General features: G+C 33.1%; 9 protein-coding genes across 14 annotated transcripts in view; 6 read left to right on the forward strand and 3 right to left on the reverse strand.

Moving 5' to 3' along the window:
- The first annotated feature begins 2914 nt into the window (after nt 1-2914).
- LOC129806046 (nuclear transcription factor Y subunit gamma) lies at nt 2915-13233 on the forward strand. The gene is made up of 3 exons (XM_055854362.1): nt 2915-3567; nt 8720-9479; nt 12514-13233. Exons 1-3 carry the CDS (start codon nt 3545-3547, stop codon nt 12730-12732), a joined length of 1002 nt encoding a protein of 333 aa, XP_055710337.1. The 5' UTR covers nt 2915-3544; the 3' UTR covers nt 12733-13233.
- A 6-nt stretch (nt 13234-13239) lies between these two features.
- Nucleotides 13240-34039, reverse strand: LOC129806057 (coactosin-like protein). The gene is made up of 3 exons (XM_055854374.1): nt 33668-34039; nt 13538-13861; nt 13240-13471 (listed from the first exon to the last, which is right to left on the reverse strand). Exons 1-3 carry the CDS (start codon nt 33716-33718, stop codon nt 13358-13360), a joined length of 489 nt encoding a protein of 162 aa, XP_055710349.1. The 5' UTR covers nt 33719-34039; the 3' UTR covers nt 13240-13357.
- Nucleotides 34040-42003: 7964 nt separating this feature from the next.
- LOC129806028 (putative protein kinase C delta type homolog) lies at nt 42004-91175 on the reverse strand. 6 transcript variants are annotated; one of them, XM_055854333.1, is made up of 14 exons: nt 90670-91175; nt 85425-85768; nt 83318-83621; nt 83173-83258; nt 78339-78468; nt 59885-59986; nt 59259-59348; nt 53834-53970; nt 53584-53757; nt 50091-50245; nt 49876-50023; nt 46237-46416; nt 45994-46134; nt 42004-45929 (listed from the first exon to the last, which is right to left on the reverse strand). In XM_055854333.1, the coding sequence occupies exons 2-14, from the start codon at nt 85518-85520 to the stop codon at nt 45780-45782; spliced, it is 1893 nt and encodes a 630-aa protein (XP_055710308.1). In that variant the 5' UTR covers nt 85521-85768; nt 90670-91175; the 3' UTR covers nt 42004-45779. The 6 variants fall into 6 exon arrangements, with proteins under 6 accessions (XP_055710308.1, XP_055710307.1, XP_055710303.1 ...); XM_055854332.1 differs by having other exon boundaries at nt 90649-91175; XM_055854328.1 differs by lacking the exons at nt 59885-59986; nt 78339-78468; nt 83173-83258; ... (1 more) ...; nt 85425-85768; nt 90670-91175 and adding exons at nt 68031-68474; nt 68553-72042.
- A 5724-nt stretch (nt 91176-96899) lies between these two features.
- On the forward strand, nt 96900-98888 carry LOC129806036 (uncharacterized). Its single transcript, XM_055854346.1, has 3 exons — nt 96900-97073; nt 97141-97386; nt 97451-98888. Exons 1-3 carry the CDS (start codon nt 97049-97051, stop codon nt 98833-98835), a joined length of 1656 nt encoding a protein of 551 aa, XP_055710321.1. The 5' UTR covers nt 96900-97048; the 3' UTR covers nt 98836-98888.
- A 4411-nt stretch (nt 98889-103299) lies between these two features.
- LOC129806041 (uncharacterized) lies at nt 103300-109885 on the forward strand. Its single transcript, XM_055854355.1, has 3 exons — nt 103300-103411; nt 103490-103735; nt 108705-109885. Exons 1-3 carry the CDS (start codon nt 103378-103380, stop codon nt 109769-109771), a joined length of 1347 nt encoding a protein of 448 aa, XP_055710330.1. The 5' UTR covers nt 103300-103377; the 3' UTR covers nt 109772-109885.
- A 3423-nt stretch (nt 109886-113308) lies between these two features.
- On the forward strand, nt 113309-121796 carry LOC129806040 (uncharacterized). Its single transcript, XM_055854354.1, has 4 exons — nt 113309-113396; nt 116305-116550; nt 116770-117884; nt 121731-121796. Exons 1-3 carry the CDS (start codon nt 113372-113374, stop codon nt 117861-117863), a joined length of 1365 nt encoding a protein of 454 aa, XP_055710329.1. The 5' UTR covers nt 113309-113371; the 3' UTR covers nt 117864-117884; nt 121731-121796.
- A 128-nt stretch (nt 121797-121924) lies between these two features.
- LOC129806045 (heparan sulfate glucosamine 3-O-sulfotransferase 6) lies at nt 121925-130154 on the forward strand. Its single transcript, XM_055854361.1, has 2 exons — nt 121925-122299; nt 128473-130154. The coding sequence occupies exons 1-2, from the start codon at nt 122288-122290 to the stop codon at nt 129571-129573; spliced, it is 1113 nt and encodes a 370-aa protein (XP_055710336.1). The 5' UTR covers nt 121925-122287; the 3' UTR covers nt 129574-130154.
- A 5109-nt stretch (nt 130155-135263) lies between these two features.
- On the reverse strand, nt 135264-135823 carry LOC129806061 (protein FAM32A-like). Its single transcript, XM_055854378.1, has 2 exons — nt 135525-135823; nt 135264-135464 (listed from the first exon to the last, which is right to left on the reverse strand). Exons 1-2 carry the CDS (start codon nt 135747-135749, stop codon nt 135342-135344), a joined length of 348 nt encoding a protein of 115 aa, XP_055710353.1. The 5' UTR covers nt 135750-135823; the 3' UTR covers nt 135264-135341.
- Nucleotides 135824-138835: 3012 nt separating this feature from the next.
- The window catches only part of LOC129806027 (DNA topoisomerase 2), a 17163-nt gene continuing 11819 nt past the window's right edge, over nt 138836-144179 (forward strand). Inside the window, exons 1-3 of the mRNA XM_055854326.1 lie at nt 138836-138940; nt 139068-139137; nt 139215-140445. Of these exons, the coding sequence (XP_055710301.1) occupies nt 139135-139137; nt 139215-140445 (1234 nt within the window). The 5' untranslated portion in view covers nt 138836-138940; nt 139068-139134. The remainder of the gene's footprint in view (nt 138941-139067; nt 139138-139214; nt 140446-144179) is intronic.

Genomic DNA, 144179 nt, shown 5'->3' on the forward strand with positions numbered 1-144179 from the left:
AATTGATCGTAATCAGTAATAAATCGGTTAAGTACCGGTTAACTTATATTTTTCGGAAACTACTTTCTATTTGATCTTTTGTTAGATCTAACATGCCATAAGTTTAAAAAAAAAAAATTTTATAAAATGAGATTTCGAAGTAAAACATGAAAAATTAGAAAAAAAAAGATTCGGCAATTCTTGATGCAAACTAAAAATTGTTGCTTTATTATTTCGTAAAACATTTTTTCCAGTTCATTTTAAATCCTTTTCAAGTCTTTTTAAATTTACTATGAAAAGGGCTTTTTCTTATTTTTAAATCTTTAGCAATATTCGAATTATACCTAAGAGCCTCTACGCATTCAAGCAATTTTAAGTAAAATGGCTTTTTTTTAGAAAAGAATGCTCCCAATGTGAAGAGTAATTAAAAATTATTGAAAATAAAATGAACTGTAAAAGAAAAATATCACTTAATATTCATTTTTTTTATATATTTTCTTTAGAATTAGTGGTGTGTTTGCAGGATTAGCTAAACCTTTTATTAAAAGTTTAAAAACGTTGAAATTAAAAATAATAGGAGAACTTGGGTGAAAATATAATAAAACGTATACTTTACTTTGAATTTCCGTATTCCTTGGAAAAAAACAAGAATCCAATAATTTAAACTAGAGGAGGTTAATAAAAATTCAAAGAGTTTGATATTTCTTTTATCTTGAAAAATCTTGAATTTTGAAATTTTCAACTTGTCACATTTACATCAGGTTGTTCTTTTTTCGTTTGATATCTCCCCAAATATTTTTACAAAAATTTTTTGTATATCGTATTTTTTTCCTTTAAGGCTGTCTACACACTATGAGCATTTTTTAAAAAAATTCTTTAAAAAATAACCCTAAAAAGGTTTTTAAAAAGAATCGGCTCTACACTAGTGAAAATTTTTGTAAAAAAATGGATTTTTTACAGGAATTTGCCTAGTATGTAAGCAATTTTGTAAAAAAAACCGACCCATTTTTATTTTTTTAAAATTTTTTTAAAGAATTTTTTTAAAAAATGCTCATATGTGTAGACAGCTTAAATTGGCAAAACATTAATCATTACAGAAAATATTTCGGAAAAATGCAAGTCAAATAGAGTGTTAAAATATAATGGCGTCTACGCACTTAGAAGCAGTTTTCGTCTAAAATTGCCTCTAAAAAAAAAGATTAACGTTTCTGTCTACAATGATAGGGAAAATTTTCTTTAAACAATCGTTTTTTTTTAATTGCTCCAAGTGTGTAAACTCCTTAACTCAAAAGATGTTTCATCCAGGTGGTAAACAGATCTGCTACTTACAGTTTACTTTGGGTACCGATTGCCGATTGGCGATGAGTGTGATCATACTGATCGGTGATATCACACTGATCGGCATGATCGGATGATGGTTAGATCTGCCGATCTAACACTCAAGGATTTTGCTTTACAAGTCAAAAATAACAAAACTTTATAACCGTTTAATGTTTTTTTTAAGTGCCGTAGATGCGGGTGAGTTTGTACTCCGTGCTTTTCTATAATTCTAGCACTTAATGATGGTCTTTACCGATCCGATCTACCATGTTTAATCGGTGAGGACCGTTCTTAAACGTTAGAATTAGAGAAAAGTTTATGAACAGCAGGGTGTCAAAGTCTCCCGCATCTACGGAAAATCCGGAAACCACAGAATTCCGGACAAACCTATTTGAAAGCTCGGATTTCGATTAAACCAGTAATGTTCAAGAAATTACGCAATTCTACAGTAATTCAAAGATATTTATGTAGTTATAGATTTTTTTTAAATAAAATTTTATAGAGAACCGTCCGAAATCCAATGTGCTGGATATACTTAACGTAATTATAATAAAAATAATTGAATTACATTTCTATCAGTTTCTGACTATTCCGTATCTCGGCTTAAGAAGAATAATGGCTTAGATAGGGTAAGTGTGCCAAATTTCGGCATAGTTGCATGCAAGCGCCAAAGTCTCAAGTTTGAAATGTAATATCTTTAATAGAAATTGATTTTTTTTATTCCTTCTTCTTAAGGAATGTTGCTTGGAACCTTGTAGAGAGTTTATCGTTTTTATTTACTCTGAAAATCATTCTTAATACATTTTAAAATGAATAAAAATGTAGACTAGCTTTGGTGGCCTATTTCGGCCACCTTCATTCTCATAGTTCCTTGCCCTTCAGGAATTCTTCCAATGCCTTTTTCACGTCATCTCGTTTGTCGAAGCAAAATTTTTTGTTATTCTTTTGCATTGCATAATCTCTAAAGTATGTAAAAACTAAAAAATCATGGTAATTAGAGGAACAAAAAAGGTGGCCGAAATTGCAAGGTGGCCAGAATTTGGCACACTTACCCTAGTGGAAAACTGATGGGAATTTAGTATAATCATTATTTTGATTATAATTACGTTAAGCCATATCACAGCTGAAGTCGTAAATGTGTCCAGCACATATATTACATTGTCCGGATTTCCGCGTTGTCCAAAATTCCAAACTTTACCCTGCTAAATTTGAAACATTACCAAGATTGGTCCTATTGTTTACATCAACCCATTTCAGCGTCAACAATTTAGTTTACACTTCCCCACGCCAATTGTCATTTTTCTGAGAGGAAGGGAACTTCCGATACTCCTATTGGATGCTGTGCAGCACTGCCCACAAATTTTCAACAAGTCCCTCTTTTCGATAATTTCCAAAAATAAACTTAAGCGGGCCATTATTTGTAGAATTTCCTCCACCACTTCGCTTGTTTATTTTTATAACGACCAATTCATTGAGTTTTTCTTATCGTTTCTCTGAATTTTTGAGTCGCAGTCGTCCTGTTATCAGCGCCATCATCCGTCAAAGAGGGAAAGTTATTTACTACCTCTTTTGTAAACAAGGTGACGCACGAGAGAGGTTATCGTGTTACCCGATGTGAGTGTTGCTATGTCAAAGTTGACAAAACGTCAGTCGATTTTGCATTCGTCGCTGCGTAAATTCCGTGTTTTTCGCGTGATTATCCCTCAAATTAGGCCCTGTGCATCCCTAAATCCCTGATAAGAGTATCAATGGAGATTGTGGTGTAGCGATAATTGGTGCAAATCAGCAAAAAGTGTTCGAATTTGCCGCCAAATTGGTCAGTGAGTCTCAATGGACGTCAAAAACAACCAATCAAATCCAATGGCGGCGCTTATGGCAAATTTCATTGGAGCTTCGGACAACTGACAATTTTTCTATTGGTTTATAACTGTGCCGATCATCCCCATTGGTTTTTGAAACCCCAAAAACTCACGATTTTACCACGTGCTTCACATACGCTGCACTCCGACTGTTTACACATGCATTCATTCAATTTTAAATGCAGCATCGCATTGTAATTCATTTCAATGTGTTCTAAATATCAATGGGAAATTCCATCTTGAAGCCACTGACTGAACAATATTTCTGTGCATCTTCCTCTCGTCTGAGACGAACTTAGAGGATTTTTGTGGTGTCGTTTGTGCCTCTGTGCGAGTGTATGTAGTGTTCCAATAAGGATTTTTGGGGAATAAAATTGAACCTGAACATGTCTTACGTATTGCTAAAGAGGTGAGAAAGCATAAAGAAAAAAAACTTGGGGGACAAAAGAGTGTTTACGCATCTTTTTTATATGTATTTCGTCACTCCTTGAGAGAAGATCCACTCAGCCGAGGCACTCGAATGTGTCTCGACTGCAATGTGGAACGCAAAGTTACTGAAAAATCACGTAGCTTCTGTACACTGAGATTCTTATATGATCCAAATTGGATATTTTTTTTATAAATAAAATTTGAAACATTAGACTTTTAAAATTAATATGCATAACTATTCAAACTCTATATATTTTATTTTATTGCAAATTAATTTTTTTTCCTTATTTTCTTATACAATTTTTTATATAAAAATAATAAATGAAACTTTTCAAGTTAAACTAATTAATGGGATTCAATGTCGTTCGTAGAGATGATCCTTTTATTTCTACAGACATTTATTCAACCTAGTAATCACAAAAACTAAAAATTTACAACATTTCAAGAAAAAAAGACACCTCCCAAATAGCAAGTATCACCTCACTGGTGAATTTCTAACAAAATTGTCTATTTTCCATACGAAAAACGTAATTCACAAAGTAAATTTCATTTCGGGTAAAATTAACAAATTACTCTAAATGCGAATTACAATTAACACAATTTACTAAGACTGAAGTAAATAAAAAAGTTCTGTCATATTTTTCGTAAAAAACTGCTCACACTTAGGGTAAGTGTGCCAAATTTCGGCATAGTTGCATGCAAGCGTCAAAGTCTCAAGTTTGAAATGTAATATTTTAAATTCAAATTGATTTTTTTTATTCTTTCTTCTTAAAGAGTGTTGCTTGGAACCTTGTAAAGAATTTACCGTCTTTATTTACTCTATAATCATTCTTAATACATTTTAAAATGAATAAAAAATATAGACATAGCTTTGGTGCCCTATTTCGGCCACCTTCATTCTCATAGTTCCTTGCCCTTCAGGAATTCTTCCAATGCCTTTTTCACGTCATCTCGTTTGTCCAAGCTACATTTTTTGTTATTCTTTTGCATTGCATAATCTCTAAAGTATGTAAAAACTAAAAAATCATGGTAATTAGAGGAACAAAAAAGGTGGCCGAAATTGCAAGGTGGCCGGAATTTGGCACACTTACCCTAAGTTTGAATAAAGCAATTTAATCCAAATTCCCCAAATCAAAATGTAATGAATTTAACGTTATCATCTTCTACAAATAACAAATATTTAGATATAATACATTACTCATTAAATATTAAAAGAAAAATCCATAATTTTAATTAATTTATTCGTAGCGTCCAAAATTACCCTCAAACTGTTCAAAATTACAAGCTGTCACAAATTATGAGCATTTAGTGAGCATGTAATGAGAATTTTCGCGATATCTGACTAATTGGAGAACAAAATGACATTTGGGTTTTTTGGATCTGATCAATAGTTTTACTATTTTATGCTTTGAAAATTTATTATCAGTCTAAAAACAACAAAATTTTCTTCGTTGTATATTTGCGTGTTATTTACCATCACAATTGTGTATAAATTTTATTAGGAAAATTTGAAAAAATGAAAATATATTTTATCACTAAACCTATCACGAAACGGTCAAATTGAACGGTTAAAAACTTTTTAAAATTAGCACAATTATCGATTAAACCATTCAAAGACTATTTATTTATATTGTGCTACTAATTTTAAAAAAAGAATTTGTCATCCAGAATTGAAATCGGAAAAGAGAATTAAGGAAAATATTAACAAAATCGACGCAATGAGCCCGAACAGAAGTAGATTTTGATTCTCGAATAGTGTCTTGGATAAAAGGTAAATGGAACTCTATTCATTCATTCATTCATTTTCAACCGCTTATCCCTATTGGGGTCGCGGGCCCATGACATCCAAATTAGCAGCCCACGCTTGTCGATCCTCCGCCACTTCAGGAAGATGTTCGGGTTCGATCCCGAGGCGTTCCAAGGCAAGATTCTGAATTTGATTCAGCCACCTTGTCCTAGGTCTGCCTCGAGGCCGAGGTCTCCTCACAATGGCTTGCATAGCTTTTCTGGGGAATCTTTCTTCATTCATGCGTTGAACATGTCCATACCATCGAAGTTGTGATCTCTCAACCCGAAGAAGCAGCTCCTCGACTCTTAGTTCCTCACGAACGGCCACATTCCTCACTCGATCTCTACGAGTGATTCCCTTAACCGCTCGAAGGTACCTCATCTCGGCAGCTTGTACTCGCGATCTTACCCTTTCGGTCACTACCCAAATCTCATGACCATAGGTGAGAATAGGAATGAACACAGCTTTGAAGACCGATAATTTAGCCGATCGACTAAGCTCGACCTTCCTCAGCACGCTTCTGCCAAGCTCCCTCATTAGTGCAGAAGCCTGACCGATTCGCGACGAGAGTTCTGCCTCCATCCTACCATCACTCGTGAATAACACCCCGAGATACTTGAACTTCTCCACCTGTTTCAATGAGACTCCACTAACATGTAGAGTGCATCCCACAGATTGTCGGGAAATCACCATTACTTCCGACTTACCCACGTTCACCTTCATACCTGTTTCGGCACAAACATTTACAAATCGGTCAAGTGTGCGCTGAAGCTCTTCTTCGGAAGATCCAAAAAGAACCAAATCATCTGCATAGAGGAGATGGCTCACCCTGAAATCCCCAATACGAATCGCATTCCGCCCCCGACTGCGTTCCATAATCTTGTCCATGTATATTATGAACAACAATGGTGATAGAACACACCCTTGACGCAGTCCAACACCCACTTGAAAACCTTCCGATTTGGATCCGTTTACTCGAACACAGCTACTACAGTCTCTGTACAATGACTGAATGGCTCCTACCAATTCTTCATCCAGTCCGTACTCGTGCAGTACATCCCAAAGTTGTTCTCTCGGTACTCGGTCATATGCTTTTTCCAAATCTATGAAACAAGCATAGAGTGGAATTGCATACTCCCAAGCCTTTTCGACAATCATCCTCAGGGTATGGAACTCTATTTGCACAAAAATCGCTGATCGGTCAGCAGTTCTCGAATAAAAAGTTCTAACCAAATAGAAATGGCACTGCATAGCGAGTCTCGTTTTAAAATTAGTAGAATTCAGCTGAAGATACGCATGTTTTGAGCTGAACTGAAAACGGTTAGCATTTGATGCTCATTGGGAAATTTTTGCTACTTTGTTAATCAATATACACAGAAAATATATTTTTTAATATCTAAAAAATTTTCTGTGGTTTATGTTCGTTAATTTTCAATTACCAACCTTTTCGTCAATTCTTTGTGTCTATTGTTAATACTTTCGAAAATATAAAGACAATTTCTAACATTTTGATCAATTGCTTGTAAAATTTTACCAGAGGCCAGACAAACAAAAATGTACGAAAAGCAAAATATCACGACAAATTTTACCATTTTATAATAATCAGAAACAAATGTTTGTAAAAAAAAATTGTTTATTAAATATTTAACTAACAAAAAATTGTGATAAATAAAAAAAATCACTTATTGTAAATGTCCTAATCCAAACCATTTCCACGGAAGACTCATCATATTAAGTTAATATTCTTCTGAAGAAAATTACATAAATTTGTTCCTTAACTCATCTAGAATGTTTACTGTTTAGTGAAAATTCTTTAAATATAAATAAATATGTAAATGTTTAAATATAAAAAGGTAAATGTCCTAATTCAAAACCATTTGCAGACGCTTTAACTTTGACAGAAGATTCAACACATTAAGTTCAATTTTTTTCTCAAGAGAATTACATAAATTTGCTCCTTTACTCTTCTAGAATGTTACTGTTTAGTGAAAATTATTTAAATATAATTTGAAAACTTCTTAAATACAAGAAAAATACACGAGTGTTAAATGCTTCTATTGGAAACAAATTAATCCAAATGGAGACAAGGGAAATTTTCTAATTGGAGACAAACAGTGTAAGTGAAACCGCGGCGAAAGGCTTCCAAAACCCTGTTCAGTTGCTCTTGAATGTAAGATTTGTTCTTATTCTTAATCTTTTCTCCCACGGGGGTGGCATTAGCTCTGAAAAATGCAACCAGTTTTAGTGTAAATTTGTTCCTGCTTTCGTACACATTTCATAAGATATCTCCTAAACTACGTAAGTTGCCAATTTAGAGTTTTCGGTTGCTCATTACCTATTAAATTGGCTTTTATTTTGTATTTGTATTTTTTGATAATTCATTCCACAATGACAGAAAACACCGAATAAATTCCAAAGTTTTTTCGGCACGCTAGAAACACATGGGAAACGTAGGAAACGTCATTCCCCTGTTTTCTCCTTTCCCATCTAAAACAATAAGAAAATCTCTCTAAAAAAATCATATTTCCGGGGTTTCCTATTGAAGCATTTGCAGACACTTCAGAAAAACCCTTTTTGTTTACGAAATAAGTAATTATTTCATTTGAAAACGTCACGTACCGTTAACAATCAAGATTAGCACTTAATTTAACTAAAATTATCCAGAAATATGACATAAATGTTAAATAAAACGAATAAACAACAGTCACCTCATTGTGTTTTTCATTGGAAAACATGGTCGATCGATGAAAAATTCGATGGTGAAAAGGTACACTTTTAATTTTTCTGAGAAATTAACAAATTAAAATATGTGAATATGACTGGATTTTTGCTTTATTTGGAGCAAAATTAACTAAATAATGAAACTGAAGTATAGAAAATATATAAATATAGCAATTTAGTACTGTATTTATCATGAAAACTATGACGTTTCCATTTGGAGTAGCGAAAAATTTCCATTTGAAGCAGGTTTTGAATTAACTTAATTTACCCTATTGAATTTTTGGAAAATAGTATTTTTTTATTATTTTGTGATATTTTTTAATACTTTACGAATCATTAAAAAATCCACTAAAAACTGAAAAGGCAAGAAAAAATTGAGGTAAATTTTTGAAAATACTACACATTTACTTTACTTTTGAATTTAATATGTTCCAATCTCGCAAAATTCCATTTTTACAATAAAAATATCTCCCTCACCAAAATAAAGCTAAACTCTATATCAGGGATTTATTATTTTGTGCTCTACCGACTGAACTAGCCGAGAAAATTCTCAATGAATACATTCCACAGAAAGGGTTTGTGTATCGAAATCTATCTAATACACAAACCATTTTTTTCCTAGTGAGGACATGAGCCAAGACGCTCAGGAGGCTACTGTGAGTGGAGTGACTGGAAGTGGATCCGGAGATGAGAATAACACAGCCAGCGGGGGCGAGAGTGAAGCTCAAGCCACCCTCAACAGTTTCTGGCCCATTATCAACGAAGAAGTTAAGCGTATCAAGACAGTAGATGCTAAAAATCAGAATTTGCCATTGGCAAGAATAAAGAAAATCATGAAACTGGATGAAGATGTTAAGATGATCTCAGCTGAAGCTCCATTGCTCTTCGCCAAGGCCTCAGAGATCTTTATCCATGAATTGACGCTGAGAGCGTGGGTGTATACGGAAGATAACAAACGCAGAACACTACAGAGAAGTGATATAGCAATGGCTATTTCGAAGTATGACCAATTTGACTTTCTCATTGATATCGTGCCACGCGAAGAGATCAAGACGATCAAGAAGGAGAGTGAGATTAAATCCACGAATAACTGTGATCAAGTCAATCAGATTCAGTACTATTTCCAATTGGCGCAGCAGCATCAACAGGCCCTTCAGGGGCAAACGACCACTCCGACACAGATTCAGGTGCAATCCTCAACACCTGTTTCTCTGGGCGGAATGCCCAATAATATCATCGTGACGTCCCCCACGGCTGCTGCTCAAGCTACCCAAACTGCTCCTGCAAACGCCATGATCGTCAATAATGTACAACAGCAGAATCAGCCACTGCAGGTGCTCCAGCAAATTGTTACACCCACCGGAGAGATACAGCACATCCAGGTGATTTATTAAAACAGCTCGAAAAGGTTTTTTTTTATTACAGGTTCACACTTTAAACCGATTTAAAATACCCCCAAAACTCCGTGAGAAACGTATAACTAAATGTCACATGAAATTTAATTACCCGCAAAATTCAAGTTCATTATCGGCCCATAACCGTTTGAAACCGATTCAGGCTTATCTGGGAGTCCCAGACCTTTCAAAATAAATCCATACTTGCCTCAATCGGTTAAGAAATGCTCCCTCAATCGGCTTTTTAAATTTTGATCTTGATAAAACTATGATACAATATCCTCCTAGATAATTTTCGGCGGCATTGAATAAACGAGCAGTAAAAAGTTAAAATTGATCAGTAACAAAAAAATTTGAAACAGTGAATTTATCGTCTAAATTTCGGCAAAGGGAAAATAAAGGGCTTTTCACTCTATATGGAACAATTTTAAATGTTAAATATGTAAATTAGGCCCATTTTTGTAAAGATTTAAGTTTTTTACTAACCATAATTAGATATTTTACTGCTCTTTTTTTAATTTTTTACTGCCCATTTAGAATTTTTTACTGATCGTTTGTTTTTTGCCTTAATTTATTGACAAATTACTCCGGATTCTCGAGCTTTACGAAACGTTTCTTTAATTTCTCCGTTTCGTGAAGCAATCTAACCAGTGATGATCAGGGGAGTAGTAGGGAACTAGTTCTCTAACGCTCTGTTTCCACCATTCTGCTCCCATACTGAAAAAGGGCCTGTCAAGATCCGAAACGTTCGAAGTGAAAAAGAGGAGTAGAAGGTCGATCCCAAGGCGTTTCAAGGTAACTTCCTGAATTTGATTCAGGAAACTTATTCTACGTCAGCCCCAATGTCAAGACCTCTCCATAATGGCTTGCTTGCCTAGTTTTTTGAAGAAACATCAAAGTGGAGAAGTACCAGTTCAAAATTTCGTATTTCACTTGTTTTTCGCGAGGAAGTTTCTGGATTGCTCCGGATTAGCGAAGCGTTTCTCGAATCTCGTGAAAAGATCCGATCAGAGGGATTATCAGAGAAGTATATAATGAACTACTTCCCCGACATCCTTTTCTACAAGTTTGCTTCAATACTTGAGACGAGCCATCAAGCTCCAAAACCTTGATAAGGAATAAAGAAGGAGAAGTTACTCACTTACTTACAAAACGGTTCTCCTTAGTCTGTAATGCCGAATCCTTCGAATCTCTCTTTTAAAACTTTCCATACTGGGTCGTTCGGCTAGTCCTGATCCGATGGAATGCAACAGGAAACGCACGGAGACACTGAACCTCTCTTGACTTTCACAATTTTATTCTCTACGACGCTTCGAGAATGAATATCCTGTTCATCAGGTATCAAATATGACTGAGAAAATCGCGTACAAACGTGATTGCGTACGATCTGTGTCAGTCACGGCAAAAGTTGTGATCCAAGTCCAAGTGCAGTGCAACAATTTCTGTTTGTACGTGATTTTCCCTGCCATATTCGATGCCAGATGAAGAGGACATCCATCTTCGAAACGTCGTAGAGAATAAAATTGTGAAAGTAAAGAGAGGTTCAGTGTCTCCGTTCATTTCCTGTCTCATTGCTGTGTTTAGGTACCAAAATCTGTTCTTCTTATGTACAGGACTATTCTTATACAGATCGGTCCTTCGTAGGTTGGCCTCGTCTCCTCAAAACATAAAATCTATCCGTAAGGACTTCCAAGGCTAGGTCGTTCAGGTAATCCTGATCCTTGACGAAACTTACCTCTCTGTAGCGTTTATGCATTTCATTGCTTTGTATAGATACCGGAATATTCCTTTCTTCCTGGATCATAGATCCGTCATAGGATCGTCCTTTCTCTTATTAGAACTTTGCAGTCAAGAGTCCTCAATTATCTTTACTTAGGATCTACGCTTCTGATGAATACGAGAGGACTGAGGACAGAGGACTATCAGAATCATAGTCCTATACAGAAGTAGAAGTACCGGCTCAAAATTTCGAAGGTACCAAAGGTTTCTCCGTATGAGACACCCGTAGTTCCTTACGGTTAGCGGAATCTTTGTTTTTTTTTCATTTTGTTTTTTACGCTTTTGTTTTTGCCAGTTTGTCTTTGGAATCTTTGTCTTCCATAATCTTTATTTTTTAGAAACTTTGTCTTTGGAAATATTGTCTTTCATATATTTTACACAAGTATATTTTATTAAATAAAATAATGAAATTACAACGATGATTTTTGGGGCAAATGGAAATTTTCTGAGTTTTGGGAAATTTTCTGTGAGTTGGGAAGTTTTCAGTTTCGTCCTTTGGGGCAAAGGAAAATTTCCTGTGTTTTAGGAAATTTTTAGTTTCATCATTTGGGGCAAAGGGAAATTTCCTGTGTTTTGGGAAGTTTTTGGTTTCGTCCTTTGGGGCAAAGGGAAATTTTCTGTGTTTTCTGTGTTTTGGGAAGTTTTTAGTTTCGTCTTTTGGGGCAAAGGGAAATTTTTTATGTTTTTCGAGGAAGTTATCAGTATATCGCCCATTGGGACAAAGGGAAATTTTCTAAGAAAAGGGAAATTTCCGATTCTTGCACAAAATGTATGAAAGACAAGATTTCCAAAGGTAAAGTTTCCAAAGAGCAAAAATTACCGAAGACAAAGATTCCAAAGGCAAACTGGGAAAAAACAAAAGTGTAAAAACCAAAATGGAAAAATAAAGATTCCCGATCCCGTTCCTTACGTAGTAGGCTACCGAAGAAGGTCCATATCCAGGACCGAAGCTCTGGGCAAAATTGAAGTAGTATTTATCTTTGTGAAGTGACTTGAAGTCCACTGGCCATCACCAGAGAGCCCCTATCTGTTCCCTACGAGGTTCTCGTATTTTCTGTCTTCCAGGGTCTTGCGTCTTTTCTGGGTTCGCAAAGTTTTCCCGTTTTAGTACCTAAGCGTAAAGACGCCCAATGAGTTCCCAAGAATTAGGCTAATTCGAGCTCCCTACAATGGGCTACCCCGGATACCCCGATACCCCTTGATTGTTGCGTGAAAATGTAACATGGCTTGCATTTATCCGTAGATCCCCCTGTCACCGTCGCAACTCAACCTTATCCGGATGCAGAGTGGAGCTCAGCAGCAACCCATTATAATCCAAACAGCGACACCTCAACAACAAACCAGCCAGCCCCAAATCTTGCAGCTCGGTCAGCCCGTGTCGCAACCTCAAGTATCCGCAGCTCCGATGTTCATCAACGCCACGGCAACGACGGCAACGGCAGCATCTTCGACGGATGGGTAGCATCAGGTGATTGTAATGGGAGCTGGCCCATCGTACGCATCCGGGCGATAGCGCCCACTGGGGGCCCCTGGTAGGGCCTCGCGTGACCGTGAGAAGTGTAAAAATGTGGGACCCAGAGTAGCCGCTGAGGCTCAAGAAATCAATGCCATCAAACGGGGACTGTGACAAATTTTCCCGTGAGGCATGCAAAAAAATAATAAATAAGAATTGGACTTGTCTTTTTCTGAACTTATTACTTAGCTTTTTTCCTGTTTCTCAACGTCTTTTGATTTTTAGTCATTTGTAAGGAAATGTATATTTTGTAAGTGTAAGTTGATGAATAGAACCACAATTGCAGCAAATGCATTTTGGGACCTTTTTAGAAGAAAACGATTAAATAAACAAAAAAAATAATGTTGAGATATTGAGTCTCTTCTCGATGTTGTCTTTATTTTGTATTAAGATATGAACTCTATTCAGGAATAAGAGAGCAATAAAAGAAATTTGAAGAAAAAAAACAAAGATGGCCTCATTTAAAATTACACTTTATTGAACATTCACAAATTTCGGCGTCAAAATTATACAAATTAATACTACACAAAAGCATTTAAGATAGAGGCGTAAAATGACTCGACCGTTGGCGGATTTAATTGCGGATTCCGGTACCATAATTTGCACCCCCGGCCCGATTGAGGGCATCCCTAAAGAGGTCAAGGTCCAAATCCGATTGGGACTCTGCCTGGAGCTCCACGGCAAAGTTCTGAAAAAATCAAAAAAAAATGTTTCAGGGTCAGAGTTCAGGTAATCAGCCAAGGAGGTGTCTTACATTGATCACATCTTTGATGATTGCCTTGTCTGTGGACATTTTGGCACGCTGCAGGACGCCTACATTGGGTCCGATCCATGTGAGTAAGAGGAATTTGCGCCTCTTGGACATCTCATCGCCCATCTGGACACGGAGGTAGCCAAAGGCACGCTCACTGTCCGTGAATTGGCTCTTGAACTCGTCAAAGTCCGTGCCAGATCCCGTGTGGATGATTCGAGCACCGTCGTATTTAAAGACGCACCAGTCACTCTCGGTCAGGTCTGATCGAACATCCTCATACGCCTCGCGGATTGACTCCTTGTCCAGGGATGTTGACATTGGCATCTGGAAATTTAAAAAAAAAAAGTTTAGCATTAGTTTTAAGGGTTTTTAGGCATTAAAAGAGCTTTGACATTCCTCAGAGATTTTAGTACAGACACTTTAAAATGTAGCACAGGGATGTACTAAATAAAGGCTTTGTAAAAATGGTCATTTCTTAGTAAAAAGATAAAAAACTAAGAAGCTGTGTGTCATCTTGGTATCCCAAATTTGATTTAGAACACCTTTGTAATTAATTTTGCTATTGTGTACTAAAAACAATGAATATTTCTAAATTCGAAAATTAATTTGATTATTCATCTAATACTTTTCCTGAAGGGAAATATTGTAACAGTCTGACAATGTCATATGACAAATAAAAAACATTGTGATAAATTCGGAAGAACTAGTCGAAAATCCAATTCATATCAGTTACTAAGAGCTTCATAGAGATTGCAACCATACACCTTTCGATTCCCACTATGCTTTAACTCTTTCCGGACCGCAGCATATGCTGCAAGCCAATTTCACAATTTTTACTCAAAAATATCTAAGCTCAGAAATTAATTGAAGTCCTACAAAAAATATCTTACATTTGGACATCCTTATAGTTTGTAATCATCCACAAGAATCGGATTTTTATCAGTTCTGAATAATTAAAAAAAACATTGTTTTTGATAGAAGATGCATATGCTTCTTTGGGTACTACAGTCCCAAAAGAGACGAAAGAGTTAATATTGTTCTGCTTCCGAATTACCACGAACATTTGTCATATGACATTGTCATATTATTACAGAATCCCCCTAATAACCAATTAAATACAATTTTAATCACTATTGTATATTTTTTGATGACTTTCTTCTGGACATTCTTAACGTTTAGTACAACATGAGAAAGTTAAAAATCTCAATAATTCTTGAATCAGTCACAAATACGAATTAAGGAATGGTTATGCTATGATTCACGCTTTTTATTTAATCACATTATTGTTTAGTACTCCTATGTGCTAAAATACAAACTTCAAGCTTCAATTTTAACATGTTATTTATTTTCCAATTGAATATTAGATTTTGATCAAGACTTCAAACTTAGATTTTTCTACAAGAAAATTATTAAAATGTCTCATAATTTCTAAATTTAATTTGAAGTACTAAATTTTTAGCACTACAACAAAGAGTGAATAGTATTTTTTGTGTATTTCTAATCTAAAAATAAATCAATCGTGAATATTCTGTATTTAAATCTGTATCTTACTTTTAGTACAAATTTAAGAACCTGTGCCGTGACAAATGCATTTTCTTATTCTAACATTCTTAACCATTGGAAATTATAAAATACTTTGATTGACTTTGAATTGAATAGGTTTCAATATACATTTATTTTAAAATTTTTTTCTTAAAAGTTTGTTTATTAAATATCATTTAATAAATTTACTTAAATTTCGATCCACTGAAATCCTTTTTTTTTGTTTAAAGTATTTTAAAGATTGATCCACTTATTCATCTACGACAAGATTTCAAAATTTTTGTTAATTATTTTTAGTACATCAAAGTACTAAAAATACATCTCTGCATATTTCTTTAATTTTGTTGCTTTCAATATTGTATTAAATCCAAATATGTGAGGCGTACCCCATATCTGAACCAATTCTTAATTGAGTAAAAAAAATAATAACAATATTTGGTACAAAGTACTAAAAATTACTTTATTAAAATTAAATGTGATATTCAAATTAATTAATTTTGCGAATGACTAAATCTAGTCTTACTATCTTCGGTGACATTTAGAATTTTATAATGTTAATTAACTTTTTAGTACATAAGTGTGCTTGACTCATACACGCCCCCCCCCCTACATTTTCTTTATAAACTTTCATTATTTTCAATTATTTGTAATTGATTTGATAGTATGCATAAATCCCTCAGTATACGAATATTCAAAAATTGTTAGAGGAATAAGAAAATTTTCATTTTTAGTACACATTTAAAGTTTAGAACAAAATTCTATTTTAAATAAAATCATTTAAGAGCCGGGTCTAAACAATGTAGAGTAGTGAAAAGAAATTCTAGTATTCTTTGTTTCTCGCAAAGACCTGTTTTCAGGGAAATTTCTAAATTTATTGTACATTTTTTAGTACATGTGCTAAAATAAATTTGTAGTAAAAAAGATTTGATAACTAATTTTTTTACTGCAAATTTAGTTTAGCACATGTACTAAAATATGTACAAAAATTTTGGAAATTTCGCTAAAAACACATTTTTACAAGAAACAAAGAATACTAGATTTTTTTTTCATTTCTCTACATTATCTAGAGCTTCTCATAAATGAATTTATTTAAAATTGAATTTTGTTTTAAATTTTAAATGTGTACTAAATGAAAGACTTTTTAATTCCCTGAACAATTCTTATTGAGGGATTTATACTAACAAATTAATTAGAAATAATTGAAAGCAGCTCTAAATGATGTAGAGCAGGGGTGTGCAGGAACCGTTTGAAACTGAATAATCGTCAAAATAGGTTTATTCAGGTAACGTTTTGACGGTTCTTGCACGCCTCTGATGTAGAGAAATGAAAGAATTCTAGTATTCTTTCCTTTCTAAATTTTTTGTATATATTTTTAGTACATGTACTAAAATAAATTTGTAGTAATGAACTTGAAAATTAGCTATCTAATCGTTATCTGCACTACTTTTAGAAAATATTTTTAAAAAAATATAACGAATGTAGCTTTAATTTAGTACACGATAGTTGAAGTGGGGGACATCTGAGAATATGGGGCTACTTTGAAACTGAAATTTTTCTCCTATGTTTAAGTGGAACTGAGCCATATCATAGTGTAATTTAGCTTCTCAATCTGTGCAGCTAAATTTTATCATGATACGGCTCAATTTTATTTTAATACAGGAGAAAAATCCCAATTTCAAAACTGCCCCATATTCAAAGCTGCCCCACTTCCCCCTACTTTCAAACGACACAAGCTTCGAACAACTCATTTTTAATAGCTAGTCTAATGCCTCAAAATTATTCAAATTGAGTTGTCCGAAGCTTCAGTCAGTCCGAATGTAGCGCGCTTTCCCCGCTTTCCCCTACTAGTTACGTGAAAGATGATATAATTGAGCCGGAAAATGATATAATTCATTATTTATAAATAGCTCTTTCATACAATTAAAAACACTTAAACAAACATTTCTCATTTTTAAAATTTGTGTACAGAATGAGCTTTTGAAGTACTTCTATCAACGTTCTGTCTAATAACTTTCTTCCACGACTGATAAAATCTGTCGAGTTGGAAAACGATAAGACGTTGACTCTTGCATGTCCAACAAACTTGTCCCGGTTAATATTTTCCCCATGAACTCTCCAACCAGGCTCTTTTTTCCATATTCTATTTTGAGATTTATATGGCACAGACAACAAAGAATCGGAAACGGAGGGACGGTAACATCAGTTGATGCAAATTGCGAGAATTCTCTTTATTTCCCTGCAATTATCATAAAATATTACCCCTTATCGCAAAATTTTCATGGGACTTTCCCTACAATTTCTCTTGGCAACAGTCAATTTGATCGTCAATTGCGGCATCGAGGGAAAAGATAAAAGAAATCATAATTGATTTGACGAAAAGATTCTCTCAAAAAAAATTTAAGAGAAACTTTTGCTTTTTTGAAAAAAAAAGAAAAGAAAAGACTTATTTACTGACAATTTAATCCTCTTTTCTCTCTCTCTCCTCGTAAACTCTTTTTCTTCGTAGTCTACATAATTTTATTTTTAATTGCTTGCGGAAAGGAAGGTGGGGAGAATAATAAAAAAAAATTTCCTCGATAAGATTATATTTCAGCAAATTTCCCCACTTGTATGAATTTCCTTTAGCACCTTTTGATGAGATAAAAACGTTACAACATCGCGCGATAGAATATAGAACACTCCCCATGAAAATCTATAAATGCCGTAAAAATCTATTTTTTGCCTTTTTTTACTATTACCCCAAATAATTTGAGGTTTTCTTTCTCCAATTTAGTCATTTTGCCGTCTCATTTTCCATTATTTCCAGCTAGTTTTCATGGGCGTGTGATCTGCAATCTTAACTGATGAGGAACTTAAGCATGAGAAGGAGAAAATAAAAAAATAAAAAGTGAGAATGAAGATGAAAGTCGAGTATGATTCACTGAACAGATCTAAAATTAACCTCATTGTGAGAGTGAGGATGGAGTAAAAGGGTGAAAGATCCTGCAAAATTCTCAAGACACAAAGAACTTCCCATCAAATGGGCCATTCAACTCCTCCAAAGCAGCACAGAAAGCCATTCGGTCAATGATGTCTCTTGAAAGTCAAATAATCTTCAATGAAGAGGATACAGTGGCTGCAAAAATAATAGAGTCATCCTAATTTTCTTGATAATTTTCTAAAGATTTGTTAGATAAATAACAAGGTTTACTGAAAAGGTGATTTTTGACCGTTATTCCAAGAGCGAAGTGAATTTTTTGATTATGTAACTTACTACAGTCGAGAGTTCCTTAAATTTGAACTCCTCAAATTTGAATGACGGTTGAGTTCAAAATGTAAAATTTGAGGTTGCACTGACTGAACGTCAGATGGCATTGTTATCGGGTGAAAGCGTTGCATAGTCTCTTTTAGTACTTGAAAACAGTAATGTGCTAAAAAAACATGATCATTTTTTCTTCATTCGAATAGCACCATTAAGCAATTGAAGAAACAGTTAAATTCCACCACCGTCTTAGCGTTGGTAACTGACCTCCAGAACCAAACAATGGAAATGTTCTTTCGCAAGTTGTATAAGCCGTCTGAGCCCACCAAGTTCAGAAAATAAGAAATTACGGTTTAGCAAAATATCTGCTTAGACACTTAGTACTAAAAGTGAGTGTAAAAATCAATTAAATAATTGATTTTATTAAATTCGAACAATAAAATTTTGCTCAAAAATCAAAGAACTAAACATGAACAGAAAGAAAAAAAATTGAATTGAACTAAGAATGATTACAAAAATCAATTTTTAGCATCCGTAGTTTACCAAAATATTTACTTATAGTGGCATTACAATGAAAAAAAATCTTTCTCTTAAACATTTCTTTTAGTACAAAAATACTCTGATGTCCTTCTGCATTATCGACTTTCCTTTGTGTTGGGTCCTGTCATGGCTGTTTATCTAGTCCTCGTAGTATTACAGAAATATCAGACAGGAGTTATAGGAACCAACCCAATGAGAACAGTCATGTACTAAAAGAAAATGTTCAGGAAAGATTTCATCTTTCATATTTTCATCTTTCATCCAGAATGCTGAAATGAACATTGAATAAGCCATTTACAAATTTTGCCCAGAAAATCAATTAAGACAGCGAATATCATGTACTAAACCTTAGTACTAAGCTTATAAGGAGATCGGGATTGTTCCCCGAATCGTTGGGTTATTACCCGCATCATTCTCCCATAATATTTTTTTTATTATTCACTAGTTTTTACCACTCTTCTGCAAGATATATTGCATTATGATGATATTTCATTTAAAAATAAACGTGTTTTTTTTACATTAACATACTCAAGTGCTTCTGCATAATCGATTTGTCTTTATGTTGGTACCTGTTACGACTGTTTTGTAGATTACTGTGTAACTCTCTTTTTTTAAATTTGATTTAAAACCAAAAAGGCTTTAAAATAGTAAATTTTAGTAAAATTTTTGTATTAGTATTCAATGAATGAAAACACATGGGCAAATACAAACCAATTGTGCGTATCTTAAGAAATTTAATCTACCACTCCATCAATTTAGTACAAAATGTAACTGTGCAGCAGTGAAACATCTCAATCATAAAATTATTAACAATAAATCAGTATTAGTATTCCAAGTGGTACCGATAAGGCTTCCTAATGCAGATTCGCAAAATGCACACAATATGCCGCAAATGGCTCCCATAAATTTTGCGGAAAACAAGTGTATTGATGAATTCACGGGGAAATCTAACAGAATACCACAATAAATATCGTGTTCTTCATAATAAATATATAAAACCTGTAAAATTTATGTCTTATAATGACTTTCGACTTGTTGATACCCCAGCACGTGTGGTCATTCATCTATATCTAGTTTCACCTCAAATGGAGATGATGTGATAAAATGCGTCTCAATGGGCAACACATTATGCTGGGGATGCTGGGAGATGCGTCTCTAAAAAATGTCTTTGATATTGTTGCATTTATGTTGCAGAAATACATGTTGGTTGGGTATATTTTGCATTAAAAATATATTATTAAAACACTTGGTGTGTTGCTGGTTCTTGTGCATCTTCACAACTTTTTCAGTGTTAGGCTTGAGTGTTAAGAAAACTGTGATTTCCGAGACAATGTTTCACAAAATCATGTCAATGGATTTATGAGTATTTTATGTGGTGACGAAGACAAAGTATAGTGGACACAAATCTAAAAGAACTCATCGTGGAAAGTGACATATTTCTAATTATTAAAAAAATTAGAAATTACATGATATATTTTGCATTGAGTTAAAAGGTTAAAGACTGAGAATTGATATCTCTTAAATGATTTTCAATTACATAACCGATTTATTGCACACTTCAAATTCAAATTTGACAAAATCGGTTTAGAAATAAACTTCCAAATGTTGTTTTAGGAGTAGCGTGAGTCACGAGAAGACTTAAAAAATACAATATTTTCTATAAAATTTTTGGAACATCATTAAAATTTATTTACTTTAAGCCCTTAAAACACATAAAAATAGAACTTTAATACTATATTTTTTGAAATTTAAAAAAAAACCTTTTTGAAAAAGAAGAAATAATTTTCTGTAATCACGGTTAGGGGAAAGTGCCCATGCTTTACACGGCCCAAAGCTTCGCAAAGCTAAATTTTTCGTATGTTTTTCAATAAATGTGACTTATATCTTCTATATTTTAAAAACTAGGGGAAAGTGTCTTGTTTTTAAAATATATTGCGGAGTCGTATTTATTCAAAAACATAGGAAAAATTTAGTAATAGTAAAGCTTGGGACTGTGCAAAGCATGGGAACTTTCCCCTACTCAGTGTTTATTCATTAAAAGTCAAAAACTAAAATATTTCTCAACAGTACATGCATTAAACTCGTATTTGAAAAATGCTTTTTGAAAAAATAAAATTGGTATTTTTGGGGGAATTTTTTATCCATAAAAAAGTCATTTTTATTGCAATCAAGCAAGCAAGAAATCTTCGTTAAAGGGTTAAAGTATGACTTTAAATAATCTGCTAAAAGAAAATATTTTGTTTTTTTTTAATTCCGATTAATGTATTTTGAGTAATCGTTATAACGGAAAAATAAGTTTTTTTGAAAAAAATTCTCCGCAAATAAGACCCCGCAACGGCAGAATTTTTAAAATTTTTCAAAATGTTTCTTTTTATGCACATAGAACTTGAATTAAATATAAAATGGTGGTCAAAATAATAGGACCACCTCTGCAAAAACCATTATTTTTTCTTCTGTATTTTTTTATTCCAATTTGTTCAAATAATTTTAATGTAAAAATGTTCAAATAATTACCTTACAAATAATTACGTCGAATACATATTGTTTTAGCCGCAAGAGGTCTCTATTTTTTACAGAATGTGTCAATTTAACAACGTAATAGGACCACTTTCATTTAAATAAATGAATGTAACAAATAAATCGAATAAGTGGAACTAAAGCTATATTTAGAAACTATAAATGACAATTTTCCTATTTTATTGTCCGAATTGAATTTCAGTATTTATATATTCTGTGTAATATAGAGACCTCTAGCGGACAAAACAACTTTTATTCTACGATTTTAATAAATTGAAGATTTCTACATCAAAGTTATGGCAACAAGTTAGGAAAAGATACTAAAATTAAAATAAAAAAAGCTTTACAAAGTTGTTCTATTATTTTGGCCACCACTGTACACTGATAAAAATAAAAGGGTCACTGTTTTGACACCTATTTAACTCCGGAATAAACGAATAAAAATAATGAAAAAGTCATCTTTGGTGTTCGCTCAGATGAGAGAAATATGATAGGAGTAATAAATTTACGATAAAACATAATCTATCTGGATAAATGTGCCTACAAAATTTCAAAAGATTCAAGTGAACCTTTCAAAGGATCAAATATGATCCATTTTTGTTGAAAAGGGTCAATTTGACCCTTTTATTTTTACCAGTGTATTTAATGTTATTTTAAAAAAATATTAAAAAGATATATAATATTTTAATCTTTGTGACCCATGTAACCCCTTAACTGAGATATTAAAAAAAAAAATTATAAGATCAAATATACCATTTGTTCTCATGAAAATACTTAGGATTCTACAAAAATGTTCACATTGTGAAGAGATCAGAATTAGGGTTATGAATGCATAATAGTAAAAGTTAATTATTTTACTAATAAAATTAATAATAAAACAAGGGGTTACTCATATTGAGACACCTTTGTTAGTTGTCTAAGAAAATCTTCGCGAAACCTGAGAAACACAAAAATTGTATTGCGAAACCCAAGAAACCAACGATAAACTCTTGTCAGTAAAAATGGAAATGAATTACCCCATGTAAAAAACTTTTTATTATAATATTTTGTATCTCTGGGCCTGGCTTGTAATTTATAACTGTTTTTACTAGAATTAAATTTCAGGAACCAAAAAGAAAAAGTCTCTGTAAAAATATTTTTAAAACACTTCGCTAAAATATAATATATTTTATTAATTTAAAAATCTAAAGTCATAAAAAATCTTTATGAAGCTCTTTATTTGAATTCTTTTTATAAGTATTTTAATATTTTTATTATTTACTATTTATTATTATTATTATTTTACTTTTTACTATTATTTATTATTTTTATTTAGTGCTTCAAGTTGAAATTAACAAATTTAAATTACCGTAGATGAGGGTGACATTGCCCCTAGCTTTTCGTAAATTTTAATTTCTTTTAATTCTTAAGGATGGTCAGTTATTGATCAATTAAGGCTTAGATCTACTCCGGAAAGCAAAAACCGTCCTTAACAGCTTGAATTTATTGAAGAAAACCTTACGAAAAGCAAGGGAAAATTCATCCGCATCAACGGAAAATTAGTTTTTTTTTCTTAAATGTATCATCTAATCATGTCAGAAAGACTTTTTTTTCTTTCAAATGATGCAGATGACTTATACAACCTGAGAAAGAGCATTTCCACGGTTTGGCTCTGGAGGTTGGTCACCAACGCTAAGACGGCGGTGGACGCAAGCATTGCTTTCTGACAAATCTTTATCTTTATACCTATCTTAATAAATGTATTCTTTACCTTTTTCTTCTGCTTTCAGGAGCACTAGCTCAAAAGCATGGTTATTATTAAATAAAATAAAATAAATAAATAAAATCTATGAACAATACTTCTAAATTTAATTCAAGAGCCACAAATAAATAATAAGAAGAGCACATTTAGTCAAACCTGACCTAAGTTTAAGACCAATTGGGGTCTTCCCTACTTTAACCTGTTCTATAATCGTTTTAACCATAACCCCTCTTCAATTGAGTGTTTTTGCAAAGGTTCATCCATCCAGATTCACCGTGTAATCACTTCGAAGGTCAAAAGCGGTCATTGCACGTTCCATGATAATGACCTTGAGGTACACTGAAGTGATCTATGTCAAGGAGAATTTCTCTCTCAATTGTGTGTTAATATTTATTAAACCCTTCTATTAAATTATGCAAATCATTTGAATAAATCAAAAGTTCCAAGGGGGTCATCAAGTACTTATCGCACAAGTCCCTTACCTTGATTCCTATCTTCCCTTCTACTTCTTCCCATCTAAAATATTTATTCTACCAAGTTCAAGGCATTCATGGGTACATTTTTGCTTCATTCCAAATAGAAAAAAATTGAGATAACCTGTGTTTTTTGTGTGTTACTTTCTACCACAAACTCGTGAATAATTTATTGAGTCAACTAAAGAAAATGGACATTTACGATATTATCGCTAATTGAATTTAGAACATTAATGGTTTTGCTTGAGAATTTTTTTCAACATATTTGCTAGTTCTTTCGGACTTCATTAGAGTTTGTGTGTAATGAATTTATTTTCTCCTTTAACATCTGTTGACGATAATAAGGAGGATAACAGTATTTTTTTTCTGGTATTTTCGCGAATTTTTTTCTGCAATCTCAAATGGAGAAAGATAAGATCTTTTCTTTGCAGTAGAAATATGCGAAAAATTTGCTGTGATATTATTTTCAGAGATGTTCGTCAACTTTTAAAGAGACCCATTAAGATTTTCCTATTTTGGAAGTGACTCTTTTTCCACAAAATATATGGGGACTGAGTGTGAAATTTCAACTGAAATCCATACAAGTCTTTTTTATATGAGTCACGAGTATTTTATTGCAATAAGTGACTAAGACTTTGAGTGGCTTTTTATAAAGCCAACACTTTGGACAAAGATAAAATGCCGCAGGAGGGTACCGAAGAAAAGTTAAAATAAAACTTGGTCATGTCTTCCTTTCTACAAACATAGGGGACAGTAGGGCTGGTCATGATGAATTTGGTATTGGTCTTACGAAAGGATAATAAAATAGTATTAATTATTTTGAATAGTTCTCAATAATAAAGAAAACTAAAATAAATAAGATACAGATTCAAAAATCATTTCAAAATCTACTTAAAGCTAATAGATTAATGAATCCGGATAAGTTCAATTGTTTACAATCGATTAAAGCCAAATTAAACTTATTCAGAATTCAAAGACCTTTCAAATAAACCCAAATTTGTCTCAATCGGTTATTAAATGCACACTTTATAGATTTTTTAAATTGCATTCTTGAAAATTAATCCAGTTCGAAAAAGCGAAGATCAGCCTTCTTCTGAAATATCAATCTTTTATATCAACAAAAGCCAGGGGCCCTAAAAAGTGAAGCTATTTTTCACTTTTCCTTGTAAAAATTTTGCAGATATTGCACAGCGACTTAAACAAATTTGCTCGCAGTTCTTGTAATATTTCGGCGGACATTATGGAATATGTATTTTTAAATAGCTTTTAATGCACGATTTCGAAATATATCACACTGATAAGTCAATTCTCTTTAAGAAAAAACTTGCCATTAGTCTTCAGTGTCTCTATGCAAAAACGTATGGAAAAATGAAATGTCAAGAGGGCCCTGACAAAAGCACTAAAAAAGACCTCATACAGTAAGAATTTTATTACGGTATATTTATCATTTATTCGTTATTCGTTGAATTGAGAAATAATAAGTAAATTTGTTGAACATGAATGAACATAATGAACATAAATTCGAAATGACTTTAATGAAAAATGAAACCTATGAAAAATAAAAAATTACTCTAATGAAATGACGCCGTTTTAGCGTTGGTGATCAAACTTTAATGCAAAGTAGTGAAAAACTCCACAGGACATAAAAGTCAAAATCTCAAAATAATTAAAGAAAAACCACCTTCTTTCAGCTTAAATTGAAACTATGAACTTAAGAGGGAATGTGTCAATTAAAAGGTAAAAAGTATTGTTGCGAATAATTAATTTTATTATAATTATTCGCGCCAAATAGGAGAGTAGGGATGCTGCTTGCTAACAGGTGGAAAAGCAATGCAGGGAGAATTGTTATCCACCTGAAATTGTTGGAGAAATAATTAATTTTAGCTCAAGATAAAGTTTCTTTATCTTAAGCTAAAATTCATGCGAGCACCACAAATATATGGGGCCTAAAGGGGAAGGCCAAAATTTGAATCGACAGAATTGACTTCAGTGCGAAAAGCATAGGAATCAATTACTCCAGTCTTTCTGAAGACTATTTTTTGATGCACCAGAGTGTGAGGCAAAATATTCGCCCCGTTCTAATCCCCCTCCCATCCTTTCCCAGGAGTGTGTTGGAGAGAGTGTGAGGCCAATTTGTCGCCCCGTTCTCGCCCCGTCAAATTATTACTCAGGAGAGAGTTAGGAAGAGTGTGCTGGCAAAATTCGTTGCCCCCTCTTAAGATAGTGTGTGGCTTTCGGGGCCCCGTTATCCCAATACAGGAGTGTGTTGGTAAAATTATTACCCCGTTCCCTTAGGCGAGAGAAGGAGAGTGTTGGTGAATTTGTTGCCTCCTCTTTCTCCTCTGTTATCGATAGTGTGAGGCTGAATAAGGCCCCGTTATCACGAGCAAAAGAGTATTGGTAATTAATCACTCTCTCCCTCAGGAGTAAAAGAGTACAGAGATCCAAACTCTGTGAAGATTGTGTGGCAGTACAGCCCCGATCTTTGTTTGGAGAAGACTGCACCAAATTGGCGGAAGATAAACCTCAGGGAATACCGGAGGCTCCCAGAGAGCCTCTAGTCGGGCCAGCGGAGTGTGAGGAGTGCCCCCAGTACCCAATCTTCTACGGGAAAGTGGTGAAATCTCAAGCCAGCCGGCGGAGACAGAAGGAGGAAGCTTAAGGCCGCTTTGGAAAAATCAAGGGCAGGAAGCCCCCAATTTATTGGAAGAAGTTATCCAGTGAATTAAAATAAATCATGAAATAGTTAAATAAATGAATTAAACTTAATACACGATTTATTGATTGAGAGTTGAGATAGTTCCTTGGGTCTACTGGTCGACGTTCCTGGCATTCGATTGTGACGGGTTGGAGATTGCCCCATCAGAATCGTAACAGTATTTTATATTTTTTATTGTTTAAATCGATAGATAAACTATTTAAGAATATACCATAAATATTTCAGTAGTTTATTCGAAATATTTTCGAAGATGCAGAGCCGAAAGCGCATGATCGCCGAGCAGATTTCCATCCGCTCGAACGCACATCCAAAACTTTTAAAATTTTGCCGAATTTGCGGAGAAGATTAAGAAAAGCCTATGGACCGAATGAAATGAATATAAATAAGCTTATTCTTTTCAGCATTAAATTCTCTTTTAGCTGAACTAAAAGAATTGTTTTTTTCCGATTTTTTTACAGCATGATAAAGTTAAAATTTTGTTCCAAAAAATGCATTTTTTTTAAAAACCTTGAAAAAAAGTTTCGATTTCACAATCGAGTTTTCATAGTTTAACTATGAAATACACTAATGAAAATTGGAATTTTTTTAAATTCTTTTTCTCAGACAAAAATTATGAGCTCCAGATTTACCAGAAATAAGGAAGTATTGCAATGAGGCGCTTCATTAAACTACGAATTAGTCCGCCATTTTGTAATATTTTTTCTCGAAAAAAATTATTTAAGTACTCTAAACATTTAACAAAATTTTCAAGAAACATGGTCGTTTCCTTTTCCAAAAAAAACTGCGAAAAACAGCTAAGTTTTGGCTTCCAAATTGACACTCCCCCCTTAAAACTAGGAAGAAATTCACTTAAGGGGGTTACGTGAGTCTCGACGACTAAAAAGCAAACTTTTTTTTTCAAATTTTTTTTCAGCATGACCGTTTTTTAATGCAAACTCCTAAGCATATAAAAGCATCTCTTGCTTCAATCATTCGGGCACGAATGTTTGAAGAGTGTTTGATGCATCCATTCAGATCTTTTGTGAAAATCCTGGAAATTTCCCACCAACCATAAATAGTGTTGCCGCATCCGGACGGATTTTCACCTTCGAAAACACTACTGTTTTCGTTCTATCGTCTTTTTCCATCTGGTTTCTCGAACATAGATTTGTCAAGAAACTTTTGGCTGACACTGTAGGTCAGATTTACAAAAGAAACACGGAATAAATATGGAATATTTGGAGCCAGAGCATGTGCGAAGCCTTAAAGCCTTCCCCTACTGTCCTACGAAAAATTACCCATCTTACAGGCTCAAAACTTTAAACTAAAACATTGCATTATATCATAGATGAGCAAGAACCCTTTGTAAACGAACAAACGTGAAATGAAAATTGTAAATCAATGGTCAAAACGTTACCTGAACAAACTTATTTTGACGTTTATTCGGTTTCAAACGGTTCTTGCTCACCACTGCATTATATATTTTAAAATACATATTATCATCTTGAATCTAGTAAAACGATCTATAGTAAAACAATCTAGTAAAACGATCAGACGATCTGTCGCTCACGTACTCAGCAATTCTCCAAGAATCTCTTGTCTGTTTAATAAGTTATTGATCATGTATATAGATCTCAGATCTGAAGAGAAACTCACATGAACCTTACGTTTGAAGACCGTTTTTGCACGGCGCTTTAACTATCTAAAGTTGTCTTGAGATATACACAGGCTTCAGACCTAAGACTTATCCATATGGCCTAACTACTCTAATTTTTGATCAATCAATATTTTTTGGAAAAATTCATCTTAGAAATGGGTTCTTAAAAATAAGTGACTTATAGGATATATGGGAATCGGAAATTCGTCGGGGAATTTGGAGTTACTCCAGGAAAAACATCAACTCTGAACGATCACTGATGAAGGCTTGGAGACCAAGCCGAAAGCTCTGAGAAGAGTTGATGTTTTTCCTGGAGTAACTCCAAATTCCCCGACGAATTTCCGGTTCCCATATATTGTATTGTCTACGTCGGTTTTTCCATAGTGACTTATAGGGTTCTCAAAAACCAATACAATATCCCGCTATTTAGGATTTTGAGACCTTCGGGAACTAGGCTAAACCCCTAGTTTGAAGTCAGCTTTAGCTTCAGATAGTCTTCAGTTCTCAAAATCATAAATAACGAGCAAATTTCTGCCTTTTGAAAACGTAATAGGTCATTTATCTTTAATAAACCAATCCTAAGTTATTTTTTTTTTTCAAAAAATCGTGAATGATAAGAAATTAGAGCAGTTAAGCCTTATAGAAAAGCTCAGGTCTGAAGATCGTATAAGGATACCCAAGACGCAATTTTTTCTTAATATGGTCTTGTAGAATTCCCTAAGTAAGGCATTATAGAACCAAAAATCTTTTTATTTGCTTATAACGCTCTAAGTTCCATCACTGAGATTACTTTAAGTAAAGATCTTTAGAACTACTATAGGAATTTCAACAGAAAATTCTCACTTTAAGTCCTTTAAAAGTGCATTACAAGACTTGTCTAATACTTGGTTCTATAAGGCAGCTGTTTTGCTTCTTGGCTAACCTAGAGAGAACTCAGGCTTTCTATCAATTTCTCGATGAGCCTATTCTTTCAAAATGCCTATTCTTTTTCAAAAGTTGGAAAAAATTCAAAAATTAAAATTGGTTATCATGAAATAGCCTCATTCTCCCCTATAGATATGATGATTTTCACGGAAAAAAGGCGGAAGAAAAGAATTTGTAACGTTCCTCCACAAGATAAACTCTTGTTACTTATTTCATGCACCTGGCTATGAAAATGTGAAAAGTGGAAGAACTGTCTGTATAGCCCCCAGAGGTTATGAGATCATCAAAAGTCATTAGTGGAAGGAACGGACATAAAATTTTTCTCCAATGCTGAGAATTTGATGTAACTGAACTTGAATATTGTGCAGAGAATTTTCCTCTTGATTTACACCAGGAGTGCATTAATGTAGCTCAATACACAAATGAATCTACTGAGATGTATTGAACAAGGGTCAAATGCGAATACAGAAGATGATCATTTTAGCAAGTAAAAATTTTAAACTGCAAAATAAACTCAGCCAACATTAATATCGTAATGAATTTTTTTTAAAGAATGGTGGCAAAAAGAGCAAAATAAAAAAATCTGCAATGTGAAACCGGTTGAAGTGATGAAGAAGAAGGAAGGTGAGACCACGGAGAACAAGTGAGATCAATGGTTTCGATGAAGAAAACGGGCCTGAGATTGGAGGGAGTTGGAAGGAAATTACCTTAGCACCAGTATATTTTGGCAATGTGGATGTCTCTTGTCTTGAGAAAGCCACCAAGTCAGAGTGAATGGTCTGGAGAATGATTTAGGGAAGTTGAGAATTTTTGGCTCTCAATCATCTCTGGAAGAGTTATATTGTTGTAGATGATGACTTCTTGTTGCTTGGGTTCGTGAGACATAGAAAACTCCCAAGGAGTTCTGCTACATCATGAGTAAAGTGTACCATCCCATTTTTTCACTAGTAATTTTAAAAATTTGCTCTTGAAATGTAATTTTACCGTAGACTTTAATTGGACAACGTTGATACAGTGCAAGGTGCTTGCACGTTATACATTGTTTTCTCTATGTTTCTTACAATCCGCCTAGATGAATTGAAAAAAAAGCACTCATAAGGTGATTATTAGGACTGAAACACACTGATCGTCGATAAATACTAAGCCAAGACATAAACCGAACCGTCGTCAAAAAGGAAACAATAAGCTCAATTACGAATTAATGAGACGAATCAATTCTTTGATGATCAAAAATAAAATAAAATCTTTATTTTAACCTACAAAACATATTGACCTAAAAAAGATAACGTCATTCATAGCTCGGGTGATTAACTTTAATGGTGTATGTCTTGGCTTAGTGATTTGAAGCTTGTTTGTAAATTTTTATGATTCGATTATCATAGATCGCTATAGAGTAAAGTGATATAAGTTGGACATAGTGTTACAAGTTGGATAATTCGCCGGTACAAGTTGGACAACGATTTTTCACGATAAATACAGTACTAAACTTTTTTTAAAGCACAAGGAACCTACTGAAAGTATTGATTAAAAACAAACAGTTTAAAACTATTCAAAAAAGGCTCAAATAACTTATATTCACTGAAAGTTTTAAATACAGGAAAGATTGCATCGTCGCTTGCATCAGCAACTACCATACTCTGAAGTATTTTTTAGTTTTAAAGCACAGAAATTATTGTTTCTTTTCAAGACTTCCAAAAGTCTTATTATTTATTAATAATAACTAGGAATAAAAGTTTTATAAAATGAAAGAAGACTAAAAGTTAATTTTTTAGATATTTAGAATTAGTTTACTAAACATTAGTTTTGTTCGTATAAATATATTTCAAAATAAAAACAGATGATTTTCACTTTGCAAATAATTCTTTCCGTGAAGAGTTTTGTCATTAAGATACAAAATATATACACAGAGTTCTCCGATATTCGGGTGACAGCTGTCAAACACAAATGAAAATAAAAGAAAGCTTCATTCTCGTGTGTGTTTTTATCTGTCATTTTCGGTCCCAATCAGCCGAATGTCGGAAAGATTTTTGTACTTTTGTTGTGTAAACTGATAATAAATCGAATTTTAACACGTATCCTCGAAAATCCTACTATAAATTCAATTTATTAAAGTAATAAAGTTGTCTAAGCTTTAAATTAAAAATAACCTAAAAATAGGTCTTTTACTTTATTAGAAGCTCAATTTAGTACTTGAGCAGTTTTGTAAAATATCAGCTCACTTTTCACGAAACATTTTGGCTATTTTCTACACTAAAATCTCTAAAGCACATAATAATTTTAGGTTATGTAATACTATCTTTTGTAGGATTTAATTCACTTTGAACCTCTGAAATATTTCCAAATGAACCGCAGAATCCATTTTTGAACAGTTCAGTCCTCAAATTGAAAAAAAATCATTATAAAAGTATTTTATAAAAATTAGGTTAGGGGAAGTGAGGGATGCTTCGCACGCGCGAACCTTCGAACAATCCGAGTTTTCTCTTTGTTTGAAAAGTGCTAGTTCCTCATTTCTTAGGCATTAGATAGATAATCATAAACCTCATCTTCACCGCAAAAATAGGCAACCTAGTCCTTCTTTCCTAGGTTCTAGAATCACAATTGCAAAAATGGCCTAAAATGGCAAATTTTGATGACTCACATTTCGTGTGATGTCTCACAGTTAAATTGATTTTCAGAAATAATCACTTACACCAATAGATGAAGGGTTAATATGGGTTGATATTTACGTAATATTTTTTGCATCGGAGGAAAATTATTTTCCGAGTGGCGAAAAAATCCTAAATACTACACTACGTATTGGTTCAACCACTGAAAGTGTTATGGCTCGCCAACTCATCAGGTTACTCTAGCATCTTAAAATCACAACATAACCTCAAAGAGGAAAACAAAGGAAAAGAAAGATGAAGAAAAGACAGCTGATCAATTTTTAGGGTTGTCATATTTGAAAGTTTCACATTTCAGTCGATTTTTTGATATAAATTTGCAAGAAAAACAGTGCTTCAGAAAAATTAGAAGAAAACTGTTTTAGATACCTTCTTTTAGTGAAATAATACTACCCTAAAAATAAACTAGTAAATCTAGTAAATCTAATTATACTAGTAAATCTAGTAATCAGTAAATAATTTTTAATTATGAGCAAGAGTTATTCCAGGAAAAATGCACTGACGAACCTTAACAACCCACCGTGCGAATCTTGCCTTCACAGGCAAGGTTCGCACAAATCATCATACTTTTTTCATTTTCCTGTCCAGGAAAAAGAACAGATTTTACGGCAGTGAATGAGGCACGCATAGAATGTTAAAAGACCACAGATTCTTGTGGTATAGCGCAATTGATTGTCCATTTTACCGTTCAGCCAGAAAAAAAATCTTGAATATTAACTTCCAAAAAGCGTGCGAACTATCCCTGACTTCCCCTATGAAGATTTATTTACCTAAGATTGACCACTTTTTCAGGTTATTCTTAATATAAGATCACTTATTTATATTTTGATAAAGTCCATTAAAAGCGAAAAGATTTTCAAATTGTAATAAGCAATTAATAAATTAGTTGACATAGGTTATGCGTTTACAACGGAAACATCTTTCTCATAACCTCAAAAATTTGTAAGACACACGTCCGAACTCCAAGAGAGAGCAGTTTTCACAACCCAATTTTTTTTCAAATTCTGACCATCCTGGCTGCTAAATGGTAAGAGATATAGACTTCCGGTCTGCGATGACCCCTCCTCAAATGACATTATCTCAAAGTTAATCTCTTTATTTTTCTCCTACCCCTTCATGCGTTCTCTATCCCCCTAAAATACGTCAAAATGAGATTATTCTAACATTGCAAAAAATTGGCCATAGCGATTTCAATGATTTTCGGATATGTTTTGTAGTTAGTCGAGCTAAATATTTCGTCCTTAGACACCTTTCACCGGTTAATTCGTCATCTTGAATTATTCAAGGTTAAAGTTCAACCACTTTTCATTGGAATAGCACCATAAATGCCTTTATGGTAAATGTAACTTCTTCATTTTCCCCGTACCAAAATTTTTCACTATTCTTCGCGTATTTACAATTTATGATTTACGTTTTATTTATGGGAAACTAGGGCAGTAGTAAACATAGGATAATTGTAAACAAGGATCCCTAAAATATCCATGAATTGATATAGGTCTCGTTTTCTGAAATGTAATAACTAATTTAAAAAATATCAGTATTTACAAATACCCCATGTTTACTTCTGCCCCAATTCCCCCTACATACTGACCACATGTCATTTTTACTGACCATATTTTTATCAAAAATACTACCCGATATGCAGATTTTTTTTTTTACTTTTCGGATATCTTGGTAGCCAAATGATCAAATTATCCTCATTTTTTCGCAAAGTTTTTTCTTCAAGGTTGAAGCATAAGCAAAACAATGGGATGTATGTAGTTCAAGTACCTTGAGCTGAGAGTACATCCGAAAAAAATGTGGAAGAAGCAAGAGAATCCAATGCGGAGGTTTAATTAACATTTACAAGAGAGAGAGAAAATAATACAACAGTAAAGTTTTTGGACAATCTCTTGGAATTTCCTGCCAAAGAGAACCACATTATTTCTATCATCTTTTCGTGGTAAATTCCCCTGAGAATCTCTGAGAATTACAAAATTCCACAAACAATTTTTCACATAATATTTTCTCCAAATGGCAAACTTTCCAGGGTTGAAGTACGATCGCAAGATGATTAATTCGCCATATGGCGTTCTTAAACGGGCAAAATGGTGTGCAAAATTTAACTTGGAGAAAAACTAATTTAAATATTTACCTTTTTTGGCTTTGTTTCCACAATTTGTTCAATTTCTATCACGTCAGACATTTTTTTTTCGGGGTTAATATGGTGCGATATATCCAATTTGAGTCACACTGTTAGCTGTTTTATTTAAACTCGAGATAGATGCTAAGTGATATTGAATTCTAAAACTCTTTTCTTTCGTTTCTCCGCACTCAATTAAAACGGGGTGAATGTATGGGAAGCCGGCAAATGCGCGATAAATTTCGCGAGAGACAGGAAAAAAAAGGAAAAAAAAACTAAAGAGAAGTGGCGATAAAAGCACCAAAACTCTCTGCAGAAGACCTTGTACACTTGGCGGATCAGAAGCAACTGATCGTGGCTTTGGAGCCCAGAAAGTCTCTTCCAGTGTTGGTATCCACATGCACTTAATGTATGTGCTAGTATACAATTTCATAAAAAAAATTATTACATATGTGTGGGAAAAAGAGAATTATTTTGAGTCCACCAAGAGATTATTTTGTGTTCATGAGAGTCATCATAAAAAAAAATTATATTGGGGGCCCCTCTTGTGTTTCACTTTTGGGTGGCGGCTGGAACAGACTCTTCATCTCTTGCCCACCAAGTCAAGAAGAAAAAAAAAGAAAGATGAACAATATAGCTCTTTTATATTGAATACGGTGGAATGTCTTTTCTTCTCTGCACGCTTCCTCCCAGAGCATACATTCTCCCAAGTACTTGGGGATATCAATTGCTTTTTGTTTGTGCCTGATCTTATCGTAAATCTCACAATTTTTTTTTGTCCAGCCCAAGAATCGTGTCACCGCACTTTATAACATCACAAAATTCACAATTGAAGCAATTAATATTAGAAGGAGGGAATTGGAAGACGCATACAGCTGAAGAGTTTCTTTTCGCAAAAGTGAATGAAGCACGAAAGCTCAAATAATCGGCGAAATGCTTGACTACCTCCAGAGATATTCAATCGAAAAATACATATTTATAGATTGATTCGTACAGTCCTTCAATCAGTTTTTGAAATCACTAAACAACTTTATGATGATTGCAAGATAAGTTACACTCGAAGTAACGTCTTCTTACACGACGGTTAAATTTTCAAATTCAAATTTTAATTGTACGATCCTCCAGCTGTAACGGCATTATCACACTTGCACATTAAAATTTTAATGTGATTCACATTAATTGTCGCTTGTGAGAGTCCAAATATGTTATTTGTGTCTTTGAGTCACTTAATATTTGGGGTTTTTCTATTTATTGATAAAGAAGTGGACTTGGCCTGCAAAAGTAAGTTTAAATTTACCTAAAGCATAAATATTTTTCACATTAAAAAATTAAAGAGAAAATCGCATTAATTTTTCGCATTAATGCTATAAATCAATTTATATCAAATTTTGCGGGTCAAGTCTACCTTTTTATTAACAAATAGATCAAATTTTCAATATAAAATAATTCAAACACACAAATTACACATTTGGACTCTCACTAGCGACAATGAATGTGAATCATATTAAAATTTTAATGTGGAAGTGTGATAACACAGTAAGAGCTGGAGGATCTTTATATTTACAGAGCTACTGCTCAACAACTCCTAGGAATGAAACGATACTCTGGACGGGATATTTTTACTTAAATCGTATACTTCATGTGAGCAACATATATGCGCTATGAAATAAGCCACTAAGAGTAGGGGAAGGTGGGGCCGTTTCACGCAGTTAGTTTTTTTTTAAACTGCTAAACGAATATGAGTCTTATTCAAATAAATTAATCCGTGTTAATTTCTTGGTATAATTGGTTATCTAAAAGTATTTAGCATAAGATAATTATTTATTATCCCAAAAATATACATTTTGGAGAGAGAAGTTAAACGATCTTCAGGGTAGATGTCTAACCCAGTTTCCGAAGGTCTCAAACTCCTAAATATCAAGCAATTTTACTGGTTTTTCGGAGTTTAATAGATAATTTGCCCTTAATAATGTAGTCCTAAATTAAATTTTTCCAATAAATCTTGAATGGTGAGAAATTATAAAAGTTAGCCTTATGGCTAAGCTTTAGGTCTCAAGTCCGTACTACTATCTTCTACTAAGACTATACTGAAGATTTGACAGTCTATTTGGAAGAGAAACTCAATGGATCTCTCTTCCGTTTCTGCAATTCTGATAAGAGGTCCCAGTGCATTCAGAATAACGTTTTAGATCGTTACGTCATTTTTCGGCTTCTAAAGCCTAAAATAGACACAGAGAACAGGGATCGGATTAGGGATCAGCCCGGCAAATGAAGATTGGTGTCAATACACTCAGGGATCAACCCAAACTATGAAGGATCAGGCTCAGTTTCTGAATTCATGAGGTCTAGTGGAGTTTACGAGTATTAGAGCGATATCAGCATCTGTGGCAAAAAGATAAAACTTCATTTTAGGTGTTTTTGGTTAATTTCCGAAATATCAATTAGGTGCAAAATAACATTAATGCTACGCTGGTTATATGAGCCTGAGTGAATCCGACAACCTAAGCCTAAACATAAAATAGAAGAAGACTAATGGTATATACACAATGTTGCAAAATCCTAAAATGCATAAAGATTGGAGTAATGGGAAGGTCAGAGTGCCCTATCTGTATGAAAAATATATTGATATTGCACTCAACGCGTGCATATTTAAGTTTAAGTTTAAGTTTAAGTTTATTGAAAAACCACGAAATAGGTTACAATCCTCTTACAATTACGTGGCAGGCAAAAAGAAAAGAAAAAAAAAGAATGTGAGGAAAAAAAATGCGTCAATACTAAATTTGAGGAAGAAATGATGAAAAAAGCAAAAATATTAGAGAAACCCAGCCTGGAAATGCCTTTGAATTCCCAAGCGAGAGTCACGAGCCTCACGGGGAAGTGCGTTGTACAAAGCTACTCCTTTAACAAAAAGAGTGCGGTAAAAGGTTTCCCGCTCTGCTTTAGGCACAATGAATATTTAATAAAAATTTACGCTGAAAACACTAATCCTTGATCCTATATCCTCAGTTTATGATAGTTTGGGCTGATCTTTTACCGCCAAATTTTTCGAGCTGAGTATTCTTGAGGATCAGCCTGTGTCTATTTCCAATAACGCTTACGTAGCTAGGCTTTCCGGATTCCGGAAAGTGGAAAAGGTATTCGGGCGCACAGGCAATTCTACCTTTGCCATGTGACAGAAATTGAACTCAATACACATCTAGATTTATTTCACATGCCGCAGAGCGATAAAATGTTCCAATGAGATAGGTATTTTAATTTTTAAATTCTGTGACAGGATAAAATGAAGTAATTTGAAACCATTTCTAATTAGAAATTCTGAGATTTCTTCACTGTTTTGGACAGTTTGAGATGGACAAAAGATAAAACTCTGAAAAGTACTCTGGAGTTTAATACAGTCTTCTGACGTAAGGCTTAAGAATATGGCTTAACCATAACTTCTCTAATTCCAATATTTATTTAGGATTAAATATTAAGGCCAAATAATCCAATACATTTTAAAACAAATCAGAAAATTGCTTGCTAATTAGGTATTTGAAACATCGGGGAATTGGGTAAACCTACAGTCTGAATCCGGCATAAGGTATGTACTTTGTGATCTTCTTTCTCTATTTGCCCATTTGAAATAATGAGAAAATCTCAAAATTCCAAGTTAGAAATGGTTTCTAATTACCACTATTACTATCTTATAATTATAACTACTATAATTATGACTACTATAATTATAACTATTACAATTATAACTACTATAATTATAACTATTATAACTATAATTACTATTTAATTAGATTTTTGATATCCAATAATGGTTCTTAAGAATCCCAAATATATATAGGGGAAAACTCTCTATCTTCGGACGACCGGAGATTCGGACAATTTAATTTGTCTTCTATGTGTTTAATTGATTTGGCCCATTACTCTTTTAAGTAATTGAAGTATTGGACTAAGTATTAAAATATTACTACATTACAATGGGTTAAATTAATTAAAAACATATTGCAGAAAATGAGTTGTTCGAAGCTTGAACAGCAGAATCAGTCACGAACAGAATTAGACAGCGGGGTATTATAGTTTTCCTTAGAAATAATATTAAAGAAACTACAATTTTTTTAGAGTTATTAAATACCTCTCTTCGTATTCATTGAAATAGTTATTAATTTGATTCAAAGATATTTTTCATAAATTACAGGCAAAAGAAATAATATTTTCTGGGTAATCCTGTCCCGGTCTCCCCTACGTACATTTTCATATTATTTAAGGCATTTCCAAGTCTGCCATATTTTTCAAGATCGGTTAAATCATTAGATACTTATATATAAAAGTATAATGCGAATATACTTTAACGAAGAAGTATAAAGCGATAAAATACTTTATCGCTTTATACTTCTACTTTTAATCTTGACCCAATATGAACTAATTTTTAAAAATTTTAAATATGGCAATTACAATAAATGTTGCTAATAAAATATTTAAGAAAAATTTTGAGGTTCCAAACAGCTCTACAGCTTCTACAGTTAACACATAAAATTAGTTTAACAAATTTAATGTAATTATTATGAATAATATATCAATAAATATTTATTTTTTACAAAATATCCACAAATGCGTTTAATGAGCTATAAATCATAATCATAATTACTTAAACAATTGTGAGAAAGTAAACTTTAAACAAGCATGCATTTAAACATTGTAACAAATTGCTCTCTTGTTGACTTAATAAAATCTTTAATAATAAAAATTGCTTTACTCAATAATGGAAAAAAAATTTATTTTATTCAAAAATAGAAAAATTAAATGAATTTTCTGTCACAATGAATTAATTATTCAAATATTTCACTTTAAAATTATTTAAATGAATTGATTTACATTTTATCTTCCCTTTTTTAAAGTATTTTCTCTTACCTTAAGAACCGCAAAGGAAATGCCTTTGCTATGTTTCACCTCAAATTTCGGCGTGATGGTACGCAGAATAAGATTCTCTTCATCACATTGTCTTCCACTTTCGCAATTTACCAACACCATGGCATAAATTGATTGCAAGAGGTGTATGTTATCAGAGCCTGATAAATAATTCTCCTCTTCAATTAAATTATTTACAATGCAATTTGATAGCGAAACTCAAATAAGATTACAACTTCAATGGAAAGAAAATCATTGGAGAAGTTGCGAAACATTGTAAAGAAGTTATGAATTTGATAAACATTTTGTACAGCATTGAAACATAAGAAATAAAACATGTGGTACAATGCAGTTCTTCTGCATGACAATAATGTGATTAATTTCGTGTGAAATGAAAAATTTATGAGACACGAACGATTTAATAAGAAATTTTTGCTTCTCTCCCCAGATGAAAGACATATTTTACCAGACCGGTATCTGAAGAAAAAGAAAGGAAGGAGAACTTGTAAAAATCAGACAAGAGCTCAAACGAATTAAAAAAGATAGAGAGTGATGGGAAAGAAAGACCAAAAAACTTCACTGAAGTTCACTGTTAAGTCTTTTCAGTAAAATTCACTACTTTGATATTACTTCAATCAACGGAAAATATATATTTGACTTTTTTCATCTACTGAACGGAATATATTGTTGTTGACGAGACTTACGGCGTTATCACACTTGCACATTAAAATTTTAATGTGAATCACATTAATTGTCGCTTGTGAGCGTCCAAATATGTTATTTGTGTCTTTGAGTCACTTAATATTTGGGGTTCTTCTATTTATTGATAAAGAAGTGGACTTGGTCTGCAAGTCTGGTCTGATGTAAAGTTTAAATTTACCTAAAGCATAAATATTTTTCACATTAAAAAATTAAAGAGAAAATTGCATTAATTTTTCGCATTAATGCTATAAATCAATTTATATCAAATTTTGCGAGCCAAGTCTACCTTTTTATCAACAAATAGATCAAATTTTGAATATAAAATGATTCAAACACACAAATTACACATTTGGACTCTCACCAGCGACAATTAATGTGAATCATATTAAAATTTTAATGTGCAAGTGTGATAACACAGTTAGGGACTATATAACTGGAAATTTAAAAAAAATAATAATGGAAGATTAGGCTTTCGTGTGTCGCAAAGATTGGTTTTATCGTTTTGACTGTCTTCAGGATAGGTCCAAATAGTTACAGGTCTGTAAATAATAATTTATTTTATATAATTTGACAGCAAAGGTTTAGCCCAAACTATCATACACTAGGGGCCCAAATAGACTCAAACTGACGGATCTTTGAAGACATTTAGTTTGTAACACTTGGCAGTAAAGATGTACCCCAAACTGTGATACACTGAGGCTTAAGATCATGGATTAAAGGCCATTTGCTTGATTTATTTCAATGTTTACTGCCAAATTTTATAGACTAAATATTCTCAAGAATTAGCCTGAATATATTTAGGGCTTTATATGGGCTTCAGACCTAAGGCTTAGCCATATGGCTCAACTGTTATAATTTCCTATCAGTCAAGATCTTATGGGAAATTTAACTTAGGATTGTATTATTAAGGACAAATGACTTATTAGATTCTGAAAGAGCAAAAAAATTGGTTGCCATTTAGAATTCTGAGACCTTTGGGAGCAAGGCATTTAACTTGTAATACTTGGCAGTAAAGATGTATTCCTAACTGTGATACACTGAGGCTTAAGATCATCCATTAAAAGTCATTTGCTTAATTTATTTGAATCTTTTCTGCCAAATTATATAGGCTAAATATTCTCAAGAATTAGCCTAAGTATATTTAGGGCTCCATACGGGCTTCAGACCTAAGGTTTAACCATATGGCTCAACTGTTATAATTTCCTATCATTCAAGATCTTTTGGGAAATTTAACTTAGGATTGCATTATTAAGGACAAATGGCCTATTGGAATCTGAAAGAGCAATAAAATTGTTTGCCATTTAGGATACTGAGATCTTCGAGAACAAGGCTAAACCTCTAGTCTGAAGACCGCTTAAGGATAAAGTACTTACGTATGGCTTCTTAACGAAAGAGATCCCTTTCTATTACTGGATTCATTCTCATAGAATTGATAAAATCAACTCCGTTATACGGGATTCAGACTTAAGGCTTAGCCATGTGGCTTAACTTCTTTAATTTCTTATCAATCTTTTTTTTTGGAAAATTATCACTTAAGATTGGACAATATGGGCAAGTGATCCATTATACTTTGAAAAAGCAATAAAATTGGTTGCGATTTTGAATTTCGATATCATCGGGAACTGGGCTAAACCTTAGGTCTGAAGCCGGTCTTATACGGGCTTCAGACCTAAGGCTTAGCCATGTGGCTTAACTTCTTTAATATCTTATCAGTCAAGATTTTTTGGAAAATTTTGTCTTAGGATTGAATTATTAAGGGCAAATGAACTGTTACATTTTGAAAAATCAATAAAATCGGTTGCTGTTTAGGGTTTTGAGATCATCGGGAACTGGGCTAAACCTTAGGTCTGAAGCCGGTCTTAGGGTCTATGAGAACATTCAAGGTTTTCAATGGCTCGGGTTGAATCTTATCGGATCCGCTGTATCCAGGCTACTTATTTGGGTCCATAATGCACTTCCAAACACTCCAAATCTCCATCCAGTTGAAACATATTGGGCTATTATCAAATACGATCTGAAGAAGAAACGCATTGCGAACATCGAGGACTTCAAGAAAAAATGGAATGAAACGATCAAGAACCGCGGTGATGATCTTGTACAGATCTTGATGGAAGGACTCAAGAAGAAGATTCGAGATTTCGCCAGTCAAATACTTGAATAAAAAAACTAATATCTAATAAATCTACAATGAATTAAAGTTTAAAAAAATATTTTACTTTTTTTTTAATATTATGTAGACTTCATTTTTAAAGCATTATTCTTGGGAACAATCTTATCGTGTACGCGCTTTAAGAAGAAGCGGTTGAAAGACAATGATGATGATGATGTTCTAAAACCGTCTTAAAATAAGTATATTGAAGTTGTAGAGAATTTCAAGGCCTTTCCATCGGTGCCGCAATTATCAAAATCGGTAAAGCACTTTGGAAAATAAATTCCAAAACCACTTTAAATTCAAATTGAACTACATAGCCTCCATCTTAATGTTCCAAGAATCTTTAAAAATAAAAAAAATCCACGAAAGTTCATTTTGAATACCCCTTTAACAAGTGTTTGAGAAATAAGAGCAAAGTTCTCCTCTTTATGTTTCCTAACTGTCTTTTCACGGTCAATTTTCATCTTGATCTTCACCACAGGTTTGTGTCAAAAAACGTCTCGAAAGAATTAAAAAAAAACAAGCGAAATAAAAAGAAATTCGATAGAGCAATTAATTTCACATATTGCGTCTTTATGCCTAATTACAATTTATTACCTTTTATTTCACTTAAAATGTACTTTATTTATTTTATCTTTTTGCTTTTGTTTTTTTTTCATTTGTTCCAAAAGTTTCTTACAAGACTTCAGCTTGAAATTGTACAAAAAGGTTTTAATATGGTTATAATTATTCCATCGCATTTTTTTTCTGCAGATTTCATCTCCAACTCTACATTTAATAGTTTTGATTCTCTTGCTTTCTTTCAGCTCTCCAAAAAGTTGTTCCACCGCAGCTACTAACGTAAACATCAATAGATAGCATATGAAGAAAAGAGAAGTGTTTTGTGCATTTAAAAAAAAAGAAGCCATTATCATAAATTCACTTTGAGAGATTCAAAAGAAAAATAATCGCTACATGATACCGCGTAAGCAATTTGTGAAAAAAGAGAAATAATTGTGGGAATAATAGAAAATTTGTCTATTTTAAATGATCTCGCAGCTAGAACTTCTTATTCCAGATGATTGGCCACTATTAATGTTGAATGCTTATAAAGCGAGAAAAGAAGCTAATTGTATGTGTTGGGAGACCCCTACAGAAGAGCATAACTTTTTTGAAAAATTCCATATTTCGAAGAGAGAACACTGGACTTCCTAAGTAAGCTCCACCCAAAAGTTATTTTAAGCCACGCCCCTTTCAGTAATATTGTCAATTTAAGTTGTAGCTCTTTTAAAATTGCTACTGTTTAATTAGAGGTTAATGTATCTTATTAATTAGGACTACGACTCTTTTGAGAAGGCTTTTCAGTGCTTAGAATTTTAATGCCCAAAACGTAGCATAGGTCGTTACCGTAAAGTCCGTCCTAACCGAGGCTCTTTGTGAGTTTTCGTAACAACCTTGCTTTTACGAGGATGAGTTGTTAGTCCTCTAGAAAGACCAGTAGGGGAATTCTGTAACAGTATGACAATGTCATATGACAAATTTGAGAATTTTTTATATTATAAATTCTGAAAAGTTAATTGAAAATCGTATTCTTACTGGTTACTAAGAGCTTCAGAGAGCTCCTTGCAATGGCTATTCGACGCTAACTGGACTTTAATGTTGTCCTGCTACATAATTTACTACGAAAATTTATCATGTGACATTGTCATATCGTTACAGAATTCCCTTACAAATCCCTAAATGGGGTCTAAATGGAAGGGTAATACGACACATAGCCTCTTCACCTACTACGGTACCCCTACTATGTTCACCTCCAAGCAGGCTAGATACCTGATAGGTCCCGGTGCACTGAGGTGAGTGATGGAAGATTGAGTAACCAATCCCAGTGGGAAGTCGCGAACCTGCACCTAACGAACAAGGAATCAGGTCCTTCTAGAGAGGATTGGGCGTAGGGCTATCAATCTCTCCCCGCAAAAGCAATATTGATACGAAACGACCTCGCTACGTTTCTGGAACGAGCTGAGAGAGAGTCATCAGGACTGGTGCAGGTCAGTGCAAGAGGCTCGATTCCTTAAAGGACCGTTGGCAAACCACCCTATAGCCAACGGCCGCAGCGATTCCACTGGATTTCCAGCATCCTTTTCTGCCATGTCCGCTGATTTTACCGCTAAAAATCCGCGTAGAATTCCCTGGATTTTACCGCTCAAAATACGCGTAGGCTTCCGAGATGGAATATTTGACGCTAAATTTCTTCCCAGCGTTCCATGGACGTTTGCGGAACTCTGTATAGGACCGTCGGATAAGAAATGTCCGCGAGTTTCCATGGACTTTTCTCTGACGAATATTTCCATGGCTTTTCCTATGGATTATTAGCGTATAATCGGCAGTCAGCCCTTTACAAATTTGGAAAAATCCTCTTTATTTCCACGAAATTCTCCGTGGAAATTTCCATTCAACGGCCTTAGAGGCTTCCATGGTTCAATATTATGGATTTCCAGGACTTTTCCAGTGGATTTTTTAATATATTTTTCTTCAAAATAATTCCAAAAATTGATCAAAAATTTCGTGGAACTTTCATAGAGAATTTCCAGAAAAAAACATCCACAAATATGGACGATCAGTGCCAATTGGCAGCTTAGAACTTGGAGAGTGTTCATCTATCAGACGAACACTCAATTGTTCTACTTTTGAATTGAAAATATTGCTATTACAGTGCTGTCTCGCTATATGCACAGTTTGGGTACTTTTTTTGACAGTTCTCTCTCTGAATATGCACAACTTTTTTTGAAATTCCCAACGGTTTTTTTCTTTCTTTTAATAAATTATCATTTTTTTATTGTTCTAGACTTTTCCGTGTTATTTTAAATATAATATGAGACAGAAAAAATAAAATTAAGAAAATTAAAAACAAGAAAAATTAGTTACGAAGAAAATAATTTTCTTTATTACTTTGTCAAAATGTAAACAAATTGATTTTGAATGCAACCGACACAAAAGCTGTGCATATAGAGAGTGTGCATATAAAGAGACAGCACTGTATATCGTTCATTTGAGTATGTCTAGCTCGCAAGAATTATAGCGTTAGGGCGAAAAATAATTGCAGCATTTTCGCGCTTACTTCCACGGAGTCTTAGTCGGAAAGATATCAGAAAATATATTCGGAATATTCAAAGGAAATTTTGAATCAATTTCCAGGTAATGCTCTCAGATATGTTGCAAGAAAATTCCTCGGACCTTTTTTCCAGGAAATCCACGCGAAAAAAAAACTGATAACTCCGCAGAATTCCAAGCGGAATATTAGCGTTTATTTCCACGGAAACTCTTGCGGAAAAATAGAAGACAAATTCCAGGGAATTTTCTGTTACTGTGAAACTTTGCGGCCGATCGGCTACAGGGACACAAAGTAATCTGTGGGCGTGGTTTGAAGTTTCGGTCCCCAAAATCATTTAGTCAACCGACTTTAAAAGCCTATTTAAAAAATTAAAAGTGTATGACATTTTTACCATTTTTTGGGAATAGTAAATTATTTAATGTAGTCCTTTTAGAATTTGTACATTCTAAGCATTGCAAGCCACGCCCATTTATGTACTACATAGTTGACAGCCAAAGCTTGGATTTTTATCCTCAATTCCTTAAGCTTCTTGGAAGCTAAAGCAGACTGAAACAATTGATGCCGTCACAACTTCTAGCATAATATTCCAAACAATTCATATAATCACGCCCTCTAGAAAGTCACGCCCACTTTTTAAACTATTTCCACATAGAATCCCCTAATACTTGTCCATTGGCTCTTAAGATTGCTGAAACTTGATAAGGGGAAAGAGAAATGGAAGTAATCTATGTTGCAACGCCCCCTCGGAAGCCACGCCTACTTTTTCATAGTAATTAAAAATGCAAATCAGAGTGAAAAATGTTAGTGTAATTTATCTTCTTTTCATTTTCTGCATTTGATTAATATTCCGCATGAAATTCATATACGTCCACTTAATGAAGGGAACGTATCTAAACTTATCAGAATGTATTAGAGGCGTAGCTTAATTCATTAACTGGTGATATCATCAGATCTATGTACAAAATCGTTTTGGTAGTAATACTTCACTTGCATAGGATTATATCTTCCCTATCACAATTGAAAGACAACTTTAGTTGACAATATCTCCGAAAAGGGGCGTGGCCTAAAATTATTTCATTTTGGAACTCATGTAGAAAGTCCAGTACTACCTCTCAGCAATATTTGGCATCAAGAACAAAAGTTACCTTTTCTGTGGTTATTCCAGTGTTGGTTTGTTGGTTCAAAAATCTAAAATTACTGATCACAAAATTATTTTTTCTTTCTGTATTTTTTTTGCACATAGATTTTTATGTGATAAAATATTTGGATAGCTTGCTAAATGACTAATTGAGTGTTGCATTTGGATTAGTGTAAGAGAATCCCTGGAATTGCTCTTGGGCCATTGACTGGAGAATCTCTTTGTCAATCGGTGTCAGCCTCACGCGTTCCTTGGTGAAAGTCTTATCGAAATATTGAGTATCCAGTGGATGCCGCTGAAAAGATACCATCACCATTTATTTGTAAATAAAACAGCATGAAAAAAATTCCACAATTTACCACTTGAGGCTTAAATGGTGGTTCCAATTCGCGTTTTTCCAATTTATCCCAGTTGATATGGAAGAAGAATTGATGATCCATTATATCACCCAAGGGACAGAAATTTGATCCTAATCTGATGCTGGCATCTTTCTCTAAGAGCTGCGTACAATCCGAGGAATAAAACACAATTAAGAAAAAAAAAACGAAACGGCAAATTACACAGTGTAATAAGATTAAATGTGAAACATTTATCTTTCTTACAGCTTTGAGAATGTTGTGAGCTTCTTTGGATATATAACCAGGAATCCATGGAACTTCATTGCAAATTGACCAGAAGAGTTCATCTTCATCGCAACCACTGAATGGTGATTGACCGATCAGCATTTCGTACAGGAGAACGCCAAAAGACCACCAATCAACAGCTTGATTGTATTTTTGACCCTAACCAAGAGCATCAAAGTCAGAGGTTAGCCGATGATTAATATTGGTTAATCTTTATGTAGTTCATAATTTGGATGCTGTAGTTTACACTTTTTGGTACAGTTTTTATTAAATCACTTTTTTGTAATCTCATTTTGTTGTTGAAAAGAAATTGCTGGGTGTTAATGCGTTTTTCTGATCAATAAATTACAGGGTTACAATTTTGTGTCGATCGGATTTAATTCATGTAAGAAAACACATTGGCATAATGCTTCACAATGGCAAGGTTAAAGTACATAGCACAAGACGCTGTGCATATGGAAAAGTGAGGTTATTCTTTAACATAACCTCAAAGTACCATAACCTCGAAAGCTGTGTACTATACAGTAGACCCTCAATTGGGCATTTAGGCCAAAATGTCATCGGAATAATCAAGAACTACGGCTGTCAAACTGTTTGAAATCCAACGGTTTTTTGTACATAAACATAACGCATAAAAAAAATTTACATAGTTACAATCAATGTTAATAATCACCGAAAACCCTGATCAAACACCTTAAATGATAAAGAATATCGATAAATTTAAATAAAATCAAAGCAAATTTGAAGAGATTTGCTTTAATAAACAAACCTAACCTAACCTAACCTGAAAATTGTCAACAAAGTTTTTTTTTTAAGTTTGCCAAGCACCTACTTTACCCAGGGGCATGACGTTTCCTATGTTTCCCATATGTTTCTAGCGTGCCGAAAAAACTTTGGAGTTTATTAGGTGTTTTCTTTCATTGTACAATGAATTAGAAGAAATACAAGTACAAAATAAAAGGCAACTTAATACTGAATTTGCAACCGAAAACCCCAAATTGTCAACCTACGTAGTTTCGGAGATATCTCGAGAAATGTGTACGAAAGCAGGAAAAAATTTATACTAAAACTGGTCGCATTTTTCAGAGCAAATGTCACCCCCCTGACTTTACCCTTCTATCACACTTTCCATTAAAATTTGATGACTGTTCACTATTCGATTGACTTTGATTTATTTATAGACAAAAAGCTGAACTTGATCCACTAAAACTGGTTTTAAATAGACTTAAATAGCATTAATATAAATCTACTATCAATACAGAAAACCAATTTATAAAAGAAAAGTAACTTTGAGATTTACCTTGCTTTAACATAACGTCAAATGATAAAAAAGGTCTTATATTCCAATCTAACCAATAAATTGTTTCAATTGTGAGGTTATTGTTAGTCTAACCTCAAATTTTATTCCATGAATATTTATTATACTAAAACTTTCACATATTTCTTTTGAACTTAAAGAAAAAGCAAATAAAGAGACTTGCTATAGAGTAATTTTTGCAATTTATAGAGTCAAATCCTAACCTCAAAAATATAATAAGCCAGTTTTTCATTAAAACCCCGAATTAGACAGAATTTTATTAGAAGTAAGTGGACTACCTGTCCAGCGTTTGAATATTTCAATTAGGTAAGTAGGGAAAGAGCAGTACTGAGAGGAGTAGGGGAAAGTACCTATGCTTCGTATGTTCCCAAACTTCGTAATAACTAAATTTTTCCTATGTTTCTCAATACATTTGACTCATTGCGCCCATATTTTAAAAGCTAGGGAAAAAACAGTTTTTAAAATATATTCCGGAGTCACATTTATTCAAGGTTATAGGAAAAATTTGGTCTTTACGAAGCTTGCGGTCGTACCAAACATGGGCACCCGGGAACAAATTTTCAGAACAAATTTTCGGGTTTTAAATGATTTCTGAAAAATGACGTAACGCTATTTGTCCGTTCGTACGTCTATCCGTTTAGCCTTTACCGCCTAGAGACCAAACGGTTAGAGATACAGATTTTGAACATTTTAGGGGCTCCTACATAAGTCGACCCTGGGACCATTAACATGTTCCTCATTTTCCCCCGACTCTCCCCTTCCTCTCCTAAACCCAAGGGGCAAACAACTGACCAAAATTTCATGTCGTAGAATCAATATTCACAAAATATTCACAGTTTTATATGAGAAGAAGAAAATATTCGAATATTTCACTAAATATTCGCGATATTCGCAATATTCAGAAATTATTCGTGATATACGCAATATTCAGGAATTATTCGCGATATTCGCGATATTCACGATGTTTATGAAATATTCGCATTATTCGCGAAAAAATGCCGATATTCGCAATATTCACGTTGGTAGATGTTCTAGACTCGCGAGTTGTTTTCCCCTTGCTAAACCATGTTTTTTGGGATTGCTCGAAAATGCCCCTTGCGAATTTTTCATTTTTGAATATGTTTTAGAGATTACCCAAGCGGACAATTCGCTTTTATTCGAATATCCCGTTGAATCTTCTCTCATGTTTGGGATCTTTGGAAAGGTCTTGGAATTTTCGATAAAACGGCACCGGCTGCAAGAGGTTCTCAATCGGTAGTGAACCAGTTCATAAATGATAAATAATTTTTAAACGAAATTCAATTAATATTACTCTTCAGGAGTATTTCGCGCAGTATCTGCCAAACTTCCTCCCACTTATATTTTTTAATCAGAAAACTTTAGCTAAAACTTGCTAAAATTGAATCAAATGTATTAAATAAAAATATATTTCGCATTTCGGAATTTAAAAGATTTTTTTTATTTTCAAAATTTTGATTTCGAACTTGCGGATTTTTAGGGTTACCGGCAGTATAACCATATTTCCTCAATAAACTTTTAATCAAATCAATAATAAAAGGTTTTAGAAAATACGGGATATATGTAATGTAACAATTTTTTCTTTAGATTATTCGAACAAATACGTAAGACACTTAAGGTATCAGAATAGGTAATAGGGGTCATAGCCGGTGATATACTTTTGGCCTTTTCGTAAATGATCACAATTTATGATTTAAAAGAACCACAAATTTGCCTTTAATATTGTTCTTCAAGATTTTTTATTTAAAAGAAAAATTATTAATGATAGCAAATAGTAGTTAAAATCGTTACTTTTACGAAAATTTTAGCTTCATAAATTATTCATGTTTTTCTGAAAAATATTTTGTTTTATACCTGAATACCTTTCTCTTATTAATAAAAATTTGATTTTTTAAAAATTTTTCAGAATTTTTTAAGACTTATGAAAAAACGAACGGCCATAAGTAAACACTCTTTAGAAAAAATGAAGACTTATGGCCATAATCTTATACGTAATAACTGTAATTTTCCGAATGAGGTTAAGATATTAAAATATTTAATTAAAAAGTGTTTAAAAATTTTAAATCATTAAAATAGATATTTTAAAGTTTTAATTTCACGAAATTAAGAGCTTATGTAATAAACTTTAACACGTTTGCTTTGAATAAATATCAATGATCATAGCTCTATTACAAAACTTTGTAAGGAAGGAACGAGGATCAGTTTAATATTACAATATAACTGAAGCCCTGTGCCAATGTGTTTCCACCGATTCCACTTAAATTAAAAACGGACTAGCTTACCTTTATAATTTCAGGTGCCATGTAATCTGGAGTTCCGCAGAAGCTATCAGCCGTTCGATCTAGATAAATCTGCAATTTGCACATACCAAAATCTGCAATTCGGACATGTCCATCGAAATCCAGGAGTACATTGTCCAGCTTCAAATCTCTGAAAGTTAAGAAAAAAAGCCAATATGAAAAAAAGCTTAAGAACGTCTCGTCACTTTCGATCGCACCTGTAGATGATGCCTTTCTTGTGCAGAAACTTCAGTCCTGAAATAATTTCTGCCGCATAGAATCTCCCTCTGACTTCAGGGAATCTTCCGCTCTGTTGGATGTGAAACATAAGATCACCTCCATTCAGGTACTCCATCACGAAGAATAAGTGACTCTGTGAATGGGATAAAACGCCATGAGGTAGGCAAGGGAGTAGATCGGTTAATTTAAATCATTTGGCACGAAATTCGTTTACATCCCAATTTGGTATATAATAAATTTTCATGCAATTTCCTAACAATAAATTTTAATGCGTTCATCGTTGAAACGTGCTTTCATCGGAAAATCATCAATGACTTTTTTGTATCCGCAGTAAAAAGCATTAAGTAGGAATTTTAGCGGGAATATCAATCACTGAACTCGTTTATACGCTATGAATAATCCGGATTTATTTGAAATAAAGAATTATATCATTTCATAAATCTTAGTGCTAATCACAGAGCTATTTCCCATGACTTCTCATTTTCGCCGCAACTGTTCTTAAATTGCCAGTCAAATCGTTAGTAGCATCACCCTAAATTTTTTACATGATTTTTGTTTTGTAATTTATTTAATTCTGCTTAAAAATGGTGTTTTTTGACTTCACGCTGTTTGTCCGTCTGTCCGTCGGCAATTACCCCGCCTTGAGTACAAACGGTTAAAAACAGATAATTCGTACTTTCTAGAGACCCTCCATAACTCGACCTGGGACCACTAATAGGGGAAAGTTCCCATACTTTGCACGGTCCCAAGTTTCAAAATGAATAAATTTTTCCCATGTTTCTGAATAAATGTGACATGGCATTTTAAAAACTGGGCACATTTATTGAACAACATAGAAGAAAAAATAGTCATTATGAAGCATGGGACCGTGCAAATCATGGCCACTTTCCTTTATGCCCCTCATTTTCCCCCATTTCTCCCTTTCCCTCCAAAACCATGTTTTTTGGATTTTTCGAAAATGCCCTTTGTGATTACGATTTTTTCGTTTTAGAATATGTTTTAGAGATTACATAGGCGAATATTTCGTCCCTATACGAGAATCCCGTTGAATCATACCTAAACAGTTTTTCAGAGTCGAAAGGTAAAAAGGCTGTAGAGAGCTTGTTTCTCAACTGAATGGAGTCATAATTGGATCGTTTGAAAGGTCTTGGAATTCCTGACAAGTCTGAACCGGATCCAATCGATTACTAACCGGTAATACATCGATTCATAACCAATAAGTCAAGGGCCTCTCGACATTTCATTTTTCCATAGGTTTTTGCATAGAGGCACTGAAGACTATTGGCAAGTTTTTTCCTAAAAAGAATTGACTTATAAGTTTGATATATTTTGAAATCGTGTATTAAAAGCTATCTAAAATACATATTTCATAATCTTAGCTGAAATAATACAAGAACTACAAGCAAATTTGTTTATGTCGTGGTGCAATATCTGCAAAATTTTTACAAGAAAAAGTGAAAAATAGCTTCACTTTTTATTGGGCTTGATGGGCTTGATAGGCCCCTGCAGTAAGTAATTTTTATCAGAAAATCAATTGTATTACTCCCACCTCCTAAGCCAAACTAGACCATCTTTTGAGTGATTTTTGTATCGGTTTCAACTCGATTGTGAATCGTTAAGCGGTCATCTTTGCAAAAAACACTGCAAAATGTATACAAAGAAATTGATAAGTAATTATTGACACCGAAACTCCTTTACTGTGCACGAGGGCATTAGTTTTACCGCAGGATGCTCTAAAAATTGTTCTTAGTTTTCTTAGGCTTTTAGTCGAAAAGATCGCTCAAATGAAATAAAAATTCAGAAGAAACATCTAAGTTCTTTTTTATCTAGTTAGAGTTAAAAATTAAGTTCTCAGTTTTAAGAAAATATTGTAGGATAATTTACTGAAAGTCGGTCCTATTAAGGTATCTCCACATTTTGAGAATTTTTATCCAAAATGAGCTTCAAAAAGTGTCCTACAAAAAATTACCTACACATTAGTGACAATTTTTGACAAAAAGTTGGGTTTTTGACAAGGTTTTTCATGGAAATTTGTCTAATAAGCAGGCAATTTCTTTCAAAAATCTTATTCAATTCAAGAAAATTTCTATCAAAAATTTTTGAAAGAAATAAACCTCTACATCAGAGGTGTGCAGGAACCGTTGAAACCGAATACACGTCAAAATAAGTTTGTTCTGGTAGTGTTTTGATCATTGGCGAACATGTATCATTTAACGTTTATTCGGTTTCAACGGTTCTTGCACGCCTCTGATCTACATATTGGAACTAAATTCGTCAAAGTCATTTTTAACAGAATTTTTGAAAGAAACCATCACGATTTGAGATTGTTTTTCATGAAAATTTGTTGTTTTCTGCTTGAAAAAGTGATAAAAGCGTTAATCGAAGTTCCTTGGGATAGTATTTAGTGATTTTTTTAGTAGAAAATAACCCAAAAATGCAAAAGAAGAGTTTTTCCTGCGTTGAGAAATATTTCCTCTGATTTTTCTGTAAAAACTTCCGGAAGTTAATTCATCTGTGTATTCCTGAGGTGTTCTTCAATACAGTGGCTTTGTACTGCATGGATTACAACATGGTTGGAAAGCAGGAAATTGACGGACCCTTTGGCATCTCTATTGACTTTCCGGATTGCGCGAACATAATCTCAAAACTGTGTCTTTACTTTCATCTACAAATATTATGTGATATTTATGGTATGATATGATATTCATGGTTTTTCACGATAGTCTTAAAAAACATTTTCAACAGTAGAATCCCAGAAGCTATCCGGAAAAGTGAATTTGTAGCTGCCTCTTCACGAGCGGAGCAAGAGACTTGGGAATGATAGCAATCTGTCAAAAATTTTTGATGGAAAATAATCCTAATGTGGAGGTATCTTACTTCAAACATTCCCCTTGTGTAGACAACTTTAGTCATCTCAATAGGTCATTGCCGAGGAAGTTCTATGAATTTCTTAAGAAATAGCACGGGTTTTGAACAAAAGGTTTAACCTGGTACGTAAAGTCGCCTTACAAGCTAAATTTCCATGTGTCCGACTTACAGCGTTCTTTGACTTTTCGCAAATGATCTTGTTATGAAGTTTTTTTTTTTGGATTCAACTGAAATTTTTTGGGTACCCGATAAATAGACACTTTTCGGATAATTGCCACGAGATTCTCTGAACATGTTAATTAAAATTCGCTTCAGGAACAGTTTTAATCCGGGATTATTTAGCGTATAAACGTGGTCAGTAAAAACAGTTGGATGAGCAATCTGGTTGGATGTAGACCACGGTCACAAACTCGTAGTGAATTTGTTCAATCATTAAATCACTAATTATACCCATCAAACAATTAAATGATTCGGTGTGCAGCACCGCACCAAAAATATCTCAATAATTCATTTGTATTTCCTGTCCGACACACGACATTTGAGCTTCGCGTGCGTCTCGGGGCGCTTGCAAGAAGCGTCTTGTGCCGGAATTGAGATTATTACCTCGGTTTGAAATGTACAGAAAAGATGACATAAGTAGGGATGTTTGGTGCCCAAGGCGAGAACTTTCCTCTCAATTAAGGTACATTCCACATCATCATCTTCCAGAACTACATCCTTCTTCAGGCATTTTACTGCGTAGTAAAATTCTGAATTTCTCAGTTCGGCCAAAAGTACCTGAGAGAGATGAGAGCAGATGTTCAAGTACTTTGCTTTTGCAAAGATTTATTTCTCAATTAATCTCTAAAAATACCTTCCCGAAGCTTCCTTTGCCCAACACAGCCAAAAAGTGAAAGTCTTCCACGGCGTACTTCCGGAAGCGTGGAATTGATGTGGCTGGAGCTGTTATTCGTCCAGAACGTTGAAACTGTGCATACGTATAGGATGTTTCTGGTGGTATTTTGTTTATTTGCAAAAAAAGAAAGAGAACAAATAAATAACAAAATAAATAGTGTGCAATTTCATTACATGCATTTGTTGCATGGTGAAATGGCTTTTTCAATCTTCCTTTACATAATACAACCAAATATACTATCATTGAACTCATGATCGTCTGTTAGAATAATCTGGTGAGAGTAAGTAACATCTTTGAGAAAGACTACAAAGCAAATAGCTGAGACAAATGGTTTTCAATCAAATTCACTTCTATTTCGAGGTGAAATGCAAGGTAACAATACAGCATGAACGAGCTGAACTGCAGAAAACATTTTATGTGATAAGTGATAACAGTTACAAAGTAGAGAAATGGGAATGATGTACATTCACTTCCTTGTGATAACTTCTTCGGCACTTCCACAATTTATATTTGAAAATATTCAATACCAGTACCTTGCTTCCGAGTGCACATGAACATAAATTGTAGTTTTCTTAAGGGTGACTTTACGGGGTAGTGGGGTAACTTTGAACTGGGGCACTTTGAAAAAAATGGGCTTTTGTTCTTCTATTTTCAAAACGGAACTGGACTTTACAGCGCTTGGCAAGCCCATTGTGCACCTAAAGTCCATTTTCAAACGTGCCCCAAGCCCTATTCAAAGGTACCCCACTTCCCCCCTGCTGTTCGTAAGCTTTGAAACGATGAAGATCATCTTAAAGTTTTAGAATTAAAGAAAAGCGTACGAACAGCAGGGGACAAAGTCACCCGAGTCTATGATACTTAGGGGAAGGTTTTCAGTCTGCGCACACGCTATGGCTTCGAACACATTCGTATTCTTCCTATATACCTTTAATGAATCTGACCTAGGGTAAATGTACCAAATTCTGGCCAGCTTGCAATTCCGGCCATATTTTGTGTTCCGCAAATTTCTATAATTTTTTTAGTTTTTTCATAGTCTAGAGATTATAGAATGCAAAAAAAAATAACAAAAATTATCGCTTCGACGAGCGAGATGATCTGAAAAAGGCATTGGAAGAATTCCGGAAGAGCAAGGAACTATGAGAAATAAAGTGAACGGAATAGGTCACCAATGCTATGTCTAAATTTTTATTCATTTCAAAATGTATTAAGAATGATTTTAGAGAAAATAAAGACGATAAACTGTCTACAAGATTCCAAGCAACACTCCTTATAAAAAAGTAACAAAAAAATTCAATTTGTATTAAAATATTACATTTCAAACTTGAGACTTTGGCGCTTGCATGCAACGTGCCGAAATTTGGCACACTTACCATATCTATGGAATTATTGGAAAAAACGTAAGATTCAGTAAAGGAATATGGAAAGAATGGAACGTTCGAAACCAAAGTCTGTGGGAAGCCTGAAATCCTTCCCCTATTCTCAAACTTCTCATACGTTACTAGGCGTTTCAAAATGAAACAGACATGAAACATAAGCTTACAAATTGGATGATACAAAAAGTTTTCAAATGTAAAAGATTACAAAACATTTCTAAGAATCTTATTGATTTTTACATAAATTTTCCCTGAGCCTTATCTTAAAAATAATTGTTTGAATAAAAATATAATTAAAACACAAGAAAACAGAAACACGAAATGTCAAAAGTGACAAAAGTATCTTGCACTACAAACCTTACTTTATAAAATACACGCTCAGAGTAAAAATCGGCTATTTTAATAGTGAAATGCAAATCCGATAGACTGTTCTTGCTCACAGCAACCCAAAGTTAAAATGAATTAATTTCTTTATTAATTTATTTTAGTTTTGAAAACTAAACACATTCACCTTTTAAATCAGGAAGTTATGAACTGAGATTATGCAAAATAGATATAAAAATGCAGTACGAAATTTTTCGAGTGCTATCGTAAATCTAGCCTATGCAAAAATATTTAATAAAAAAATAAACATTTAAAATTAACCATAAGAATAATGACTTGTCAGTTTTTGATGTTAAATTAAAAGGTATTTGATTTCTGTAACTAATTAGCTAAAAATAACCACGATTCTATTCTCTAGTCAACCCTTATCACGATTTTTGTTTGAGAATCGAAGTAGTATTTTTTCTTAGGAAAAATAGAAAAATTGCAATATTCGAAGAAGCTCAAAAAGCAGAATAGCTACCTTACAGAGCTAAGACTTTAATAAGTCTTTTAATATTACTGTTAAAAGGTTTATAGGGAAGACTGGGGCAGATAAGCCACGTATAGTATTAGATAGTAGTATCTTATAGTTTGCCTTCGAAGGAATATTGAGAAACCACTCTTTATTCGAAATATCTGGGTTTTTCTGCCATCATACCCGGTGAAGTCGGTTTTGAAGTCGGCGGCAGACGCAAAACAATGAAGATTGGAAATAAATTATTATTATTTCCTTTACTAATCATTGAAATATTTTTCAGTTTTACACAAACATTTTTTGTACAAATTATATGCAATGAAAAATTTCATTTAGTGGATAATTCAACCCCGGTCTCCCCTAATGAGAATTTTATGTTTAAATGCCTGTGTAGAAGCTCTTAAGTCCTTTAAGAGTGCGCCAATTTACTTTTAGTAGTCATAGAGATGGAACCAAGAGCTCGAGAGGCAGATTATAAAAAAATGAAAAATTTTGATTCTATAAAAGCCTTACTTTTAGAGAAGTATACAATACTTTATTTTAAAAAAAATTGCTTCATGAGTAGTTGATTCGGAAGCTCTTTTCCCCCAATATTACCAACTTCCTGTAGATTTTCTCAGCCGTATTGAAATTTTTGAAGCAGCAATAATTTGTTTATAAATGGTTTATACTAAGCTTGGTTAAAAGGTGATTTATGACCAGCATTTTATTACACTGATAGTTACAATTGAACAGTCAATATATTTCAAATCCAAATATTTAGATATTATTGGTGAACTTTTATTTTGTATTTTAGATGAATAATAGATTTCTAACTTTCTAATAATAAAAGATTAGTTTTACGGCCAGTTGGGCTCTGTTTACTACACCTTTAATCTTAAAGATGAAAGGGAATATTCTGAGTAGATTTTTCATTTCCTTAGTCTTTAAGAAGAATTAATAACATTTCAGGGTCTGTCGAATTCAAAGTATGTCATAAGAAAATGCTGGAATTTTCTTGATGAATTTTTGTATTTTCTAAATATAACGTGTGATGTATTCGACAATTGCTAACCCAGTTTATGCAGGTCAAAAATCCTTTATTCCTATAAAACGCCGAACCCTTATACTACAGACTTAAAATAAAAACTTATAGTCAAGATTTTTGGGAACATTTTGACTTAGTCGAACTAGAACGAATAAAGTTAGTTGTCATGACAGATATTGGGGCCTTCGGAATTTCGCCTAAACCTTTAGTCTAAACTCGTATTATTCATTCATTCATTCATTTTCAACGGCTTGCGCCAATCAGTGTCAAGGCAAAATCCTGAAGCCATCTTGCCCTAGGTCTGGCCCTAGCTCAGCAAAACTTCTAATATTCTTTAACTAAGCCCTAGGGTAAGATAGGGCAATTCGGAATGATGTCTATTTTAGAATTTTGAGATTTACTATTGTTTCAGATTGTCAAAGAGAAAAAGAAACACACAAAGAAGTACAAAACTTTACATTCGAGAGTGCCTCTTCATTGTTTTTTTTTTCCTTTTTCCATTTAAACTTACTTACTTACCCTCATAAGGGCTCATAAATTCAGAAGTGGGATGTACCCGATGTACCCATATTCCGAAAACTGAACCGAATCGGGCAATATTCTTCCAGTTCGTAACATTCGGAATTATCATTTTCTTTAGAGAAAGTTTATAAGATGAAAATGTTCAAAGGTTTTATGATCGTTTTACTGCTTTTGAAATTTCTTGATATTAAATGATTGAGATATTAGTACAGTAGACTCTCGCAAATTCGGGCATATGGGACCGAAATGTCAGCCGAATTAGACAGAAATTCGGGCGACAAACTTTTTGAAATGCAACGATTTTTTATTCATGTGCATATAGATATTGAGTTTACACACTCATATATAACGTGAATTGCATGAAAATCCCTCAATAATGCAAAATCACATCAAAACTAAGACAAATCATACCAAATTTGAGCATATTTGATTCATTTGATAATAATAATCAAACTTGAAAAATGACAACAAACTTTTTTCAAATGTAACCGCTGCCCGAATTAAAAAGTAACCCGATCTTAAACTCTTTTGCGAGAGTCTACTGTACTTCCTGATATTTTATAAACAATTTTAAGTGTTTTGGCACTTGACTATTTCTACATTTCTGGACTAGTGTCGAAGGAATACCTCTTCGACAGGGAACCCCTATTGAAACTTTTGTTAGAATGATAAAATTTGTACAATGTATCTGGTAAAATACAAGTAATATGATGTTTTTTTCTGTAATCTACTTTTTCTTATAAAAAAATATGTTTAAATTTCATATCTTCGGTACTGGAAGTGTCAATAAGTATGGCGTGATAAATTCTTAAAGTGTGAATAGGTGTTCCTTTCACCCTATTTCTACATTTATATTTTCACCTCATAAAGAATAATTATTCGAATGTACCATTTTACTGTCCTCAAGTGTTTCTGCATTATCGACTTTGTATTGGTTGCTGTCACGACTGATTAGTGGTTTTAGAACACGGCGAGGACTGGGGGAAATAGTCGAGACAGAAACCAACATAAAAAATCGATAATGCAGAAGCACTTGAGGAAAGGTACCATAAATAATATTTTTTCCAATTATTCATTTCTATTAAACTGCAGTTCAAGTAGTTCATACTGTGCAAATTAATTTTAATGCATTTTGGCAATTTTTTGAGCAATGACAAGAAAATTTAAAGCATTTAGCAGAAGAATATAAAACAGCATTTGAAGTAATTTGGGATAGAAAATAAAACGATGAAATGGCAACTCATAAACAAGTTTCAAAAAAAAATAAGACGGCATGCAAGAAATTCATTTTATCAACAGTTAATTTAATTTAAACTTGTCTCCCACTCTCTGATTTTCTCACTGCTTTTTTTTTACTTTCTAAATAGCATTTATTTTCTCATTATTCCATATGTCTTTTTGGCATTCGCAAGAGAAAAGATAAAAGAAAAACAACTAGAGATAAAAACAGGAGCATAGTAGAGAGTAACACATTTTAGAGTTGAAATAAAAAATTTAAAAGAAAAAACAAATTAAATAAAAATAGAATTATGAAGCGATAGAGATATTTGAGGGGTGGGATATCAAAAAAAAAAGAAAAACTAAATCTGAGAAAAGTCATTTCGTCTTTTTGGTATTCACCTAAGTCATCGGAATCATGAGTTGAATCAATTTTAAATGCTGGATTGTGACTTGGTGGCGTGCTGGGTGAATCTCGTGCCTCGTGAGCTCCTGACGAAGAAATACAACAGGTGAGGAGGAATGGCAAAATTTTTCTCTAATGTTTTCATGGACTTTTCCTTATGATCTTCCCGCGATCCTCCCCAAATTGACTGAAATATTGCGACTTGATGGACTTTTCTTGTGTATGATTGAGTACTGATGTGTGCAAAAAGTGACGGTATTTTCATATTAAAATGTAAACATTTGTCTGATGTTATTAATAGAATGTGGCACCGGTCACACAAACTCACCCACGATTTAAGATAAATTTATTTGCTGAATATTCCACATTTTACTTGGGTGCAAAAGTTATTAAAGGGGAGGCAACGTGTACTTACTAAAAGACATAATAAACTCCCAATCTATGCAATAAATGTCTTCTTAATCATCGTGAATTGATAGTGAAACTTTGTCGTGTTAATTGACATGGACAGTGTTTATCCTTTTTCTGTCTTCACCACAAAAATACATTGCCAGTATGTAAATCTTCAAAGACATTATTGCTAAATAGACATACAATAATTAAATAATTTAAAATATAATACCTCGTCGAACTGATGCTAGAGCTTCCACTATTAATTTCTGATTAACGCCACACAAATTCGCAGTTAGTTTTTCACATTTTTTGTGACAATTTACATCACAGTCTGTGCTTTTACCAAAAGAATAAAAAAAAGAGAAGTATATTGTTTAATTTTGAGATCACAAAAATATCATAATCATACAGAGATAACGCAGAGAGTGAGAGACATTATTTAAAATGACAATATGATTGACATTTGATTGAAAGATCAGGCGACAGAGTTTAAATTTAAATCCATAAACTAACTGCTCAGTTTGCAGAGAAACAGTTTCTTTGTGTACCTATGAAAACACTCTTTTTTTTAATAGAACAGAATAATCATAAATGTGTCAGCATGAATTAAATAAGCATGAAATGGCAAGAGTGTATTTCACTAAAGTTCAAATTACGCGAATGAAGATGAGATAATTTATAGCTTAATTAGAGACATTTATAGAGAGATACAGGAGAGGTATAAGCAAATTGCATAAACATCCAACTCACTGTAAAAATATTTTTACTCGTTTGATTTCAATTGGAAATAAACAGAAACTTCAATTTTCTCAATATTGAAGAAAATGTAGGGGAAAGTGCCCATGCTTCGTGCGATCCCAAGCTTCGTAATGATAAATTTTTTCCTGTGTCTCAATAAAGGTCAGACATCGCACCCATATTTTAAAAATTAGGAGAATGTTTATTTAGTGACATAGGAGAAATTAGTCATTACGAAGCTTGCTTGGGATTGTACGAAGCATGGGCACTTTCCCCTAAAATTTACCCTAGCGATGAAAAATTCTGTTAAGGAACTATAATAGGTGAGACAGATTCAAAAAGGGGACAATTTCGAGATATTCACTTAAATTTCTAAACTCTTAGGTCCTAGCTCATGCAGGCTAGAATAGCCTAATTCAGAACTTGCTCTAAATGGCAGTATCAATAGCGTACACCGGGGCACATTTAGCCAGCAAATAAAGCTTTTTTTGCATATAATTTGTGAAAAAGATTATAAGGTTTGTCTAATGTTTTTATGTTTCATAAGTAGCATTAAGTTATTGGATGTATAAAACCGTGTAGTTCAAAGCACTGCGATTCCTGACCCGGCCGGGGTAGATATAGTTAATCTTAGGGTGCAAATTGCCACTACTTTTCCAGTCGAAATTTTAAACTGAACACACCAAATATTGGCCTCAATTCTGAGACCTAGATCGAGACCAAAATTTCAAGTTGTCATTAATTTCCAATTTAAAGAACCAAGATTTCAAGATTTTCCACACTTCAAGGGTTATGTACGTAGGTCTCGTAGATTTAAAAAACAACATATTTTCTTTACATATTTTTTTCAAAAAAATAAAAAAAAATTATTTAATTCGAGCTTTTAAGAATATGAAAGTACAACTTTTTAACTATATTTTATGAAATTTTGTGGAATTGGTTTTTGGAGACAGTTTTTTTTTTTGAAAAAAATCATACTTGTCGGTGTACAAGATTTCTTAGAGTCAAAAATGTAATGCTCAAGAGCTTGAATTAAGCTCTCGGCTTAAGTCATAAGTATCTCCAGCACATTAGCCCCTTATAATTTCCTAGAAGCGATATTATCTATGTCTTTATCTTATTTGATTACTTAAAAAGTTTAAATTGAAAAATACCCATTTGGAATAGGTTTTGAATTAGGGTATTTTACCCTATTTTTTTAGTTTTAAATGGATTTAATAAAATACGAACTTCATACTTAAGGTTTTAGTGAATGGCTTACACGATTTTCATAATTTTTTATGGTGAAAAAACGGTGAACGTTGCAAGTTTTCTTCGGCTATTTCAGGATAAAAGGTCCTTCCGGTGAATGTCAATTGGTTTAGTAATTTACTCTAAAATTAAAACATTTAAAGTTCCTAAGCGTTCGAGGTTCTTAGTTAGTCTATTCTTCTGAATATTGCTCTTATTTTGCCTAAAATGGCAATGATCAGATTTGGAATACAGATGGGAGCTAATTTTTCTTTCTCTTTGCTATAAGACTGTTTGGTACTCGAATAACTATTCAAATTTGGTAAAAATAAAAGGGTCAAATTGGATCATATTTGATCCATTGAACGGATCACTTACTTACTCGTTGAAATTTTGTATATACGTAAATTCATTAAGACAGATTATGTTTTACCGTAAACTTACTCACAATATTTTCGCTCATCTGAACGAACTTCAAAGACGATTTTTCATCGTTTTTATTCGTTTCTTCCGGAATTAAAAAAGTTTTACACTTTTTCAAAAGATTTTCGGTGATCCTTTCATTTTTGCAAGTGTGTTTTAATTTTGAAGTTAACCACCACACCAACGATAACCGGAAGGACAATTATTTGTCCTGAAATAGCAAAATATAGCGCTAAGCAGACCTAAAGTTTACTTATTGGATTTAACCTAACTCGAAAGGAAAATTTGTACTGTGATAAAAATAAAGGAAATACTAGATTTTCAAATATCAATAAAATTTCTTGCTATTTTCATTTTAAAACCTTTGAAAATATGGCTAAATCTATAGTCTAACACCTGTACTAAATTCTCTTTAAAGGAAAAATTTGATTATGAATTGGATATCAAGAGATAAATAATCCATATATTAGATTTAAAAAATATCAAAAAATATTTCCTATTTAGGATTTCGGAAAATGAACTGAAATTCCCGTTTAAAATATGCGTATAATTGAATTAAAATAAAACTTGCGACTAATCGACACGTTCCGAATGAATGCGATTATCCAGTAAATAACCAATTTACAATGATTTCCTGTTTTATGATAACAATTGTATGTCTTTTAGTGAATGAGTATTTATATGGATCTGGAAATTTTACTTTAAATTATAAAATAACATGAGGGGTTCTTTTGGTCAGGCTGATGGGGCAGTGTTCATTATTCAATATTTTAATTTAAAATTTAAATCACAGAATATTCATTGGGAAAACTCAACAAGTTATTTTTGAAAAATATGTTTAACAGTCCTTAAGCACTTAAAAAAACATAAATAGGAAAATATCTAATAAATTTTTAAAATTTTTTAAGATTGGAAAATTTATGCTCTCTTTCGGATATTGAGATACAGAATTTTTTTTTAAGTGTTCCTATAAAAAATGAAAATATTAAAAAAAAACCAGTTCTGAGTATAAACGATATTTTGGGATTTAGAAAAAACTTTGATATTCATTTAAAAATACATCATACAATTAATGAGATATATTATGTAGCAAAATATTTTGTTTAGATATAAGTCAGGAATCAAAATGTGCTAATAAGTTTTAGAAATATTTATTATTTAAAATTTAAAATTTATTCTAAAATTCATACCTAAGGACCGATTTCTTCTTCTGAAATACTACCCTATTTTTGACTGAAATTGCCATTCAAATGAAACCATCTTCTTTATTACGAACTATTTAAATTGAAGAATTAATGGTAATAATTGTAATAACAACCCTAACCCTAAAACCAAGTATTAACTCATAAGATATACTAAGTTTCTATTCTGTTTATCATTTTTTGTTAAACTGTCTCTGCTCTGACTAAAATTCAAATTTTGTGCTAGACACTGCTTAAGTATAATTTTTTAATAAACAAATATAACAAATGGCATAATTTCTGTTTTAGGCCTAAAAAAAGGTTAATTCACACATTTACTCGTAATAAAAAATGCTCATGACCAGTTTAGAAATAAAAAAAAGAATATTAAATATTGAAAAAGGTTTTTTAAAACAATTCACCTAACTTTTTTTAATTCTTCTATTTTAAATTCAATAAATAAGAGATCAGACAACTAATATCAGGCAACTGAAATTCTTTTTAAGACGCATTTTCCAAACTTTTATAAACTAAATATCTTCAATTTAACTAAATAAGTCCATCTTGTTTATCTCAAATATTGGCTATTTGAAATAGAATTTTATAATTTCAAAAGCCGGATTTTTCAAAGGTTAAAGAAATATATTATTTGAAATTCGATAGAAAAATTTATTCCTGTGTCCGAAGCTTTTTTTTTTTGAAAAGTAATTAATATAAATGCACTTTTTGCAAAAACGTCTAAAATTATTTGAACTATTTCCAAAGGGATTTATAGGTCTTTCAGTTTTTTTTTAAAGCCGCAAAAAATAAAAAAAAAATATAAAAATTAAAATTTTAAATTGTAATTCAAATACCGAAATATTTAAATTTTTAAAATTGTATTGCATAATTTATTTTTATTGTCTAAATCATATGACTATTACTAAGTCAACAACTATCTGATTTTAGTACAATTCAATGTAAATAATTTAAACCAATTGTAGTACATAAGATACTGAATTTAGATATTCTTTTTTTAGCAGATTCTTTCTTCCTTCACTAAAACGGTTTTTTTTCTCACTTAACTTAGACGCTGTTTAATTGTGGAAGTGCAATTTCCTCTCATACTTTATAAACTCTTAAAGTTCTGTTGAGAACTTCTAAGGTCAACTACTCAGCAATCACCGGATCAATTGCCAAATCGTAATATTTTGTGTGTAAATAATCACCACTATAACGCCATTTAATTTCGCTTTTTGAATCCTCACTGAGACTCTATTTTGATCTTAAGAGACCGAAGATGATCGAAGACAGATGAAGCATGGGATGTTTTCAATGGGATGTGGTGAGATGTGAAGTACGCATTTTTGCTTGTTTATGATTTACAAATAGTACATTTTAATTGGCATGTCCAAATGTGCTGGAGGTGAAATTGATTAAAATAAAAAATGTATGATTCGACCGTGGGACTGGTGCAATGCAGAAATTGGCATATTCTATCAACAAGTCCAATGGGGACAAATTAAGGAATTTCATGAAGTTGGCATGATTCAGGTGAACTTATGGCGATTGATTCACATCAGTTGTAGGTCTAAGAAAAAAGTAAAATTAACTTGGAAAGTTATTCAGTGAGATAACACAATATTGTATCGAACAAATATTTACATTGAGTATTTCACTGTATTCCTCGTGATCCCTTGTTTCAAGACATCAACTCGACATTTCTAAAAGGGTACTCATACCTTTTTTGTCTTGGTTTGGCTTCTTTATGAGATATAGGACAATATTGAGAATAAAATGCTTCTTAAATGGTATTTTAATAATTTATAAATAGACTACCAAATAGCATTTCCGTTTTTAACTATCCGATAAGGAAGGAACACCTGTTCGGCAAGGAACACTTTCTGACAGTTTTGTCAAAATATTGAAATTTATTTATTATATGCAGATATCATAATATTTTTATATTAATCGCTCTTATACGGGAAAGTGCCCATGCTTCGTGCGATCCCAAGTAAACTTCGTAATGACTAAATTTCCTATGTTTCTAAATAAACATTCCCCTAGTTTTCAAAATAAGGGTTCGATGATGTACATTTATTGAGAAACTCTGAAAAAAAAATTAGTTATTACAAAGCTTGGGATCTTACAAAGAGCACTTTCTCCTAAGAGATGTTAAAATTTCGTCTTAATGGTACAAAATAAAGTACTAATAGGTCATGACACAAGTTCTTAAAGTGACAATAAGTGATCCTCAGATATTAGTGTTTTTTTTTTAATTCATAATGCCCAACGCACAATAACTTTTGTTTAGAAAACATGTTTTTGACATTTCAATTAGAGTGAGTGAGATTTGAATCTAGTTATCTCGCTCACACTTATAGGAAATTTGGAAAATATGTTCACAAATAAAAGTTATTGTGCGCAGGACATAATGAAAAGTATTGTAGTTTACTAAAAAAATAAAACACAACTTGGTTAAAATAAAAAAAATCTTTTAGTGAAACTAACAAACTCATTTATAAACTTAATCTTTTTAATTATAAAAAAAGTTTTTTCTTAATTTTTCATTAGTACAAACCGCATATTTAATAAAATCTACGAGTTGTTGAAGTTGAGACTAGAAGCTTAGGTCAGTTTCTGAAAGTTTTTAATTTCTAAAACGCAAGCACTTATAGGGTAAGGGCTCATAATTATGGACATAATTAATCATAATTATTATCAATGTTCTAAGTTTGAAGTACGATATTTTCAATACTAATTGGATTTTTTTGTTACTCTCTTTTCAGAAGCGTTGTTTAGGAACTTGGCAAGCTGTTTATCGTCTTTGTTTTTACTAAAATTAGTCTCAATAGGTTTAAAAATGAATTGATATATAGAGGTGAATCTGACTCAAATTTTGCACACCTTGGTTGTAAATTTGGACACCTTGGCTGTATATTTGGACAACTAATTCGCCTCAATAGGATGCCCATTGTTCTCCATTTTAAAAACCTATCTTACCAAGTCCTCTTCATGCTCATATAAGGGAACCGTAGAATGTCACAAGAAACCCAGAATTTTGCTATATCATTCATTAAAGTGAGTTGATTTCGGTACTCCAAGTACGCGCGGATTCGCGCATTCCTTGGTCTTTTCTGTCCAAAATAAAAAATATCACCTCACTGGTAAATGTCTTAGAAAATTTCTTATTTTTCACACGAAAAATCTAATTCACAAGGCAAATCTCACTTCAGGTCAAATGTACAAATCCCATTAACGTGAATCAATACAATATTCAATGAATATTCAATAACATTACTCAAAAAAAGTGAGGAAACATTGTTAGTATTTCACCACAGCTAAATAAGACTGAAGTAAATACAAAGTTCTGTCATATTTCTCGTAAGCAATTGTGTTTAACTTATTTAGTGTTAAAATCTTCCAAAAAGAACAAATATTTAGATAGAATTCATTATTCATCAAATATTGGAATAAAAATCCAAATTTTAATCAATTTATTTTTAGTGTCCAATTTTACCCTCAAAGTATCCAAATTTAGAAACTGTCCAAAATTATGAACTCTTACCCTAGTGATTTTTTTTAATCTGTTGAACCATTTACCCTTACTTTATTAGCAATTCAAAATTAAATAATCAATACAAAATTAAAGACTTTAATTAAATTTAATTAACTTAATTAATTAATTAATTTTAATTAACATTAATTAAAGATGATGTCCTTTGAACAAATAATATTGTTAGTTTTCAAAATTCAGTTATATAGTTATAATAGTTTCAGTTATTCTTTTATTTTCTAAATTATTTTCTGGAACGTACACTTTTGTGTTATCCCACCTTTCATTAATTTTATTTAAAGGGTTTTGCAAAAATCGTACTCAGAAAAAAACTAATCGATTATTTAGTTATGCAAACGGTATATGAACCTAGTTTTTTTTTTCTAGGGAGACCGGTATTGACAAGTCGGCGGGAGGTGCACAAAGTTGCAGATTGAAAACATAGAACTACTTCTCTAACTAATTAGGCGTTTGGTGTAGTTTTTTTGCGTGAATTACATGTACAATATAACAGAAAACTCAGTACCAATTTAATACAATTAAAAAAATCATTTTTGTGTTTGAAAATGTGACAGAATTGTCAAATTATTCCCACCTACCTATTATTTTTCAAATAGTAGTAACGGAATATAGTCTAAAGCAAGGGGTGAGTAAGAACCGTTTGAAACCGAATAAACGTCAAAATAAGTTTGTCCAGGTAGCGTTTTGACAACTGACTTACGATTTTCGTTTGACGTTTGTTCGGTTTCGAAGGCTTCTTTCTCATCTCTGGTCTAAAGGTTATTTTACCTACTTTATTGTGCTAAAAGCAAATTGCTAAGGGTATGCATAATTTCAATTACACTGCCCCTTCGTTTAGTGTATCTTTACAGAGAGTATCGAGAAGAAAGTGTGAACCCTTGGTTATCGATTAAGCCAGAGGTGTTCAAGAACCGTTAAAAACCGAATAAACGTCAAAATAAGTTTGTTCTGGTAGCGTTTTGACCATTGACGTACATGTTTTATTTGACGTTTATTCGGTTTCAACGCTTCTTGCACGCCTCTGGATTAAGCTGTTTGCACATTTTTGTACATAATGATCAGTTGTAATTTTTTTGACACATCTGTCAATTTTTACAAACTCAGTTGAATTTTGAACCTTTAACGGGTTAAACGGTTAAACTTAGACAGTCAATGAATACCCTTGATTCTTTTTTGTCTCGATGAGAATGATTCAACTAGAGTATAGGATGATGCAAGCGCAATGGCATGAAGGACATAGGTCTTACCAAGCATTTGTTTTGGACTGGATGGTGCTGTTCCACCTTCGAAGCCCGAATCATTGCTACAGGTACTCATTCTAACGTCTTTGCTGGCATAGAGATTGAGTTTGTGATCTGGTGGTGATGGACAATCGAAGAACTCATCATCTGAACTAGTTGTATGCGAGCTAGCATCACTATCACTGTCATCCGACATATCGGACTCATCACTGGAGTAGTACTCAATGTGTTTCTTCTTTTTCTGAAGTGGTCTTGGTGTGGCATAGAGGACTCTTGTGGCCTTTTCATCCACTGTAAAGCACTTTTTCTTGTGATCCGGACTGAATTTCATGCATTTTTGTGGATTGAAGCCACCCTTCTTCTCATGGGTCTTCTTCCTATGACCCTTGGGACTCTTCTTATCCTTCTTGGCATCTTCTGCATTGGCTTCTTCTGCCTCCTTCTTGTCTTCTGAAGTTGAATTTGATGATGATATGGATTCGATTGGTTGTGATTCAGTTGAATTTTCTTCATGATCTATTTGCTCACCAGTTTTCTTATCCAATGGTTCACTTTTGTCCTTATTGGGACTCTTCTTAATCACCTTCTTCACTATTATTATCTTCTTCTTCACCACCTTCACGGGTGGTTTCTCACTGCCATTCACTTGTGGTGATTCTGGTGGCATTTCTACTTTGGGTTTATCACTTTTATCATCACTTTTTGGTACTGTATCACTTGATTTTTCACTCAGGGCACTAGTTGATGGGACTTCGAGTGGTTTACTGGTTCCCAGATAATTTCTAGCACCATCAACTTCAATCGCCATCGATTTCTCCGACTGATCGCAGTCGAGTGATAATTCATTTAAATTGGTGAATGTTGGGAACTTTGAGATCTTGCCAGAATGTGATTTAAAAATATTCACCTCCTTGTCTCTGATGCTGCTATTGCATGTGGTGATCTCTTCGTGATCATTCAAATTGATTTCGTTACTGATCGCTTCATTTGCCATTGAAGTTCTGTGAGCCTCCCTCACCACTGGTGGCGTCACACTTTCTGAGGTATTGGCCTCTCTGGTAGGCGACATACTGGTAGTATTTGATGTTGCCTGTGGAATTTCCTCATTGGTTGGTGTACCACCAGCCGCCGCGGTATTTTTGCTCGGTGATTTTTTAGCGGCGGCTGTTTTGGCGCCAAATTTCTTCAGCCCAGGACTCCTGTCTCCTTTGGCTTTGCCATCCATCGTGGAGTCTTTTTCCGTGGTATCAGTGATCTTGGTGCGATCGTGAGATGGTTTTGGTGCTTCAGGTGACTTGGCTTCTGGCCCATTGGATATTTTTAGTGATGCCCGCATCGGTAATTTTTCACATTCTTTTTCCTGTGGTATTTTTACCACATTCACATTATCCACAGATGTAGAAAATCTTTGACCACTATCACGATTTTTCGAAAACAATGTTTTTTCACCACTTGACGCACCAACCAATTGTGAAGTAGGATCACAAGATTTAACTCTACTACCATCAATATTTTCCCACCCCGTTGTTTTCACATCGGCCCCATTGTTGGCCGATGACTGTACTTTTGCGTCAGTTATTGTGGATTTACTTTGACTTGGTTTAGAAACCTTCACCGAATTTTCACTTCGGTCACACAATGCAGCAACAGGTGCTAAAATAGATGCACTTTCTTCGTCATCCTCGATAACAACTGATCTCCTCTCCATTGTGACGTGTTGAGGAGTCTCCTGGGGAATTATTTCAGCTGATTGACTCTCTTCAGCTTCCTCATGGAATGCCCTTAGCATTTCAATTTGGCGGGCTTTTATCTCCTGCTTCCTCTTGTTGTAGTACACCGTTTCACGCATACCACTCCAAATGTCCTCAACATCCTTTTCCATCTTCTTCTCTTGAGGCTTCTTGATCTTCTTCTTTGGCAACTTCACCACATGCTCATCAATATGCTCAACAACAGCATTTAGTTTCTTCTTCACCTTGATCGGTGTTGAATTTTCCGCTTCAGCCTCATCCACAACAATCGGTTTGACAATACTCAGGATCGGTTCGTCAATACCCACTGAACAGGTGATCTTATGTGTGATCTTCTTCTTACTCTTGTGCTTCTTCACAGAGGATTCTGTGTCATCTAAATGCCTCTCGAGGATACAATGGAGCGTTCCAGAAGCGGACTTTGTCACCTTGTTTACAGCTTGTGCAACAGCTGAGATGACTTCTTCTTGTTCACGTATCAAGGAAGCCTTACGACGTAGTTCGCCAGCATTCAGATCATCAACCGATTCCAGTTTGTCGGATGAGATATCCTGGCAAATATCGTGAAAACTGGGACGTCTCTCCTCGAGTCGCACCCCTTGATTGGGGATGCAGTCGAATGTGAAGTAGTCAGGCACTTGTGCATCAGGGATACTCGGTGGTGATCTATCCTGACGATCGTGCTTGATCAAATGGCGTTCGAGAAGCCTCTCCCCGGGGGATTTCTTAGGGGCCTCCTTTGGCTTCGGGGAGAGTTCATCGCCAAAATTGTCACGCCAAGTCTTCTTGGTCGGTTGACCGTCCGTGGGTGGTGCAGGAGGTATTTCAAGGGGCTTCACAGTGGGTTTTTTGGGTTCCTCTTTGACGATTTTTGGTGATTTTCGCCCACTTTTGGCACGCATCGTTGATATCCGCACAACTGTTCTGTCTCTCTTAATTGGCTTCCTCATATCGGGATCATCATCTTGATCACATCGTGGCATAAAGACTGTTGGATCTTCTGTATCTTGGGGTTGTTCTTCGGGGTCCTTTTCTTCGGGGTCCTTCTCTTCGGGGATACGGGACGTTGTTGATGAGTCGCCGTAAACTCTGTTCTTCCTTGCTGATTCCCTTTTGTACCGCGAAGCTGAGACATCGATATCTGCCGTGTTGATAGGGATCGGACGAGGAGCGATGTACTTGGGTGAGATGTGCATAGACAGTTTCGGTGAATTGATCCGGGTGAGGGATGATAGGCCAGTAGTACGCCTTGCTGAAGCATACGGAGTTTCGGAGATTGTTGACAGCATTGGGGTGTATCGATGACTAGAAGCGTAGGTCGTTCGACTAGGGGGTAGAACAGGGCTCCCATAGCTACCCGTGAGAGCCCTGGTATATCCAGCAAATGAAGCATATGGCGGTGGATTGATATAGGGATTGATCAACGGTGGTCCTGCTCCGTAGTAATACGATAAATCCGAATAGTATGGCATTTGTGTTACTGTGTATCAACTCTTTCACTTATGCAATGAATCACTTCATGATGGTATAGTTCAAGGTCCACCCAAGAGACTTTTCCTCGAGCGTCACACACCACACAGAAAAACAGTTTTCACACAAAAATTCTGTGGCAACGACACAACCGATGAACTTGGTTTTCGTGAGATAAAGATAATCACAGAAATGATGAGTTTTCTTCTCTGTAAATTTTATTTTCACAAAATAACTTTTCCCAACTTTTCCTCCTTTTTATTCCTACTTTTTTTTCCTTCTTTTTCACTTAATTCTCTTTCTCTCAAAATACATCCAATTGACGCTTACAGATTACAACTTATTGGCACCCGATCAAAATTTATATATTTTAAGTCGAAAAATTTAAGAACAAATTTAGAACATTATGGTCCATATGAAATAATGATGATGAATTATTGCAACAGCTGATCCGATTATATTGACTTTCTTCCTATTTATTGTTTAAATTCTAAAACACTTTTTTTTTAGCAGAAACCGAATATTCTGATCACTTTCAATTTGTGAGAATTTTTCAATGATCTTCCTTTGATCTCACTTGCAGGTAATGGTGGAATTATGACATGCGTAGAAAATATTTCAAAAGTGAATTAGCGCGTGAAGAGATTTTCTCGAAGATCGAAGAAGATCCTCCTTCTCAAAAAATCCGAAACGTTTTGGGCTTCAAAAATATGAACCACCACTTTTCGCGAATTTTCACAGACTGAGACCAGTAGGAAATTGAAAAGGAGGAAAATGCTCGTGAAAAGTCTTGAGTGTCTTGAAAATTTTCTCTCTTTCACATTTTGTCGTGCCTCTTGAGCCTATTTGAACTCAATGCTGCCGAAAGAGATGAACAACTTAGAACACACACAAATGTGATTATTCTGGCTGATCTTTTGCCCATTCCGAATATCCGTAAACGTGTGCGACCGAAATATCGCGTGTTAGTTTTTCCCCATCCAAAAAGCCGAGCAAAATTTTCATGACCGGTAGTTTTTATCATCCAAAATGATCGTAAAATAAATTTATAATTCAGCTCTATTAGCACTCTAACATCATCCAGAGAAAACATGGGATTTTAATTTAATTTATCCCCCTCATATTACGCCACTTATTAATATAAACTCATTTGTCACGAATCACTTTTCCCTCCGCAGACCATCCTTCAAATATCGAATGATCATAAGACAAGAAAATGCTGCTTGGTAATTTCATGAGACGCAAAATGGTTATTCTTTTTTTGTCCTGAAAAGTGTCTCAACCTGTCACGTTGGTTATGAGTTTTCTTTTCGTCTTTCCTTTCACACACAACTGAAAATTGTGGGAAAAAGACAATTGAAAATGTCGTGAAATATGCCAAAAATTCTGCTACGGTCTCACAAATTTACGCTTTGTTAAACCTTTTTACACGTTTGCGGTTGTTATAAAATAACTGCCACTTTTTGAACTTGAATTTTTTTCAAGATACAGTAGAAGTACTGATTTTAAGTTAGGTTATGTTTTCAGTACGCGACATGAAATGTTGTCATAATTATTTTAATATTTTTGGCAAACTTTATTGAGTAGTTGTGATAATTGTGATCCATAATGAAGAGAGCGAGGATAAGTACCACAATCGCAAAGAAAGTGGAAGTCGTCGAGCAATTTCAATACTAAAAGTCGTTGATAATTTTAAAAAATGACATGGACTATAGTGTGCGACCCAAGTGTCAAATCTGGAACCAAATATGGACTATAGCGAGGCTCTACTGTATCAACACATTTAATAAAATATATTTATCAAACTGTATAACAGTTCTGTGATATTTCTAATGTAAACCTACTTCCAATGAATTGTATGCGTTGCAAAAATATTTGACAGTTATAAACGTTACTATTTAAATCCGTTTCTAATCTCTAATATTTCTCTGATATATTCAAGAAGTTTGACGGATGTCAAAAAACATGTTCCTAAGAAAAAGCCGTATAACAGTTTTGCACCACTTTAAGGTGTTCTACCAACTGTATGAAAATTTGTTTGGTTTTTAAAATTGTGAATTAAATATTTTATTGATAGGATTGCGTTGAATAAAAATTTAGAAAATTTAAATTCGCAAAGAAAATTTTATAATAATTTCAAAGAATGACACGAACTACAAGGCTCATTTAACATTTGTATATCTGTTCAATGAACATTTTTGTTATATTTCAAAGAGCTTTCCCAACTGTATGCAAGTTTATGCATTTGATAAAATTGTGAATAAAATATACTATCTATAGAACTGCATTATGAAACAATTTAAAAAATTAAAACTTGCAAAGAGAATTTTATAATACTTTCGAAAAAAATTGATACGTACTATAAAGCTTAGTGAACGTCTGTATAACTGTTCTGTGATATATTCAAGAAATTTGACGGATGCCAAAAAAAAAGTATTTCAAAGAAAAGCCGTATAACACTTTAAAGAGTTCTACCAACTGTATGCAAATTTGTTTGGTTTTTAAAATTGTAAATAAAATATTTTATCGATAGATTTGCGTAGTATAACAGTTTTGAAATAAAATTTGGCCGCTTTAGCGCTGATTCTTTCGAACCTCCAACGGGATTTTAGGTAAGTTGTCTCTGATACACCTTGGAATCGGTACAGAAAAAAAGCTTAACCGGAGAAAGCTCTTAAATCTGGAAGGTTATTTGAACGAGAGAATTATGACTCTTCTTGCTTTATTTTTACTATTACTTTCTATTATTCTTCTCCTTTTATTTAATTCTTTATCAAACAATATAAGAGAGGCTGACTTTGCATATTTGAAATTAATATCCATATCAATGTCAGTATAAATTACACTTAAAGATGTGATATAACAATTTTATAACACATTTTAATTATTTGACAGCTTGCTGTCGAAGATTTATTACCCGACTGAAAATGACAAACTCTTTTAACTAATAAAGAAATATTTTTTTATGTTATACTCTCAATAATTTACTGAATTTTATCACTGTACTATTTTATACCAGTACGGTCTACATTTTTAGATTCAATGAAAAACAATTTATACCGAAAAATTACAAATTTTCCAAAATGGAGAAGGCTATTCACTATTATTTCCTGAATAGAAATGCTTTGAATTGACAATCTTAAAGAATCTCTGAAGTGCTTACTTAAAAATAAATTATTTTAAAAATCTGTAATATAGTAAAGTTTATGTGTACTTCTAAAAATATGTATATCATAACTTTTCTCTTATTCTAAGGTCAATAAAAGCATCCATAGATCATATTTTAGCATAATCTATTTTGATTCTAAATAATCCAGATAGAAAATTTTGCCAAGAATTTATTCACCAGACTTCTGGCTGATCTTTCAACGTTAAGATTAATATTTTATTCATGAAAAATTGAGATTTCTTTCAACGAATGTTTGATAAAAGAATAAATCGTTTAGCAATCTTATTACACTTTTCCAAAACGTCTGAAAAAAAAGCTAGAATTTATTAGAAATGAATTAAAATGCAAATGAGATTGAATCAAAATATTTACAAAATAAATTACAAAACCTTAAAGATAAAAAATAATTGAGTCTATAGAGGACAATGGGGCAATATAGGACACTAAATCTTTTTCTTGAAATGATTCTTAAAGAGAAAGAAATCTTCTTATTCAGAGCTGGAGTTTGGAGATCTATTTGCACAAAAAGTCGTTGATATTCGACGAATTTAAACTCATTTTCGAATTTCAAACTAAATTTTCGAACAAGAGGTTGAAAATTTATGAAATCCGGCGTTGACTGTTCATACGAAATACTTTTCAAATATATCGTGTAAAAAAGTTGAATACATTGAAATACATTGAATACAGTTATATTACTCCTGAGACATTCAGAACACTCCTGAGACATTTTAGAAACTGTTTTGAGTGATTTATAAAGCGGTTGAAATCGGTTTAAGATCCGGTTATGAACTGATAAGTGATTTTTGTCCGAAAATCAATTTTATTACTCTTGAAATTATTTTGTGGGATCCTTTGAGTGATTTTTGCATAGGTTGAAATCGGTAGAGAACCGGTAAACGGTAAATGATGCGAAAGTACTTTTGAGGTATTAGTATCTGAGTTACGTCGAGAACTTAGCAAAACCTGGAACGCTTTGCCACTCCTTTTTTTATTATAAAAAATCATGTACTCGTATGCATATAAATAGTCAAATATTCTTGGCAAAGGGAAGAGCTCTTGACAGCAAAAATTTAACAGATGTTTTCAAGGAATTCAATGTTTGTGTTATATCGGCCACCGCCGTCTTAACATTGGTAACCAACCTCCAGAGAAAAACGGTGAAAAACTATTTCTCAGGTTTTATGAACAGGTTGAATTTAGTTTAAAGGAACTTACGATCTATTTTTAGTTTTCCACTGACCCGAATTCAATTTATAGGGGATATCCTGCATGTTTCATATATTTTTTTGTATTTTGACCTTGAGCATTATTTACAAAACCCGGAGAATTATCTTGAAATTTTATAACACTTAGTATACTAACTAGTATAAACTTTATTCAAATAAATCGATTAGTGTTTTTGTCACATTTGTTTAAATAATCAAAGAATAATCCACAGCGTCTCAAACTACCCGCGTCTCAAACATGCAAGTTCTCCCCTACTGAACAAAAATTAAAGTTTTTCCGATCATACTAGGGAAGGTGTTTTAATTTGGGACAGGGTGCATTATAAGCACCAATATCCTAAATATAACGTGCCATATTTTCAATACGAACTTAACTTTTTTGTTACTTCCATTTCAGAAGTGTTATTGGAATCTGTCTGTTCTTATTTATAAAATTATTCTTATGACATTTAAAAATGAATAAAAATGTAAACATGAATTTTACTCCAATATTTTTCTTAACAAATTGCGCACACTGAAGTTTAAACAAAGAAATTTTACTTCAAATTATATTCAAAATTGGAAGAATTTTGTGTTAAAATCTTCTAAAAAGAATAAATATTTACGTAGAATACATTATTCATCAAATATTGAGAGAAAATTCCATAATTCTAATCAATTTATATTTAGTGTCCAATTTTACCCTCAGTGTTCAAAATTAGAAGCTGTACAAAATTAGGAGCTCATTCCCCATTCAAAATTGAACGCATTTTGTGTTCTAATTGTGTCTTCTAAGAAAAACAAATATTTAAATAGAATATATAATTCATCAGATATTGAAAGAAAATACCACAATTCTAATCAATTTCTATTTTGTGTCCAATTTTACCCTCAAAGTGTCCAAAATTAGAAGCTTTACAAAATCATGAGTACTTTTCCCTATTCAAAATTTAACGCATTTTGCGTTAAATTCTTAGATAGAATACATTATTCATTAAATATTGAAAAACAATTTTACCCTCAAAGTGTCCAAAATTACAAGCTGTCCCACATTACAATCACTTTCCATTAATCAACAATGCCCATTTGTTTTGCCAAATCTCTGTCTAAATTACCTGGCTCTCCCCTACATATAAATTTTGAAAGTAAGACATTTTAACGAACATACAAAACTGCTGTTTAATATTAATAAAACTTTGGGATTCTTCTTCAAAAAAAAAAACGCCACAATAAAAAGTCGAAATACCGCGCATTGTTTATAAAGTGACCGAGTAATTATATCACGAGGAAAGAACAAATTGGTTCTATTTTTGGATTTGAAATTGATAAATATATTCCAATTACCTGCTTAGGGGGCAAATGTAGACATGGATTCCATTTGAAATTGAAAGTGGATCAAGTAGTATACCCAGTTAAATTATCTTCTAACCAGTGAAAATATTTACATGGCAAAAAGAACAATTTCGCAGACTTTATAGAGTGAATGTTTATGTGAATGGTGGATTTGTATTTTTAAACATTCATTTCTGACGTCAAAATTATGTCTATCTCCAAAGCATCATCCGTAGGAATAAAATACAGAGTGTTGGTGTTTTTTTTTGTTAAATGTATATAGAAATGTTGTGGGTGAAGAAAGAATAAACTTGACATTATACGGAAGAATAAACTTTTTTTTATATAAATTGAGCAGAGGAAGGACATTTAAAATGAATTATTCACAAAAGGTCTGCAATTAACAGGAGTTATTAATAAAGAAATCATATGACTTGTATTTAGTCATTTTTGCCATTTTCACTGCATTTTAATTAATTATGGCAAATTAGTCAGAGAAATAATCAGAAGAAAAATCAGCAATTGTGGCATTCTGTCAGAAAATATGAATAAATTTTAATTTGTTGCACTTTTGGAAGACCCAAACAATTAACAAATCTAAATGTGATGATATGAGAAAATAAAACTATCATAATTAATGGTAAAGGGAGTAGGTAATAAATTTTTCTTGCTAAAACATTGCCTAATTTATTGAATTAGCAACTGGCCAATTAAATGCAATGAAATGTGCATAAATATTATTGAAAATTATTTTGGGAAAACTTCCCAAAAAGTATTAAAGGATAGGTGGGTGAATTCATTAAGTACGGAATAATAATTACCTCAATTTATTGAATAAAATAGGAGACAAAAATAATAATAACTTCTAAAAGATGCTATTTGTGTGGATGGATTATAAAATGATGGTTTGGCACAAAACCAGGACATATAGATGAAATGAGAAGTGAATAATTTAGTGGAAAAGCCGCATTTATATATTATGGGACATTGCTATATAGGCGTTAAAACGGTTTGACAATGAAGGAAAGCAAGAGTGATAGAAGACTTTTGAACAACAAGAACCTCATGAGAGTTGCAACAAACTTATAAATCTCCCATTTAACACAATTTATTGCCTACTAACCATCGTATTCTTAATCCTAATCATGGCAAATTAATTCCTAATTATCTTTGTAAGCGAATTTTACTTATTGAACCTCTTATTCGTTTTCTGTTTATGGATTTAGTCATGCGCACCTAAATGATCTTTCTCAATATCCAATACACAAACCGAGTTTTTCCCCAACATTTCCCGCCAAAATGGAAATGTGGTGAATATTTTCTCACTCTCTGCATTGCAGTAAATGTTTCAAAAGGATAAATAAAGAGTAAAAGTAAATATTACCTTCACATTTCAAACCTTGCCTAAATAATCCATACAGGAGCGATCCGCAATGATCACAAAATGTGGGTGACATAAAGGTGTATGACTTAAAACGATGTGGAAGGTCAATTTTAAATCTCTCCCGAAGATACTGAAAAGAGAAAAATAAATAATTTGAAAGAAAAATCTTAATAAATCTTCATTAAAAGCTTTTAGGGTAAGATTGAGTAATTTGGAATCATGTCTAATTGGGAACTTTGAGATTTCCTAACTGTGTTATCACACTTGCACATTAAAATTTTGATATTATTTACATTAATTGTCGCTGGTGAGAGTCCAAATGTGTAATTTGTGTGTTTGAATCATTTTATATTCAAAATTTGATCTATTTGTTGATAAAAAGGTAGACTTGGCCCGCAAAATTTGATATAAATTGATTTATAGCATTAATGCGAAAAATTAATGCGATTTTCTCTTTAATTTTTTAATGTGAAAAATATTTATGCTTTAGGTAAATTTAAACTTATTTTTGCAGGCCAAATCCACTTCTTTATCAATAAATAGAAAAACCCCAAATATTAAGTTACTCAAAGATGCAAATAACATATTTGGACGCTCACAATCGACAATTAATGCGAATCACATTAAAATTTTAATTTGCAAGTGTGATAACGCCGTAACACTTTTAGATGGAAAAGGGGAAAAACAACGAAGAAGTAGGGGAAAGCGCGCTACTTTCGGACGATTTATACTTCAAACAATTCACTGTTTTCAAAGTATTATTAATTTGGCCCATTATAATATTATATTGTAATAGCTAGTTCAATGCTTCACATTTATAATTAAATTGTCTGAAGCTTTAGTCGTCCGAAAGTAACGCACTTCCCCTACTCTCTGAAACAATGAAAAAAAAATCTAAAAATTCCAAAAACTGCATCATTCCGAATTACCCCAACTTACCCTAAAACAATTTAAAAAAAACAAATTTAGAAAGAACATAATTAGGCGGAAATCATAAAAACAAAAATAGTACAATTAGTACAAAAATAGTGAAATATTCTTGGCAAAAGGAAAATTATTGTTATGAATCAGTTTGACATTTTAAATGAGATTTGCATAGGTGTCCAATAATTTGTCATTATTACCTCGCCAAAATTGAATTTGACTGTTCAAAAGTGTTTATTTCATGTTTAAAATAGAGCAAAAACATTTAATATTAACTTGGATTTTCACCAATTTTCCATTGCCTTAACTATCCATTATTTCGAATTTTATTGTTCTAATTGCAGCTTCTGCCTGGTGGTTTTCAAACAAAGCAATATATGCGTTAAAATTAATGGTTTTGCAAATTTTATTGCTTGAAATCTTCAAGGGGGAAAAATTAGCTATTATGTCGTAATTCTATCAGAAAATGTTGTAACTATTTGTTGTCTATTTTCTTACTAAAAACACCGAATAATTAGCTAATTTTGTGATTTTGTGATTCTAGCCAGGGGTCAAGCAAATTGAGAGAATAATTTTGGGTTTTCGAGGACCCCATAGTAAGACGATCTTCTTATAATAAACATGACCTCGTCCAAGGGGGTGATATTAGCTCTGAAAAATGCGACCAGTTTTAGTATACATTTTTTCCTGTTTTCGTACACATCTCACGAGATATCTTCAAAACTACGTAGATTGCCATTTTGGGGTTTTCGGTGGCCTATTCAGTATTAAATTGACTTTTATTTTGTATTTGTATTTTTTGCTAATTCATTCTACAATGACGGAAAACAGCTAATAAACCCAAAAGTTTTTTTTGGCACGCTAGAAACATATGAGAAACATAGGAAACGTCATGCCCCTGATTTTAGATATGTTTAATGTATAGATATATATAATGACCTTTAAAAACTCCTTTTACCAAGGTGATTCATTACACAAAGATCAAACAGCTCTAACATCTTAGAATCATAACCAGAAATGAATAGGTTTTAATAACTCCGTATCTGTTACGATTTTTATTTATAAATTTATTCAAATAAACTATAAGGTGACAAAATATACGGGTTATATGGGGGGTAATGCGATACATAATCTCTTCCCCTCAATTCCTATGTTCACCTCCAATCGGGCTAGATGCCTGGTAGGCCACGGTACGCCTAGGTGAGTGACAGAAGATTGAATAATTAATCCCAGTGGGAAGTCACGAATCTGAGGGTAACGAACAAAGAATCTGGTCCTTCTAGAGAGTGACCTTTTAGCCCTCCCAGTAAAACCAAGATTGTTACGAAAACTCGCAAGGGGCCTCCGATAGAATGGACTTTTCGACAGCGACCTACGCTACGTATCTGGAGCGAGCGGACGGAGAGTCGTCAGGACTCCAGGAGGTTAGTGCGAGAGGCTCGGTCCCTTAAAAGGACGTTGCAGCCATATAAATAAGTAAAAGAACAAGAAAAATATAATTTTTACTATGACTTGACTGATGAACTAAATCCCGGTATTCAAGATGGTCATTCACGTTCATACAAATAATTTTCTTTAAAGGATAAAAATAAGTTATTACTCAGATTAAAATACAGTGGGACCTCGATAGAGTCAACCCCCAATAGAGTCAATCTCCAATAGAGTCAACAGCTATTTTTTTACACTACGGACTCCGATAGAGTCAACTTTTCCATTATTATTGAACTAATAATATTGTATGACTTTTTCGAAATTAAAATAAGTGTTTTGGTGTATCAACGTAACGTTTTTAACACAAGAAAAATAATACTATGATAAAATTCGTATTTTAACCGTGTAATCAAATTTCGACAAAATATTTTTTTTCGTGATTTTAAGCCTTTTGACCGTTTGAAAGTTCTCTTACCTTTTCTCTTCTGTCTTAAGATTTTTTGATTAAGCCCTATGATCCAATATGATGTGTTTTCTTGTAAGCACAAAAAAAACATTTTGGCAATAATGAGGGTCATAATAATAATCCCTAGTTTGACTTATTAGGGGGTCATCTGAAGACTCCAATTAGATATCTCTAACAATTTAGCGCCCATTTTTCAGAACGAGAAGAAAATGAGAAAAATTGGTTTTATTGCTCTTTTTGTGAAGTTTAGAGCCATAGTTATGTCATAGCGAAAAGAACAACTATCAATCTCTTCTTTCATACAATAAAAGTTTAAAATAAATTCTAATCAATAACGTTACTTGCATCAAAATTTTAAACAATTAATATCTACCGGAGCTCTTCTAAAAAAAAAAAAGTGAGAAAAGAAATCTTTAAGACACCATTTCCTTATCTTAACATCGTGGATGGACTTCAATATTATCACATGGATAGTAATTTTAACTTAAGATACTTACTAATAATGAAAATATTCCGTAAAATCATTCCTTAATTTTCAATTTTTGCCCAAACATGGGACTTTTTTGGACCAGAGGGTGTAGAATTTATGGGTTTAGTAAATGAAATATTCTACTATCGTCTTAAATTTATCAATTATCTAGTACAAACATAAAATAATACCCCTTTATATCAAAATTTCACATTTTAATTGATTTTTTTCAAATTCCGAGATTCACCGAATCGAATGGAGTCAACAGGTCTGGAAATAATTAGTTGGCTCTATCGAGGTCCCACTGTACTTTTGAATAGTTGAATCGTCAGGATATCTATTATATGTCCTTACATCATTTAAAGAGTACGAATAATTGAACGCAATAGTTGAACAGTTTTGGTTTCTCCGAGACGTCACATTGTTTTCGTTACCCCTACTTTATAATTTAATGACTTAGCCTTAAAGGATTTAAGGACCATTACACTGTTTTTAAATACTTTTACTAGTAGGAATGTCCTGTCATTTCAATTATAGACGAATAGTTTAACTTATCGAATTTAGGTTTCGTTAAATCGAGTCATTTCACGAAGTATACAAAAGAAGTCTCACTTTAAAGGCAAATATTAAAGAAACTAGGATTTTAAATTATCTTAAACTTTGACCATCTTATGTTTTATAGCCTTAACTCTATCTAATATCCATTTGATATCATTCTAATCAGTGTTTCTATAATATTTGAGATTGAAAACTGGCAAATTCTTATTCAAATTAGGTCACTATGCTCAGTAGGGAAACTGTCTATGCTTCGTACAATCCCAAGCTTTGTAATGCACGAAATTTTCCTATGTTTCTCAATAAATGTAACTCATCGAACCCATATTTTAAAAACTAGGGAATTTAAAATTCAGTCCTTAAGAAGCTTCGGATCGTACAAAGTACGAGCACTTTCCCCTATTAATGACTCCCATTCATTTATTTATTGATCAGCATTTTTCGTTAGCAGAATAAAAAAGTGTACAATTTGCAAAAACGCATTGTGAGTGTATGAAGTGTACGTCAGTAATTAAATGGGGTAAAAATGAATTCGAGCTTTTAGCTTTTGGGATTTTGTCCGGGATCCGGTCTACACATTAGAACATTACTGCCTTAAGCCATATGGGTCAAAAGAGCCGTTAGTAGAGGCCGTGAAACCAGCCGAGAATCAGTCCGAATAGAATATAACGCCTATATGAATTCATAGATAATATAGGGCTCCTTGTCCATTGAAAAAATAGTTGATATAAGACCAAGTAATATAAAAAAAATTAAATAAAATCAGTACTCCATGTTTGCAACTGCCCCAACTTTATGAATAATAAGAAAATTAATAGAAGAAACCTCTATAAAAATCTTGCCAATTCATCCAAATACTTTATTCGAATAATTCAAACCAAAAGAATAATTTTAGGCTTTACGATCCAATCTTAATAAGTTAATAAATCAAAACTATCAACGATTTATTACTTTGAAAACATTTATATTTATAATAAAAATATACTTACAATTGTACTCTCTGAATTAAAACTAGATTCCGAACATGTTCCCAGCAATTTGTCGTGACACTTTTTATGGACCGCCGTCTGACATGCTAAAAAAAATGCAAATTGAGCAGGTGAGCTGAAAGAATAATGAGCAACCTGTACTCACTGATACACTGATAGCCCTGTTTGCCAAATCCCCAGAGAAATTCCTTGCAGAAGGCACAAAATGTAGGTTGCCTGAAGAACTTGGCCACAAATTTATGGCCATTTGACTCATGTGTCCGTTGGTGTTTTATTGCACCACGACGTTTGGATATGTTCCTAGCACGCGATTTCGGTATCAGGGCAAAGTTGCTCCCATAATCCAAGTCCTGACGGTGGAAAGCACTGGACAGTCCGGACTTGTGGCTGTCCGTGTAGTAGCCACTGGAGGCAGATGAAGACGAACTCATGGCATTCCTGTATCGATTCTGTTGGTTGGGAATAAGAAAGAAGTGCATTTGAATTCACAAATGTGTCAAACGAGGAGCTTGTAGCTTATTAAGCCGTTTTGTGTAATAGAATTATTTGTGTAAATTTATTGTGTAATTGAAGTAAACGATTATTATAATACGAATATTGAAAAAACAACGGGCATTTGGGTGAACTTATGCTTCAAGAAAGCAGTTTATAACCGATTAATCCGTTATGAGTAATTGAATTTATTGTGTAAAATTTATTCTTGAGTTTATTGTGTAATTGAAACAAACGATAATAGTTTGAAATCACAATAAGGATTATAAAAAGTAGTATTTGATAGCACAAATGTTCAAAATAAAGACCATAATAACCCATTAAACCATCTTGTTTAATGGAATTATTTGTGTAAAGTACATTTTTTAATTTAAATAACTGATAACACTTTGATTACAATGAAGATTATTAAAAAAAGACAAAGAATTTTTTAGCTTATAATTATCACTAAGCCATTTTTGTGAGGTAGAATTAGTTGTGTAAATTTCATTGTGTAACTCAAACAAACGATACTAGTCTGAGTACAAAGCGGATTATTAAATAAACAAGTTTTTTTTAGAGCACAAACCTTTGAAACGACGAGCTTAAAACTCATTAAATCGTTTTTTGTAAGGAAATAAATAGTGTAAATTTTAGTGTGTAATCGAATGGACCGATAATAGTTTGATTACAATGCAGAATGAAAATAAAACGAGTACTTAAGTTCATAAATGTGTAAAACAAACATTTGAGTGCATAAATAATTGAAACAAAGAACATATAATCCGTTATGCCGTTTTGTGTAACGTATTATCTATGTAAATTTTATTGAAGTAAACTATATAGTTTGGTTACAACGCGGGCTTAAAAATAAAACCAGCATTTAAGTGCACAAATGTTTAAAACATGAAACACATAATTTATTTAGCTGTTTTATGTAAAGAATTTTCGTGAAAATCTTATTGTGTAATTGAAAAAAATAATATTGTGATTACTATGTAAGTTAATAAACAAACTAGTACATGAGTGCATAAATATTTAAAATAAGGAGCTTATAATCCATTAACCCATTTTAAGACTGCATATGTTTATATCAAGTATCTTGTAATCCACTAAGCCATTTTGTGTAATGCAATTAGTCGTGTAAAGTTAATTATATACTTGAAATAAACTATAATATTTTTATTACAATGAAGAATAATAAACAAACAAGTATTTTAGAGCACAAATGTTTATGTCAAATAGGTATCACCAGTTAACCCGTTTTGTGTAATAAATTCCTTGTGTAAATTTTACTGTGTGTAAATGAAATAAATCATAATAGTGTAATATTAATATAGATATTAATATTAATATAGATGCATTTGCATTCACAAAGTTCAAAGTAAGAAAAATATCACCCCTTAGACCGTTTAGTTAAAAACAATTTTTAGTGTAAAGTTTTTTGTGCAATCAAAGTAAACAATAATGGCACGATTACAATGTGGATTTTTAAATAACAACTACAAAATTATTTTATTCAAATTGCATAATAATTGTATTGTTGTGAAAATTTATGATTAATATAAAATCAAACCTCTTTTGTGTGTTAAAATTTTTTTGTGTAATTTATTGTGTAATCAGAAATTACTTTTCGGTTATGTATGTGTCTTTAATTCGAAGATTTAGCAACTGTTAACCAAAGATTTCGCAACAGTTTGTGTAAATTTACAACAAAAATTGTGTAAAGTAAACTTTTTCTTTGGCGTGTAGAAATGGGTTGTAGAGGGAAATTTTCTAACCTCAGGATGCATAGTCCGTGATGTTCGTGGCCTTTGGCTATTGCTGCTCTGTCCATTGGCCGCTCTTCGGCGACCATGAGCCCCAGTGAACATCATCTTCAATGCTTTGTTTGGTGTCCTTTCACGCACTTTGCATCGATGGCACAGATGTCCTTATCACAAACACTTCTTGCATGTCTCTCCTCCGCATTCCAAGCATTTCTGTTATTGCACTAAATAAACTCTTTTTTCTTTCTCACCAAAAAATTCTTTTAAATGTTTATTTACTCATCAATCACTACACATATTTTGATGTTGTTCTTAGCCGAATGATGGTATGAAGGCAAAAAATTCGCATGTGAGAACTATGAGGAAGAATAGGAGCACAAAAAATTATTACACTGTTTAACATGGTAGACCACAGAAAGAATTCATACAGAAAAATGTACACAAAATCACTACATTATGGCCTTTCTTCAGGGAGGCGAGAAGTAAGATGAATAGTGTAAAAAAAATTTATCTCGATCATCCCAGCTGTTAATTACAATTTTACACACATATTTACAATATAACAAGGCATTTCATAATGTAAACATTTCCCCCAAACATTTATTTATATTGCCTCCTTCAGATTTGCGACTTTTCATTCACTGTTTCATTTCGGTTGATCGCGCTCTTCCCCTTAATTTTGCTAAGTTTGTGAAAATAAAAACTTTTTTCTTAATAGCAATTTCAATAAACCGGACTTTTTTTGCCAACTCCTGTTGTCTCTGAAATTTATTTTTGGCTCTTCTCCTGCATTTTATCGGCATATTTTGGGAGGATGAATGAAATACTGGTTAAAGTGTGGGATTGAAATTGTTTACGAAAGCATTACAGGAGTTTTTTCGTCGCTGGCTGTAAAAATGTTACAGGCACGTGCAGAAATATTGACATTTATCTTGTAAAACAACATGGATTTATTTAAAAAAAAAATCTGTTCTATTAAGTAAATGAAGAAGTACAGGGATAAACAGGTCTGTGATTCACGGTTCAGTATGGCAGCCGATAAGCCGATGACGAAGACAGATCGGCGCCGATGAGCCAATCTGTCACTCACGGTTTATTTATTGACCATACGTGTTCGCCTCCTGAATAAAGTGCCATCTACATTAAATAAAATTCTTAGTTCCACAAAATATTTTAGTTCCACAAATTATTTTAGTTCCACCGCGTTTTTTGATTGGCTGAAATTTTGAATACTCTAGCAGTCTATCCAGAAACTCGAAAGCACTAATTACGAAAGTTTTTGATGGTAACTTGACGCACACCTTAGTATCATCCAAATTCGAGCATTTTGCAAAGTTTCCATCGCTTTGCCACCCCTCAGAACTTTCAGTGATTACATTTTATGTTAATTTGTCAGAATTACTGCCATGAAGATTAATTTCCAGATTGCAATCAAACTTTAGAATTAATTAAAATTTTCAATTGGCCAATAAATCTCCTGGGACACAACACTTTTCCACACATCTGTAATCCATTAAATTAAAAATTCTGTACGATGGAATTTCAGGCACTATGCAGTAATTTATCGAGAATGTGAATCATTTCGCCCACAAATTATCCCCTTCCTCAATTTAAAATTCTTGTGTACAGGAATATCAATAAACTCTCGTGGATGAATGAGCGTAAGTAGAGCTAGCTCCTGGGTTTGCTGATTTAGCAGGTGAAGATTTAATGGAGGAGGAAAGAGGTGTGTAAATCTCATCTAGGATTTCCGCTAGATAATGTTTTGAAAAATTGAAAAAATAACAGATCTTAGAATAATTATAGGGACAACCTGAAAAAGGTTGCGATATTGTTATCGTAAAATAGGGGAGGCTGGAACAAAATTTGTCTGAGCTTACAGCAAACTTAGAGTCGAAAGAACACCTCTTCGACAGGGACCCCCATTGACACTTTTGTCAAAATCATGAAATTTATTTAAAGTGTCTAATAAAATGTAAATAATATGGCGTTTTTTCTTTAGTCTACGGTTTCTGATAAGGATAGGTGTTCAAATTTCGTATTCCAAATGGTATAGAGTAGGGTGTCAATAAAGCCTGACACGACTTCTTAAAGTGTCAATAGGTATTCCTTTTTTTTTGTTTCCCCCCTTATCTACCCCCCTTACCAAGGTCTTAGGCCGTGAGGCCTATTTTGACCAAAATCAAATGCTCAAAGATCCGAAATACATTCTTCTATGTATTCAAAAATACCAAATCGTCGATCAATGAAATTTTTTTTCCTGTCAACTGGTAAAAATAAATAAATAAATAAATAAATAAATAACAGATATGAATTAGGACCTTACACATCACAAGCCGTGTTACAATAGGTGTTCCTTTCACCCTAAATTATTTAAAATGAGCGTATTCGTCTAGGCAATTCACTGCTCTAAAACTTTTTTGAAGACTACCGTTTCGATAAAAAATGAGCTTTTCGATTAATTTTTAAAAGTCAAGTTTTTGAAGGTGCTCAAAAGTACTGGGACAATTTTTACTCTCGCAAACACAAAAAAAATGAATTGACATATTTTTATAGATCATTATTCTTCTACAACTTTGTCGAAAACGTATTAACTCAAGAAGACTCTAAATATCAAGAAGACAAAAAAACGGAAATATTTTTCTAAATGATTTTCAATATAATAAAAAGAATATTAAATTTAAGCTTTTAAGCATGTAAAAGTGCAATATTTAATTTTTTTCCAATTTTTCGTTTATTAAAAAAATCAGTAATTAGGACCGAATTTTTGGAGACCTTAAATTTTTTATTGATTTTTTTATTTATTTATTCAATGTTGACTTTTGAGACACAAATCTCTTGAAAGCATAGTGTGGTAGCATATTAAAATAAAGAAAAGCAACAAGCGCCCACCGCCGCCTTAGAGTTGGTGACCAACCTCCAGAGCAAAACGGTGGAAAAGCTCCTTCGCAGTTTAAGGGAAAGTACTCTCCCTTCGAACGTTCATGCCTTCGAATAATGTGAATTTTCTTTAAGTTTTCCTAAGAAATTTCAAATTAATTATCACACAATATATCAATTGACATAAGCTAACTAATAAAATTAATAGAAATATTTAAGTCTCTTAGGAAAACTTAAAAAAAATCACTTTATTCGAAGGTATGGGCGTTCTAAGGGAGAGTACTTTCCCCTATATGTGCCAGGAGCAACATGTTAAGTTTAGGGCTTACGCTTAGGTTTAGACTTACGCATAATTATCACATAATTACCAATGTGAAATGTAGAAATGTGTAACTCTCCTATGAAAAATAAAAGAAATTCACATTATTCGAAGGCATGAACCTTCGAATAGAGAGTACTTTCCCCTACATTTTATTTACAAAGTTTTATTTTGAAAAAGCTTCATTTTTAATAGTCACTATTACTCAGATTAGATAAGTTAAACTCGTACTTAAACGAAGAACTTTTGTTTGCTTGATTACAACTTATTTTACAGTACGAAACTTGGCATAAAATACGCCGTAAATGATAAATTTTTGTATAAAATTCTCTTAAAATCCAAATTTTATTTAGTTAAAAAATCTCTTGTTCAAATTTAAGTAAAACTCGTAAGCCTACAGGAAATATTTAAGTTTATAACTTCTGATCAACTTACTCTGAGTAATCGTGACTATAGAAAAGTAAGTTTTTTTTTTCAAAAAACACTAAACCACGTTCCCTAGAATTTTTTGATCACTTCTCAGTGAATAGTCAGTGGATCTACTCCTAGAGCCCACATCTTATAGCGAAAGTGTCCTAGGTTCGAATCCCTTTTAATTTAGCAAAAATTTTTCTTATATTAAAATAATTTGAAATGGATAGTGCTTTTCTGTATTTGCTTCTATGCGATCCACGCGGTATAGGAATGATAAGACGCATAAATTCAGAAAATCTTACTAGACATTGCTTAGTGGGATGTTGGGGTAGAATCATTATTATTACTATCCAAATACCTTCCCTTCCCCTACAAAACCTCGTTCTAAGAAAAATTGGAAGTTCGGATTTTAATAATCCTGCAACAATTCAGAATTTATTTATGCAATTCTAAAATATTTTGAGTCCTAAGAAAGTTGGGTGATTTTTAAATTAATGTATCTAATTTTCCTAATTTTATCCTTATCCGGAAACGAGTTAGATGTAGTTCGGATATACTCTAAAAAGATGTTTCGACTATTAACAATTCGAGATTTTGGCGTTCGGGATCTTGGCCTTTTCGGATTTTGGATTTCGGGATTTCAACCTATACCTAGAACTTTTATTGCAAAAATCAATGCATTTTTTAAAATGAATTTTGAATAGGTTTTAGGGTAATAAACTAACCTTTTACACTTGGATTTTAAAACACTAAACATCTTGAAGGAATTTTCGGAAAAACTGTTCCTAAAATTAAGTGACAGTCTGTATGATTCTGCCTTGTTCTTTGTTTTCACACAGCATAAATTTCGGTGTTCCACTTTATTCTTTGATATACTAAGAGGAATTTTGTTGATTTTTTAAAGCGGATTTGAGGGAAAAACAGAAATGAAGGAAGCCTTTTGCAGCTGGGTAGTGTTTTTCGGCAAAAAAGGAGATTAATTTTGAACATTTTCGAAAAAAAACGGAAAATTGAGAAAACAAAATGTTTGCCTCGTGTAAACAATTTGAAACCCACAGATTGATATTAAAATGCAAATAAATTAGAGGAAAATGAAGAGGACGAAGATGCGAAAAATGTTGTTGATATATTCTCTCAACGTCTCCAAAGACCAAACTATTTTTGATTATGGGCAGTGTATAAAATTAGACTGGCTCATTGGAATTTTATTGAGAAAGAAATCTCCTGTCTGGCATGGATTATATTTATAATTGGGCAGAAGAAAAAAAAAAGAAGAAGTTGCGTGCATAAATGTGTGTTGGAGTATATCCCAATCTACCTTTTTCTTTGATTTTTCTTTTTGGTTTTTTCTTTTTGCAAAGGAAAATATTCCGTGTGGGTATAAATAATTGGAAGAAAAGGAAAAATTAACGTGCTGAAGGGTAGGCAATATCCGATGTAGATCAATGATCTTCAATTTTGTGTTCTCTCTCAGCCAAATTAGTCTTGAAGATCATGCGAAAATGTGAAATTGAGGAAGAAATAGAATTTTTGGGATGATGAAAATTCTATGGTATATTTTCCACTTGGAATGGATTTTCCTGTTTTTAACGCACACTTTTAAAAATTCAAGCCAACATTTACATCATCGTGAAATACCATCACCATAATCTTGTATATGAATCACAAATCTATAAACATATTTTCATATATACACAGGCAAAAAAAAATATAGAATTATATCCAATATATTATTCGAGTGTTTTCGTCTATACTTTTGGAATTCATCAAGTAGAATAGATTGCTAAATGTCTTCATTAATTCCCTGTGAAATGTTTATATTTCGTCAGCACAAGAAAAAAAGAAAATGCTTCTGTTGTTCATTGGATTTTAGTGCACTGAAAGTTGATCAATTTTCACTTTGATCAATTAAAGTTACAGTTTTTCATCTTTGCACATTTTTATCAACTTTTAGTCACTTTTATCAGTAAAACTAGATCACGATCGCACAACTTTTCGCGAAAATCAGCAAAATTTTTCATAAAAATTGACAGAAATGGAGTGATCTTCTAAAGATTTTTTCAATTTTCCTCTCTGCGATCGCACAATTCGCAACTGAACACTTTTCCGTTCACTGACGAATAGATTCATTAAGTAAGAAAAAGCGAAATGAAGTGGCAGCAAAGATGAGAAAACTCACATGGTAATTATAATTTAACTAGATCAAACAATTTCAGAATGATCTTTCCGAAAAAAAAAACGTTCATCACTTTTTCGAAAAAGCACTTTCGACTTTGAAGATCATCTTACAAAAAATGCCAAAATATATTTCAAAATATTTTTTCCCTTTAAAAATTTCAACGACTCCCAAAAAAAAGCTCCAAGATGATCTATCTCGGAAAATTTTCAAAATGAAATGGTTCAATTTCTCCTCATTTTCCTCTTACGCTCTCTACGCCATACACAAAATGGATGAACCGAACGCGCAATCTAAATTTATCCCAAGTCGAAAGTATCCGAATTTCGCATGTATTGGGAAAGATACCGAAAATTCGATTTATGCGCAGATCATACATGTATTTGAGAAAAGCATGATCGTTTTGGCACAAAAGATCAACATGTTTTTCATTATCGCAGTCCATCGGAATTTCCACGCGATCGTTTCGTCATCTTTTATCACTTTTTTCTCTATCCATTTCGCTTCAAATCGTTCCCTTGATTTAGTTCAAATTAATTTTCTTCCCGAATAGATACGGGCTAAATGAATTTACTACCATCGAAGTACGTCGATGAGCAATAGAAACCAATTTGGATTAATATTGCGAGAAATTATTTTTTATTGTTATTTTGGTCTATATCTTATCGTTGTCCCTCCTGTTTTTGTCGTCAAAAAAATTGTGCAATTGCTCAAATTATATTACTGATATTTCCAATACTGCAAACAAGGTGATTCACGAAGATTATGAATGAATAACTTTTGTATCCCCAAAATATAAAAGAGTCTCATGTGAATTCTTTGTAAGTGATTCAGGAAAAATCCTGAGACAAATTAAGAAATGTCTGAACTTTGTGAAATAATAGTAAAATTTAATTTTTTTGTAATATTCGCTATGAGCTATGACTAAACAAAACATTAATTCAATACGAAAAGAATTTAAATGTATATAAACATAATTATTTATTTGTTCACTGAATTCTCAGACAGAGAAATCTTAAATATTTAACAAAGGGGAGAGTGAGGCAATTCAGGCAAGAGGAATTTTTTATGGCTTATTTGTCAAATTCCTTATGACCTTTAATCAATCACACTAAAGTCCAAATAGGGTGGAATAACCGGCTATCGCCATGTTTAGGAAAAAATTAAATTCATTTAATCATAACTTTTGAATCCTTGTTACAAGATAAGTCAAATTTGACACAAAGTTACTTAGATGTATTGGCTCTAGATACGTCAAAACAATAATCCTAGAACATAACGCTGGACTACTTAAAAAACTGATTTTTATTAATAATGCAAAAATAACCATTTCGTCACCACTTTTTACCACTTTTCGCCAGTTTTGTAAAATTTGTAACCACTTCTCGCCACCCACTTGAAAAGAACCACATTCGGTTATTTTAGGCAATGCTATGAAAAGAATACATTCACCATTTCTCTTTCCTTGTGATTACTTTATTATTACTCTCTTTAAATGATTTTTCTTCACTTTTATTTGAGAAATCAATTTATGGGGCTTTTGCAGAAAGTAAACAATGCAGATTTGACAACTGAGAATGTACGAAGTGAAGTTAGCGTCGCCTATTGAAAAGATATGGCGACAGGTGGTAAAATCAATTCCAGAATATTACCACTTCTCGCCATGCCTCATTTTTATACAAAAATAGTATAAAATGAAATATAAATTGATTAAATACAAATTTTATGTATTCCACAAGTGCAATTAAATATTCAATAGACAAATTATTTACCCAAATAGGTATTTTTGGCCTGATGAAAATTTGACGACACTTAGTACATTTGGTAAGAGATGTTGGATTCGATGCACTTGCTTAAAATATTGCTCTAAAAAGTGATCAAAATCGTGAATCCAAAAGAATAATTATTATTTTTCGATTCTATGCGTAGAAGCAGAAACAATACAAAAAAATTGCGACTCATTTATTTCATAAATTGCGAAAAATAGCGATTTCAATGTAAGTGGCGAGAAGTGGGGCACTGGCGAGAACTAGTGATTCCACCCTAGTTTCCCTTCGCGATATTGTAATGAATATGTTCAATATTCTAAAATTTTATATTTACAAATGTTATAGGGGAAGGCTTTCAGGCTTCGCACACACTGTGGCTTCGAACATTTCATATTCTTATGGAAATATATTTTAATAACCGGTCTTAAGTCACACCTTTCCTAAAAAAATAGATTGGATTGATTAAAGGAATATGGGAAAAAATATCAAGTGTTCGAAGCCTGAGTGTGTGTGTAGCCTGAAAGCAATTCCCTAAATACAGTAGAGTTCCTCAAATTTGAACATTTGGGGGGTATATGTATCTCACTCCTCAAATTTGAACAACATTTTCAAAAATGTAACGGAATTCATGTAAAATTCACTTTTCCTAAATTAAGGAAAATAACTAGAGAATTTTATCAATTGAATTTCTTCTTAAATATGTGGAATTTGTTGAGAAAATTAATATAATACTACAATATTAAGGAAACACCAAAGAAAAATAGTTCTAATTCAAATTCCATGCAAAATTTCTTTTACATAACCTCATATTTTACATTTTGAATGCAACTGTCACGTCGGTTGAGGAGTTCAAATTTGAGGAATTCGACTGTACCTAAAACTACCACCGTTAACCACATGACAAAATCAGTTTGAACGCTTCAGAACTGTCGATTTCGACACAGAGGACTAAAGATTACAGATTACAGTGGAAACAGTTCTTTGAGGAACCCAAGCCTCCTTTTGGGCTCATTTATGCATGCATCCACTATTAAATGAACCCCTGTTAAGGGCAAGATGGTTCAAACCATCCCATTTTTCGGGTAAAATTCATTAACCCTTTAAGGACGACTGGGTCACCCGTGACCCATAGAGAAAATAATTTTTCCTGACTACCTGATGTTATTTCTTTCTAATGTTTTTACCAAATCACGAAGTAGAAAGATGTAGAAATCTAGGATATTTTTTGCAAATCTCCAGCTATTTGCTATATAAAAAATACTTGAGCTCAAAAATAACGAATTTTCAAATTTTCACGTTGGTGCTTGAATTTTAATATTTCTAATTTTTTTTAAGCAAAAACCTCTTGGGACCAGAAACTATAATAACTATACATAATATTTCTCAACAAAGTAAAAATTATAGTTTATTGGTATTTTCAAGAAAGCTTCATAATTTTCATGGATCATATATGACCCAATCGTCCCTAAAGGTAAAAAAGACCGAATTTGTCTCTAATGGATTTTCGAAGATTTGAGGTTAGACTGTTTCATGTTTTTGTGTATGTGTGCGCAAAATAGTTAATTATTCGTGTAATATTGTGTGATATATCAATTAGCTGAGATTTCCCAGTGCAATACTGACTGAAGAAGGTAATATTTTGATAATTTATAAGATACTTCTGCGTATATGTTGTAAATTCATAACTTTTTACTCTTGTGCATGACTTCAAAAATGGAAAAAAAATTTCATGATCGATGAACCCGAAATCATTCACATATTATTCCCGGAAGATAGCGATGATGCCGACAATCTTGTCCTGAACGAAAGCGATATAGGGGAAACTGGGGCACCACCAAACACTAATTTTTATTTCTAAACTACTTGGACTATCTCGACCATTTCTTCAAAGGACAAGCATCCTAGAGTGCCTATAAATTCCTATAGGTCTTATCCTCAGAAGTCGAATATCCGATTAAAAAATCGCAGTGTTTGGTGGTACCCCGTGTTTGGTGGCGCTCCAGTTTCCCCTAATATATTTGGAACAATGATTAAACGATTTCAGCTTTTAATTTGGGAAAAGAAGAGGAAATATTGCTCTGGACAATACATATGAGGGGGTCACCAAAGACCGGTTATATCTGACCGTTTAGCCTTTAGATCGAAAAAATATATATGACCAATGCTTTTTATAATATTCCGATCAGAGTGGATGCAACTGCCAGTGAACGGAAAAACTTAAACCTTTTTTCTGTTTTATTCTTCTACAACGTTTCGAAGATTGTTCTGCTCTTCATCAGATATCGAATACGCAAGAACAACCATCAGGGAAATCAGGGGCCTCTCAACATTTCATTTTTCCATGCGTTTTTGCATAGAGCCACTGAAGACTATTGGCAAGTTTTTTCCTAAAGAGAATTTACTTATCAGTCTGATATATTTCGAAATCGTGCATTAAAAGCTATCTAAAAATACATATTTCATAATGCTCGCCGAAATAATACAATAACTACGAGGAAATTTGTTTAAGTCGCGGTACAATATCTGCAAAATTTTTACAAGGAAAAGTGAAAAATATCTTTACTTTTTATTAGGCTTGATGGGCCCCTGTGGGAAATACTTTTGCTGCACTTGAACTGGATTACTGATCAAGAGAGATTACCATTTAATTCAAACGTCTAACACAGAACGTTGTATCCATTGATCCTCGAAACGTTGTAGAAGAATAAAACAGCAAAGAGCAAGAAAAAAATTTTCCGTCCATTTCCAATTGAACGACCAATAAATAAAAACAATTTTAACAAAATAAATTATTTACGAGTATTTTACCGATTTATTGCCGGTCGAGTCGGATACAGTTGGGTTGGAAATTTTAAGACCTTTCAAAAAATTCAAATTCAAGCAAATCCGTTGAGAGAGCGATTTAACTTCGACCTTCGAAAATTCTATGGAGAATTTTTTTTAAAATATCGTTCGCATGGACTACTTCCAAAACATATTGTACTGTATTCTATTTATTATCTCATTGCCATTAACAAATATACTTAGGAATAACCTATCTTACCATTTGACCACCGCCGTCTTAGCGTTTCTTTACAACCTCCAGGGCAAAACGGTTTAAAACTCTTTCTCAGGTTATATGTTTTCGGGTTTAAATATCGGAAAATAAAAGAATTTGCTTGAGCAATTTTTCAGAAAAACCAAAAAAATATGACAAATGTTAACATTTGATCAATAACTTTTTAAGGGTGAAATTTGTTAAATAGAAAGAAAAACCAAAAAAAGCAGAAAAGTCGAAAAAAGTAGCTTTTCATAAAAAATGTAGGAATAATATAAAATTTTCGACTTGTCACAATTTGCCCCAGGCTTCCCCCATTGCAGAAAAATTTAAAATATACCAAAGATTTTATAAAATATTCACAATCTTTTAATTTTGATACAATAATTATGCTAATAATCATGGCAAATTGGCACTTTAATTGAATTTATATAAAACTGTAGCAGATAGGTGGAGGTGGGGCTACTTTGAGCTGTGGGGCTAGATTGTTATACGACTTTTTCGCCTACTTTAAAATAAAGCTTGTCCTTACAATTATTTTATTTAGATCCACAATTGTTTTGTCTATCCAAATTACTTTCATGTTAAAATCCAGTTTCCATTAGAAATATGCGAAAAAATCGTATAACAATGTAGCCCCACCTCTCCCTACGGCAATTGCATATTGGGTACAGAGTTTATGAAATTCACCACAATTCATCCAATAAATCAATAGGAATTTCATTTTAGCTTTAATTATGGAGATTATCACGGAAATTTTAACTGAATAGGAATTTTCAAAATTCCTTTTAGTCATTAGTTAGATAACAAAGGCTCAATATCATTAAATGATTAATCCACATATTTAGAAATTACTTCCCTGAATCACCCTATACCTTATCAGGCGTACTTCAGTGTTTTCGATTAGATAAATCGAATTGGAATTGAATCCACACTTTAGGCGTTAAATTCATTTCATCGGTGTTTCACGATGCTGCACCTTCTTATTGAACGGACAGAAGTGTTTTAAGGTGAATTTGTGTAGCAATAACTAAGACCAATATGAATATCATTCCGGAATTGTTTGGTAAGATGGCCTGGTAGCAAGAGAAGTGCAACAATAAATTTTTTTCTTATGAATTCTGTGCTTTCAGTGAGCCTCATGTTCTACACCTGTGGAGCTTGGATGGCACTAAACACCTTTACGCTGGGCGAAATTTACGACACTGTGATCCTATGGCCTGAATTTGTTGGAATTATCAGTGCATGTTTGGTCGCAATGGTCCTCTATGCTGCCCGAGTGATCAAAAAGAAGATTGTCTTCCTGCACTTCTATCTGCTGGCCTGTGGAGCTACTTTACTTGTCGTTTGTGGTGTTTTCTGTGTTATCAGTGATCAGAGTATGTTTTTTATATTGAGTGGTTTGATAAAAGCCAACAAGCTATTGAATTTCCCCTCTTCCAGATCCAACTGTCGCACTATATCTCGGCGCTATAGGTCATGGTGCGATATACATTGCTGGACTCTGCTACATCCACTTCCGTGCATCATCTCGAAGGGCTTTCAGGATTTCCCTATGTCACTTTGTCTACATCGTAGGCTACACAACTACCGTTCATGGTATCTTCATCTACGACGAATTAATCTACACCGTTGGAAACTTCATTCTCTACAGTGCAGTTTCAGCCGTTGCACTCTTCTTGATCAATGAACTTCTTCACGGATTAGGAGTCTATGACTACAAGAGGTGCCTCGATAGTGAACTACATCTGGCCAATGAGAAGAAGGATGGCTTCCATAGTGCCCTAGATCCACAAACTCCAAACGGACCAGCGGACTCGAACTACTGGGCTACGAAATTGAATGTGGAACCAATTGTATTTACACCTCCAAAGAAGAGACGAACACCTCAACAGAATGTCCTAACGTTGGGCTTTGTTTTGGGAAAGATCAAGAATGCCATGGTCTTCCTCTGGGTCTTATCGACATTCGCCATTCTAACAACGGCCTACATCGGAAATGGCCTAGAATTCGTCTATCTGTACTTTCTTCTCGGAGGAGTCATCTTTGGATGTGTGATCTCTCTAACAGTAAACGCCAAACATCTCTACATTGTCTTCACTTTGGGATTCAGTATCTGCCTCCTTACTGCATCAAGTCTATTCTCCGTAGAAAACTACGATCAGTCTGCTGTCTTCTTTTGGCTTTCCTTCTTCTTCCTGGGTTTTGGATACTTCACTCTGGATATTGGCATTCTCGATGTAACAAATCTTCAGTTCACTGAAGTCTCACTAGCAGGAGGATACTTCATCCAGTACTTCCTGATAGCTCTCACAAAATTCGGTCATTGGACATATGGAGATGAACTGTTAAATGCAAAAACTCTCCTTTGGTCATATACTGGATCATTTATTGGTGTATCCATGATTCTACTCATTGTCATCGCCGTACTCTATCCGAAAACACTCAACCTATCCTTGCTCGATATACAGTACGCAATTTTGTACGACGAAGATAGATGGAAGGCTAAAAACCATGAGATTCTTGCAGTCAGGTCACCATCGCCAGTGAACACTCAGCCTAATCCAAGCCTGGAACCCAATGCTCCAACAGATGATCGACCAGCCTTTATGAGGGCTCAATCTTTAGGCGAAGGTCCTCCTAAACGCATGTCCGAAGGACGGGATTCGTCAATGTTCCATCATCCATGGTATCCTCAGCATCCGCCCAACGCACCCCTGCACACGGCTAACAGTCAAAGTGCTAATGGACTGGACAATCCTACCTTCGACTACGGCAGCGTAAAGTCCAGACAGATTGTTCCAAGAGTGAATAAGCCCAATTTGTGACTTGTCAATTAATGATGCAAATGTTTAATTAAATGGCTGTTCTATTATTAAAAGTTTTATCTAGTGTGTCCCTTGTTTCTGGAAAAACGACAAGTACTAACTTGCAGGCATATTGAGAAGGTCAAAAACGGTTCCAATAGGTTGCAACAACCGTGTCAACCCTTACTAGACACGCGCATCCCCTTTGTTCCATTTGGCCAGGCGAGTCACATTGAGGCTCATTGGAATTCGAGGTGCAGAACCTCTTCCATAAGGGAATGTAACCGGATGACCTCCCCTTAAACTCTGAGGACACCGAAAATGCCTCAAAGACTGCCGTCCGCAAGAGAGAGAGAATGCTCTACGTGGAAGTGGAACCGTGGCAGTTTGGAAGACCTATTCCTGAAGTCATCTTTGGGACTTAGTAAGGAAAGTCGATCCGTCAGGAATCATTTGTTACAAGGGTTGGGGGCTCCTCTACCCATATTCGTAACAATATTCTACATTAACCTTAAGTAAGGCGGGTCATCTATTGCAACAATAATGCATTAATATCAACAAAAAAACAAATCAAAAGAAAACTACTGAACATACGGCAAAGTTATCATACGGTATACAGCCTTTATGACTTATGGAGGGGGGCGGGGTGGTCGAAGACCGGAATCCGATACCTCTTACCGTTTGGCCTCTAACCGTGCCACAAGTGGAAAAAAATAAAATTATACTTTATTTACGTCTAGTAAGATCAAAACCTTTACCAATCATATCAACATCAGTTTACTGACCTATTCATTAAACTTTAAACCGAACTTCCAATTCTTGAGCTTCCTCAGACCTAATAAAAGTGAACTAAAAAACTTTGAAAAATAAAGAAAAAATATTCAAGCCAAGAAAAAAAATATAATAAAAAATTATTGATAAAAAATAATCAAAATCCTGTTAAATTAAATATTATTATAATACATGATTATTATTTATTCTCGAACAAGAATTAATTTTGTTTAAAAATCATAAAGTATCTAATTTAAACACAGTAAAATTCTTGTAAAAATCTGATAAAAGTCTAGTGAATACATACTTTAAATACCAATACTTTCGTCGTAGAAACTTGTAACGGTTGCTAACCTGATAAGGCTCTGGTAAAGTCTTCCTGGAGTAGAAAAAAGCAAAGTTTTACTAGGGCTTGATTATTTTTTATATTATACGAAGGTTTAGAGACATCAAATACGGAAATTTTTTGTCTAGTAAAATTGAAACTTTGACCTATCCAATATCAGTTTAATGACCTATATATTAAACCGAAATTTCAATTCTTGCGGTGCTCTAAACCTAATCAAGATTAAGTAAAAACCTTTGTTAAAAATTCATTGAAACCTTGTTCAACCCAAATAAAAATATACCGTCGTAGTAAATTCTAGCACTTACTGATGATCTTCGCCGATCCAGTCTACTATGCCAAGTATATAGGGATATGTTTTGTACGAAGAAACGTACAAGGATCCTCAAAGGGATACTTGTATTTTCAGTAATAGTGAATAAAATGAAAATATAGGTTATTTTGCAAAAAAAAAAAAACGGTTCTGTGAAAAAGTTATGTGAAGGGCTAAAAGCGGTTTCAGAGTACCTTCTAAATTGTCTGGCTTTATTTATCTCGCCAGAATAATCCATTTCGATTTCGTTAAATTCTTTTTATATTAAAATACCTTCTGTCATTTTTTTTCTAGAAGCGCATTTTTTGTTATAAAACGGAATATAACGGTCTATCTAAAGCTTATGTTAGAAAAATACTTGAATAAAAATCATCCAATTATATGGGAAGTTAAGATAAAATGCCCGAGATCTATAAGATGGTGTGGCCGTCATTTTGATTTGACGTTTCTGTCCATAATTTTGAATAATTGTCAAAACCTAAAACATGTCCGATAGAGCTGAAATTTTAGTATTTTATAGCTGATGTCAAGACCTTTTCAGGAACTATATATAGTCCAACCTAGGTCACGGTATTGTCTGGATACAGAGGCTCAACGTTTAAAATTTTGACACTTTCATGAATACCAAACTACAGTACGCTTCCTTTATTGAAACCTTCCTTTATTGATAGGTCTAATAAACAATGAATAAGAAAAGTAATGTTCTAAAAATGTGTATGTAAAAGCCTCAACTATTTTTAATTCTTTCTGAGACTCAAATATTCAAGATTAAAAAACAAAGACCGCCAAAACATTTTAAAATTTTGAGCCTCTGTATCTAGGTAAATATTTGACGTAAACTGGAACATAGATACGTTTTGAAAAGGTCTTGACATCAGCTACAACACACTATAATTTTAGACCAATTTTAGTCAAATCTAGATGGCGACCACGCTATCTTGTAGATCTCGTGAACCTTACCCTTAGATGTGAAGACCTTCATGGTCGTTTATTATTAGATTTTTTAAATATTTCTCAAAAAGTGCAAATTCACCCGCAACGACGAAGGTAACAAAAAATTAGTTATAAAATAATAAATATCTAGTTGAATTAAATAATGATAAAAATATGATAAGGGTCTAGTAAGGTTATCATTTTACTAATCAAGCAGATTTCTGTTCGATTGAATGAAAAAAATCGCAATAAAAGCTAGTACAAACCTTGTAAAGAAATTAATTTAAAAAATATTAGATCCCGAGAGATAGTAGGGTAAAGTGGTACAAGTTGAACCATGGTACAAGTTGGATAATGGTATAAGTTGGACAGGGCTTTTTTGATAAATTTTGTTCTTCATTTTTATTTGTATATTTTTAATGCTTTAGTTTTATAATTTGGTTCCTTGTGATTAAAAAAAATTGAGTACTGTATTTATCGTGAAAAAATCCCTGTCCAACTTGTACCGGCGAATTGTCCAACTTATAAGACTATGTCCAACTTATATCACTTTACCCTATAGGAAAGTTTTTAAAATTAAATTTCAATTTAATTCGCAGATCCCAAAAAGTCCAGTAATCAAGATCTAAACCCTCCATGCCTAATTTAAACCGTTTTCTAATGCCTAGACAGACTTACGATTTAAGTATATTTTGAAATGATCTTCAGACTAGAGATTTAACCGGATTTAGTCCGTTTCCCGAAGGTGTTAAAATCTAATCCTGAGTCAGAATTTCCCAAAAAATCTTGATTGATAACGAATTAGAGAACTTAAGCCATATGGTTAATACGGGCTTCAGACCGAAAGGTTTAGCCATATGACTTGCCTTATCTAATTTCTTCTTAATCAAGATTTTTTGGGAAATTATCACTTAAGATTGGACAACATGGACAAGTGAACTATTAAATTTTGAAGAACCATAAAAATTGGTTGCAATTTTGAATTTCGAGACAATCGGAAATTGGGCTAAGCCTTACTCTAAAGCCGGCCTAAGCCTAAGGACCTTGGCAGACCTGAGGATTAGCCGAGAGACGGCTTAGCATAATCATATTAGAAATAATGGTCAAACTACATTTCCAACATTTTCCACTAAGTCGTCTCTCTGCTTAAGTCGTAAGTGTGTCTAGGGCATAAGATCTGAAGTCCGTATAATGCCTTAGACAAACTTAAGATTTATGCTGAGAAACGACTTAATGGAAAATTATTTGTGGAAATGTAGTCAAATCAATATTTTGACTATAATAACGTTAAGCCGTCTCTCGGCTTAAGTCGTAGATGTGTCAAACACATAAGACTATCTATTTTGATTAAGATTTTCCAATTTGATTACAAATTGATATGTTTAATTGGTTCAAAGGTCTTTGTACTTATTGCTTTCGTATTTAATCGGAAGTCTGTAAAGATATCGAATCAAATGTTTCCATGGTTAAGTCATGCTGCATTTTTGAAAAATTATCATCATCTAAAATCGTTAAACCTTGAATTCGAGTTATCCTAATCAATGAAAATTTGATGGCCATTAGGGCTTTTTCACGGTTAATTAGGGCTTCAATTGGTATTTGGAGGGCATGATGTTATAGTCGCAAAGACTGGTCCAAGGATTTTTTGTAAAATCATTTTTCAACTGTATATGAACATGTCAGAGATTGGCGATAGGAAGGCAATCGTCAAACATTGACTCTGATTAAATAACAATATGCCTTATCAGACACTATCGAAGATGATAAATTGCTCAAGTCTCAACTGTGGTAAGTGCAAGAACAATTGAAATGAATCATAGCGTATGGCGGGAAAATGTTTTGAAAATAAAGACAAAAATTATAATTAGAATATTCTGGATATTTTTAAGGTACTTGAAAAACTTTATCAGTGGGCCTTTAGCATCTTACTCAGAGATAGTATCAGGAAAGTCTTAACACTTGGGGTGAATTGGTGAATCCCAATCGTGTTGCCCCACGATAAGAGACCATGGTGAAAAGACAAGCTGTATGATGACGAGATTTCAGTGTGCGCTATCAAATATACATATATAAATATCGGTCACGGGAGCAGAGCTGAGTTTATTAGCAGTTCATTCAGTGTTCAAGTGGGAAGCAGTTCAAATCTCTCGAGAGAGTGAGAAGTGGGAAAAGTTAGGAAAAAAAACTTTATACATTCAAGATGACTTTTGTGGAAATTCTTCCTGAACTCTTTGGTATCCATATCATCCCTGTGAATTATTCATTTAAATTGTGCACTAATGCAATGTCCAACAAAAAAAATCTCATTTTAGCCAGTTTATGCTATATGCAATGTGGTTCTTGGCTCATCTTTATGCTTAGTCTGCCCACTGAGGACTACTCACACCTTCTGGTTGGCCCACAGGTTTGTGGGATGGCAAGTGCAGGACTCACAGGACTCTTCCTGACTCATTTGCGCCTAAAATATCACAGAATTAAATTTGTGCATTTTTTTCTGCTGGGACTTGGAACAGCTCTTTTTACCATTTGCTCTCTGATCCTCGTAATCCGACCATTAGGTAGGTTTTTGCCATATCATTAACTCTTAATTAACGTTCATTTAGTCCATCAGTGTTGTCACAGAGAATGTTATTAAACAGACATCGTGCCGAATAGTATTGAGAATTTTCCACGAATCATTTTAAATAAATATTTTAAGCCGAAACTTGTACAAAACTGTGCAAACAAACAAAAACAGATTTTTTGAGTAATCACTGGTAATTTCTCATTTCGTTAATGACGCCGGATTTTCTCATATTTAATTTTCCGCGATATCTATGTATAAATTATTAAAGGGGGAGGGTTACGTTATGCTTTGGAAAATCAAAACTTTAACCAGAATTCTTATATTTGTTAATAATAATTTTCATGTTAAAATCTTCAAGATTATTTCAAAAAAACATTTCTTAATTTTGGTACTCATTACACGAATATTTTAAAAACTACAAAAAATTGCCTAGATTTTAAAATTTATTATTTAAGCTTGGGATCGTAGCATGAGCATTTTCCTCGACTTACGATTTTGTATCGACAGTTCCCATATTTTAATAATTTTTAAGTTATCAAAATGTCCAAATTAAACTGAGTTTCAATTTTTTATTAAATTTAAATTCAAAAACAATTTTAAAAAACCGGAAAATAAAAAAAAGTAAGCCTACTTTCACAATTAACTTTTAATTTTTAACCATTGAAAAACTTAAAATTATTCCCTAAAGCATTTGACGTATTCCCTTTCTGTCCCAAAAAAAATTGTAAGTTTGGAAAAAAATATAAGCAAAAAATGTTTTTTTTACTAAATAACTTTTCTTTTATAAAGAATTAAATCGATTATAATAGAAGCTATAGTCGCTTAATTAAGTACTAAAAGAAACAGCAAAAACCGTTTTATCTAGGTTACCGGGCGAAATAAAAAATCGTATGAAAGCCAAAGAACAAGAAAAAATGTGTTTTAAGTACATTATTCTTTTTTGAACACTCTTTTATAAAAAAAAAACATCATTGAAAATGAATTCCGTATGAAAAGATTTTCGAGAGCTCATTGAAGTTATTACAAAGAAAACAACAACAAATTTGACGTTTCGAAATCTTGAAATGTTGGTTCTATACCCCATTGCAAAAGAAAGCGGAATAGGAATAACAAGCGAAAAATTCCTTGGAATTTTCCACTATTTTTCCTTAAAAAATTCCATAGGAATTTTCCATAATAGGTTCCAAGGAAAATTTAATGGATTTAAGCTGGATTTTTTCTATAGAATACATCCATGGAAATGCTCGTGGAATTTATGTGGATTTTTCCACCAAAATAAAATGGAGAAAAAATGAAGCTGTCACATGCACCTCATGATTTTACTTCCGAATTTTATAGAAACGGCAAAGATTACGAGGATTATAATATGTTTTTATAAACCAGCAATAACGAATTGACACTTTGAGCAATAAAAAAATATTTTATTAAAAAAAAATTTTTTCCTAAAATATATATTAATTAACGTAAAAACAGCATTATTTTAGTTTGGCGACCTATTTAATGTAATCACTTCATTATTATCTACACGGAACGCAGCATCGCATAATTAATTATATTATAATTGCCACATGAATCACTAGAAATGTTTGCGGAAGGTTTGGAAACAAATTCTAAAAGTTGTCGCAACACCATTTTATTTGTTTGACATTTCAGAAAACTAGTGGAAAAATCCATATAAAACACTATGGAAAGATAGTGGAAATTTCCATATGTTTTATCCAGCTTATCCCGCGGACGTTTCACGTGTGAGTTTCCATATAAATCTTCCGCGGAATACCGCGGAATTTAACGCTGGAATTTCAGCATGTCGTACTAGTAAATTCCATGGAGCACTATGATTTCCATGGAATTTCCGGCTTTAAATTCCATAGGAAAACTTAGTGGAATTTTAGCGTCAAATTCCAGCGAATTTAGCCATTTGGACGCAAGTTTTCCATTGGAATTTTTGCGGAATTTTGCTATGGGGTAATGACCCACACGGTTTTTATTTATTGATTTCAAGGTATTTGACAGATTTGACATTTCGATCTTGATTTATTGATTTCAGAATTACAAAATATTGAAATTTTCCTGATATTGATTTTGATCTCGATCTCAAAACTAAAGTCAATGCTTACCGTGAAGTATATATTTCCAATAACTCAAAACATGTGTATTTAAAAAATATTTAATTAAATTTTATTAAAATATTGTCAGAAAAAAATACAGACAGTAGTAAAACCGTTAGCGGATGAAATAGAAATTAGGAATAACTTACTTCTTTAATAACAAATGTTAATAAAATAAATCATAAAACTAAAAAGAACGCATTAGATCTGTTATTCATCGGCAACATTTTAATCGTAATAAAAGATTTTTTTAAAAACAAACATTCACGAAGAATTAGAAAAATGATGATTTAGGGCAGAATCACATTGACAGTAAAATGCTCACCGTCACCGTCAAAGCCCTCACCGTATTTCGTTGATTTACGCATTTTCATTGTAATTTTTACGCAAATTCTTAATTACCGTATTACATTATCTCATACTCGGTGGCACTAAGTGAAAATAATATAAGAAAATTGAAGAAATAAAACGAAAATGCGATAAACAGTGAGTAAAAAAACTGTACGAAAAACTGTAGCAAAAAAATCCTACAGTTTTTTTTGCTTACCGTTTATCGCATTTTCGCTTTATTTATTCAATTTTCTTATACTATTTTCACCTTAGTGCTACCGAGTACGAGACAAGGTAATATCGTAAAGGAAAATTTGCATAAGAATTGCAATGAAAATGCGTAAATCAACGAAATACGGTGAGGGCTTTGACGGTGACGGTGAGCATTTTACTGTCAATGTGATTCTGCCCTTAAAGTTAAAAAATAAAGCAAAAAGCTTAGATTATGCGCCTTATACTGCAATATTGAGATATTACGCCTTTAATTTCATCAGAAAAATATTTTCATTGAGTTTCCTTATTAATCATTATAATTTATCAATTTTTTAAATTTACATGTAAGAGGGTAAAGCTGGCTTTTCAGACCTGAGTTTTTATGTCAGTTCCTCGCTACGATGACTTTGTTGGTGACTGACGATGAGCCAGAAAGCCAGAAACCTTTTCAGACCTAAATTAAGATTTAGTGCTCAGAAACGACATTTCCAAAAGGATAAACAAAATGAATTTTCAAACGTTTATGCACAAAATTATTTCTCTTCCGAGTATGGGGGACAAATTTCAATTTGTGCTTTTTTGGTATCCCTTTTTCGTTCAAAACATCATAAAACAGTACCTCAATACGCATGTAATTTTTTCTCATTTCTGAAATGACAGATTTTATATTTCATTGTGTCACTTCAAGGGTGCGTCATCATCGATAAGTCACTAACAAAGTACTAAACATTAGTTTCAACGAGGACTTAGCTAAGTCTCAAAATTTTAGGGCTTCGCCACAATCCGATATATTCAGACTATGACTTAAGCCTAAGCCACAAATCTCAAGTCTGAAGCCTGTATAAACGAAGTATTCGGTCTATCGGGGTATTTAACCCTCTAACGGGTAAGACCGCCTCCAGGCGGTCTTCACAAAAATCACATTTACAGCGACAATAAAAGTTTTATTTATTTAAAAGTGCTATAGTGTCCTCGGTAATAGTCTTATAAACATCTCTTGAAAGTTTGAACTCATTTTGACTCTTCGTTTTGATGCTATTCCCAATTTTGTGTGACAGGTCAGAGAAGAAGCAACAAAAAAATATTAGTGCAAAAAAACTCATTTCCAATTTCCATAGAAATACCGATTTGAAGTTATCTGACTAAAATAAATTTATTTTTTACTGAAAGATGTCATTCTACTTTGTATATTTTATTTAAAAAATTTGAAAAAAGTAAAAATGTGAATTTTAGAAGCAAAAAGAGTTTCAAAAAATTTTTATATTTTCTCACCTAGCGCCTAAACTAAAGAAGATAATGAAGAATGAATGGTTTTTTCGACTTTATTGGATCATAATTATCCTAGAAAACATTGTTTTAGAACTTTTCTTCGCATATTAAAGAAAACACCGTTAGAGGGTTAAGATTAAAACAAGGGTGGGACGATAATTTTTCAGTACTATCGAACCGATACTGTCGATAAATCTACATCTGTCAGAAGCGAGCAATAACCGTTTGAAACCGAATAAACTTGAAAATAAGTTTGTCCAGGTAGCGTTTTGACAACTGACGTACAATTTTCATTTGACGTTTGTTCGGTTTCAAACGGTTTTTGCTCACCTCTGGATCAAATGAATCTCGATTCTTTACGGATTGTTAGAGAATTTATTGCGACATTCTCTAAATAATTTGACTGTTGATTAATATCAATGTAAGCTACAAAAAAAAAAGAAAATTGATCGTTACAACGGTTACTACCATAAACGAAGTGTTGAAATGAACCTATGATTATTATTTTATAATTCTTTTTATTGTACAATGTAATATAATATATATATTTTTAAAAATACAATATGAAAATTTAATAATGCACATTTGAAAAAATCAATTTTAATTTCATAACATAACCCTCCCCCTTGGGAAAATTATATTTCTGTTCAGAAAAAAATAAGGGGAATTTTTGTGATATTTATTAATATTAAAAAACCACAAAAATTAAATAATATTATCACTCTTTCAAAAATAAAAACATTTTTCAATTTTGCAGTGTAACGTTTTGTGTTTTTGATCGTATTCTAATAAGATAAGAAAAAAATATTACTCACGTTTTTGTTTATCTTGTGCAGAGGCAAAAAGGTACTTAATCTCCCACAATAATTCAATGTTAAATGTATGTACAAATTAAATGGCAATTTGGCGGTCTTAGTTATTGGGCGACAATTTATCAGTTTATGTACAAAAAGTGTAGCTAATCCACATACAAATACCATCGAATTTTCGTGTTTTTCGTGTAAATAAATTTGGTATCTGTATCTGATAATTTTGTTGTAGATTCCTGGCCTGGAATATACTTCGGTGGACTGGGGCATGGTATCGTTTACATCACTGGACTGTCCTACATCCACTTCAGATCATCTTCAGACGGAAAGAGAGTGATCAGGATGGGAGGATGTCACTTAATGAATATCCTGGGAATGGCATTAATGGCTCATTTGGGTGCTCAAGTATTCAAGGATTCGCTGAAGTTAGCTGCAGGATGGATAATCCTGTTGGAGGGATTGCTTGCGATTGTCGCCTTGGTCACAAATGAGATCCTTCACCTCAAGGATGTCTATAACTACCGTGAATGCTTGGATGGGAGCGTTAAGGAGGCAAATATGAGGCGAGATAACTTCCAGTCGGCCATTGGCGTAGATGCTGAGACTCCCCATGATACTCCAAATACTAGCTATCAGCTCAAACTAACAATCCTAAGTGTTAGCATGAAGATAACGAATGCCATGCTAACGCACATTCCTCTCATTTTCTTCACAAATATCGCCGTGGAGAACCTCCTGGGCCGCGAGAACCATCTGGAATTTATGATGTTCTACTTTGCAGTAGTCGGAATGATCCTATCCCTGCTGACATGCCTCAAATTCAGCATCAGGTTCATCTACATGAATCAGAAATTCTCCCTGATCCTACCAATGATCATTGGCTTTTCTTTGATGACTGCTGAAAAATATTCCTTTGCCGCTGTTGGATTCTGGTTCTTCTTCATGCACCTGGGTCAGGCAGCCCTCTGCCCCGATGTCTCCATCATGGAATTCACAGATATCCGGTACTCGGAATTAATGCTGAGCCTAGGATACTGCGTAGAATCCATGATGACCACAATAACGCTCTTTCTGTGGCATCAACATCCAAAAGTCATGCTCTTTGACAATCTTGTGGCATCCTACTGGACAAATTTTGCCATATTCGGACCTATCTGTCTCATCCTTCTCCTTTCCCTGCAATTTCTCAAATATCCCGCCACTACGAAGAAATCCATTCTGGACATTCAGCGGTTGGTTCTCTTCGGACCTGATCCAGATCCTCAACCAATTGATTCAATCTCCGAGACTACTAAATAATTCGGCGAGAATTAAATTTAAGGGAACTGTATTTTGCAAGGTGTTTGTATTTGACCACATTTGTAAGTTCCACCTATAAATAATTTAGGCCACGCCTCATCCTAAAAGAAATACAGGCAGCTGAAGTTGTGATTTCGTGATATTCAAAGTTATGCATTGTTTCGTTTGGAGTTCTGGCTTAAGGCTCCGCCTTTAAAATATAAGCCACGCCCACTGTCGATTGCATTGCAATCAACGACAAACACGTAAAAGTAAGGTAGTCTATACCTCCTCACAGTGACAAGTAATATCATCTTCTAGAAAATCTCTTTTTTCCCCATTATCCCTCGACCTTGCCCTACAAATCCACTAGCGTAACTAGATAAGTTTTTGACTGGTTCCTGTCAAAATATTATAAAGATTTTTTTGCCCCACTCTGCTTAAAAAAGTGAAAGTGTCTCGGATTAATACAATGTGGAGTGTTGTACGAGATAATTGGTTTTAGTCATGGATAAATTTCCAACTGACCAGGCGATCGACAAACGAAATATACAGTAACCAGTTGTGACTTGTTACGTTCGAAAATTTAACCACATGTTTAGTTTATTTAGCCACGCCCCCTATAAAATTTACCTATTTTAATAGGATTTTCCATATCATTGCATACTATTTATTATTATGAATATTATTAATAATAATATTAATATTCAAGTGCTCAATTTTATCCATTTCCTGAAACATTAGCGGAAAAAAGCGATAGACAGGTTTGCCACTCATGATTTACTTTGGGTGTCAATTAGCTCGATCCTGAAGACTGACGCGCGATCAGGGCTATCTCGGAGACTGTTCATGCGATCAGAACATTTTTGATAGCACGATCAACGCGATTTTACAGACTTACCGGCGCATTCACGACGATCTTTTCGAAAATGTAATTCTGATTGACGCGATCTGCGGATCTACTACTCACGCTTCACTCTCTGGTTAAAATTATTTACCCAGGGTGAACGGGTTTGCCACTAACGCTTACTTTTGGTGCTGATCAGCGCGCTTCTAGAGACTGATTGCGCGATCAAAGTGATCTTAGAGACTAATCGCGTGATTAAAGCGTTCTTGGAGACTGATCGCGCGATCAGTGCGATTTTACAGACTAACTGGCGCGTTCACCGCGATCTTGGAAACTAATCGGTGCGATCTGCGGATCTGATACTCATGGTTCACTCGCTGACCATACATATTTACTCAAGGTGAACGGATCTCCCACTAACGCTTACTTTCGGTGCCGATCACCGAGGTTCGGTAGACTGATCGTGCTATCAAAGCGATCTTAGAGACTAATCGCGTAATCAAAGCGTTTATTAGGACTGATCGCGCGATAAGTGCAATTTCCACATTTCCACATTCTGCCACTCACATTTTCTGATTTTTCTACCAAGGACTACCCAAAAAGCATTTCTTTTTCTTAAAATAATCCTATAGAATTCTTTAAAGTAAAGCGCTATATAACCAAAATTCTTATAATCTGCTTATAGCGCTCTTGATTCCGTCAATGCGATTACAGAAAGTGTAGTAGTGCTTTATGAACCACTCTGGGGCTTAAGAGCTTCTACAAGAATTTCAATAAAAAGTCTCATTATAAGCCTTTTAAAAGAACATTTAAAGACTCGTGAAAGTCTTTGTTCTATAATAATAATAAAAATAATAAATGGGAGGTTGTCGGCCCCATGCCCGTGGAATCAAGTGCAGTGAAGCTCACTAGATGCGATCCGAACACCTTTAACGCCAGAAAAATTCGTGGTGACCGTGGTGATCTAAAGGGGATTCGAACCTGGGACACTTGCATCATAGAGCGAGTGCTCTACTACTTGATCCTTTGAGTGCCCCAGACTCGTGAAAGTCTTGGTTCTATAAGGCAACTATTTTGCTTATTGGGTACTGCAGTGATCCCAAAAAGGGTCCAATGCAGTGATAATTTCCAGGTTTCCTCAATTCGGTCCTTTCAAAGAAATTAACATTTAAGCATATACTTCAGGAGAATAATGCATAAGGAATTCACTAAATATAAAACACTGCTAAAAGAGGGACCATTTGCATTCTAGATTACAAACTGGAAAGAATGCAATTAAGGGAATTATTTCCTTTAAAGTTAATCTGAAATGTTTCTTTTTTAAGAAGAATGTCCTACTTTTGCAATTGGATAGGGCTTCACTTCACGGAAATCTTCTGTATAATGGCGCCTAACACTAGAAGAAACTTACGTCAGAAATTGCCCTTTTTAAATTTTACGTTTCTCAATACAATCATAGGGGAAATTTTCTTTAAAAAAAAGGGTTTTAAAAAATCCTCCTAGTGTGGAGAGACCTTAAGAGATAAATCCCTGACCAGTAGGGGAATTCTATAACAATATGACAATGTCATATGACAAATTTCAAATGTTTATGTGGTAAATTCGGAAAAATTAATCGAGAATCAGTCATATCAGTTACTAAGAACTTTATGGAACTCCTAGCAATGGCCAATCGATGCTCATTAGGCTTTAATGTCGTCCTATTTTCGATTTCATCACGAGAATTTGTCATATCGTTAGAGAATTCTGTAATAATCTGGCGATGTCATACGACAACTTGCGTTCGAATCTCAGGAGAGATTTTTCGAAAATGCGATTCTGTCTCCGTTACATTTCCACTTCATCTCACATGAGATAGTCATAAGTCACGTATTTGAGATTTTTTGCAATTTAAATGATAATGGATTTTATAAAACAAATCAACCAAGACGTACTGTATTTGCAAAATATCACAAAGTAATTTAAGAATTTTAATAAATTTATAAATTTTAATTAAAAAATTAATAAATTGTAGAGCGTACGACCTATTCGATACATGTCAACCCAAGTCGATGGCTGTAATCCACCAATCCTAATCCTTTATTCCTTTAATTGTTCGAAACAAACCTCTTAAAAGATGGATCTTATTTGATCTTCTGAATCTCGTGAGATTCAAAATGAATATTTCATGTTTACTAGCAGAAAGGGGCGTGGCCTATATTTTATTTGAGGGAATTTATTGCAGACTGTCGTTTGAAAATTGTGATAAGATGATAAATAAAATATCACATGGAGGATGTTACAGTGCCATAATATACTTTGAATAGAAATTCTACAATCACAATAATCAATAGGTTAAAAAATCTTTAATGAAGCGTGGCCTAAAATTATCTATAAGTAGAATATAATCAAGAGGTCAAATACTAATAGCATGCAAATTACAGGATTTAGATAAGATCTTGCACAAGTGTTAAAGAGTCCCAATATTTTTTTTACATACCAATAAATTACTTGGATTTTTTTATACTCGAGTGATAAGAATATCATTGCAAACATGACCGACATCTATCATTTATCATTGCGATACTGTTGGTCACCCCTGAGAAAGCTCGGTGATTTTTTTCTCTTCTCGATAAGCCTAATCCTGCAGGATTGACTCTCTTTCGTTCTTTAATGTGTGTTTCCTTATCGACCAAGAAAGGTGTATTAATTAAGAAACGCTTTACTTACGACGAATTTCACTTGTGCAGTTGGTGAGGTGCCATCAGAGTGAATACAAGTGTTAATGGGTGAAAATGAGTGTACTTCCAGAATTATTTGGTAAATATATCCTGGTGGAAGGATTTATCGGAAGGAAATTAATGTTCCGTGAAGAATATAGCTGTGGAAATTCTTCCTTTTAATGATTAACTTAGTGTAGAGTGGTTTTTTTTCCTGGCGGACTTTGGCAAAGAATTTATAGTGAACTGTATTTACCGCATATTATACCCAAAGGAAGATTGCAAAATACGAAAGCCCGATATGTTTTCTGGTTAAAGTCGCAATATAAAAACTCTTGGCAATTGAGTATTTAGTATTTTTTTTAATAATATAAAAAATTTCAGTAAAATATATTTTTCGATGAAAAAGTACCAAATTGGAACGTTTAAAAACTAATTGCAGTGTCATATGAACGTTTTCGCAAATGGAAAATTACAAATTTTCCATTTGCTTTTTATGATCTTGCCATATGCTGCATAATTGAACAATTTTTGATGCCATTTGGCCTAATTTATTGACAAAAAAATATTTTGTTGATGATTTTGAGCTTGGTTCTAACATTTGCAATTGTTTAACATTATTATTAGCACATTTCCGTTTGAAATAGAAAAAATTCTAATTAAACGCCGATTAAAATCTTTCATAATCTTCCAGAATCTTGTGAAAAAATCGTTTTCTCCAGGTTTATTTACGAATCAAAATTAATTACCGGTTAAATTGATTGATAAATTTAAAAAAAAAAACATTTCAAAATAAGAAATAGCTTAAGAAAAGTAGGTTTTAGGTTTTAGAATATTTTAGCATGACTAGCAAGCTTTTGAACTAATAAAAAAAGTAAATACGGGAAAGGTACATCATTTACAGGTATTATACGAGTACCCATTACCGATTAAGTCCGATGCAATGGGGTTTAAACTTTCCAAATCTTATAAAAAAATACAATTTTAATCAAATCGGTTGAAATATAGGCCCTCCAAAGTAGTTAAACTTTGATCTTCACAAATTCGACATCGAAATGGTTTTCGAATATAGGTGTCCAAGGACGAAATATTCGCCTTCACTATCTTTAAAACATATTCGAAAATAAAAGAAAACGTAGGAGCCGTTTTTGAAATAACACAAAAAAACAACAAATAAAAATAATTTGAAAAAAAAATATTTTGAAAAATAAAAATTTTAAATTGAACAGAAAATTTTTAAAAAAGGAAATAATAATATGATATTTTTCAATTACCGTTCCATAATCTGCTATACATTGAATTAAAAACCGTTTAAATAAAAGAAACTGAAGTTTTTTATTTAAAAAAAAGACTTTAAAAATTAGCAATGTAAAAAAAATGAAAATTCTTATAACGAGAAAAAGAAAGACGAAAATCCACTAAAGAAATTGTTTTTTTTTTGTTCCAATATGAATTATTTAACAACAAAATAGATATTTTACTGAACATTACAAAATTTTAAATGATTTTACTTATTAAACTAACCATTGTAAAAAGTATTGACTATTAAATAAATTTAAAAAATTATTTTTTTTTCTAAAATTTGAGACCGATTTTTTCTTTAAAAAAAGGATATTTCAATAAAATTTAATTTTTTTCGTTCTTTTAAAATGTTTTTCATGCTTAGCCAATAAAAAGCTTAAGCTTTAATTTATTAATAGTAAAAAACGCTCAGGTTAGTAAATTGGGAAATTTATTTTTTTAATAAATAAGAAAAAGCAATATTTTACGTAAAATAAATCAATAAAAATCAATAAGTAAACATCAAGACCAATTTATTCGTAAGTTTTTAAAAATTATCAGTCTCAAAAATGAACATTTATTCCTTAAAACTGTTTAAAATATTTAAAAATACCGACAAAACATAAAAAAAGAAATAAAAATAAAAAATACAAAAAATTTCTATTTTTTGACTTTTATTTTTACATTTTTGTTATTTTTTTCATTTTTTGAATTGTATATAAAACGGTTTTAGTAAATAAATTAGAAAATTTATTTATTTTTTTAATAAATAAGAAAAGCAGTATTTACCTAAAATAAATCAATAAAAATTAAGATCAAGATAAATTTATTCGTAAGTTTTAAAAAATCATCAGTCTCAAAATTAAACATATATTCCTTAAACCTGATTAATATATTTAAAGATACCGAGAAAACAAAACGAAAATAAAAGAATTAAAAAAAAATACAAAATATTTCTATTTATTGGGTATACTATTTTTACATTTTTGTTTTATTTTTTATTTATTATTTATTATATATTAAATAATTTATTTTTTTAAATGCCGAATATTCAAATATTTAGAAATAACTTTAAATTAAATAAAATAATTTTAAACAATCAATAAATCCACTTAGGTAAACCTTTGGCAATTCCCTCATTTCTTTTTAAATAAAATTACTCATTTCCTTCCTATCTCGAAAATTTAACCGAGATTTACGTAATCTCAAAGCCAAATCTATAATCCGGATTAGGGTTCAGCATATCATTACACATTTTTATCATTCAATATCGACTGATGCTTCTGTTTCCTTGCCAAAATTTTTTTTCCATGCGAAGATGAATAAAACTAAGATTTTGTTATGTAATTGAGAAAAGTTTAAAAGATAACTCAGTGGAAGTACAATGTAGAACTTCTAATTAATTACTTCGAAAGGTCTCCTGGGACTTTTATTGACTTTAAATCTGATTAATTCCCCGCGATTAGATAAGATTGCTCAAAATTTATAACTTTGATTGATAAAATTTTTCAACCAGAAATAGGTAGACGGTAGAGTACTTGAAATATATAAATATTGATTCAAGAATGAGTAATCTCCAAAAGAAATCCTAGAAAATCTGAATGATAGCCTTGAAATTAGATTTACAAAAAAAATTATAAACATTGACCTAGTGCACTTGACTTTGTGAGTTTTTATCTTTAGTTGTTACCTTCACTTAAGTCAGGGTCGTATTATTTTTCTTTTAGTGAGCCTATGTTTCCTTCAATGCGGAGCATGGATGGGCTTTCTGATTTACATGCTGCCGGAGCACTATGAACCCGTTCTGGTGGGACCACATATCATAGCCATGGCTTCGGCGGGTCTAGCAGCGATTATAATGGCCGGTACTAAGCACCTTTATGGCCGGGTCAGATTTTATCACATGCTGCTCATTGCAGCTGGATCTGTGTCTCTCCTAGGATGTGGCTTAGCCTTTATCCTTCACTATGAAGGTGAGTTTACTTGCCCTGAGAACTCTATCTGATTTCAATTGGGCTCGATAAGCCATCTTCAGCTACCGTTGACGCAGTGAAGTCTTTTGTGGGTATCAGTAAATTGAAAGAAATTTCCGCAGCGTGGACTTTGGCGGGAATTTTATCAACACACAAAAAAAAACTAGAAAAGCTTTAAATGGGTAAAGATTTATGCGGCGACCTTTATTTTCATTTTAGATCCCACTGTTGGTGTCTTCTTTGGAGCGATAGGGCATGGAATGGTATATGTGACGGGGCTGTGTTACGTCCATTTCCGCTCCAAGGATGACAATTTCCGCGTTACCCGAATAGGACTCTGCCATTTAGTTCATATGGGAGGAATGTGCCTATACGTACACAGCACGGCTCAATTAGGATTTAATGGTCCGGATATTGTCTACAGAGCAGGATGGATCATTACAGCTGGAGCCATCCTAGCCCTTTGCGTCCTACTCCTCAACGAACTTCTCAATTGCATGGGAGCGTACAATTACAAAAAATGCCGGGATCCAGTACTTGAGGATGCAAATGACATCAGTGATCACTTCAAGTCAACCCTTGGATTAAATGACGCTGCATCTCTCACCCAACAGCCTAGCCACAAACGACAATTTCTAATTAGTGCCTTGGCTTTAAAACTCAAACTAATTAACATTACGTTCAACTATCACATTTTCCTCTACTTCACGCACTTCACAATTCACTACCTCCTCCAGGACTACGACCCTTACTACAACTACCACTACATCATGTACTACTTCGGACTTTTAGGAGTTATCATTGGGGTCATAGCTTCCACCTTCTTGAACTACAAATTGATCGTGATGAAGGTCCTAGGAGCAGCCTTCTTAGCTTTAATTGTTGGGATACCCCTCCTTACAACTGGTCACTACGGCATGGCGGGAATATCCTTCTGGCTCATGTACTTGTCACTGGGAATTGGGTCATTTGGCCCAGATGTAGCCATTCTAGAGGTCTCAAATATCCGAATGACTGAGCTGATGCTGGCTAAAGGATACATTATGGAACACACAGTTGTCAGCACCATAATCTTCCTCTTCCAACGCCATCCTCATATGATCCTGACAGGAGACATTGTGTCTACGGGATGGGCGAGTGGAGGAACATTTGCCGGACTCTTCCTAATTCTCCTGATCATTTTCACCATTTTCTTCCCTCAGACACACAGGAAGGGTCTGATTACCATCCAGTACATGGCTCTGTATAATCGAGAGGATAAGCCAGAAGTTCCAATTAAGCCAGTCACAGCAGATATTTCAATGCCATCGTAGGAGAAAATTTGTTTTGAAAAGGTTGGTTTATGTTTTTAGAGTTAAAGCGAAAACTTTGGATTTCTGGGTAACGCACAATTCCGGACAAAACAATTTGGAAATTCTTAAACATTCACCCTTATCGAAAAACTCAGACTAATGAAAAAACGTTATATTACTAAGATTTTATTGGATGCATTAAATAAATTTCAACATTTTGAAAAAAAGTGCCAATAGGGGTTCCCTGTCGAAGAGGTGTTCCTTCGGCCCTACTTTCTGGAGATTATTTAGGGTACGTGTGCCAAATTTCAGCATAGTTGCATGCAAGCGCCAAAGTCTCAAGTTTGTAATATCTTTAATAGAAATTGATTATTTTTCCTTCTACTTAAGGAGTGTTGCTTAGAACTTGGTAGACAGTTTATCGTCTTTATTTACTCTAAAATCGTTCTTAATACATTTTAAAATGAATAAAAATGTAGACATAGCTTTGGTGCCCTATTTCGGCCACCTTTATTCTCATAGTTCCTTGCCCTTCAGGAATTCTTCCAATGCCTTTTTCACGTCATCTAGTTTCCCAAAGCTACATTTTTTGCTATTCTTTTGCATTGTATAATCTGTAGAGTATGTATAAACTAAAAATTCAAGGAAATTCGAGGAACAAAAAAGGTGGCCGAAATTGCAAGCTGGCCGGAATTTGGCACATTTACCCTAATTGATTTTTATCTAGTTCCATCTCATTTAGGAACTCAAGTACTCAAAAAAATCCGATTAACTTAAGGGTGTCAGAATGACCTAAGATAATTTTCATCAAAATCGTAAAATTTGCTTGCTGCATTACAATTCGGAAAGAGTTAAAATAGTTGTCCGAACTCTAAATTACTTTGTCCGGAATTTCACTTTGTCCGAAATTCCAAAATTGATCCTTACGTTGTTTACAACGAGGTTATTCAGATTGGTAATTTCGACACATTTTTCAATTAATTTTTAATGTTGATTATTAAGATCTTAGCTATTCGTTCAATAAAATCTTATTTGAATTTTAATATGGAAATAATTCTTTATTAAAAAAATATTTTTTAAGGAAAATTTAAAAAAAAATATATCTTTCTAATGGTTGTTCTACTTAGAATTCCTAATGTGAAACACATAAATCATTACAAAAAGTATAACCAGAAGAGTTTAGCTTCTTATTAATGCCTCCTCCCCTATAAAAAGTGAACATATGCTTCAAGTTCAAAATAGCTTAGTGCATTTTCCCACAAGAATTTTTATTAATCGATAGGAAAACCATAAAACTTATTAAGAAAAGCTACGTTTCCTTTTTACAGTGCAGTGGTTTTCCTCCTTTTCGAAGTATTGCATTTTTAGCCGAAGAACGAACCATTGATTTTCTTTTTATTTTTATATAAATAGAACGGAGAAAATTCAAATAAGTATTTTTGAAATAAAGGATGATGTACATAGGGGTTAATCCGATCAAACTAGTATTATTATAGCAATAATGACTTATTGCACAATGTATAATAATTATTCTACAAATATTTCAAACGGGTCACAGTCGAAATCCCAGCCAAAATTTCGAAAGCAAAGTCGAAAAGTCGAAAAGCCAAAATGTCGAAAGCAAAAAACTCAAAAAGCCAAAATCAGGAAGAATAAAATCACGAAGGAACAAAATTTCAAATGAGTTGATTTCCGTTACGTAAAAGTTCCTAAAGGGTCAAAATTTCGAATAGCCAAAATGGCGAATAGGCCAAAATCCTAAACACCAGAATTTCGAAAGCCAAAATTCCGAAATACAAAATTCTGAAAATTTGAAATCTAGTTCGAATTCTTGTTGGAGGCAAAGGAAAATGTTCTATGTTTTAAGAAATTATTTTACACATTGTCCCCCTTGTCATTTCATCACTTTCAGGATTTTGAACATTTGGGATTTTGGCTTTTCGAGATTTCGGTTTTCGGAATTTTGGCTTTTCGCGATTGGTTTTCGAAATTTCCACCTATTAGAGATTTTGTTTCTTCGAGATTTTGGCTGGTACCGATTTCAAACATAAGTTCTTATAATAATTATTTTAACAATCGCTTATAAAAACATTCAAAAGTAGTTTTGATCTTAAAATGTTTTCATTTTCTATACCATGGTTTAATACTAAATATTTCTTGAACAGTTTTTAAGATGAGTCGAATATTCAAAATTTTCAAATAAAGGATGCAAAGAATTTCTATTTTTCAGTTTTTTCTATTATTCTTTTTTAATTATCGAAAGATAACTTTTTTTTAAGTAAAGTAGAAAAACCTCAAATCTAATCTAAAAATTCTGGATACAAAAACAAAAGTTCCAGAATAAGAAATACAATATAACTGAAATATCAAGGAAAAAGTAATAAAAAGTCAGAAGTTAAGAGTAAAACAATTCTGGTAATCAAGCTTAAGATTCTGAATTCGAGAATAAAATGTTTAGGTTAGAAAAGCAAAAATTTCAAATATCTGAATTTAAAAGTAAAAATATCTTGATTCGAGTAACACATTCAAATTATGCAGTATTAAAAAAATATTTAATATAACGAAAAGAGTTCTAGAAAAATTTTTTTTAAATCAAGAATATAATATCTGGGACAAGGGGAAATATTCAGGAATAGCAATTTAAAAAATAAATCAATTTTTTTAAGTCCTTTGTACTGTTTTTTCAAGTTTGTGGTTAATGTTCTAAATATGGGCCAGATGTTTTTAAACACTTTTAAAAAAGAATAATTATAGATTTTGGATAAAATTCCTAGATTTCAGTGATAGACGTGTTCTTGGCTGGAAATTCAGACGAATTATTCCTGACTTTGGCCATTGTCTTAACGTTCTTTGATTTTATCCTTTCTTTTTTTCTAAATAAGTGATATAAGGCTTACATTTTTCTAAAGTTTTTTTTTACAATTAAAAATAAAGTACCTAGAATTTATTTTAGGCTTTGTAGAGTAGGTGATTTTTTTAATACTTGGGATTGTCTTGCAACTTTTTTATAATTTTATTTTGAGTGAAAAAGTGATAAAAATATTATTATTATTATATTTTATAATGTATGTTTTCAGTATAAGTAAAAGTTATTAAAATAGTTGCTAATAGGATTATCAGCTTTCGAATATCGTTAACCTTTAATAGTTCAACTTCTTTTTCTAAAGCAAAATATCTATTTTAATAATTCTTTTCTTTACTACATATTCTTGTTCTATTACATAGACAGATTAGATGGTCTTACTCAAAATATAGTCTGAGAAATCTTGTCTACTGATAATGTTTTTTCTAAAACCGTTTCCAAAAATCAGGTTCCAACGGCTGAATTTTTCAAATTTTGACATGAAAATTTCAGAAAATATAGTTTAAATGTTGTACTTTTATTATGCTTAATGCCCAACGCACAATAACTTTTGTTTGTAAATATGTTTCCAAAATTTCCTATGAGAGAAAACGAGATAACTAGATTTCTGTTTCATTCACTCTCATTGAAAAGTCAAAAACATGTTAACAAAACAAAATTTATTGTGCGTTGCGCATAAGAGCCCAAATTAATTTGTTTTTATTATGTTGAAAAAATATGTAATAATATCGTTTATTTTTAATCTGCGTGACCCACGTAACCCCTTAATAAAACTATTTTTTTATTAAGAAAAAATGCAAATTAAATCGTTGGCCATCTTCTTCTAGTCATGGACCAAAATTTGCGTCCACCGCCGTCTTAGCGTTACTGACTAAATTTCGAAACTAAAAAAGTTAAATACGAAAAGAGAGAAATTGAATTATTTAAATTAGATTGCCTTTAGGGACTCTTTGAATACTTATCTATTTGACTAATTTGTCACATTGAGAAACTTTTGACAAATCTTTACAAATTTCTCCTTTTAGGATGGGAATCACACCGGAAAGACTACCCCGTTCCCGGCTGACAATAAAGACAGTGTGCAAAAAAAATCACCGTGAGCCTTTCAATGTTTTCATTGTGTTCCATTCATGCTGACATGGAATTTTTGGGAAGCATGCGCGAAAATGGTTAATGCTTGCTCTGCTCTGGAGTCATCGTCCTCCTCCGCAGAGAATTCAGTGAAGTGTCAGGCAAGTGGCAGGACGGATATCCCTGTGTACACATTCCAAGTCTCTCGTGTAAACCATGGAAGACAATTGGATGTTGTCTGGACTTCTTCCATTCACTCTCTCAGTCCACACTATTCCCTAGAAATCAATTTCAGTGAAAGTGCAGTGTCCAGTTTGTTTTCAGTGAATTTCCCGCAGCTCAAAAACGACATCCGTGGAGAATAAATCGATGACCTGAGACTAGATGTTGGTCGAGCCTCTATCATTTGAGGGAATCGCTAAAAGCTCTTTTTGACCATCCATTGACGGTGAAGACGCGAAAAGAACTATATCAAATTGCATTCTGTGCTATCTACACTCTTTCTCTATTAATGTACAAAAAGGTGAATATTGTGCTTTTTTTTCCACAGGGAAACACTCCAAACTCTTGTCGAGAGGGAGATTTTCCGATAAGCTAATATTGATTGATCTGTAATTTGATTAAAATTCATATCTCGTATCGGCTGGTAAGGAGAAATCGCATATAAGACACTGGTTTTATGGGGAGGGTTAGCAGGGAAAATAGCATGCAATAGTTAGAGGCTAAAGTTCTAGGAACATGATTTACGATGGAAATTTTCTTCACGCAGTTTCTCTCGCGATTTCCTTGTGGGCTGTCTTCTCCTTATTTTTTTTTCTTCTTGCCCAAACACTTTCTCAACCACTTTGGCGAATTATTTGGATGATTTATGTGAGATTTGATGACACAAATAAAAATTATTTGTCGCCTCAAAATTGCTCTTGAGTCGTCTACCAGTTTTCAAGGAAAGTTATCAAGAAAAAAAACTTATGGGATTTTGTAGAAAATTACTTACAATATTTGGGGTGAAAGTTGAAGTATTTTTGCTTAAAGAATCCCTGAAACCCTTAAATTTTATGTATTTTGAAATTAAGAGAAATAAAAAGCAAAAACAGAACAATTACTTCTATGTGCTTTTCATGAAAATTTGTTTTAGAAAATTTATTTAATGGCAAACTGGGAAAAGTTTAAATTACCCTAAAATATTTGCAATTAAAATTATTTAGTCGGAAATCCTGAAAATCTTTTGTAAATGTTGAACTTTGATGAGGTAACAATATGCACTGTAACGTTAAACTAAAAATAGCTTATAGCTTTTATGCTTTTGATCAAATGGACCTCTAAATGTCGACACCTTTAGATTAGACTTTCAGATTGACGGTACACCTTTAAGATTAGAAAAATTTCCTGAAATCAAAATATTCACAGCTCTTTCTTTTTCAAAAAAAACTGCATATGTCTCTCAATCTTCTGCACTTAAAATTGAATCAAACCAAATTTAAATTATTGTGACATTTAACCCTTTAACGACGAGACACTTTTTACGGACTGAAAATCAACAATAAAAATTAAACTGAGAAACATAATCAAAGATAAGTCTTACATCTAACCTTGGAAAGTCCAACAAAATCTGATTCGGTGTATTTTGTGCTTCTATGAACGATAGGGACAAAAATAGCCCAAAAATTTAAGTAATTTTTTTTGACAATACCAATGAATAATATTTTTCGCTTTAATGAAAAACATTACGTATGAGTATTGTAGTTTTTATTGCTAAAAGGGGTTTGCTTAAAAAATATTAGAAGTATAAAAAATGAATAAAATCAATTATGAATTTAAGAATTTAAAAATTCGCCATTTTTGAGTTTAAATATTTACTACATATCAAATAGTTAGAGACTGGCAAAAAATATTGCGGATTCCTTCAACCTCCTACTTTACAATTATGTACAGACATAAGAAAAACATAACTTTGGGTAGTCAGAAAAAATTATTTTCTTTATGGGACACGGGTGTTCCAATCGTCCTTAAAGGGTTAAAAGAAGAAGAAGAATACGAAAGAGTGAGGAACGTTTAAGGAAAGAGATGTAAATTTTGATTTCATGAAATTTTCCTGATCTAAAAGGCGTGCCGGAGTCATTACAAGCAAAACTGATATGCTCAATAAATGAAATTGATATGTTCACGCAGTTTTCGAATTTAAAATTAAATTGAACTAAATTGAATTTGGTGTGATGTGCAAAAGAAGAAGAAGAAGAAGAGTGCCAGAGAATGGGATAGACAAATGGAAAACTTTTGAGAAAGAGATGCGAATTTCGATTTCAAGATCTAAAGATGGTAAAATTTCAGAAATTTCACAGCATTCGCCATCTACTTTAGGTGGAACTTCATGAAATTTCTTGAAATTTACCAACTCTATCAAGATCTATCTACAGTAGAGTCTCTTAAATTCGAACGCTCGGGGGGTATTTTTGACATTTCTCACCTCCCAAATTCGAACGATTTTTTCAAAATTAACGAAATTTGTGTGAGATTAAATTGTACTTTGAATCAAATTTCCGTACTTTCTCGCAAGTCTTAGTGGTAACATACTTCCTTTTCATTTTACACGACCATAATGTATGTAAACATTCAGGAAGAAGCACGTAAATATGATTTTCATTCACCAAGAATACGAACTTTCTAACATAACCTCACAATTGATAATTTGAATCCAAACGTCGTTCGAATTTGAGAGATTCAGATTTGAGAGACTCTACTGTATTCTAAAATTAAATCTAAAAAATTAATCTAAAATTAATCTGTGTAAATTTTATTATGCATTGAATTAGCCTCAATGGGTCAAGTGGTATTCAATGGGTAAAGTCGGCATTCACTAAGCATGATTTCAAGATGTTTTCCTGATCTAAAACGTTTTAAAACGTAGGGGAAAGCGCGCTACCTTCGGACGATTTATGCTTAGCACAAACCATTTTCCCCTATTAATATTTAATTGATAATGGCTCCGGCACATCTTTTAGATCAGGTAAATTTCACAAAATCGAAATTCACATCCTTTTTCCTTCTCACATCGCATATGTCCATCGTGCGTCTTGCAAATTCGATTAAGGTCTATCCTACTCTTTTGCACTCTTCTTATTTTGAACATCACACCAAATTAAATTTAGTTCAGTCCAATTCTGGGTCCGAAAGAGTGGAATAGATTTATGTAAATCTTTTGAGAAAGAAAATGATGCGAATTTCGATTTCATGAAGTTTTATCGATCTAAAAGATGTGCTAAAGGCATAATAAAAGACAATGGCAGAACAGTAGAAATAAATTCAAAGAAATTAAGAGAAGACGAGCTACCTTCGCATGACTCAAGCTTCGGATAACTACCCGTCAAATAATATCTGCAGATATCTTTAAGATTTCTGTAGAGAAAATCTACACCTCTACAGAATATCTGCAGATAAATTCTGTAGATATTCTTACGAATTTTATTTGGGCTTGGGACAAAATTCGTCAGAATATTTCGGCAGATTTATGACGAATCTCTGATGAATTTCTGTAGATATTCTGTAGATTTTTTCTACATTCCAGACTTTCCAGACAAGATGTGTCAGAAGAGATGGAAAAATTTTTCACTGAAGTTTGCAAAATTCTATAGAGTTATTCTTAGTGATATCACGGTGTTTATATAAAATAAAGAATTCTGCGACGCCGTGTTACAAGTAGAGAAAAGTGAAGTGAAAACTTTAAACAGAGTGTCGACCAAAATTTCGTGTTTTTGTATCATTCGATTGGTGATTTTTAAGAAATTAGTATTTTTGCTCGCAGTTTTTTTACTTATCTAAAATGTGTACTCGGTAATGCTTGTTAAGCAGAGCATACAATTTTCTTTATAACTTCTACAGTTTCTTCATAAATTAACAATATTTTTGTGAAGTAATGGAGGTTATGCAGATTTTCTAGGGAGAAATTCTGCCGAGAATCTGCAGATTTTCTCTGAATGTACTAGAATATACCGTTAAAATTCAAAAAACCTCCGAGTAAAATCGGCAGGTAGAGCAATGATTTGACGGGTAATTTTTTTATATTCTTAGACCCATGGCTCTCTTCAGAAAAATTTAGTTATTCGACTAGCTATTAAAATGAAATAATATAGTTTGTTAACTTCATTAAAAACATATGGAAAAAAATTAGTCGCTGGAAGCTTTAATCTGTTTGTGAAATATTTTTTTTAAATACATCTAAATGTATTAAAAAGTGACGAGGGAAATTCAAAAACACTTTGAAAAACGTTGATTTAATTTGTAAAAGTTTTTTTTTTTTTTGAATATTTTAAAAATTTATTGGAAAACTGAGGCCCAAAGTACTATTCATTTATAAAGCATTTCTTTTAAACAATTGAATCTTTTTGTTCTGACCGTTCTGACTAGTTTTACTCTTCGCGGAATTCGTTCTACGGAGACTCATTTGAAAAAAATCTCTTGCAGGTAGGCAAATTTGTTTATCTCTCTATTTAATTAATAAAAAATATACACCTCTTTGACTTTGTAATTAAGGAAACCCCCTTAATTTAAAAATTAAATTTTGATAGTACCTAAAAGAATGCTTTTTATTGACTAGCATTTCTGATTCCTTATTAGGAAGTATGTTTGGTATCAAATTTTAGTATCTGTATCTTAGTTAAGGTAATTATACTCATCTGCACATCTTCTGTAGGAAATTTTGAACAGTTTGCTCCACATTACCTCAATCCATTTTTGATTATTTTTGGTAAGGAAAAAATATTAGGTACTCGTGACCTCAAATTGTGGAGACTTTAACATTCTAGTTCTATTTGAGCATAGTAACTAAATAAATATCAGATACGACATTATACAGCATAGAATGATTAAGATTGGTTGTAAAACACGCACAGCTTCAGCATAAAATGGGTTAAAAAAAATTTGTAGAGAAGAAGGTAACCAGTTTTCGAATATTACATTTTATTTCGCTTCTCCCAAATAAAAATTCTATTCTACACAGAACTATCCGATATGCAGGTGACAGCTGTCAAATACACCAGAAAATCAAAAAATGCACCTTCTCGTATAGAGTTCCATCTGTAATTTTCGGTTCTAATCAAATGAATATCGGAAAACTCTGTGTATATTAATAAAATAGAATAGAATTTCTCTACATGTCTTAAATACTAATTCCCATTTTATATTTTAGGCAAATCACAATCACTTAATAGCTGTCTACCCTTAATCTCCAATCTTAATCCAAAATTTTCCGAAAATATAGGCTGATGAGAAAAGAAAAATCAGCCATATGGTTACCCAAGAAGCAAAACAGCTGTCTTATAGAACCAGGTATTAAACAAGTCTTTTAGTGCACTTTTAAAGATTTAAAGTCAGAATTTTCCGTTGAAATTCCTATAGAAGCCTTTAAGATCCTCAAGAGTGCGCCACTTTACTTATAGTCATCTTAGTGATGGAACCAAGAGCGTTAAAAGCAAATAAAAAGATTTTTAGTTCTATAATGCCTTACTTAGGGAATTCTACAAGACTATATTCAGAAAAAAATGCTTCTTGGGTAAGTCTTTTAAGTCTGACTCTCTTAAGAGCCTACACCGCTCTAGAACGAAGTCCTATTCAATCAGGTTGTAAGAATAAATAGGTTCTATGATGTCTTAAGGATTTATTGGGATTTATGCATATCCAAAAGCCGTCTTCAGATTAGAGGTTTAGCCGGGTTTAATCTAGCTTCCGAAGGTGTCAAAATTTAATCCTGAGTAAGAATTTTCCAAAAAGTCTTGACTAATAAGAAATTATAAAAGTTTAGCCACATGGCTAAGCCTTAAGTTTGAAGTTTTTATAATGCCCTAGACAGATTTACGGCTTAAGCCCAGAGATGGCTTAGTGGGAAGCTGATGGGAATGTAGTAGAATCATTATTTTGATTATACAGTGCCCGCTTCGTAATCCGAATGATTGGGATACAATATGACAGATATCCGGTTTTTTCCTAGAATTAGAATAAAAGTTTTAAAGAAGTTTAAAAAGACATAATTAGAGAATTCTATTCTATTGTACTTCATTTATCAAACAAAAACATCACAGGATAATTCATTTTCATTGCTGAATATTCGTGCATACATAACCTCAAAATGATTTTAAATGTAATCGTCGATAACTCGTCCGGATTATTTACGGCTATCCGGATTAGAAAACGGGCACTGTAATTACGTTAAGCCGTCTCTCGGCTTAAGTCGTACATGTGTCTAGCACAAACCGATCCTTCATCTCTCTCCGCCATTTTCCTTCAATTTGACAGTTTTTATCTAGTTCAAAGATTAAAAAGCTCCCAGGGAGCATATTTCTCAACCAATTGGGAAAAGTTTGGTTTTCTTAGAAAGGCCTTTGGGTTCCGGAATGGGTTTCATTATGAATCAGCAATTAATGAATCATAAAACCGATGTAAAATAAAAAAATAATGGGCTACCGCAAGCAATAAAACTTTTATTCAAATAGAGCATTTTGCCAAGATTTTTTTAAATATTTAAAATGAAATCCAAGTCTCAACAACTGGAGCATGCAGGAAACTCTTTAGATTATACGCTGGGATACTTTAAATTCCGCACAAGTTCCTTGGCTAAACTTTTAATGGAAATATTTATATGGAATTTATTGGTATGCGCGCTTCAACAACTTCCCTGACACTTTTTCCTCTTGGTAACTTTTGCAGTGGAAAAAGGAGGAGACAATGTCTTCGAGTCCATGGTGGACTAGTACCCTCAATCGAACGATTATTTGCGTCCTCATCATCTGCATCGTCTACTTCTCCTACACCTTCAACTCGTGTCTTGTCTCCAGCATCAACCGTGCGCTACGGAGGGAATCCGGACAATTGGTCAAGGCACCAGATGCCACAACAACGTCCACAACAGAGGCGCCTGAGATGCGAATCCTGGGCTCTATTGTTCGAGTTGTTCCCCTGATTCCTGGCTCAGAGTGCAATGACTCTGAGACCTTCCCTAAATACCGATTTCTGCAGACACAGGGAGTTGTTCCGAGTCGACAGTTGCCGGACACGCTGATCATTGGGGTGAAGAAGAGCGGTACGAGGGCTTTGTTGGAATTTGTGAGGCTGCATCCGGATGTGAGAGCAGCCGGATGCGAAGTGCACTTCTTCGATAGGCACTACGGCAAGGGATTACACTGGTACAGACACCATATGCCGCCGACAATTGAGGGACAGATCACGATGGAAAAGACACCAAGCTACTTCATCACCAAGGAAGTACCCCAGAGGGTCCACCACATGAATCCCAACATGAGATTGCTGGTGGTTGTTCGAGATCCCGTGACCAGAGCAATATCTGACTACACCCAAGCTGCCAGCAAAAAGAAGGGCATGAAGAGATTCGAGGAACTGGCCTTTGTTAACGGATCTCTGGGAGTAGTGGACACAAAGTGGGCCCCAGTTAAGATTGGGGTCTACTCCAAACACCTCGAAAGGTGGCTTCAGTACTTCCCACTCTCCCAGTTCCTCTTTGTCAGCGGAGAACGCCTAATTGAGGACCCAGCTGCTGAAATTGGTCGAGTCCAGGACTTCCTTGGACTTAAGCGAGTTGTGACTGAAAAGCATTTCTACTTCAACGCTACCAAGGGCTTCCCATGCCTCCTCAAGTCTGAGTCCAGTTCCAGTCCACACTGCCTGGGCAAGACTAAAGGTAGGAATCACCCGGTGATCGAGCAAAATGCAATTTCCCGCCTCCGGGAGTTCTATCGTCCATTTAATATGAAATTCTACCAAATCACCGGAATCAATTTCGGATGGCCTTAGAGGTCCTTAATATCCACAGACCCATCCGGAGTGCCAAATAAATTAAAACTAAATACGTAAAAGCACAAAAGAAAAGATAGAAATCCAATTGCTATATGGGAGAAAATGGTATTCCTTCAGTGTTTTTTGGATACATTTACAATCGACTCCTGCTCCTTTCTCTCCATATAGGGACTACCTTCCCGGAAGATGTGCATAAAGAAGACAATTTAGTCGTGATACTAGGAATCAAGTAACTGTAATTGTACTCATGTATACTCAAATGGAGGAGGAACTACATTATATTGCTAATTAGTCTCTAAGGCATGAAGATAAGGTTACCTTAAGTAGAAGCTAAATGATTAAACAGGTTTTACTGTTTATCATTTTTATTCCGAATTAATTTACCTTCTACTTTGAGAAAATAGGGAGAAAATTCACTTTAGAGTAGATTTATAGACATTGGGCATAATCCTTTTATTTAAATTTAAACGAAAATATCAGTGAGAATGTGAGGTTATACTGGACATAACCTAAAAAATATAAAACTCCTTAGCTTCACATTTGTTAGAAAATTCCACAATTTCTATAAATAGTCCATAATCCAGATTATTATAAATGCGATAAAGAGATTAACCATGCTCTTCTGACAATTCAAGGTAGCAGAATTTTGAAATTATTTGAAACATAACCTTGCAAAGCACAAAATCTAACCTAGAAATCATATCTTGAGTAAAAAATGCATCATGGATGATTTAATTTAGTGTGAAATAAATGAAATAGCCAATCTAAATCAAGAAGAAATTTAACAATCTAACTTTAAATTTTTATGGTTACAATTTGATGCGTCTTTAAGAAAAAATAATGCTAATTTTTTTCATTTATTTGTCAAGTAGATTAACTGTGTTATCACACTTGCACATTAAAATTTTAAAATGATTCACATTAATTGTCGCTGGTGTGAGTCAAAATGTGTAATTTGTGTGTTTGAATAATTTTATATTCAAAATTTGATCTATTTATTGATAAAAAGGTAGACTTGGCCCGCAAAATTTGATATAAATTGATTTATAGCATTAATGCTTAAAATTAGTGCGATTTTCTCTTTAATTTTTTAATGTGAAAAATATTTATGCTTTAGGTAAATTTAAACTTATTTTTGCAGGTCAAGTCCACTTCTTTATCAATAAATAGAAAAACCCCAAATATTAAGTGATTCAAAGACACAAATAACATATTTGGACGCTCACAAGCGACAATTAATGTGAATCACATTAAAATTTTAATGTGCAAGTGTCATAGCGCCGTAACAAAAGTAACTAATTTGCAATTAAACAAGATATTTTACGTGGCATTATTCTCTTGTTTGCTGAAGAACCATCGTCTAATTTGAGGTTATTCAGAGGTGAGCAAGAACCGTTTGAAAATGAACAAACGTCAAATGAAAATTGTACAGCAAAGGTCAAAATGCTACCTGGACAAACTTATTTTGACGTTTATTCGGTTTTAAACGGTTCTTGCTAACCTCTGTTATATAGGACCTAACCTCAAACCCAAAACTGAAGAAAGTTATGGTTTTGGTCAGCAATTTTTAAGTCCAATGTATCATTTAATTTTGTAAATCGACTTTAGCTAGGAATTGATCTCGTGAATTATTTTACAATGTGAGGTTAGGTAGAGTATTTTTTTACTTCCAACAATGCAGAATTTTAGACAAACTTATTTGAAGTTCTAGCTTTGATAATCTAGTAATAGTTAAGTAAATATGCAATTCTAGAATATTTTGAAAATATTTTAATTGATTTTTGTCAAGTATAAAAGAAGTCGGCTAACCTCTAAATTAATTTTCCGGAATTCAATGTTGCTAGAAATTGCAAATTAATTTCACGTTTAAAAAGTAAATGGTTTTGTCTACAATTTCAGTTACATATTAATCCTGTTTAAGGTTAGAATGAGGCATCGATTTTGTTAAATAGACGACCTTAAAAAATATTCCGGACCATTTTTCCAATCGTTCTATCGGTTCTATCTATGCCAGTGAACACCAAATGCTACCGATTTCAATTCAGCTGAATTCTGCTAACCTTAAAACGAAACTATGCAGTGTCATTTCCATATATTTGGTTAGCATTTTTTGTTCGAAAACTGCTGACCGGTAAGCTGATCAACTAAGCAAAAATATGCTGAAAATTCAGCTTTTTCAGACAACTGTATTCGCTGGGATCGTTCAAATGTTCAAAATAATTTAAAATAGCAGTTTAACTTTAAAGAATTGTGAAGAATTTTCAATAGGTTACGCTAAACATAACCTCACATTCCTAACCAAGTTTTAAGCTGAATAAGAAAATTAAGAAAGAGTCATTTAAACATATTCAAACAAGTCTGATTTTTGTAGATTACTGCCAAAATTACAATACATTTCAATTTTCCAATAAATAATAATTCCATTTTTAGAATTAAATAGTGATAAAAATAATTGGACATCCTTGCAATATTGTAACAATTTTTGAAGGTACATATTTTTCAGGAAAGAATTGAGTATTCTAAGAAAATTCCATTTGAAAATTAGTTTTGCCCATCAAAAAAAGGTCACGCCCTCTATGAAATTTTAAACAGAAATTATCTATTTTTGTTTCATTTAATTATTTTTAATGTCATTATGATTAATTGATTTTTGTTTTAAATAAGAATTTTATTTCATTTATCCTCAAAAATCAAGCAATATAGACATATCGCTTCCTTTTCATTGAAAATAGGTTCATGATAAAAGACTTGGAATTCCTTCATAATTTATAGGGATCAAATTCTAATTTCAACATTAGAGTAAGTTATTAGAGATCTGGTTTTTTCGAGGTTACGTCATAAATAACCTCAAATTGTAGAAAAATAAAATAAAAAATAAATTCCAAATAAAATAATCAAGCGAAATATTTAGAAAAACATCATCTCTATTTTTAAATTGTGATAAATTGAAGAGACAAGATGATCATATTAGTTATAAAAATGTAGCAAAAATCAGGAGCTTGAAAAACTCTAACCTCCAAAAAAAATTGTGAAGTTTCAACTTAATATCTTTTCAATAGTTTGTGAGAAGTTATTTAAATTTCTGTAAAATGCGTAAAGTTGAGGAACAACGCGAAAAATCTAAGTATTTTCAACATTAAATTTAAATGTTGGAAATATTTTAGGTTAGGCTCAACCACAAATTTTGTTTTGGCACAGTAATTCTTGAGTTACAAATCAAGGATTAAGTACCAACCACAATATGAAATTATGAGTTTCATTTTTTTGCTAGGTTGTTAGTTGGAATGTTAGCAATAAGAAGATTATGCTGAGAATAACCTCAAAATTGCTATACAAATATAATTAAATTGAGGTTATTTTAACCACGTTTTCGGTCAAGGAAATGGATGTAGGAATAGATACACGGTGATGACCTTTCTTCTCCTTTATTCTCTCATACAACGTTTCAAAAATGTCTGAAATTCAAGTTATGGTAATGAAAAATTGTGACATTTTTCCCGAATTTTCCGTATCTGAGGAAGCAGGAAATCTGCCTCTAAAATATTTTATGAGAGAATAAAGGAGAAAAAAGTACAAGGGTTATCACAGTGTATCCATTTCTGCATAAATTGAGGTTAAATCAATTTTGTATTCTTATTCCAAGACGTCACATTTCTAGCTTTAAAATCTTTTTCAATCTACAATAAAATTCCTCGAATATGACTAATATATTCGAAAACGTAACGGATTCTGTGGAATTTACGTGAAATATCTTAACCTAACTTAACCTTAACCTAACTTAACCTTAGTCATTTATGGGTACTTAATTGATTAATTACCAATTGCGAGTGATGCAATCTGGTTGGAAATTTCAAGACCTTTCCAAACAAAATCAAATTTAACAAAATCGGTTGAAAAATAGACCCTCAAAGTAGTAAAAACTTTTTCTTTCAAAAATTCAAGATGGCGATTTTTTACGTCATAGGTATGTTTGGACGAAATGTTCGCCTGAACCACCTCGAAAACATATCCAAAAATAAAAGAAATTGTTGGTGCTGTTTTTGAGAAAAACCACAAAAACATGCTTTTTGTGAAGATGAAGCAGGGTGGAGAGAAAACAAAGAAAATCTGGAGATATTGTTTTTCTTGGGGGTCACCGAAGACCGGGACTTGGTATCCCTCACCGTTTAAGCTCCAGAACGGTGGCAAGTGGAAAAAAATCGATTATGTTAAGTGCTTTCTCTTCGAGCTCGAGCAGTAAAAATAGAATTTGCCGGAGAAATTAATATAACGCAACGCGACAATATTGAGAAAGCAGTAGAGAAAAATGTTCTTAACATAACCTCAAATTTTCCTTTCTGAATTCAACCATTATTCATATTTTAGGAACCTCACTGTATTAGTTAAAGTAGAAAGGGAAACTATGAGTATCAAAGGATTTTTTCTCTTATTTATTGTCCAATGGATAAATAGAAAGTTTTAGGTTAGGTTGAGCCTAACCTAGATATTCAAGACATATATTTTTTTTTAATTTATGGAATCTTTTATTCTGTCTTGTAGAAGGATTTGTAATTAAATTTCAGCCATGATCGAAATATGATTGAAAATTTTTCAAATATCAAATGAATCAAATTCTAACCTAAAAAGCAGAACAGAAACTGGTTAATTAAAAAGTTTCTGGAATGTTTATTGAATTTTAGCGATACATGGACTTTGAAAATTTCTTACAATGGGGATAACTTACCTTTTTGAGGCTCATCATAATTTTTCGAGGTTAGGCCACATATAACCTCAAATTTTCCTTTCTGAATTCAAACGTTACTCATATTTGAGGAACCTCACTGTATTAGTTAAATTTGAGAGAGAAACTATGAGTATTAAAGGATTTTTTCTCTTATTTATTGTTCAATGGATAAATAGAAAGTTTTAGGTTATGTTGAGCCTAACCTAGATATTCAAGACGAATTTTTTTAAATGGTGAAATCCTTTAACCTATCTTGTAGAGGAATTTTTAATTAAATTTTAGTCACGATCAAAAAATGATTAAACATTTTTCAGATATCAAATGAATCAAATTCTAACCTCAAAAGAACAACTGAAACTGGTTAATTAAAAAGTTTCTAAAGTGTTTGTAGAGTTTTGATGAAACATAAAACTTGAAAATTTCCTGCAATAACTTACCTTTTTGTGAGGCTCAACATCTTGCAATTAACTTTTCGAGGTTATGTCATCCATAACCTCAAATTCAAAGATAACTTCTTTGAGAAATAAGAAAAATAGGCCCAATATAAAAAATTACAATTCCCCAGAAGAAAAAAAATACAAAAATTTGAATAATTAAGCGACATCTTACGTCATAAATTTTGAAGGGGGCGTGACCTAAAATAATTTTGGGCGGAGTTTATCAAGGAAATTCGATCTAGCTTTCTAAAAAAAGGAGAAAAATTGAATTTTTAAATATTTTACGGTAATGCAATTTTAGAAAAAAAGGAAAAGTAATTCTAGATAAATTTTTCTACTTCAGGCTTTAAATTTTTGCACTTGATAGAAGTGGTAGGAATTGTACTGATAATGCTAGTCATACTGTAAGATAATCCCTGTAATTTATACTCTAGCAATCTCCAAAAAGAAAAATTGATAAATGTTAAAAGAAAATTTACCTTTTAATGAAAACTTCAGCAACATATCAGAGATAGAAAGAATAGAAATGGTTCCAAGGATAAAATATTTGTAATTTATACACAGATGAATACAGAGAGAATAAAATAAATAGATTTGTAGGTGGACTACTTTGTCCATGAGACTTTGGGGATGTCGAAGTGCTCCGTGAGGGAATCCAGGTGCTGATTGAACTTTTCCACTCGCTCCTTGTGAGTCATAGAGGCTTTTTCCAGAATCCTCTTGTTTTGCTGCAATTTCCACGAGAATTTAGCAAAATTCCCACAAAATACCTCCACACAAGGACTCACCGTCTTCTCCTGCATCTGCTTGAAGGACAGCTCAGCCTTGGTCAGTACTCTCTGGGTGGTTCCGGAAGGATTTCCTGCCGCAGTAACATCCTCAATGGCTGCAGTCTGCAGTTTTTCCTTCAATTTCTCCTTGTCCTTCTTCTTTTTCTTCTTCTTTTTTATCTCCCCGTCCGTCTTGAGTTTCAGTTTCCCCCTGGACACGTGAGAATACTCATCATCGGGCATTTTCTAACGAAATTTCCACGAAAAACACCAAGAAAACACTTCCTTGTTTGTTTTTATTTTCACAACTTTGACAATCGATTTTTTCCGAGTTGCCATATGAAACAACCACAAGCGCCGCCTGGTGGCAAAAAAGAATGAGTAACGGAAAATTTTGAAAGGGAATGGAAAAAAGAACACACAAAATCCATCAACAATTTACAACAAAACGAATAAAAATAGATTTTTGCGTTTTATTTAGCAATTTTTACAGAAATTAGTCATTTCTTTGTCATAAAAAATTGCATTCCGGTAGCGGCGCTGGTTGTATGAATAAACCCAGTGGGCCTCACAGACCGTAGTGGAATCCCCTACGCAAATAAGGTACGTAAGGTCAAATAATACTAATTCTGTGGTACTGATACTTTTCAGTACTACAGAAGGAATATTCATCTCTTCAGATGTTTTTGAATGTTTTGCATTTAATTTATTTTTACTTTGAAATATTTCATGAGTTCCTAATGGCTCCGGCACACCTTTTAGATCAGGAAAATTTCATGAAGTCGAAATTCACATCCCTTTCTTTCTCACACGTTTCGCATATGTCTATCCCACTCTTTCGATCTCTTTTCTTCATTTAAACATCTGACCAATTTGAATTTAGTTCAATCAAATTTGGAGTGCAAAAGAATAAATCAGACATATGCTAAACGTGTGAGAAAGAAAGGGATGTGAATTTTGATTTGATGGAATTTTCCCGATCTAAAAGGTGTGCCAGAGCCATAAGAAAAAATATTAACCATTTGCCGAACATTCTTGCAAACCTCTGTGCAAAAGCTCTGGACAACTCTTTCACGAACTGATTAGGATTCATTACATTTTTCTAAACATAAAAACAAAAAAATATTCAATCACAACCCTGAAATTCGTATTTTTATTTAGTTTTCGTAGGTATTTTTAAAAGACGATCTTTTTACGCAATGATTTTTCCTTTTCTAAAATCGTTAATATCAGATAACACAAATAAATATCCTTGTAGCTTCTATTGTTTGTATAATATTCGGAAGTGAGATTGACAGTTTCATTCGCCCGCTATTTATGTACGTGGCAAAATCCAGTCCTTAATTCGGGCCTACCATTCAGATCTTGCGGATAAGGGCTAAAATAGTGCGTAAAGCTGGGTGTTAAACGCAGCTGTATTAAACGGAAGAGTTCAAATTTGAGGAATTCGACTGTAAATTTTAACCCTTTAACGACGAGACAGTTTTCGCGGACCGAAAATCAGCAATAAAAATGAAACAGATAAACAATATCGATAAAAGGTTTTACATCTAACCTTAGGAAATCCAACAGAGACTGATTCGGTGTATTTTTTCTTCTAGGAGCGATAGGAACAAAAATAGCCTAAAAATTTAAGTGATTTTTCTGACAATAACCAATGAATAATAATTTTTACTCTAATGAAAAATATTATTTTTGAGTATTATTGTAGTTTCTTTTCCTAAAACGGTCATGCTTAAAAAAAATTGGAAGTATAAAAAATAATTTAAATTAATTTTCATTATAAGAATTTGAAAATTCGCCATTTTTGAGCTTCAAAATTTACTATATACCAAATAGCTGGAGACTTGCAAAAAATATCGTAGATTCCTTCAACCTTCTACTTTGCAAAAATGTACAAACGTAAAAAAATCATTTAGTTAGTCAGGAAAAATTATTTTCTTTATGGGACACCGGTGTTCCAATCGTCCTTAAAGGGTTAAATAATTTCCCGTTGTATATTTTTTTTAACACTTCGTAGAACCCTAACTAAAAGTGTCACGGAAGGACCAAGTGGCAACCGCTGCCATTTATCGGATTTTACATAATATTTTGATATTTTTACTTATATTTTACTATTCGGAGCCTCAGTCACTTGTTTTCTGGTGTCTGAATCAGAAATTTCATATCCATGGGTACTGTATCTAAAGATTTCTAACCATTCGATGTTTTCATCTTTATCAGAATTATAGAGTTGGGGAAAGCGGTCTGCCTTTGAATGCGGCAGCCTTTGAATGTTTAAATTTTTCTCTTATTTTTCAAAGCAAAAATTCTACTTTATGAACAATAGTTAATACTATTAACTATTTTCTATCAACTTAGCTAAACAAAATGGAATTTTAGTTTTGGGAAAAAACGGAAAAATTGAAGCATTCAAAGGCTGCCGCATTCAGAGGCATGCCACTTTCCTCTATATTTCTTCTCAATAATATTTGCAAAAACATTTTCAATTTGTTCTTTTAAGGCTTTTACACACTAACAATCAAGAAAATTACATCTCGTCGGTTCCGAAGAAGACTATAGTACAGTGCTGTCTCTCTATATGCATAGTTTGGGTACTTTTTTTTGACAGTTCTCACTCTGAATATGCACACCTTTTTTTGAAATTCCCAACGGTTTTTCTTCTTTCTTTTAATAAATTATCATTTTTTATTGTTCTAGAAAAATGCCTTGTTTTAAAAAAATGTTAAAATTGATAAATCAATTGATATTTTTGTGAACTGCATGAAATAATTAAAACGTAAGACTGTAGAAAAGAAGCAACATTATTTATACGGGTTTTACATATCTCAGTTTATTCTAAATTAAAAATTGGTGACTTATTTGATATAGCTCTCATTTTTTTCAGTGTACTAAGAAAATTTTTTATGTATTTACTTCAAATGAGTTAGAAAATTGCAAAAATGAGACCAAATGAGAAGTAACTTCACATTTTATCAAACTGGCTACCCCCTTGCTTAAAATATTGCTCTAAAAAATGCTCAAAATCGTAAATTCAAAAGGAATAATTACTATTTTTCGATTCTATACGTAGCAGAAGTAAAAATACAAGTAACTTTGTGTTTTATTTATTTCATAAATCGCGAAAAATAGCGAATTCAATTTAAGTGGCGAAAAGTGGAGCACTGGCGAGAAGTGGTGATTCCTCCCTATCTGCAATATGTCAATTTTAAATAATTTTCTATTTTTCCATAAATGATTGTAAAAAAAAATAAAGTTTGATAATTTTTCAATTTTTGGCACACATTAGTTGTGTACACTTGGTCTGTCGGGTTGATTTCCGTTAAATTGTGTTGAAATGATAGTTGCTTCATGTTCAGTCGGGTAGCAAATAAATGGCGGTGAAATTTCTGTGAATGTTCTGTGCAAAAAAAGGACGCTTCTTGAAAAATCATGTAAGTACCACTTTATTCCTCTGAATTCACTCATTCCTTTGCTTCCTGGATATCCCTTCAGCGTCCAGTACTGGAAAAACTTGCTGGAAATAGCAGTGATCTGTGAAAATTTTGTTTTTCTCCGCAGACTTCGTGGGACGCCGTTGTTCATTCGTGCTATTGGAAAAGTTGCTGTAATTGCTGGACGTGGGAAAATGGTGAGTACCTTGTTGATTGGGGTAGATGGGGATGGGGAGTGTGGGAAGATGGGAAGCTGATGAATGGGGTATTGCAGAGTGCATCGGGTGTGCATCAAAATGGGAGAGAGAAGGAGAATATTGAGAAGATTTATCAGAAGAAGTCTCAGCTTGAGCACATTCTTCTGCGTCCGGACACCTACATTGGGTCCGTGGAAGTGGTGAAGGAGCAAATGTGGGTGTATGATAAGGAGGCCAAGAAGATGGTACAGAGGGAAATTTCTTATGTTCCGGGATTGTATAAGATTTTCGATGAAATCCTGGTGAATGCGGCTGATAATAAGCAGCGTGATAAGAATATGACGCGAATTAAGATTGACATCAATCAGGAGACCAATACCATTTCCGTGTGGAACAATGGGAGGGGAATTCCGGTGGTGATGCACAAAGAGCAGAAAATGTATGTGCCCACGATGATCTTTGGACATCTCCTGACCTCGTCCAACTACAATGACGAGGAGGAAAAGGTAACTGGGGGCCGGAATGGCTACGGTGCCAAGCTCTGCAACATCTTCAGCACAAAATTCACCGTGGAGACGGCCAGTAGGGAGTACAAAAGCTGCTTCAAGCAGGTCTGGGGCGATAACATGACCAAGACATCTGATCCCAAAGTGCGTGCATTCAGCGGAGAGGACTACACCAAAGTCACGTTCTCTCCGGATTTGTCAAAGTTCAAGATGGACAAACTCGATGATGACATTGTGAGCCTCCTCAATCGCCGGGCTTTTGACGTAGCCGCCTCCACGCGCGGCGTCACAGTTTTCCTGAACGACGAAAAAGTCCCAGTGAAGAATTTCAAAGACTACGTGGATTTGTATCTCAAGGAGAATCTCGATGAAGCGACAGGAGCACCCACAAAGGTCGTCTACGAGAATGCCAATGAACGCTGGGAAGTGGCACTGACTCTTTCCGACAAAGGCTTTCAGCAAATGTCCTTTGTCAATTCCATTGCCACCACGAAGGGAGGACGTCACGTGGACCATGTGACCGATGCGATCGTCAAGCAATTGATCGAGGTGCTGAAGAAGAAGAACAAAGGCGGCACCAATATTAAGCCGTTCCAGGTGAAAAATCACCTTTGGATCTTTGTGAATTGCCTGATCGTCAATCCCACCTTCGATTCCCAAACAAAAGAGAACATGACCCTCCAGGCCAAGAGCTTTGGATCCAAATGCACCCTCTCCGAGAAGTTCATCAACAACGTCACCAAGTGCGGCGTCGTAGAATCAGTGCTGCAGTGGGCCAAGTTCAAAGCCCAAACCGAATTGGGTAAGTCCTCATTCTCTTTATTTTTTTTTAATTTCAGGAATTTACTTAAAAATTACATTTTTTTACTTTTGGATAATTCAATTTGCAGTTTAATAAAAAAGTGTCTGAAAAGAAATTTAGGCCACGCCCCCTAAAGTCCCTTTTAAGGCCTCTACACACTAAAGGCCGCTACACATTGGGAACAGTTTTCATCAAAAATTGCATTATTGACAGAATTTTGACGTTTTCACCTACAGCAGTGCTGACAATTTCCTTCAAAAATGCAATTTATGCCGAAAATTGTTTCCAATGTGTAGAGGCCTTAAGAGGAATTGCTTTAAAAAACTGCCTTTTTTAAAGAAAATTTTCCCTATCCTTCTAGGCAGAAACGTCAGATTTTTTTTTTAAATGGCAATTTTTGACGAAAATTCTAGTGCGTAGACAACCTTACGGCCTTTACACATTGAAAGTCATCCCCGACATCCCCATCAATATTTTCCTTTCCAATCTCATTTGAAAAAGGTCATCTCTGCACTATTTATCAATTTTGACAATATTTTTGTAAGAAAAATTGTCAAAATACGAATCTATTTTGATGCATTTTGAAGGAACAATTTTTACAAAAAAAAAATAGAAATGAATTTTGAATAAAAAATGTCGGAATTTGAAGTCTTTCCCTCCAAAGTTAAGGCCTCTACACATTTGGGGTCCATTTTTGCCACAAAAAAAATGCATTTTGACAGAATTTTCACGTTGTCCTTCAAAACAGAAATTTTTGACGAAAATTGCTAGAAGCCAATTTGAAACGAAAATCCTCTACACTGCTGAATCAATTTTGACAACATTTAAATTTGTAAGAACAGTTGTCAAAATTCCAATCTATTTTAATGATGCATTTTGAAAGACCAATTTTTACAAAAAAAAACCAAATGAATTTTGAATAAAAAATGTCGGGATTTGAAGTCTTTCCTTCCAAAGTTAAGGCCTCTACACATTTGGGGTCCATTTTTGCCAAAAAAAATGCATTTTGACAGAATTTTGACGTTTTCCTTCAAAACGGAAATTTTTGACGAAAATGGCTTCCAATGTGTAGAGGCCAATTAGAAATGAAAATTCTCTACACTGCTAAATCAATTTTAACAACATTTAAATTTGTAAGAAAAGTTGTTAAAATACGAATCTATTTTGATGCATTTTGAAGGACCAATTTTTACAAAAAAAAAGAACTGAATTTTGAATAAAAATTATCGAAATTTAAAGACTTTCCTTCCAAAGTTAAGGCCTTTTAACATTTGGGAGGCATTTTTGTAAAAAAACGGCATTTTGACGTTTTCCTTCAAAATAGAATTTTTTGACGAAAATGGCTTCCAATGTGTAGAGGCCAATTTGAAAAGAAAATCCTCTACATTGATAAATCAATTTTAATAACATTTTTGTAAGAAAAATTGTCAAAATACAAATTTATTTTGATGCATTATGAAGGACCAATTTTTACAAAAAAAATAAATGAATTTTGAATAAAAATTGTCGAAATTTGAAGACTTTCCTTTCAAAGTTAAGACCTTTTAGCATTTGGGATCCATTTTTGAAAAAAAAACTGCATTTTGACAGGATTTTGACGTTTTCCTTCAAAACAGACATTTTTGACCAAAATGGCTTCCAATGTGTAGAGGCTAATTTGAAACGAATATCCTCTACACTGCTAAATTAATTTTGACAACATTTAAATTTGTAAAAAAAGGTTGTCAAAATACGAATTTATTTTGATGCATTTTGAAGGACCAATTTTTACAAAAAATAAATAAATGAATTTTGAATAAAAATTCTCGAAATTTGAAGACTTCCAAAAGTTAATGCCTCTAAACATTGGGAGCCATTTTTGTCACAAACTGCATTTTTGACAGAATTTTGACGTTTTCCTTCAAAACAATTTTTTGACGGAAATGGCTTCAAATGTGCAGAGGCCAATTTGAAACAAAAATCCTCTACACTGCTCAATCAATTTTGACATTTCAATTTGTAAGAAAAATTGTCAAAATACGAATTTATTTTGATGCATTTTGAAAGACCAATTTTTCCAAAAAAAAAAAGAAATGAATTTTGAATAAAAATTATCGAAATTTGAAGACTTTCCTTCCAAAGTTAAGGCCTTTTAACATTTGGGAGGCATTTTGACGTTTTCCTTCAAAACGGAAATTTTTGACGAAAATGGCTTCCAATGTATAGAGGCCAATTTGAAAAGAAAATCCTCTACACTGCTAAATTAATTTTGACAACATTTAAATTTGTAAAAAGAGGTCAAAATACGAATTTATTTTGATGCATTTTGAAGTTTTTTTTTGACGTTTTACTTCGTTGACTAATTTTTACAAAAAAAAAGAAATGAATTTTGAATAAAAATTGTCGAAATTTGAAGTCTTTCTTTCCAAAGTTATGGCCTGTACAGAATGAGAGCCGTTTTTATGAAAAAATTGCATTTTTTTTATAGAATTTTGACGTTTTCCTTCAAAACTGAAATTTTTGACAAAATGGCTCCCAATGTGTAGACAAGCCAATTTGAAATAAAAATCGTCTACACTGCCAATCAATTTTGATAGAAAATTGAAATTTAGAAGAATTGTCAATTTTTTTGATGTTTTTTCTTCAAAAGGTTGCTTCAAAAATTAATACGTGAAAAATTCTTTTTTGAAAGAAATTGCATCCCTCCTATAGCGGATCGGCCGCAAAGTTTCACTTTAAAAGAAAAATCCATGGAATTTATCTGATTTTTTCCGCAGGAGCCTCCGCGGAGCCTTCCGCGTGAGTTATCTTCTTTCTTTCGCTTGGAAATCTGCGATATTAAATCCGTTATAACTCCGGTTCTAATTGTAAGAATTACAAATTTTCAGAGTTAGCTTACGTTAAGAATCTCACCTACAATAAGCTGATCTACCCTTATTACTAGCTTTTCAACTCAAAAGTAGAACATCTGAGAGTGTTTGTGTGATAGATGAATACTTTCCAAATTCAAATCAATAAATGTTAAAAAAAAATCCACTGGAAAAATCGTGAAATTCCGTAATATTAATCCATGGAAGCTTTTAAATGGAAAGAACCGGAATTCGTCGGAAAATGGAGTCATTCTTAGAAAAACGGCAACTCTCCCCAAGGCTTTCGGCTCGGTCTCCAAGTCTTCATCAGAGACTGGAGCATAAAAAGAGCTTCCTTTATTTCCTTTTATTTAACACTTACTCGAATCAATAAGGAATTTCCAGAGTTTTGTCTCTCAATCTGTCCAAGACTTTACGGAAGCCTTGAAGGCCGTTTCATGGAAAATTCCTCGGAGAACTTCGTAGAAATAAAGAGGATTTTTACGAATTTTCAAAGGGCTGACTTTCGATTATACTTTTAATAATCCATAAGAAAATACGTGGGAATATTCGTCGGAAAAGTCCATGGAAACTCGTGGAAATTTCTTATTAGAGGTCGTATACAGAATTCCGGAAACGTTCATAAATCACTGGAAATTTAGCGTGAAATTCCTCCTCGGAAGCCCACCCGGATTTGTAGCGGTTAAATCTCCGGGCATGGCAGAAAAGACTGCTGGACATCCAGTGGAATTGCCGCTGCCGTTGGCTATAAGGACTGCAGATTTAAACGTCAAAATTCTGAAAGAAAGAGAATATCCATCAAAAATCACGTTTTTGATGGAAATTGTTTGGAAATTTTAAGAAAAAGAATCCATTGTCCGGTATAAGAAACATAACTTCAATGGT

The sequence above is a fragment of the Phlebotomus papatasi genome, chromosome 3 (genome assembly GCF_024763615.1).
Source record: "Phlebotomus papatasi isolate M1 chromosome 3, Ppap_2.1, whole genome shotgun sequence".
NCBI classification, from domain to species: Eukaryota; Metazoa; Arthropoda; class Insecta; order Diptera; family Psychodidae; genus Phlebotomus; species Phlebotomus papatasi.

Excerpts from the sequence above, each read along its gene's own strand:
- LOC129806041 (XM_055854355.1), top strand. The coding sequence starts at position 103,378 with ATGACTTTTGTGGAAATTCTTCCTGAACTCTTTG. Across the intron at positions 103,412-103,489 it reads AATTCTTCCTGAACTCTTTG|CCAGTTTATGCTATATGCAA; the intron begins GTATCCATATCA and ends ATCTCATTTTAG. Across the intron at positions 103,736-108,704 it reads CCTCGTAATCCGACCATTAG|ATTCCTGGCCTGGAATATAC; the intron begins GTAGGTTTTTGC and ends ATTTTGTTGTAG.
- LOC129806036 (XM_055854346.1), top strand. The coding sequence starts at position 97,049 with ATGAATATCATTCCGGAATTGTTTG. Across the intron at positions 97,074-97,140 it reads TATCATTCCGGAATTGTTTG|TGAGCCTCATGTTCTACACC; the intron begins GTAAGATGGCCT and ends CTGTGCTTTCAG. Across the intron at positions 97,387-97,450 it reads CTGTGTTATCAGTGATCAGA|ATCCAACTGTCGCACTATAT; the intron begins GTATGTTTTTTA and ends CCCCTCTTCCAG.
- LOC129806046 (XM_055854362.1), top strand. The coding sequence starts at position 3,545 with ATGTCTTACGTATTGCTAAAGAG. Across the intron at positions 3,568-8,719 it reads TCTTACGTATTGCTAAAGAG|TGAGGACATGAGCCAAGACG; the intron begins GTGAGAAAGCAT and ends TTTTTTTCCTAG. Across the intron at positions 9,480-12,513 it reads GAGAGATACAGCACATCCAG|ATCCCCCTGTCACCGTCGCA; the intron begins GTGATTTATTAA and ends ATTTATCCGTAG.
- LOC129806040 (XM_055854354.1), top strand. The coding sequence starts at position 113,372 with ATGAGTGTACTTCCAGAATTATTTG. Across the intron at positions 113,397-116,304 it reads TGTACTTCCAGAATTATTTG|TGAGCCTATGTTTCCTTCAA; the intron begins GTAAATATATCC and ends TTTTTCTTTTAG. Across the intron at positions 116,551-116,769 it reads CTTTATCCTTCACTATGAAG|ATCCCACTGTTGGTGTCTTC; the intron begins GTGAGTTTACTT and ends TTTTCATTTTAG.
- LOC129806057 (XM_055854374.1), bottom strand. The coding sequence starts at position 33,718 with ATGTCTGACGTGATAGAAATTGAACAAATTGTGGAAACAAAGCCAAAA. Across the intron at positions 13,862-33,667 it reads TGGAAACAAAGCCAAAAAAG|ATGCCAATGTCAACATCCCT; the intron begins GTAAATATTTAA and ends TTAAATTTCCAG. Across the intron at positions 13,472-13,537 it reads TCATCAAAGATGTGATCAAT|AACTTTGCCGTGGAGCTCCA; the intron begins GTAAGACACCTC and ends TGATTTTTTCAG.
- LOC129806028 (XM_055854327.1), bottom strand. The coding sequence starts at position 71,247 with ATGCCATACTATTCGGATTTATCGTATTACTACGGAGCAGGACCACCG. Across the intron at positions 46,417-49,875 it reads TGGCACCTGAAATTATAAAG|GGTCAAAAATACAATCAAGC; the intron begins GTAAGCTAGTCC and ends GCTCTTGGTTAG. Across the intron at positions 46,135-46,236 it reads CTCACAACATTCTCAAAGCT|CTCTTAGAGAAAGATGCCAG; the intron begins GTAAGAAAGATA and ends GATTGTACGCAG.
- LOC129806061 (XM_055854378.1), bottom strand. The coding sequence starts at position 135,749 with ATGCCCGATGATGAGTATTCTCACGTGTCCAGGGGGAAACTGAAACTC. Across the intron at positions 135,465-135,524 it reads AGCAGATGCAGGAGAAGACG|CAAAACAAGAGGATTCTGGA; the intron begins GTGAGTCCTTGT and ends TGGAAATTGCAG.